Below are 142,112 nucleotides of genomic sequence, written 5' to 3'. Positions count from 1 at the left end.
CTTTGCAGCCAGAACCTATGTATTTCTGCTCAGAAGACAATCTCAAAGGCAGTTTGTTCCTATGTAAGCATGAATAAAAGATGCAGGCATATAGCTATTGGGAAGGGGGACAAAATGAGAGTATTGCCCTCAAAGATTCTGCCCCCCTCTTAAATTTTTCTTTGGCCCCCAAATGTCTTGCATTGCATTAACTTAAAATTTCTGTAGAAAATTTAGAAGTAGTGTGTAGGCATCCAAGGAAAAGGGACAACAAAAGATACCAAGGGAATGCAAACACAGCAAATAGAAGGGCTCTAGGTATGAAGAATATTTAATATCTCACTCCCTGCAATGCTAGAAATTTGTGGACTGAAGGAAAATACCATGGGGAACAGAATTCTTATTTCAGGAGGCAGTGTCCACATTTGCCCTTCTTGGAGCTGTACCCCTGGTGCAACTCAAAAGCTATAAAATAAATAAAATCAAGGCTTCATCCCTCATATTGTAATAACCACTATATACCCACCTGTCTCTCTAGTTTTGCTGCAAGCATGTTAGACCATTGCAGTTTTAATGGAGGTACAGAAGAAAGAATTTTGACAGATGAATCAGAAAGGCTGCCTCTTCTCAAACTTGGGGTGCATCTGCACTGTAGTACTAATGCAGTTTGACACCACTTTAACAGCTATGGCTCCATCTTACAGAATCCTGGGACTGTGGTTTTGTGAGGCAACAGCACTCTTTGGTAGTTAAGGCTAAAGACCCTGTAAAATTACAAATCCCAGGATTCTAAAGGATGGTGCTACAGCACATAAAGTGGTGTCAAACTGCATTATTTCTACAGTGTAGATGCACCCTTGCTTGCTCTGAGTCTCTTCTTCCATCCCAGTTGAACTTCTTATCCTAGGTTTGTGCCCACTGGCTATTGATAACATTTGTGTAAATGAAGACAATTATACCAGCACAACAGTTTTGTTTACTGTTTCTTATACAAATAACAACAGCAAGCAGCATTCCACAACAGCAGTTGCCCCAAATGTCAGAGTGACTGTCCCTCTTTACCCTGGCAAGTGATTGTTCCCTTTGCTCTGACTAAAGCGGATCAGGCAGTTGAAAAGAGATACACACTGAATGTTGGGCAAGTAATTTATGAAAGAATGTTAGGTGTGAGGGAATCTCTTTATTTTACATTTGCTAATTAGAGCCACCAGGGATTCCAGGCTGAAAACCAAAGGAAAAGAGGAGTACACATAGACTAAATGTAACTTATCTGCAGATCACAGGTAAGACTTGAGCAAATTCTTCTGATTCAGACATTTCAATAACAATCACCTATGAGATACAAATAAATAAATACAAATAAACAAAGATAGAGCTGTATATTTCTTCTCCATCCCCCTTTTTGAATAAGTTTCTAGTGCTGGCGAGCAGTTTATTTTTGGAGAATATGGACTGGTCGCTACATTTGGAATTTTGAGTAACATGGGTCCAAAACACACTGCGGAAATAATCCAGTTTGAGACTGCTTTAACTGCCGTGGCTCAATGCTAGGGAATTCTAGGAACTATATTTTTGTGAGACCTTTAGCCTTCTCTGTCAGAGAGCTCTGGTGCCACAATAAACTACAATTCCCAGGATTCCCTAACACTAAGCCAGGGCAGAAAAAGCGGCCTCAAACTGGATTATTTCTGCAGTGTGTTTTGGACCATGATTACACTTACAAAATGGCTGTCATGATCAACAAAATACTCATTTCTCAGAAAGCAAAATGATATGGCTAAACATGCCTAAGAACATGAATGCAAGACAACGATGGGATCTGAGCTGAAAAACATTATTCTTTTCCGGCATCCATTTCCCAGAAAACCTAAAGACAAGTTTCACAATGTGGTTCAGAGACAAGTTGTTCAGCTACGCAGGAATGAGAGCTGATCTCCAATGCCAATGCATCTATTTGCCCAACGAAACACAACAAAATACCATTTTCACTGCAGATTGATGGATAAGGGTTAGAGAAATTACACGGATGCAAAGCACACACACAAAACACCAAAATAAACAAAAATAAGGAAAAATAAACACAACACTGGCAACCCTCCCTTGACATCCTCTCCAGACCTCCAGCTTACCCACCCTAAGTCTTCAGGATGCTCCTGCCCCAAGTTACCTCCTTGTTCCTGGGCATCTGAGTTTTTCCCCAATAAAGCTTTGGTCTACAACGATTCAGCATTTTTATTTTAACAAATTGTCTCTGGGACTCTTATGAGAGCCAGAGGTCTTCTTGAAAATAAAGACAGAAATGGAGCAGAGCTAGGAAGGGCTACCACATGATTCAGCAGCTAAAAAAAGCCAATATGATCCTAGGCTGCATCAATTGGAGTGTAGTGCCAAGAGGGAGGGAGGTAATAGTGCCATTTTATTCTGTTTTGGTCAGACCGCACCTGGAATACTGTGTCCAGTTCTGGGCACCACAATTCAAGAGGGATATTGACAAGCTGGAGTACGTCCAGAGGACCACAATGATGAAAGTCTTGGAAACCATGTCCTATGAGGAGCAGCTTAGGGAACTGTGCATGTTTAGCCTGGAAAAGAGACTGTTAAGAGGTGATATGCTAGCCTTGTTTAAATATTTCAAGGAATGTCATATTGAAGATAGAGCAAACATGGTGTTTTTTGTTTGTTTGTTTGTTTTTTGCTGCTCCAGATACTAGGGGCATTATCACACAGGAGGAATTTCTCTTAATTGCGAATGAAAAGAAAGTGGGACCAGAATGCATTTACGTGAATTTGCTAGTTCAGCGAGTTTACGTGAATTCGAATTGCGTTCGACCTGGCTTCCCATTGTCCCCAAATAGCTTGCCATTGCCCAAAACTGCGTGTGATCATCTCTCACACAATAACGTGAAACCCCATGATTGCGTTTGGACTGACTTCCCATTGTCCGAAATTGCGTGTGGTAGTCTATCACGCAATAACCTTAAACCCCATGATTGCATTCGGATTGCCATTGGATTATACTTCCAATTTCCCTTGTCTGATAAAGTCCTAGGACATGGAGCAATGGATTCAAACTACAGAAAAAAAGAGATTCCACCTAAACCTTAGGAAGAACTTCCTGACGATAAAAGCTGTTTGACCGGGGAAATGCTGCCTTGGAGTGTGATGGAGTTTACTTCTTTGGGAGTTTTTAAGCAGAGGCTGGATGGCCATTTGTCAGGAATGTTTGTTTGTGTATTCCTGTATGGCGGGGGATTGTACTGGATGGCCCTTGTGGTCTCTGCCAACTATGATTCTAGGTTAGGGACTCCAGTTTTACAAAAGAAAAAAAGAAGGAATTTTGAAGCTTTTTTTCTGTTGAAATTATTTAGATTTAGTGGCATTATAGTTTTCAAGAAGTCCTTTGTTAAGCGGACTTTCAGAATGTGTTTTGCAGCCCAATCCTGTGCATTCTTACTCAGAGGGAACTCCTACTGAGTTCAAGGGATCTTACGCCTACATAGGTACATGTCAGATTGCTGTCAAAAGAATATGAAGAATATAGTGCAGAGTCAATGTCTGTAGTCAGGAACCGCTGAAAGTATATAAATAGCTGGAATGCAGCAGATTTCTCCTGTCCTTTTTGAAGAAAAGCTTCTACTCAACTTTTAGATGGAACTTTCAGTTCATTCTGAAAGCCCCAAATGGAAGAACGTAATCACAGTTCTAAAAATTCTGAATCTTCAATAAAAATAGAAGATAAAACACATTTTGCCAGATCTCAGGGCCTGACTCTGAATCTCAGGAACTGGTCCCTCTGCTCCAATCCTTAGGACAAGGGGGATGAATCCCAGAACAAGAGCGCTGACATGTAAATAGTGCGTACAGACAAGGGACCTTACCACACAGGGCACAGAAGTAGGGTCAGTTCGCATTGGTCGATGCGTATTCACATTATATCGCATCGTTCATTCACACCCGTGCTCTCTGAATACGCTTTGCCGATTCGTATTCGCATCATATCGCATTGTTGTTTCACACCTGGGCGGCCTTCTGAATCGAGGTTTTGCGAATCAGCCAATGCGTATTCAGGCAAAGTGAGGCAAGTGCAGATTGGATTACCACACCAGCCCAATACAATGTGTATTGGCCGATTCGCATCGGCAGCCTTGCGCATGCTCTGTGGGGCTCTGAACGGGGCACAACATTTTTAACTTCTGGGGTGAAGAATGAGGTCACTGTTTAGCGCGTAATATTGTGAGAATTGCTGCCTTAAGCCACTTACAAAAGGGGTATGCACCATCTGTATATGTGTATGTGTGTGTGTGTGTGTGTATGCACACACATAAATACATACATACATACTTATATATATACACACAGCCAAAAGTGAGATGCCTTTTTTATGTGTACACACACATTTGTCTGTATGAGTGTACACACATATACATATATATATACACACACACAAACACACACACATATATACAAAAATACACTGTGCCACAGCCAAAAGTGTGATGCTGTATTTATATGTGTACACACACATCGGTCTGCTTGAGTGTTTGTATATATATGTGTGTGTGTGTGTGTGTATATATATATATATATATATATATATATATATACACACACACACACACATAGATATACACACATATACACATAGTGGTACTGCCAAAAGTGTGAAGCCATATTTATATGTGTACACACACAGCTGTGTGTGTGTGTATATAGATATATACATACATATACATATATATATATACACACAAACTGTGGAGCAGCCGAAAGTGTAGTGCTGCATGTATATGCTTACACACACATCTTTGTGTGTGTGTGTGTGTGTGTGTGTATACATACATATACATATATACACACATATACATATACATTCCCCCCCCTCCCCCGACACAAAAGGTTTCTGCTTTATCTCTTTCAGTGGAAAAATAGCTCCCCAGCCCCGGCGATTATCCTGAAAGGGGAAAGGGCCAACGGAAGGAGAAGGGGGAAATTCCAGCACAGCATCATGGGAAATTTGTAACCTGGTGGTCTTCAGGAGAACCAGCGGATTGGATGTAAACACCAGCCAAAGCAGCAGAGATTTCGCACTGGCCATCAATACGGATCCCGTGAATCCACTAATTTTGCGGACTCGCAAAACGGAGGAACCGGCTGCCTTCAGTTCGGAACCCCGCCGTGAATACGCATTGGCCAAAGTGCATTCACATTATATCACATTGGTCAATAGGTATTCTGAGCTCACAGGTGTGAAACACCAATGCGATATAACGTGAATACGCATCGACCAATGCGAACTGACTCTACTTCTGTGCCCTGTGTGGTAAGGTCCATAGAATCATAAAGTTGGAAAGAACTGCAAGAGCTGTCTCATCCAAGCCTCTACCATTCAGGAATACATAACTAAGGCACTCTGAAAAAATGCCATTCCAATCTCTTTTTAAAGAGTTTCAAAGAAGGAATCCTGAGGCAGTCTATTCCACTGTAGAACAACACATACAATAAAGAAGCTTCTCCTAATGATTAGGTAGAATCTCTTTTCTTATAATTTGAAACCACTGCCTACTACAGTATTATAGTTTCTGGATTAGAGAAAAGCAAGCTCATTTTATCTGCATAGCATCCCTTCTGGTATTTAAATATGCCTCTTTTTCTTAACCAATCTAAACATAGTTAGCTGCCAAAGTGGTTCCTCATAAGGCTTAGTTGCCAGGTCTTTTATTATCTATGGATGCTGCCACACTACAGAATTAATACAGTTTGACCCCAGAATTCCTTAGCATTGAGCCATAGCAATTCAAGAAGTGTGAAACTGCACTAATTTTGTAGAGTAGATGCAGTCTTCACCCTTCTCTGAGTACATTACAGCTAGTTTACTCTAGCCCATGCCATGTTGGCCAATAGTCTGGGATTCTGGGAGCTGAAGTCCAAAATCCCTTAAAGAGCACTGTTTGGTGACCACTGCTCTAGCCCTTAGAAACTCAAGGAATAAACAGAATACCCCTAAGGGGTGGCCTGCAGCTGCCCCTTTCAGCACCAGATTGGAGCCGTGGCAACTACATGCTGCAGCCCTGATCTGGCATTTCTGTAGCCCAAAAAGGAGCCACAAAAAGCAGCTCCTTTTTGAGCTGTGGAAAGGGCACCTTTGTTGCTGCCACCGCACCTTCTCACACTCCTTTTGGCGCGGCATCATCTGGATGCTGCGGTCGGACACACAGCATGACGGCAACATCAGGGCAGCGTTGGAGTGTGCATCTTGGGAACACCACGCTTCCACTCTACCCTGAGGCCGGCATATCATGCCGGTCTGTAGAGACTGTCAGTGCCCCCTCCAAAAGGTGTCAGGTTTTAAGGTGTTGCAAGACTACTTTAAAAAAAATCTTTAAACTTGTCATCCTTCACTATTGCAATAATATTTCTTGAATATGAAATTAAAACAGGCAACTTGCTGGGGAGAAAACCCCTACTTGCCTAAACTATTTAGGGTTTTATGTCATAAAACATAAGTCTGTAATACTGAAGATTTTAATTAAATTAGACCAGTGCTTCTCAATTATTTTCTGTCATGCCCCCCCAGGAAGAAGAAAACATTTTGCGCCCCCCGCGCGACTGTAAATAGTATCATTTGTCTATAAAATTGTTATAAGTACACCTCTGCATAACAGAGCCTCGCGCGCCCCTTTACGGAGCCTCGCGCCCCCCCTGGGGGGCCCGCCCCACTATTTGAGAAAGGCTGAATTAGACGTTTGCATTAGGGTGGGGAAGGGAGATTAGCTTTACAAGTTGGAAAGGAAGAAAAATCAAACAATGTGCAATTTATTATTATTATTTTTTAAAGTCACTTCATATATTCCTTACCCTAGAATATTCTTGAGTTATAATCACTGTAAATGGAAACCAACTTAATGGAACATAACAATAGCAACAATAATGCTGTTATAGTGTTGTGATGGCAGTAAGCTTCACAAGGGCCGGGGAGAATATAAGAAAAGAATGCTTGGCTACCAAGACCATCCAGAATTTGAAGATTTCTGAAAATAAGCAGTATCCTTTTTAGGGCATACAGGCCTTTCTATTTAAGATCCCTCTGTAACACAATATTGAACCTCAGTTCTTATTGCATTACAAAACATTTGCTTTGTCACATGAACTGTGGACCATGGATCTGATAAGTATTTATATCTGTTCCTGCCCTCATCTGCATCGCTTTTCTGTTATAAGTAGCAATCTTACTAGGAGCCCTTCAGATGTGCTAGGCTATAAACCCCACTATATTCATCCCCTGTAGCCATATTGGTTGAGGTTGATTGTATTTGGACTCTAACACTCTGGAGGGAGACAGATTGGGAAATCTGGTTTATAAAATGTCATAAATGTAATGCTGAATGGCATTTTCTGAAGCATAACAGTATAGGTCCCTCCCCTGAGGAGTTTACAATATAAACTTCCAAGCAAGGGAAGGTCACCAAAAATGAGGAAGAAAAATGAAGCTAAAGAAGTGAACACTGAAAATCTGTAGGGTTTTTGTTTTTTGTTTTTTGCCTTTGACTTCACACTGAAAATCTGCTTCATTTGAATGGATGGGCAGCCCTAATTTGATGAATTACCAACAGTAACTCCTACCACTGAAACAAACACTCATTGTACCCTCTGCCAATTGCTGTTAATAGTGACAGAACAACACCATGTTATTTATGGCCTCTCCAGAAACCCACTAGAACCAGCATGGCGTAGTGGTCTGAGTGTTATACTCTGGACTCTGAGAGACCAGGTGTTGAATCACCGCATGGAGAGGGAAAACTACTCAAAATAATTAAATGGCAAACCACTCCTGAACACCCCTCCCATTGTAAATCAGAATGAAATGACTTGAAAGCATACAATAACTTCAGAAAGCTCACTGACTTAAGCCTTCCAAATGCAACTCAGCTACAACATCCATCATTCCCAGGTAGGGTTGCCAGAGTAAAACTAGAAAGAGCTCCTGTACTTTTAATGGTTGTAAAGAAAATGGGATTTCAACATGTATTGCTCATTGGTATTGTGTCCCTTCATGTCATTTCCAATTTATGGAGATCCCAAGGGGGACCTATCATGAGGTTTTCTTGGAAAGATTTGTTCTCTGAAGATGCCAGCCACAGATGCTAGCAAAACGTCAGGAGTAAACTCTTCTAGAACATGGTCACATAGCCCGAAAACCCCACAAAAAACTATGGATGCTGGCCATGAAAGCCTTCGACTTCACATTGTTCAGAGAAAGTTTGCCATTGTCTTCCACTGAGGTTCAGAGCATATGACTTTTCCAAGGTCACCTGGTGGGTTTCATGGAAGAGCTAGGGATCAAATCCTAGTCTCCAGAGTCCTGGTCCAATACTCAAACCACGATACCACACCATAGCCTTCCCCATAATGTCAAGATACATTTCTAGTTATCAGTGATGTATTCAAGTATTTTAGTCCAAGTCTCAAGTCAAATCTCAAGACTCTACAAGTCTCAAGTTGAGTCAGTGTGTCATTTTTGCCCAGTCAAGTCCAAGTCAAGTCACTGAAGTCCAAGTCAATTGAGTTGAGTTTACATCACCGCAAGTTATACTGTGGTCATTACTTGTAGCATTCCAGCTACACATATAATTTAACACATGACTTTCCCAAGGTCACCTGGGGGGTTTCATGGCTGGGCTAGGAATTGAACCCTAGTCTCCAGAGCTGTAGTCCAACACTCAAACCACTAGGCCTTATTTTACCTGTTACCTGATTGCATAACAAGCAATACATATTGGCCTTCTTACTTTTTGCACAATCATTAAAGGTAATAAAGCCCTCTCCAGTTTTCAGGCTGATTTCCAGTTTCCAGTAGTCCAAAAATATAATTTTTAATGTTCTGGGGGGCACTGCCACTTCATGTGCCCCTGTGAGAGCTGCCTGGTATGAAAGGTGTTAGCGTCCTTGCTCCATCCTGTAGGGCTGGACCTTTACATGACCCACCCTAGGGCTCAGTGTAATTCAGCCTGAGCTGAACAGTTTGCTGGTCTGGTAAACACAGACACTTGAATCAACATTCACGTAAATTAACTTCCCTCTGCAGTAATATTTGCATTTGCAAGCAAACATTTTCATCACTGAAATTTATTAAGTGTACACTAAAGATCTCAGTTTAACTGTTTTATTTCTATTAAAAACATTCAAAGAATGCATCAGTTGTCACTGAAGACAAGATTTTTTTCATACCTTCTTTCTCATCTCCTTGCTCCTCATCCTTGGCTGGCTCCCAAGTTTGTCTTATTATGCTAGACTCTTCTTCCTCCCATTACTGGGCCTAATAATGCATTACCAGTGAAATAAATGTGTGTTTATTGCACACAGTGGCTCCTTTGAAGGAAACCAAGTATTACACTTTCATTGTGTATATTATATAGCACAATGTATAGCACAATATTTATACAGTATAGCACAATACACACACAGAGAGAGCACAATATATGTACAATATGGCACAATATAAACAATATAGCACGATAACTTATTGATGTATTCTTCAAGTTGTTCTGACTTATAGCGATCCTAAGGCGAACCTGTCATGTTTTTTTTTTTTTTGGGGGGGGGGGCAATATTTGTTTAGAAGAGGTTTGCCATTGCCTTCCCCTGAGGCTGAGGGAGTGTGACTTGCCCAGGGTCACCCAGTGGTTTTCCATGGCTGAGCAGGGATTCAAACCCTGGTTGGAGACCAGAGTCATAGTCCAGTGCTCAGGGTCATAGTCCACCACTTCAGACCACTACAACACATGGGCTTCTTAATAGCTGGGAATTCTTCCACACTTTCTGAAATGGAATCGTCATCAGAATATACTGAAGGTGGCATCTCTCTGTCCACTCAACTATCAAGCAAAACAGCAATTTGAAGTCAGTTTACATTTTTAATTCTGGGAAAATCAAGTGGACACAAGTTGCATTTTTTTGTGAGGGATGGGCGGGTGGTGAACTGGTTAAATTAGTACCTTAAGGTGCAGTAAGAAGGGATATTTTATGAGAAAAAAAGGGTGTAAGAAATTTTAGCTCATCTTGAGAAGATCCTAATGGGTGCATCTAACAGTGTTTCTATGGGAAGGATGTGAGTGAGACCTAGGTTGCATCTACACTGCAGAAATAATCCAGTTTGACTCCACTTTGACTGCCATGACTCGGTGGCATGAAATTCTGGGAATTGTAGTTTGTTGTGGCACCAGAGCCCTCTGACAGAGAAGGCTAAATGTCTCACAAAACTAGAATTCCCAGAATTCCATAGCACAGAGCCATGGCAGTTAAAGTAGTATCAAATAGGATTATTTCTGCAGTGTGGATGCAGCCTCAGAGAGCATGATTCATGCCAGGTCACCCACAGGGTTTCCATGGCTGAACGGAGATTATGAACCTTTGTCTTGTAGAGTCCTAGTCCAACACTAAACCACTACACCACACTGGCTCTCTGCAAAAAGGCAGGATTTGTCAATATGTCCACTTTATTAAATTTTAATTGATAAATTAATCAAACACTCAGTTAAATGACAGGTTATTAAAAGTCTGTTAATTGGTTGATAGCCTCATTGACACTGCTCTACATTGGCACATCTGCATTCTAAACCCATGTTGCCTATTTTAATTGAGTTTTGGACTAAGCTCCCAGAATCCCCCAGCCAACATGGCCACTGGCTGATGCCATGATGTTTGGGGGATTCTAAGAACTGTATCCCAAAAAGTTAATTTTCCAAGCAAAGACTTTTAAATTGGAAGTAGCTGATTTGCAGTTTTGTGGAAACTCTGAAAATCTTCTGCTGAATTATAGGTCTCAGGATTCCTTAGCATTAGCAGTGGAAAATTCAGTGGTTATACTTCAGTTCTTGAATGCAGGAAGCCAGTCCTATTTAGTGTTCAGTTAGTTTAGAGACAAGGACACTCTGCATCTCATGTGGTGGCAACACCCTACTGCACATTTCAGTGGTGGTACACCCGTCACAGTCCAGGAATGTTATGTATAGCATTGTGCTGGTCACAAGATGAAGACAAAAACAAACAAACAAAAAAACCATCATAGTTCTACACAAAACCAGGTATTTCCTAAAAGGTTTAGTCTGAGAGATCCTCAACACCTGCTGTTAGTGGGTTATTGAGGACACCAGCTGTGCAAAGTAGTTGTGCACACTGTCCCAGGGTGCAGAGAGTAGCATTATTCCTGGCAATCTACAACCTGGAGTCATTTCACCACTCTGCCTAATAGTAGATTCAGGCCTGTCAGGAGCCATCTGCATTTAGGATATAGACCTGTGGCAAGGGTGATCTGTTCTTCCTCTGACAGATCAAGGGACAGGGAGAGGTAGATAGAGTGAAGGTGTGGCAGAAGAGAGAAAGAGGATGGTAGAAAGAAAGAGAAGGGGTGGTCCCAGCAGATTTTCCCTGTGGAAATGTATTTTCAACATACAAAATGTCCCATTTCATCACCCATTGCCTCACCTTCCCTAAATCATTATATACACCCACTGGATCAGAGGCATCCCATATTTTCTTATTCTTGCCCCTTTTCAATCACTGGATCTGGTCTTTGTGTTGGTAAATCATAATCGGACAACTATGGTGGTTTCAGAGACCAATTTTCTGGCTTTGAGATCCTCCAGGGAGGTAATACAATTGCTCAAAATGCCAGAAATGATCAAAAACTAGAGGGAGGTGAAAGTCTACTTTTGAAACCGGAGGCTGGAATTCTACATCGCCTCCTCAGTTACATATGCATAACCATGTAGCATCTCCTGACCCAGCTCCACCAAGACTGCTTTGTCAAGTGCTATGAATCATGTGAAGGAAGTCAGCTCAGCTAGTGATCAGAGTGCAAGAAGGATGATGTTTTCACCATCACCACTCCTTGTTAGCCAATAAGTCTCCAATGAGCACTTGTGATGGGAGTCCTGGTTCTGATAGTGACTGCATCCCTGGCTGATGGGAAGGTATGGAAATGTAATCCTCCTTGAGTCCTGATTGCCAGCTGAATGGATCTCCTTCATCTGATCCAGCAGCTGCTTGGTAGAGTAGGTTTTGGAGGCCATTCACCAACGTAGCAATACCACCACAACAGTGACTAAGGCTGTGTCTGCACTACAGAATTAATGCACTTTGATACCACTTTAATTGCTATGGCACTGTACTATGGAATTCTTGGATTTGTAGTTTTGTGAGATACAGCATTTAGTCTTCTCCATCTGAGAGCTCTGGTGCCACAACAAACAACAAATCACAGGAATCCATAAGATGGAACCATGGTAGTTAAAGCAGTGTCAAATTGCATTAATTCTGCAGTGTGGCAGCAACCTATGTACTGTTCATGAATATAGATCAGTTATGAATCCATAACTTGAAGTTACACATCTGTAATTTCAATACCATAATACTAGCAGAAAGCCTCACAGATTTGGAACAACAAAAGATCAAGGAAGAAAGTGCAAAATCAGGCTTACTGTTGAAGATAAAGAAAATAAAGATAAGAACCATGGGGAATCTACATAAATTCAACCCATACAATGAAAAAATAGAGATAGTAAAAGAGTTTTGATTCTTGGGATTCAACATTGATTGGAATGGGAACCTCAGCCAAGAAATCAGAAGATTAAGAATGGGTGGGTCAGCTATGAAAGAACTAGAGAAGATCCTAAAATGCAAAGATATACAGTCATCCCTTCCCTTACATGGGGGATCCATTCTGGACCGACCCCCCCCCCCAGCATAAGGGAAAAAACACGGATGCTGAAGCCCCATTCAAGTGAACACCATTGCCTTTTCCAGCATGCGGCACTGCTCCTTCCGGTGCAGCTTCCAGCATATGCTGAAAGTTGCATAAGGTACAACTAAGCACAAAAGTTGGAATCATGCAAACCATTATATTCCCTATTACCAGGTATGGATGTGAGAGCTGGACAGTTAAGAAAGTGGATAGGAAGAAAATCAATTCATTTGAGATGTGGTACTGGAAAAGAGTGCTGAGGATCCTGTGGACAGCCAAAAGGACATACAAATGGGTCCTAGAACAGATCAAGCTGGAAATCTCTCTGGAAACAAGGGGCCATTCACACTACCATATAACCTGGTTTTCACCCTGGATTAAAAGTGGGGTGTTCTTACCGGCGCTGGGTTTTGCACACCCGGATCAAGGTTTTTGCACTACCATTCAGGGGCAAATCCACCTCGGTGCGGGTTTTCCAAAACCGGGATATTTCCCATTTCTTTTTGGAATACCCCGGAATACCCTGATGCAAGCGAATGTGAACAATCGCCCTGGTCATGATCAGGGCTAATTTATGGGAGGTAACAGGTCAGGGAGGTGGGGAATGTGGCAGAACTTGTGAGGAATTGTACGGAACTGCTCCCCTCTCCCCTTGCCAACAAACGCCATTGGGGCTTCGGGCTCAGGTCCCCACACTCCAGTGGACATCACAGCACAGGAATTTTTTAAAAATTAATTTTATTGAAAGAATATGTGCATGATATTGCTACTAGTATCCTTTCTTTTCTTTTTTTGAACTTTGTGCGTGATAGATTATGTGAATGATACTTTCACCTTCTAAAAATTGGATATTTCTAAACGTTCTCACAACTAAGGGGTTGTGCCCGCCCTTCGCAATTCCACAACCTGCTAGTCATGGGTTACCATGTATTTCATAAGATAATGTGATAATGTAAAATGGAGGAAAAGCACCCATGCCATTGGCAAATGGTTGCATGACATATCACCACTGACACCAGCGGAAGTGAATATGCAAATCATTTGGTTGACAACAAGGAGGCTCTATCTTAAATCGCTACTCAGTGAAGTGTGAACATCAGCGGGATAAATTGCACCAGAGCGGTCCGATCAGGGTTAAGGTAGTGGGAACATCATTCTAGACAGATTCGGTATTGGGATTACCAGATCTTCCCAGATCTATCCAGGGCAAATGCGCCAGTGTGAGAGGGGGCTAAGATGACAAAACTGAGGCTGTTGTATTTTGGTAGTGTAACGAGAAGGCATGACTTACTGGAAAAAAACAATAATGCTAGGGAAGCTGGAAGAAAGTAGAAGGCCACATGCTAGATGGATGGACTCTATTAAGGGGGTCATGGGTATGAATTTGCTGGGACTAAACAAAGCAGTGGAGGATAGGGGTCTTAGAATCAACTTTAAAATAGAATTAAAGTATCAATAATTAAAAACCACTTAAAGCATACATTGAAGGAGGATATAGATCAGTTAAAATACAGATAGCCCTGGAACATATTTAAAAAGTAGATTAGGAAATTCACGGGGGGGGGGGGAGGGTGCTCTGGTTTGTCTGGAAGGCCTTGGGGGCCATTTGTGTACTTTGCATCCCCTGCAATAGATGTGAATTGTGTGGTTGTTTTGATTTATGTTTAGCTCCTACTCAAAGGTTAGTAGTACAAAAATGAGTAGCAACACACGGCTCACTCCAAATTGTTTTTCACTTTTCTTGTTCAACTGTTTCATGCAGTTGGGACTGGGTTTCTGTTCACTTTCAGGTTGTGGGCTGGGCTGGCATTTCCAGGTGATGGGGAAATTGGCAGCATGTTGTAGGGCAGGGAAACTGGCATGTGATTCCTGCAAACCTTCTCACCCCTAAGAATTAACATATTGAATTGTGGGAACAGAGTGGATGAATCTTGCCCCTAGGACACATCCATGTAAATACAGCCAAACAAATGTTAAAGCCCCATGATGGCCATTTCTGATTGCAGCTGCTGAGAAATTGTTTAACATGTTGAGTATCTGTCCTAGACAATTACGTTTTTTTCTTCCTTTCAGTGTATCTGCAGCTGAAAGAACAAACACCCACCAGGCTTTTAAATCAGCAGAAGCCAGGTGACTGTATACTGAGTGAATATACAAGGAAAAGTAGCTTTCAGCAATGTGCAGCTGTACAAATGGGTGGGTAGGTGGGGAAGAGTCCGTGGTTTGAGAATTGGAGGGTTAGGAAGCATGCAGTTCCAGACTTTCCTAAGACTTCATTTGGTACTGAAAACTGGCACACATGTCTGTTGTAAGATAAGCTTTATAGTGGCAAATGATGCTGGATGTAGTCTATAGCCAATAAAGCATTCCAGTCCTTTAGTTGATGGGGGTTCCAGTTTAATTGAACTCCTTACAGCAACTGGTGGAATGCCCGCTATGCAACTAAATCTACCTTGACTATCCCATGGGTGACTAAAGGAGGTCCCTGAGTTGGGGTACACCCCCAGTTTGGACGAGACCCATGGAAGAGGGATTCTTAAGTATTATATAATGCAAAAGTGAACAAAGGAAATTGAGGTGCATAGGACTTGATGCATCTCGCATCTTAACAGCTATGAAAACTCTCGAAGCAGGTTGAAAAGTTTGTTCCATTCTTAGCTGAATATCTTTTCCTAGTCTTAAACTGATAAACTAAAGTGCAACTATTAAATACAAATTGACACTTTTTGTGCCACTGGACAACTGTCAGTGTTTAGTCATGATGCTAACAAGGAGTGCATCTCCACTGTAGAAATAATGCAGTTTGACACCACTTTGACTTCCATGGCTCCATCCTACAGAATCCTGGGCAACGTGGTGTAATGGTTGAGTGTTCGACTGCAACTCTGGAGACCAAGGTTCAATTCCCACCATAGCCATGAAACCCACTGGTTGACCTTGGGTAAATCACATGCTCTCAGCCTCAGGGGAAGGCAATGGCAAACCTCCTCTGAAGAACTCTTGCTGAGAAAATCCCATAAGCAGAAATTACTTAAAGGCACACAACAAGAGCTGCCAGCACTCAGGCAGGGAAGGCTAAAGGCCTTGTAAAATTACAAATCCAAGGATTCTATAGGATGGACCTACAGCACTTAAAACCACAGTATTTCTAGTGGTCTCAAACTGCATTATTTCTACAGTGCAATACACCCACAGACTCTAAAACTCATCTGCCTAGTGACAGAGGCCATCCAGCAGAATTGGAGGAGAGAGCTTCCATTGGTAAACCATATTGAAATTCTTGCTCCTTCTCTGTCTCCCCTAAACATTGGAAGTGGATTGGCATTTCCAAAGTTACAGCATGTCCACTCACTAGCTCTAAAATTGCTATGCAAATGCTGTTGAACTTTCACATGGGAAATCATAATGCAACAGAGGCAGAAAATGAGGCCATTAATCAATTTTTTTGTGGTAATAAAAAGGAACTCATTTTATTTTTATTTTATTTAGAGTATTTATATCCTGCTCTTCAGCCACAAAGGCTCTAAGAGCATCTTTTGTTGTTGTTGTTATCTACCTTCGATTCGATTTCGACTCATGGAGACCTTTTGGATGAGACACCTCCAAGCACCCCTGTCTTCTACTTTTCTACTTAGTTCCTGCAAGCCCATGCCTGTGTCGCCCCCTCCCCCCGCATTGAGTCCATCCATCTGGCATGCAGTCTTCATCTCCTTCTTCTACCCTCTACTTTTCCTAGCATTATTATCTTTTCCAGTGATCTGTGCCTTCTCATTATATGGCCAAAGTACATTGGTCTCAATTTTATCATCTTGGCTTCTAAGGAAATCTCTGGCTTGATCTCTTCCAAGACCCATCTTTTTCTCCTTTCGGCTGTCCATGGCATCCTAAGCGTTTTTCTCCAGCATCACATCGCAAATGAGTTGATTTTCCTTCTGTCTGCTTCCTTTACTGTCCAGCTCTCACATCCGGACATGGTGATGGGGAATATGAAAGCTTGGACGATTCTAACTTTTGTGCTTAATTGTATATCTTTACTCTTCAGGAGCTTTTCTAGTTCTTTCACAGCTGCCCTTCCCATTCCTAATCTTCATCTTATTTCTTAACTGCATTCACCATTCCAGTCAATATTTGACCCTAAGTATGGGAATTCTTTAACTATTTTGATTTCCTCTACCCCGCCAATGCAGACCACGATGCCACTGCCACTGGGGTGGGATCAGGGAGTGGGTGGCGAGGCGGGATGATGGAGGGTGACGATCTCCCCCCTCCAACCCTGATTGTTAATTTGACAGTTCAGTTCCCTGCCCTAAAGTTTACAATCTAAAAAGATAAGACCTAAAAGGATAAAGGAATGGCAGTGGGGAAGGGGATCAGGTCAAGCTGATACTGCCAGTTCTTCTCTCCACCCAAGGCAAGGGTGGTAGCAGTGAACATGGAGGGAGGGCTTTTAATCTGCCTCTGGAGCTAGGAATGATGGAGCTAGGCCCGTTTCTCCTTCTCTACCTCCAAAGCTAAGATGGTAGTAGCCAAGATGGAGGAAGGGCTTTAGAGAGAATGGGGGAAGAACAGAACAGCAATGATGTAATGGGAGAACCTCCTTCCAGCAATGCTATTATCCTATTGTAATTTTGCTTTACTTGCACATGTGATAAGGCTCTTAGTCTCTCTTCAGAATACTGTGGTCTCTCCCTCTCTCACTGTCCCAGTAGCCTTTTCCCAGATACACTCGTATTGTAATAGAAACAGTCCCAGGGAAATCTCTTGTGACGCTACTGTGGCTGCTGTTACTCTTGGCTCTTTTCCAGGGAACCAGGCAAGGAGCTGCCTGCCTACAGGAGCCTGCCAACAAGGGGACAGGATTTATGGAGTGCTCTCCCCTCTGCATGGCCAGGGTGAATGGAGGGTGCTAAATTACTGCAGATGCTCGGTGTTCCCTGTTCCCCTTAATGACTGGCTGCACACAGGCGTGCCGGCAATTATACCACAGAACACAGGGCCCTCCATCACAGGACTGCATCTGGCTTCCTTTCCAAATCTTCAGAGTCCTGGCCTATTCCTAGGTGCATGATTAGCCTGACCTGTTAGTTTGAGGATAAGAATGAGAATCAGGCATTCAGGTTTACTGAAGAGAAGCTTTCGCCCTTTCTCTTAGTGCTCTGTTCAGAACAAAGGCTCTCCTCAGCTGCGTCTGCACTGCAGAAATAATCTGGTTTGACACCAATTTAACTGCCATGGCTCCATGCTATGGAATTCTGGGAATGGTTGTTTGCTGTGGCACCACAACAAACAGCCATCTACAGAATTCCATAGCATGGAGATATGGCAGTTAAAGTGGTGTCAAACCAGATTATTTCTGCAGTGCAAATGCAGCCGTTGTTCCACTCGCAGCACTGAGGTGGGAAGCAATTTCATTCGCAAGAAAACCAGTTAACAATCTTATCATTCTGTTGTAATGTATTGCACTGTATTGTTTGTTTGTTTGTTTGTTTGTCTGATAATTTTAAGAATTATAACAGTAAAAATAAGGGAGGGAAATTGTCATTCTAATTCTGAAGTGAAGGGGGGCTCAGATGAGAGACCCAGATGTGTGAGTCTAACCTCTTTGAAAGAAGGTCAGGATAAGAGTTCAGGGTTGTCTCAAGATGTTTTGCAGCCTGAAGCAAAGGTCAAGATGGCACCCATTACCAGTCCATGTTCAACAGCCTACAGAAAGTGCAGTTAAATCATACAGTATTTCAATACTGGAAATGGGATAGTTTGACTCATCACCCCTTAGAGGCTGCAGGATAGGACTTGCGGCACATGCAGCTCTGTATTCCAAGTGAGGGTAGTGATGCTAACTTACCAAACAGCAATAAGTAGGCTGACCATATGTACTGTGTTAAATGTGACAGTACTGTTCCCCTCCCCCCATATTTCCAGACCATCCCGTTGTTTTAATACAAATTTCAATTTTGTCCCTCTTTCAAGAAAAATGCCCTATTATGTTGCAAAAATGGCTTGAAGATCCCTGTTTGAAATTGTGGTTGTCAAAAAAAAAAATTGCATCATGCAGTGTGAGAAGTTTTATGACAAGGTGTTGAAAGCCCAACATTTGCTGTATAAGATTACTTCATTGGAGAAATATTGATGGTACAATTGGGGTGAAATACAGTTCATCTCTATGTCTGTCTAAGTTTTTGTATGAGTTCTGTCACTGAAGAATAATGGTTGGCTCAATATGTTCATGTAATAAAACTTGTTATCCTCTTACTTTTTATGACTATGGAATATTACAGAACCCCGTCCCGTGTTTGCCATCCCAATGTCCCGTTTTTGTCTCAAGGAAATATGGCCAGCCTAATAATAAAGGACACTTGATATTCATGACATTCAGTGCTGACCGCCAGGAAGCAGCTATTAACTAGTATGGGATCTACCTAAATACTAAATTAAAATATTGGCTTTTATTAACTTGGCCATGTGTTTTTGTAAAATCAACATATTGTCAATGTTCATAAATTACATGATGCATATATTTCTGTCATTATGAAGAGCCAACACATATGGGATTATTTTATTTTTATGGTGTCTTGTTCAGTCTCTATCTATCTATCTATCTATCTATCTATCTATCTATCTATCTATATGGAAAAGCTTTCCAACCCTTCAAGAGGTGACATCCTTTATAATAAGGGACACTTGGCAACCCTAAGTGAGGTGTGTGGCCAAGGACAGCCACTACAAACTGCTGCCCAAGCAAAGTTGACTTGTTTTGCTTAATGGTCAAACTAGTCCTGTAGGGGTGAAACAAAGTTGGTCAGGTTGTTTTGTTTGGTTAGTACAATGGACAGTGGGGTAGAGTCTTGTTCCAAGTTTCAGCTCTCAGAAATGTTTTGTACTACCAGCCTCAGCTGTATCCTTGCTTGCTGGTATGACCAAAAGTCACTGAAATAAGAATATGAGCCAGGTTTCTCACTACTTTGCTTTAGTAGGTTTTGTGGAACAGTACTTCTCTGGCTATCTGATATCAGACAGCAACATTATTTCTCAAATGTGCCACCGACCAGTGGCCCATTGGTTACAATTGTTTCTGGAAGCTGTCTGCAGACTAGCAGATGACACCCAATCAACATCCGGAAGACTTCATATTAAATAAATAAATAAATAAATAAATAAATAAATAAATAAATGTTCCTGATCCCTGGGGAAACTTGAGCCCTCCAAAGGTTTGAAACCTTTAACACCAGTCATGTTGGGTAGGGCTGATGGTTACAGGCCAAAATATCTGGAGGGGAGAAAAATGGTTCTTTACCCTAACCCAGTTGGCTAAATACATTAGGCATAAATCAATTTTATACTTGTGTATGTATCCTCCCTGTTTGTTTGTTTTTTTTAGTCAATGTGGAGGTTGAATTCCCTTCTTGCAGATCAAATGCAGCCTTCTCTGGGCTATTTTGTGCCTGATGCAGAACAGGGAGGGAGGGTCAGAAAAACATCTGGCAATGTCCTCATAATCAGACATGGAATGATTAAATCATTGAGACTTTTGGAAGTCCTCAGTTGACCACTATAGTTAATTCTCTGATGTAATCATTTCATGTCTGGTCATAGGGACATAGTCAGATGCTTTTCCAATCTCCCATGCTCTCCATCAGGGATGGAGTGGCCATTGGGGTTTTCAACAACTTTGCTCTACGCCTGGGATCAATTAATAGGCAAATATATTATAGTTCCTCACAATGAACTGCTATGCTATGCTGAGCCATACAGGATGCTGGCCACTCTCTGAGCTGTTATAAAGCAATGTCTGACAGTGTCTGACATCCATCCTATCTCCCCTTCTCACCCCACCCCCGTGTCTTGTGGCACAAGGGTCAAATGTGCCACTGAGCACAAAATTCAGCAGCTACTTGTCTGGCTAAAAGAAATGATCAGGTGCAGTAGACATGTTCCTTTTGCTGGGCTACATTATCTTATTTTTCAAAGAAACACAGCAATCTCAGATAGTGAAGAAGGACTGTCTTGTTCATGCAAAAGAGGAGTATCTGAAATCCCAGATAAGGCTGGGATGGCAAATTCAGAGACGACAGCCCCAGGAATCTGCAAGTCCTCCATCTCTGCTAGCACGATGACAGAAAATGCTGAGACACTGTACTGGCAGATGCTGGGGACAGCCTATTTCATCAAAGGCAGAGCTGCTTTTTCTATGTATGTCCAGGCAAAGAAGTCCAAGGTACAATGTTTGCCTTGTGGCCAACACAAAGCACTTGGCTCGCAAGCAGAAAACCCTTTTTGGAGCAGCTTCAGCCGCCGCCACAGATGGTCCACCCTCAAGCACTGTCTTAGCTTCTTGTACTTAAAAAGTATGAGTCTTGAAACATCACATTCAATTACACCACAGTTGCTTGAGCACAGTCAGCTGAACTTTACTTTCCCTTTGGTCCACTGACCTGCCAGGAGGGCAGAGGAGTCTTGGGGCATCACAGGTGCATTAGGTGAGATCTTGGAACAGTAGCAGGTGCTTCAAACCTTTCTCTTTCTGCAGAAAAGGAAGGAAAGAATGATGAAGCAGGGCAGGCAGGCTCTTTATATTTGCGAGGGCATGGCTGGAAAACTTTCTTCTTGGACTGCAATTCCCAGAATCCTTCATCTAGCATGACTAATAGCAAAAATAACTTTTCCAAACTCTAGATTGTCTTCTGGAGAACTGCAACCTCATTGCTGCTTAAGAGCTTAGTATTTTGAGCTGTGTGCTTTTGCAGCTCCCAGAATTTCCAAACCAATATGTGTCTGGTGGCCATGTTGGTTAGGGGATTTTGGAAGCTGTAGTCCAAAAATTTCCAGGTTCTTGTTCAAGGTCCCTTGTTTCAATCATGCCACCCTCAACACCTAATTAATGCTGTTGGTAGAATGCACATCTTTGTGTACATTAAACCTGCTAAATTGGTACTGCTAATTTGCATGATTTCTTGCAAGAGAAGCTATAAAAGGAAAAGCCAAGAGCAGCCAATGCAGAGGATTTTTATATATATTAGAACGCCCATAAATTGTTGTACTGATTCTGGAGGGGCAGGTTCATACAAATGCACATCCAGAAATCAAAGACTGTACATGGGGTGGGGCAGTGGCAGCCAGTCCACATAAATCCCACTTGATACATAGTGGATAACATTGGCTTGAGATGTGGTCACCAAGGGAATTGTGACCCCACAAGTCCCCAGTTAGTTCTCACCTAAACCATCATTCAAGCAGGTAGTATCAAGCAAGCATTAGGCAACCTTCTCTGCCTCTGAGCATAATCTCTTCTCTGCTAAACAGGAATGAGAATAATATAGACCAGTCTTCCTGGACAATTAAAGGAATTACTAAAGTAATGTATAAGAGCATTTCTAAATGTGTTAAAGCACTACATAAATCATGGTGTGGTCAGTCTATCTCCAGATGTTGCTGATGTACAATTCCTGTGATGTCTCACCCTTAAGCAGGCTGATCGGGGAGAATGGGAATTGGTGTCACAAAATTCCAGTCTGTGAACTGGATTGCAGCTCTAATGATGAATCATTGTGGTAACTGACCAACACACATTGAAGCAAAGTACAGTATCACCCAAAATCCACAAAACAGTGATATCTTTATTGGATCAACCAAAATGAACATTATACATGTTGCAAGCTTTTGAAGCTCCACTGGCTTCTTCATCAGGCAAAAGTGTTAAAAATCGTATAGGAGAAAGAAAGAAAAAGAAAGAAAGAAAGAAAGAAAGAAAGAAAGAAAGAAAGAAAGATTGACAATGTTAGTCATAGCCCTCTATTTGGTCAAGATGTTGTGGTTGTTGTCCTCAGTTCGGATGGTATGGACAACAACCACAACATTTTGACCAAATGTTATTTCTAACATGATCTTCTTTCTTTCTTTCTTTCTTTCTTTCTTTCTTTCTTTCTTTCCTTCTCCTATATGATTTTTAACACCTTGGCCTGAGGAAGAAGCCAGTGAAGTTTTGAAAGCTTGCAACATGCATAATATGCATGTTGGTTGGCCCAATACTGTAAAGATATAATTTGAGGGTGGAGTGGATTTTGGATGATACTATACTATGCTATATGGCCTACACAGCTACCCCTGGATACATGTTAAAGCAACTGCTATGTTGGCCAAATAGCAAAGTATAGTATCATCCAAAATCCACCCCCCCAAATGGTACCCTTATTGGACCAACCAAAATGCACATTACATATGTTGCAAGCTTTCGAAGCTCCACTGGCTTCCTCTCCACTGCTTTAACATGTTTAGAAAAGTACTCTCTGTACAATAAGATTCTGGGAGTTGTAGACCAAGGATGCAACATTTCCATACTCTGCCTTTCATCTCCACCTACATATGTTTCTCTTATTTGTTATACTTATATCCCAACTTTCCTCTAATGAGCTTAAAGCAGCATACATCATCATGCTTTCCCTCTCCACTGTAGCCTCACACCACTGCTATGCCCATGCTGATTGGAGAATACTGGGATTTGTAGTCCAAAAAGGAAAAATTTCCAATTCTGGTGAAAAGATACAATATGGTCCCATGTCGGGAGAAAGCTGCATTCTAAATTGAATGAATAAATTAAAAAATAAATACGATGGTCCTTTAACTATTGCAACACAAACCTTGGTTTGCTCAGGAGTGCTGAAGTAGACCTCCGGGAGCCTTACAGAAACATATAAGAAGCAACCCAATGTCTCCTGTAGGCTGTACATAGGCTTATCGAAGATGAAGAGAACAATAGCCCACAGTTCCCTTGAGCAAAACTTTGATTAAACAGGAATGAGGATTCAACTACATTCACTTCTTCTATAGTGTATGTAGGTGCAAGCTTCCAGGATAGATTCTAGGCACAGGGAAGTAGCTCCCTGAAAATCATAAGACACTGGCTGCATCTGCACTGCAGAAATTATTCTGTTTGGCCCCACTTTAATTGCCATGGCTCAATGGTATGAAATTCTGGGAATGCCAGAATTCCATAGCATTGAGCCATGACAGTTAAAGTGGAGTCAAACCGGATTATTTCTGCAGTGCAGATGCAGTCACTGTGTGTTATCTGTGTATCCACATATTACTCAAACAGTGAGGGTGTGTATATACACATGCACACACACACACACATCTGCATTATTTCCCACCCACCCTTTACAGAAAATCTAGGATAGTAAAAGTTCTCTCTGGAAACCTCCAACATGCCTACTGTCGGACCATATCTTGTTTCCCAAGTAACATGCCAACAGTTTGAATAAGATGCTACAACACAAACCTAACTATAGTTCAAAGCTCCTTTATCGCAGCCCCAAGGCTTATTCGCATGACCCAAAAACATGCGTCAGCTGCACAGTGAGTTCCTAACACACTGCTGCTTAGCTGGCTGTGCAGTGAAGCGGTTGGTTGACTTCTCTGTTGCACAGTCAGATTGATTTTTCAGCCTACATTATTTTGTTGTGTTCAGAATATCAGTCAGCTCCAGTCTACAGATCAGGAATTTCACCACATTCAAAAGCAGTTTTATTATTATTTTTTAAAAAGCAAAACAAATGTTATTACTAATATTGATATTGAGGAAGTAGACTTTTGTCTACAAAAGCTCATGCTGCCAATTTCTTTCTTTCAGTTAGTCTCAAAGGTGTTACAAGATCTCTCTTCAGCTATTCTAGAGACTAACGTGGCTATATCTTCGAATTCTATTAATATTGATATTGTAAGCAGAAAGACAAACTTTAACCAAGATTTCCAATCTATTATGTTTGTTGTTTTTGACTCACAGAGACCTTATCAGAGGGTTTTCCTGGCAAGCTTCTTCAGAGGGGGTTTGCCATTGCCAACTTCTGAGGGTGTGACTTCCATAGCTGAGCTGGGATTTGAACCCTGCTCTCCCAATGTCCTAGTCTAATGCTCAAACCACCATGCCGGTTCCCTCCAATATATTATACTCAGTTGTTTTTATTTATTTATTTATTTGATTTATAGCTTACCTTTCTCCCAAAATGGGACTCAAAACGGCATCTAATGTTGTGTAAGTAAAGGCTACCTCGATGAAACAGTTGTATTGTTACCTATCTTCTTGGATTAACAGTATGCAAAAGGATCGTTTAGCACTTTTGAGCATCTGAGGAAGTAGACCAAGGCTGCATCTATACTGCAGGTTTAATAGAGTTTGGCACCACTTCAACTGCCACAGTTCAGTGTTAAGGAATTCTGGGATGTTTGCTTTGTGAGATATCTAGCCTTCTCAGTCAGAGATCTCTGGTGCCACAACAAACTACACATCCCAGGGTTTCACAGAATGGAGCCATGGCCATTAAAGTGGTGCCAAACTGCATTAATTCCGCAGTGTAGCAGTAGCCTAAGTTTATAAAAAGCTTATGCTACCATGTCTCTTGCTCAGTTAGTCTCAAAGATGCTACAATACCATTTTGCATATTGACATTCCATACTAATACAGCTATGGGTACACCTACATAGTAGAAATAATTTAGTTGGATACCACTTTAAGTACTGTAACACCATCTTATCAAATCCTGGGATTTGTAGTTTTGCAGGTTCTTTAGCCTTCTCTGCCAGAGTTCTGCTGCCTCCGAAAATTACAAATCCCAGAATTATATAGGATGGGGTCATGGCAGTTACAGTGGTGTTAAACCTCATTATTTCTACAGTGCAGATACACCCCAAGTCTCTGAATTCTACTTTCTTGGATTAAATTTGTCAATTTTTCCTTATAACCCATATATTCCACATCCTGTATATCCTTTCCCCCTTTTGTCAGAAAGATCCTGCTCCAGGTTACTAGACATGCACATTTGTGCAGTTGTTAATAAGTGTGCAATTCATACTATATCTTCCAATTCCATTATCGCTTTTATGCAGCAGAATGATATTATTAGACTGGCAGCCTCCCTGCTTATCTCTCCTCAAACAGATTAAGACTTTTTTTTTAATTTTGGCAGCCTTTGAATGCTGACTGCTCAAGAGGACTAGGTCTTGCAGAACTGTTCTTATTTTGTTTAAATATCATTTTCAAGTTAAGTTTTTTTTAAAAAAAATGGTTTCAACTGGGTTAGTTACAGTTTGTAGTTGTGAAATTTGAATTATATTTTCAATTTAATTATAGACCCATCATATTTTTAAAATTTGTATTTGGTATTTTTAATGTTTGTATGTTAACGGTTATAAGCTGCCTTGAATCCCATACCAGGAAAAAGGCAGGATAAAATAAATATTATTATAATATAAATTGAGTCTCTCTTATCCAAAATGCTTGGAGCCAAAAATGTTTTGGGTTTCAGATTTTTTTGGATTTTGGAATGTTTGCACATACATAATGAAATATTATTGGGATTGACCCTAAGTCTAAACATGAAATTCATATATATATATTGTATGCACCTTGTACGCACAGCTAGAAGGTAATTTTATGCGTAACATTTTGAATAAATGTGTGCATGAAACAAAGTTTGTGTACACTGAACCATCAGAAAGCAAAAGTGTCACTCTCTCAGCCACCCATGAGGATAATTTTGGATTTTAGAAATCTGGGTAAGGGAGACTCAACCTGTAAATGATGATGATGATGATGATGATGATGATGATGATGATGATGATGATGATGATGACCAATAGCAGTGACATAGAGAGTCATAGTTTCAACTTCTTCCAACACAGAAAGCCAAAATTTTATTTTTTTAATAAGATTACAAAAATGTATGATAGATATTTACATCTTTCCCCCCACTTCTCCAGCAAATATCTGTAATTTTTGGGTAAACTTTATTCAAAGCCTGATTTCTCTTATGTGACTGACCATAAACTTTTCCTTATAACTGAGACACATATCCCCTTTTATAAGGCAAAGCTCCATCCACAAACCTTAGAATCATAGAGTTGGAAGAGACCAGAAGGGCCATCCAGTCCATCTCCTGCCATGCAGGAACTCTCAACCTTAATGTGAGCATTCTTTAAAGTTTTCCCTGTTCTATTCTGCAGGTCCAACATGGATGCTTGGATGCTCCCTGAGGATGCGCCTTGTAAAACTATTTTATCAGAATGGCTTATTCATGTAGAACCTGCACAGATAATCCCATAAATAGTAACTGGGTTCTTCACAATGGCTGGTGAATTAAAATAGTGTAAGCTCAATTTATGCTATTGCTTCCCACTTTTTTGGTCATTTCAGAGGTTGGAATTCTTTACCAGCTGCACAATGACTAAAATTCCATGCAACCTTTAAAATAGCCAGCCCTCCACAACATGGCCATTTCCATGCATGTCACTGGAGAATGGAGGAATCAGTAAAGATGAGTCCAACCATTTTCCTGTAGCTGGACACACTCCAAGGAGTGTGTCCAGGACAACATCTCCAGGGACTTCCTGAGGACCTCTGGAGGTATGGTTGCAAGACTGAAAATGGGAGCATCAGAATCATAGAGCTGGAAGAAGCCACAAGAGCCATCCAACCTGCTGCCATGCTGGGAGACACAATTAAAGCACTCCTGACAGATGGCCATCCAGCCTCTGTTAAAAAAAAAACCAAAGAAGGAGACTCCACTACTCCCCAAAGCAGCGTATTCCACTGTCGAACAGCTCTTACTGTCAGGAACAGCTCTTACTGTCAGGAAGAACTTCTTAATGAGGTGGAATTTCTTTTCCTTTAGTTTGAATCCACTGGTCTATGTTCTAGTCTCTGGAGCAACAAAAATCAAGCTTGCTTCACATCACCTCTTAATCTTCTCTTCCCCAGGCTAAAGATACCCTTAAGCCATTTCTCATAGGCTTTTGGTTGTCTTCCTTTGGACACGCTCCAGCTTGTCAATATCCTTCTTGAATTGTGGTGCCCAGAAATGGATACAGTATTCTAGGTGAGGTCTGACCAAAGCAGAATAGAATTACTCTTTTACTTCCCTTGATTGAGACACTACACTTCTATTGATGCAGCCTGTAGAAGAGAGAATTTCAGTAAGTGTCTGAAAACCAGATAGCAAGGCACGCCTGTTTGAGTTCTCTCTTCGGCACAATCATTAAAATCACAGGATCTGTCTCCAATTTTCACTCTGTAAAGAAAGCAGATAAGAGGAAAATCAACTCTTTTGAGATGTGGTGCTGAAGAAGAGTGCTGAGGATAGCATGGACAACCAAAAACACAAGCAACTGGTATCTTGAGCAGATAAAGTGAAAAATTTCCTTAAAAGCCAAGATGATCAGATTAAGGCTGCCATACTTTGGCCACATCATGAGAAGGCATGACTCCTTAGAAAAGTCAACAATGATAGGAAAGGTGGAGGGCACCAGGAAGAAAGGAAGACCACATGCCAGATGGATAGGATCAGTTAGGCAGATCATGAATTTCAAGCAGAGCAATGGAGGATAGTGGAGCTTGGAGATGTCTCATCCACAGGGTTGCCATGAGTCAGAACTGACTTGAGAACAGTTAACAACAAACAACAACAACAACTGTACCTGAAGATTCCTGCAGATGTCTGTTGCAGCACTCCCAGCTACAGAGAAATAGCTTGATAGAGGTTCACTGATTCCCCCTCTCTCCTTCTGTGGCTGCTCAAGCAGGTGTTTAAAATCTCAGTCCAGGATTTGCTTGTCATTCTTCTGTTCCAGTGGCCCAGTTTGTATATCATGTGGGTCACAGCTAAGGTGAATGGGTGCGCAAGCATTTGTGTTCAAATGCGCTTACTTACATGCCGTTGATGTACACACACACACACACAGAGAGAGAGAGAGAGAGAGAGAGAGAGAGAGAGAGAGAGAGAGAGAGAGAGAGAGAGAGAGAGAGAGCTAACACAGCAGGGCTTTCTCAACCTGCAAGGTGATGGAACCAGGATCTTGCCAGCCTATCTAATGCTTCTGACAGAGGTGAAGGTGGCAGCAGTATAATAGAAAGAAAGAAAAGCCCTTGGGCACCGCAGCAGTGAGGAAAGAGTCACTGTTGACAGCAAGAGGGGGGTGTTGGCAACTTTGAGCTTATTTCCAGTGCTTGGTTTCTGAGGGTGAAGAGGAAATCTTTGGAGCCAAGGCACTCTGGGAAGCATGGCTGGAGCAATTGAGCATGTCATGGAATAAGTAACTGCTAAAGCCAGCCCTCATTGTGTGCTTTATACAGAGGACATCACACAGAGAGACAGACAAGCATTCAGAAATAGGTAAGTCAGAATTACCAGTAGCCCCCGCCTCTTCCCTTTACCAGGAGAAAGTGCAACCTATAGCATTTGTCTTGTGACCACTGTAATGCACCATTCCATCTAATGGTGGAGGTCAATGGAGACAGTGCATGTCGGAAGCGCATTTACACTTGATAAAGACCATACAGACCATTCAAGGAGATAAGCCCTTTATTTGTGGTCTGTGTAACATAGAAATATGAGAGCTAGAGTGGTGTAGTGGTTTGAATGCTACAACTTTGGAGACCAGGGTTTGATTCCCAGCTCGGCTATGAAACCCTTGAGTGAGTCACGCTCTCTCAGCCTCAGGGGAAGGCAAAAGCAAACCCCTTCTGAATAAATCTTGCCAAGAACACCCCATGATAGTGTTGCCTTAGGGTCTCCATAAGTCAGAAACAAGTTGAGGGCATTCAACAGCAACAACATAGAAACCATGATAGGGACAACCCTATCATGGGGTTTTCTTGTCAAGATTTGTTCAGAGGAAGTTTGCCATTGCCTTCCCCTGAGGCTGAGAGCATATGACTCACAAGGTCATCTGTGGGTTTCATGGATGAGCTGGGAGTATAACTATGAAAGTTCAAAACTCGATTGACTTCCCAAGCCCTCCTCCTGGGACTCAAAGATAAAATTATTCTGTATACTCTTTGTTAATTCACATCTGGAGCTTCTAATAAGAGACAGAAGCCAGACTCTGCTTGTTAGATTCAGCCAGAGCCAAAATGCATCAGAAGGTACAAATGGCTGCACAGCACCAGGAAGAGAGCAATCATCCATGGTTCTTCTGTATCATTTACTTCAGTACTTTGGCTCATTCAAAATATTTTGTTGATGTTGATTCAGAAGCTGCCAGGCAAAGTCATCCCTTCTTCTCTAATCTTGTTATGGAGGCAATCATCTGCTGTTTGGGGTGGATCATGACTCCCTGCTGCCATCCATTGCCAATAAATTTCTCATCTGGAATGGCAGCTGTTGCTCTCCCCTTGTCAACAGATTGCCAGGAATATTATATTTTGACTCCCGCCCCAACTGCAATTTCTACAAAGACAGATCCATACTGACTCCCTGTGAGGAAAGAAATGTGGGTGGGTGGGTCACATCTTAGCCCTTCCTTTGGTTCCAGCTAAATTGAAGGGGGTCATAAAGAGGTCTGGGGTGTGTAATCCAACATATATAGATAGTATCAGGAAAAGATGGATAGACTCGATCAGTCCACCTGGCTCTGAGATTGCAAGAACCAAGCAAGACAGTTGCTAAGAGAGTGACTTGGCAGTCTCTCATTCATAGGGTCGCTATAAGTCAAAGTTGACTTGATGGCAGTTTACAACTACTGGTTCATGCCACCCATTCTCTACTGTTCTTGCTTTGCTCCCTAACTGGAGATAATGCTTTCCACTGTAGCCTTCCCCTTCCTCTCAAGGGACATTATCACATGGGAAGAATGTCTCTCATTTTTGAAAGAAAAGAAAGTAGGGCCAATTTGGAAATGAACCCAAGTACGTGGATGGCTATCACACCACAGAAGAACACAGCTCCCATCCCAAAGCCAAAGTAGTGTGAATGCAAAAGAGCATGTGACTTTCCCAAAGTCACCTGGTGGGTTTCATGGCCGAGCTGGGAATCGTACCCTGGTCTCTAGAGTTCTAGTCCAATACTCAAACCACTATACCACACCATAGTCTTCCACATAATGTCAAGATACATTTCTAGTTATCAGTGATGTATTCAAGGTCTTTTAGTCCAAGTCTCAAGTCAAGTCTCAAGTTTCTATCTTCAAGTTCAGATGGTGTGTCATTTTGCGCAGTTAACTCAGTCTGTCCATTGAAGCAACTTGAATCTGACTTACGTCCAAGTCAATTGACTTGAGTCTACATCACTGCTAGTTATACTGTAGTCATTACTTGTAGCATTCCACATGTAGAGAGGTCTTGTGGCACCTTTGAAACTAACTGAAAGAAAGAAGTTGACAGCATGAGCTTTTGTAGACTTAATTCTGTTCGTCCAAATGCATCTGAGGAAGTAGACTTAAATCTGCGAAAGCTCATGATACCAACTTCTTTCTTTCATTTAGTCTCAAAGGTGCTACAAGATCTCTCTACATATAGATTCTACTGACTAATACAGCTATATATTTGAATTGTAGCATTCCAGCTACACATATAAATTAACTCATTCAAATGTTATGCAAATCAGCACCCTCTTTTGTGGTGATTCACTTCATCATTGTTTTTGGAGGGGGAGGAACAATGGCTCATATACCATTTCTTTACATTTTTCCAAGTCATGCCCACTTCATATCTTTTCTATTTTAATCATGAAAGACCTGGACTCCACTGATGTGAATTGTGCAACCTTCCAGGCGCTTTTGAACTGCAGATCCCTAGAAAAGCAGGAGGCTCCACGTGACTGATGAAGGCCAACACAAGCTGTACTGTGCACACAGCCAGCTTCCTGTGCTCACTGCTTGACATTTAATTAGCTTTAAATGAGAAGAAGCTGCCACGGGGCTAACTGGCTTTTTCGTTAACTCAAGCTCATTTATTGGGAAATGTGCAGTTTTAAAAAATTTCATCTCTCTACTTTTTTTACTGGCCTGGCTGGGTCCACAGATGGCAAATTCTGGAGGACCCTCCTGCTGCTCTGAAGAGACCATAAATCAACATATGCTGCTAAGCAGTAGATGTCCTCCGTGTACCCTGTGTACTTGGCCTACTGCAACCAGCTCCTCAGAAAGTGCCCTGTAATCTCTTTTCAGCAACTGTCCCCCAACTAGCTGGCCTTAAGCCAGGCTTTTTGGATTTAGCCCCTTCTGTAGAGATGAAAATATACTCCCCACTACCCAAGACAGCCATAAGTCATCGCACTGGCACCTTTGCTACCATGCCCATTAATTCAGTTTTCAACAAGATTACTTTTTTAAAAAACAAACCCAGAAAGGGAACTGGGCCAAAAGCTGAAAATGGAAATCTAAAATGCATTTCCCTGTATGGCTTTTGAAAGTCAGAGGCTAATTTTTCCAGGTGATGAATGACAGAAAGCTTGGCAAAACTACTGTTTGGATTACAACTCCCAGAATCCTCTCCAGCCAGCAGGGGCAAACAAGACGAGGGAGAGGAGGAGGCCACTTATATTTGTGCAATAAATCATGCCTATCCACTTTTGAGATCATTTACTCACTCACTGAGATTTGAAGCCAAGCTATGATGAAGATTGCACATTTGATCATTTCAATGTATGCAAATTTAAAATTGCCTTCTGGAATACAGAATGCTTCCATATATTGAGTCAGGCTTTTGATCTGGTTAGTTCACTACAGACTACATCAGCCTTCCCCTGATTGACATCCTCCAGATATTTTGGACTATACATATCACAGCCCAGACAGCATGGACATGCTTACCATGTTTTTGCAAAAGCAAGGCCAGATCAGTGGTTCAATTGGTTCAACTTTGCCACATCCCTCACAAGGTCTGGTGCTAAAGGAAAACAGAAGAAGAAAATAACTTCTCACCCAGTTGACACCTGAATCTCCCAATGTTTCTGTTATTAATATTTTGTTATGTTACTTGAGTAATTGAATAAAAATACAGAGGATGAGGCTGTTACTGTTAACAAAGGGGCTCGACAGATGGTCCCAAAGGGGTGGTCATCAGCCGCCCCTTTCCTAGCCGGATCAGGGCCATGGCAACCTCACATTGCAGCCCTGATCTCACCTCTCAAAGGTGTAAAAAGGGGCTGCAGCAGCGTGCCTATATGGCACTCCTTTGGCACTGCATCATCTAGATGTAGTGCCAGAGGTGTGCCATGCTGCTGCTCGCCACCTGGAGCAGCGCACAGTGTCAGGTCACCCTGGGGGGGGGGAGTTGGGTGTGTGTTGTGAGGGCCAAAGTTACAAGGTGAAAAATTGATTCACATACAGTTATGTTGGTATCTGTTGAACTTTTAAAATTTCTGTACCACCACTCCACTCCTAGACGATCACAAACATGCGCACAAATGGAGGTATATTTTAGGAACAGCTCTCGGGTACCAACTAACTTAACCCAGCCTTTTCTAGGCATCATTACCAGCCCTACCTGTAGAAGCCAAGGGGTGAACCTAGTACTGTCTGCAACCAAAGTTTCAGCATTCAACCCCTGAGCTATGGTTCTTCCTCAACTGCCTACTATTTGAGGACAAACAAGGACAAAATCCCCCTTCTGTAAAAATGGGGTGGCTGAACATGTCCCATCTCAGATCAGCAAGATTACTGGCCCAAGTTGAAACAGATAAATTGAAAGGAGCCCTGGTGGCGCAGTGGTTAAATGCCTGTACTGCAGCTATTCACTCGAAACCACAAGGTTGCGAGTTCAAGACCAGCAAAAAGGGCCCAAGCTCGACTCAGGCTTGCATCCTTCCGAGGTCGCTAAAATGAGTACCCAGACTGTTGGGGGCTAATTAGCTTACTTGCTAATTAGCTTACTTGCTGTTCACCGCTATGATCTTTGGAATAGCGGTATATAAATAAAACATATTATTATTATTATTATTATTATTATTATTCACGTTCTTCATCTTGGAAGATAGGAAGCTATCTTCTATTGAGTCAGATCCTTGGTCCATTTAGCCCAGTATGTTAGAATCATAGAATCATAGAATCATAGAGTTGGAAGAGACCGCAAAGGCCATCCAGTCCAACCCCATTCTGCCATGCAGGAAATCCAGATCAAAGCATCCCGGACAGATGGCCATCCAGCCTCCGTTTGAAGACCTCCAAGGAGTGAGACTCCACTACACTCCGAGGAAGTATGTTCTACTGTTGAACAGCCCTTACTGTCAGGAAGTTCCTCCTAATGTTGAGGTAGAATCTCTTTTCCTGCAGCTTGCATCCATTGCTCCAGGTCCTAGTCTCTGGAGAAGCAGAAAACAAGCTTGCTCCCTCCTCAATATGACATCCCTTCAAATATTTAAACAGGGCTATCATATCACCTCTTAATCTTCTCTTCTCCAGGCTAAACATCCCCAGCTCCCTAAGCCGTTCCTTGTAGGGCATGGTTTCCAGACCTTTCACCATTTTAGTCGCCCTCCTTTGGACACGCTCCAGTTTCTCAATGTCCTTTCTGAATTGTGGTGCCCAGAACTGGACACAATATTCCAGGTGGGGCCTGACCAGAGCAGAATATAGTGGCACTATGTTGATATTCTTTGCTCTCATAGTAGCTCTCTAGAGTTTCAGGCAGTGATATGTTGCATGTACCCTACCACTGAACTATCATTCCTTCTTGACCAGAAGATGGAGAGCTGTTCTGTAAAACTGCTGGTCCTTTTGGCAAATGCCCTGGAACTGTTTTCACAATCAAATGCCAGTAAAGACAATAATACTAGGGAAGTTAGAAGGCAGTAGAAAGAGAGGAAAACCACACAACAAACTGATAGACTCAACCAGGGGCATGAATCTATAAGACCTAAGCAGAGCAGTGGAGGATAGAGTGTCGTGGAGATGTCTCTTCCACAGGGTTGCCATGGGTTGGGGCCAACTCAAGTGCAGTTATCAACCACAACAAATGCAACACCGTGGGGAAAACGTAGGGATCATGAAAATCTTCCAATCTGGATTTACTGGGCAGCTGCTACAACTGACAGGGGACTGCTCTTGATTGGGATATAACTCACTGACATTTTTATCTCCCTCCAGAGAGCAATTTCTGATGCGAGAGGGAATTATGATAGGGTCGTGCTTCTGTCACACCAGTGACTGCACATGGAAGGGGGTGGAAATATCAGTCTGCTGCATCCAGACCCACAAGAGACCAGATCTCCATTGCTCACAGCAGCTGCAGCATAGTAAATCCAGATCGGGGTGTTGCTCTGGGAGACGCTACATGGCTATGTATCTTAGGCCTTGTGCAGACCAGCCATTAAGGCCAACCTGGGGGCGGAGTCGGGGTGTAGCATCTGCACGATGCATGCCCTGGCACTGCCCCCAGGGCAGAGTGATGCTACAAGCTGCACCGCATTGGGCACCACATCACAGTGCTCTTGTGGGGCTGTGTTCACATGATGCATCACCAAAGGAGTGCCTTCAAGCCGCAGCAGTGCAGCTGTCATGCCCTTTCTAGGACGCAAAAAGAGCCGATTTTTGCCAGATCGGCATGTGGTTGCTGCAGCCCCGATCCAGCACACCTGAAGCCGGCTGCAGGCCGCCCCTTAGTTACATAACTAAGTAGCTGATGTACAGTCATACCCATTTGTTACAAATATTCCACCATTCTCCCAAGATGTGAGCCATAGTGTTACACAGCATAGATCCATACAAACTTAAGTATAGTACAGTCAGTATATAGAGAGATCTTATAGCACCTTTGATAGCTTTCGTAGATGTCAGTCTACTTCCTCAGATACTTTTACTGAAGTCTACGAAGGTTCATACTGCCCACTTCTTTAAGTTAGTCTCAAAGGTGCTACAAGAGTTCTCTTCATACTGACTCTAGAGACTGACACGGCTATATCTTTGAATTCTACCAGTATTCCGTTTCCCTTATTAGGGCTAGCTCATACACGCATCGTCTTTTCTGCAGTATCTGGACTCAACTGCTGTGGATGAAAGAACTACTCCAAACACCACAGATGGAATTTGCCTGTTGTTTCCAACATTTCAATAGAAAGCGTCTGCACATTAATCTCTGTGCCATCGTGAGCTGCACAGTTGAATGATACCCATGCATTTTCTATTGATCACCTTCAACCTCTGAGGTGGATTCTAACATTTTCATTGAGACAGATTTTTAGCTGTGCATTAATAATGTCTGTTACCTCTTGGCCAATGGATGATTAAGAAACACAAGAGAAATTAACTGAAAAATTGGGAAATGATGCATTGATTTACTTTTCTGCTGATATCCCAAGACTTTCTGGCATCCCATAATCCCTGGACCATAATTGCTCTAATTTATTGGTTTCCACACAGATGTGGAATCTGCCTGTTGGAGAGCCCATTCCCCCCAGTCAACTATTTGGAGATCATAGAATCATAGAGTTGGAAGAGACCCCAAGGGCCATCCAATCCAACCCCCTGCCATGCAGGAAATCGCAGTCAAAGCATCCCTGACAGATGGCCATCCAACCTCTGTTTAAAGGCTTTCAAAAGAGACTCCACCACACCCCGAGGGAGTGGGTTCCACTGTTGAATAGCTCTTACTGTCAGGAAGTTCCCATTAACATTTAGGTGTAATCTCTTTTCCTGTAGCTTGAATCCATTGCTCCGTGTCGTATTCTCTGAAGAAGCAGAAAACAAACTTGCTCAATCCTCAATGTGACACCCCTTCAATATTTAAACAGCACTATCATATCACTTCTTAACTGTCTCTTCTTCAGACTAAAAATACCCAGCTCCCTAAGTCTTTCCTCATGAGGCATGATTTCCAGACCCTTTACCATTTTGGTCATGCTCCTCTGAACATGCTCCAACTTTTCAACATTTTTGAATTGTGGTGCCCAGAACTGGACACAGTATTCCTGACCAAAGCAGAATAGAGTACCACTATTACTTCCCTTGATCTAGACACTATACTTCTATCAATGCAGCCTAGAATTGCTTTGGCTTTTAGCATGTTCAACTTGAGGTCTACTAGGACTCCTAGATCCCTTTCACACGTAGTTTCGTTAAGCCAGATGTCCCCCATCCTATATCTATGCATTTCATTTTTCTGCCCTAAGTGCCGTACCATACATTTCTCCGTGTTGAAATTCATTTTGTTAGCTTTGGCCGAGCATTCTAATCTATTCAGGTCATTTTAAATTTTGATCCTTTCCTCTGGGGTGTTAGCTACTCCTCCTAATTTGGTGTCATCTGCAAATTTGATAAGCATGCCACACTACAGGAATAAAGCCATTTAATACCCTTTCAACTGCCACAGATCAGTGGTATGAGGTTTGAGGGTTTGTAGTTTGGAGGGGCACCAGAGCTTTCCAACAGGGAAGGCTAAATATCTCACAAAATGACAAATCCCAGAAGTCCACAGCATTGAGTCATGGCAGTTAAAATGGTGTCAAACTGTTTTATTTCTGCAGTGTGGCATCAGCCAGGGATGTCAACCTTCTCCTTACTGGATCTAACCTGCATCAAAAAGAGTGCTGAGACAGTCTAAGGGGTTGTTCAGGTGCTGAAAATAATCCAGGATGAATCTGGATTGAATCTCTGGTGTTCACATGTGTCCCAAATGCACCTGATTAAGTTTTGCTGGGGGGGAGGGGCTGCCAAAAAAACACATTTAAAACAAAAACCCACCCCAAAAATGGTTCACATCATTGGCAGTGTGAATAACTGATGCAAATAGACCTGGGATTAAATTCTGCATGGCTTGAATGCATTTCAAATATATTCACATCATTGACTCCGTGTTTATTTTAGTGCTTGCATGTGTGAGTAACCAAACTTTCAGAGATGTGGTTTCATAACCTGGAATAACAAACCCAGAATATATGAGTGAGATTATTTGCATCATTCTGCTAAAAAAAAAAAAGATGTCTGAATGACCCCTAAATGACATGGGATTCTTGGGAAATTCTCTCCATGAATTGCCAATGCAGGGTAGACACTTACCATCACTGGTGTCTGGTGAAAGAAGAACAAGAAGGAACAGTGGGGACAAAGGGGCCCAGAGCCACAGGACTCATTTATCTTACCAGTTGGCACTCCCTACACACACACTGAACAAATCTGCCAAGAAAATCCCATGATAGGGTCACCATCATTTGGAGGCACACAACACCATCATCCACATAAGGTATATTATTCTGAAGGCACCAGATCCTGTCTGTTCTTGGAAGTTAAACAGGGTCAGGCCTGGTTGGTACTTGGATGGGGGACCATCAAGATGCACCAGAGTGGTGTGACAGGAGTGTGTGCGCAAAACATGTGCATCTCACCTGGTGATGCCCTAAGAGGGGTGACACAACTGTTCCTCAAATATCTGCCTTTGGACAGCAAAAGGCTGTGACATTCACCTGTGTCCTATTAAAATGCTGAAGAGATGGGGCAAGTGGGGTTAAGGTCAGTGGGAGGAGAAAGGAAAGACCCCAGGTTTTTTATGTTAAATTAAAATTTCAAATTAAAAAAAATAATATATTTTTTTAAAATAATTATTTAAAAACATCTCATTTTACTTTTTTCACTTTAATCCCATGAAACTATGCATTTGTAATTCTGGAATTATGATTTGTGAATAACATGAGTACAGAAAACATGATTAAGGATTCTGCATGGCGTCGTAATGGGAGGAAGTCAATGGGTGTGTGTGTGTGTGTGTGTGACACCATGAGTTACAGCACAGAGTGATGCCACCCCTAGTGATGCCACTGGCTGTAGGCTATGTTTTAGAGAAGGCAATGGCAAACTACCCCTGAGTATTCCTTGCCTAAGCAAACCTGATGAAATTAATGGGATCATCATGGTCAACAGCTGACTTGAAGGCAAGCACACACACCCGACACTACTCCCAGCTCCTGAGCAGAATGTAAAAGCGCCATGCCCGCCTTCCCAGGGCAGCTACTCATTAAACACTGACAAAGCAATGGGAAAGCTGATTAGTTAATGAGGGATCCCATCCCTGCTAATCACAGCCCTGTCAATCAGGGGCCAGCCAGGCTCAGACTTGGCAATGCCACCTGCCAAGATTGCTTTGGGGGGACGAAGGGGGCTAGGTGGCCTTAAGGGAGTGGGAGACGAGAGAGAAAGCATCAGCAAACCGTGCCCTGCATTTTGCCACAGGGAAGGCTGCCCTCCCTCCCAGCCATGTGGGCTGTGTGTGTACACAATGACTGTGTTTGGCTAATTAGTTAATGAAATGACTGTTTATTAATCACTCCAGCTGGTGGGTTTGCAACTGAAGGAGGAGGGCAAGCCTTCTGGGGGCAGAGGGGAAGTGCCTTCCAGCAGACACACAATTGCACACAGTCACACTCACTTCTGGGGTGTGGGGAAGGAAGCATGTAACCTCGCACAGGAGTGGGCAACTGTTTTCTGAGTGCAGCTTCCCCAGTTCCTCACCTTTTAATGATGCCAGTTAAGGCCAGAGCTTAGAAAAGTGACCTAGTCTAACTACTGTTCCCAGAACCCCCAAAGCAAGCTGGCCAACTGGCAGGAATGTGGGCAATGACGTCACTATGGGGGCATGGGGGTGCACACCTCACCAGGTGACACCCTAAGGGTGACACCACTGCTCCTCAAACACCTACTTTTTGGCAGAAATGGGCTGTGGCATTCATCTGCTTCCCTTTAAAATGCTTTAAAAGATGGTGGGAGTGGGGTGAAACTCAGAGGGAGGGGAAAGGAGAGACCCCAGAATATTTTTAAATTAAAATTTCAAATTTTTAATTAAAAAAACATTGAATTTTTTAATATATATATTATTTTTATTTCTTTAAAGACATCACATTTTAACCAAATCTTCACTATACATAAGTAAATAACATTTAGGTTGTGGTTATGCTATTGTAATTTGAAGGTATAATTTTAATTTTGCTACTTGTTTATGTCACAACTATTAGCAGTACACTCAGTGGTATATGGGAATAACGATTGATGAATATCATTAGTGCAAAAAAGCATTGCTACAGATTCTGTATAGCGTGAAACAGAAAAAGGTCAATGGGGGGTGACACCTACCCTAGAGATGCCACTGAATGTGGGCACTATAGAAACATTATCATGCTCCAGCTAAGGCTGTTGGGAACTATCCAAACTATCTGCATCTGCTTGTTGTGTGTTGTTTGCCTTCAAGCCATTTCCAACTTATGGCAATTCTGTCACAGGTTTTTCACTTAGGTCCTCTGGGAAGAATCTGTTGCAGCCTATAACGACCAGACTGGCTGCGGTGACCCAGAGGACCTTGTCATCTGCCGCACCTAGGCTATGGAACAACCTGCCGGATGAGATCCGTCATATTACCACTTTAGAAGCCTTTAAAAGGGCCGTTAAGACGGATCTCTTCTGGCAGGCCTTTCCAGATTAGCCCTTCCAGATTAGTCTCCCCCTCACTGTCACCAACATCATTGGCCCTGTTTCCCCCCCTAGAAGAAGATACTTATCTTGCCTGAAAATCAACCCGTAATTTTAGAAATTTTTAATTTATCTTGTTGTTTAATTTCTATTTTATTGCTCTTCGGTTAATGTTTTCATGATTGGGGGGAGGGTTGGGATATGGGCTTGTTTATACTTGTTAATTTTTATTCTTATAATATTTTATTGTTATATTTGTGTTGTAATCCACCTTGATTCCCTCGGGAAAAGGCGGAATATAAATATATTATTATTATTATTATTATTATTATTATTATTATTATTATTTTCTTGGTAAGATTTATTCAGAGGAGGCTGAGAGTGTGTACCTTGACCAAGGTCACCCAGTGGGTTTACATGGCCGAACAGGGATTTGAACCCTGATCTCAAGAATCGTAGTCCAGTGCTCAAACCACTACACCACACTGGCTCCAGCAGGTGCCTAGCCTAGCCTAGATAATAGGCTTGATCCATATTGTGGTCATGTGTCTTCCACATGAACAAGATAAACCAAAAAGAGGGCATGGGATGTTCATTCAAAGTCATGGGAAAGGATAAAACCATCACTGTTTAGAACTTGGTTAAAAAAGGGGGGGGGCACAAATAGAGGAGCCTGGAGTTCAGCGGAGACCCAATGTAGTGCACTGGTTAGTGTGTCAGATTGGGAGATCTAGGTCCAAAACACACTGCAGAAATAATTCAGTTTGAGACCGCGTTAACTGCCCTGGCTCAATGCTAAGAAATTCTGGGAACTGAATTATGTGAGCCATTTAGCCTTCTCCATCAGAGAGCTTTGCTGGCACAATTAACTACAATTCCCGGAATTCCCTAGCATTCAGCCAGTGCAGTTAAATCAGTCTCAAATTGGATTATTTCTGCAGTGTATTTTGAACCCTAGATTCTAATCTTCACTAAGTCATAAACTTCCCTGAGTGTCTTTGGACCAGCTTCTCTCTGTCCATCTGGAGCAGCCCTTAGGGTTGTAGAGATAAAGATGGAGAGGGCACAGTTACCTACTCACCTTGATCTCAGGGAAAGATAACCAGGATATAAATGTAACAACCAAACACAGCCTATGCAGCTCTCTGTTAACAGTTCTGGTGCTTCCCTGCCGTGACTATACACCTCCATTCTCTGGTCATAAGGCTTAGTGCTGACCTGATTCTAGGCTACAAATAATTACACATTCAGTGCTTACAATGCACTAGATCTCCCTTTTTTCAAACCAGGCAGATGTTGCCACTGGGCAGGGGCTTTTTTTGCACCATAAATAAATCAAAACTTGCAGTGAGCCCTTGGAACAGGTTGACACGGCCAGGCACTGATGAAAGTTGATGAGAGCTTGGCGGGATTTCAAACAGAGTTGGTAATGAAGCCAAAGCAGGCCTCCACAGCCCCACATAGGAAATCGCAGGCTCAGCATGGCTACATTAAATGTCAAAGAACTGGCTGGGAGCATGATTATTTCTAGGCAGTAAGATGTACCACCTCAGTTCTTCAGGCACATACTTGGTCCTTTCTATCACTCTGGTGCAGGAATAGGTGGGCAGCGTCTCAGTCCCTTCCGGGAGTTAAAGCCTCACCGACTCTACCAGCTGGGATCTTAACAAACTGGCAGAGCAAAACAGAAGCAAAGTGTTGCAGCCGCTCTTGTGGCATTATCACAAATCTTACAGCAAGAGCAGCTGTTCAAAAAGCATTGTTTCCAAAGCCAGGGTTATATAAGTGTTTCATTTTTTAAAATGAAAAGCATCTAAGGCCTTCGTCTGAGCAAGAGACCCTTTCAAACTTAATGCATGAGTGCGAGGCAAGGCTCAGATTACAAGTTTATTATTAGGTTTTTTTAAAGTTGAAACTGGAATTGGGCTAATAGAGAAGAGAATAAACTAAATAAACCTGGCCGCTGTGAAACTAATCCAAGTAATAGGTAAGCATTCTTTTTGCACTAGGCAAAAGGTAAGGGTGGTGGTGGAATAATGCATTTTGAGTGAAAATACAAGAGCAAAAAGGGCCACTACATATTTTCTGGAATTATGGAGGGAGTCACCAGGAAACAGGCCACCAGTCACCCTGAACACCCCAAATCTTGCCTCATTTTGGCAGCTGAACACAGATCTGGTTAGTACTTGGATGAGAATCAGGGAATACCAGTGAGGACACTGAGAGTTGCCATGATAGTCATCTTTAAATATCTGAAGAGATGCCATGTGGAAAATGGAGCAAACTTGTTCTCTCCTGCTCCAGAGACTAAATAGCTCCCATAACAACCAAAGGAGCTGCTGATATCTGGAGGAGCTGAGGGGGTGGGGGTGGGAGGTGACCAAATGAAAATGGAGGAATGCCTGTCCCACAATAATGGAGCCACTGAGCATGACTGCCACCCACCCAAGGTATGTAGCATCTAGTCAACTAGCTGGACCAATGATTTGACTCAGTATAAGTCAATTTCCTATGTCCCTCCTTCAGTGTTTGAGAATCAGAGGAGGGGAGAGAAATACATAGCCTTCCAGATATTCTTGGATTGCAACTTTCAGCAACCCTAGTCAGTTTAGTTGAAGCCTAGGAATTCCAATCCAACAACATCTGGAGGGCTGTGCGATGCAGTAAACAATTTCTGCTAATTCTTGTTGTTAACTGCCTTCAAGTAGACCTCAACTCACGGCAACCCTGTGAACGAAACATCTCCAAGCCCCCCTATCCTCAACAGCTCTGCTGAGGTCCTGCAGGCTCAGGGTTGTGACTTCCTTGACTGAGTCTATCCATCTGGCATGCAGTCTTCCTATCTTCTTACTGCCTTCCAAGCATTATTGTCATTTCTAGTGATTCATGCCTTCGCATGATGTGGCCTCAGTTTGGTCATCTTGGCTTTCAGAGAAAGTTCAGGCTTCATTTGTTCTTGGGACCCATTTGTTTGTCTTTTTAGTCCACGGTATCCAGAGAACTCTTGTGTAGCACCACCTCTCAAAAGAGTTGATTTCCTTCATCAGCTATCTTTGCCAGCCAACTCTCATACCCATACACAGTGATGGGAAATATGATGACACAATCTTCACTTTAGTGTTAATTGTGTATATTTGCACCTCAGGGTCTTGTCTAGTTCTTTCATAGCTGCCCTTCCCAGACCTATTCTTCTGATTTCTTGACTGCAATCTCCATTCTGATTAATGATTGATCTAAGGTATGGGAAATCTTTAACTATTTCAATTTCCTCCTCTTCTACATTGAATTATTTAAATCATCAATGGATATTATTTTTGTTTTCTTAATGTTAATCAGTAAACCTACCTTAGCACTTTCTTCTTTGACTTTCTTTAGTAATTGTTCCAAGTCTTGCCAATTTTCTGCTACTAGTATTGTGTCACCTGCAGGCTGATATTCCTTCCTCCAGTTTTCACTCCTAAGATATTTTCTGCATACAAGTTGAAAAAAGAGGGTGAAAGAATCCTGCCTTGCCTGACACCCTGTCTGATTGGGAACCATTCTATTTCTACACATTCAATTCTAACAGTAGCCTCTTGTCCCAAATACAGGCTACACTTTAGAACAGAGGTTGGCAACCTATGGCCCGCGGGCCGCATGTGGCCCGCCGAGCTGTCGGGACCAGCCCCTGCTCGGTCCTGCCGCCGATTGCTGCCACCAAAGGCCCCTTTGGCCTCTCGTGGAAGTGCGCGGGGCCTTTGGTGGCAGGCAAGGGGGGGCAAAGGCCCCATGCGCAGGTGCGCAGGACCTTGGGCCTCTTGCGCAGGTGCGCGGGGGCTTGGGCCTCTCACGCAGGCGCGCGGGGAGGAGGAGGGAGGAAGGAAGTAAGAGGAGGAGGAGGGAGGAAGGCAGAGGAGGAGGAGGAAGAAGGAGGAGGAAGAAGAAGAAGAGGAGGAGCAGGAGGAGGAGGAGGATGGCGATGGTGATGTTGATATGAGCCAGCTTCAGAGGCACAGCCAATGTAAGTTGCTGTGATTTTTACAAACTCATGTGCAGTGAAGAAAAATCACAATTCCTTGACCAAGTACACACTTCTGAGAAGTACAGTTGAACCCGAGGGCAAATCACTTCTTGTGAGACCACCTTGACATGTTCAATATGCATAGCCATGTGAACCCATGTTCAGTGTGAAACCCAAAGAGTTTGGTTATGCAATAAGCCTCTGAAATATGCAAGAGGCCATCTTAAGTAAAGCCATGTTCAATGCCCAAATGTGCCGTTTGGAATGGGGGGAGGGAGGGTGGCCAGAAAGGGAAGTCCATTTCTGCCATCTGTCTAGGAATAATGCCCAAATGTCCTCCATTTTGATCATGCTTAAGAAACATGCATTTATATTAACATTTTTTAAAAATCATCAAATTTTTTCACATCTCCTCCATTTTAAAAAAATGTGCCCTACATTTGAAAATGTTGTCCTATATTATTTAATTATTTATTTTTTTAACTTCACCCCCCCCCCCTGTTGTCTGGGGGACACCAACCCGGCCCCCAGCTCAAAAAGGTTGCCTACCCCTGCATTAGAACAATAAAATGTAGAGACACTACCATTGCTTTAAGAGCAATCCATAGCTTTTTGTGATTGATGCAGTCAAAGACTTTGGCTGGTTTTCTTCTGGAATTCTTTGGTGTGCTATGTTCTCCAGTGTATGTTTGTGATGTGAACCCTAGTGCCTTTTACTTTCCTGAACCCAGCTTACATCTCTAGAATTCCTTGCTCCATTAATTTTGAGCATGACTTTGCTTGCATGGGAAATTAATGTGATGGTCCTGTAGTTATTGCAATCTTTTGTGTCTCTTTTTGGGGGGGGATAGGAATGTGTATTGATAGTCTCCAACCTGTGAGCCATTGTTTTGTTTTCCATAGTTGTTGGGAGATTTTAGTTAGAACACGAATTCAGTTTTGTCTCTAGACTGCTATCAAGAGTGCAAACAATATCATGATCTGTTAGTAATCAGCCCATTGTTGGTTTCATTTCTCCTGATCACAGGAAGAGCAAAAAAGCAGTGAAATTCTTCAGTATGGACAAAATATAGGATGAGAAGAGCTGTCCTGACATGTTGCAGATGAAAGTCTCTCCTTCCTGTGCTACTTGCTCTGGATTTCTGGTCAGAGAGTGTCCATATATTGCAGAGCAAGACCTTCCTTCTCTTGTAAAGTTTGAGTGTCCAAAGTAGGCTGAGATCTCAATGCACACAGAACCACTTCCTTCTGAATAAAGATTGCTAGGATCTGGTTACAGTGCTTCAGTCCTCAAACTGATATTCAGTGGATTGACACAGACCTCTGAAAATTCACTGTACTGGAGTAGCAAAGGTTTGAAAGTATACAAGAAATGGAGAAAGGGAGGCAAAACTATCACTGCTGCCTTCCATTTTCTCTTTGAGGAAACCAGCATTTGGAGATGATGAAACATGATCAGAGAAAAGGAATGGAGAGGTTTGAGGATGTGGGACAATTCTCTAGTTTTTTAGACTAGCTAGGAAGCTGAGTAGGAAAAAAAAGAAAGAAAACAAGGGGAAGGGGCTTGAAGCTGACTACAAAACTCTAGCTAAATTGGAAAACCAACCAGAAAAAAAGGTCAGGATTTAGTCCTGTGATAATGATGTTTACTCACAAGTCACCATGTGGTGCAGGCACATTTAAGAGTTTTAAAAACACATCTGGGTGTTAAGGTAGTGCTGGGAAGCAACCACTTCAAAGTTCTGAGCCAAGATGTATGTGGTGACCATGACATATCCTGAAAGGAGAGGTCACAGCTTTCAGAAAATGGATGATTGTCCTTTCAGCTATGGATAGAATTTAGTGATAAGGACAAATGAAAAACAAGGCAAAACACTAGAGCTCTTGAACTTTGAACTGTCAATGGGAATTCTGCTTTTAGCCCACAGTGGAATAATGATTGGCAGCACTAGGTGTGTCTGTTTGGAAGCACCTCAAGAATATCCAAAATCCCTATCAGGGCAATAACTTTATTAGGTCAACAACAAAAAAGACTTGATCTTATGTCCCCATCATATCTTGTGGTGGAGGGAAAGAATCTGTAGATTTCATATGTGGCTCTACCTGTGACTAATTGATGCTTGAATGCAACCAGGATAGCCACTATATATGCTTTCAACAGAGAAGCAAGGTGAATTTTGGACCTGCATTGCTGTGAGCATTAAATCCACCTCTTAATTCAGCTATGGTCCAGTCTTGTTTGAAGCTCATTGATAGGTGAAAACTGGAAATAAATATTTAGTTTTAGATATTCCAACAGGTTAAAAAAATTAATAAAAGATGCCCTGGCTAGTTTTACCTAAGAGTTATAGCCTCAGTCTTCAGCCAAATGAACTTTCACTCCTCTGCTGAATAGCTAAATGCTCCCAAGAAATATGTCACTTCTTCATTCTATTCATTCTCCCAAGAATCTAAAGGGAGAGAATGAAGCAATCATGGTTGGGATGCTGAAAGAAGTGACTGTCTTCCTGACCTTGCTGATGCTGCCATCTGAGAGAAATTGGAGATTTATCTCATTGGAGCAATGACAGACCAAATCTTGCTCCACCTGTAAAGCTGTTCAAATCCCAGGAAAATTAAAAATCAGGTCATTGTTGGATTACCACAGGAGAACCAGAAGCAGCAAAGGAGGAAACCAGTGTTTGACTAGAAGTAGATTCCTGTTAGCCCTTTTTCTGGGAAAGATGAAGACCAGTTCAATTAAGACTCTGTCTCTTTTAGCAGAGTTCACAAGTGGAAGTGTTGAAGCTCTTGGGTGTCTCACAGAGCTAGTTTTAGCTAAGTAAGGCAAGCAGGAAGTATGCAAGCTTCTTAACGAAACACTTTATTACATTTAAAGATATATTCAAACATATATAGGCCTGTTACAGACTGCCAAAATAAAGCTGCTTCGGGTCTCTTTGGAGGTATGCTATTTAAATGATGCATGGGTCCTAAGAGTCCGGAGGTCGTGCCAAAGCCACACTCCATTCCTAAGCACTGGAGTGCAGCTTTGGTGCAGCTTCCAGATTCTTAGGATGCATGCATCATTTAAATAGCATACCTCCAAAGAGACCCGAAGCAGCTTTATTTTGGCAGTCTGTAACAGGCCATACATACAGCTTCTAAGCCCCAGCTAGCTACAGGAAAGTTTCAAAAAGAGGAGCAACCCAGTAGAGACTGCACTCTCCATCTTGAGGGAGAAGGGGGGAGTTTTATATGTGCTTTCAAATATACCTGGAGGGTCCTCTGGTCATGTGATGTTGCTGCTTGGACACATACCCACAAATGCTTACATACATCCCTACTAAGCAAATGAGGAAAGTTTTAGGGACAGAATGTATAGGGTAGAGGCATGTAGGAAACCCTTACTTCCTAAAGCCCCATTGTTCTATTAGAAAATGGGTGAAGGGGGTTAAAGAGAAAGCTTGGTTGGGAAGCTTTTTCCAACAGCCAGAAGTGATGAGAAGTGGTTTGAAAGAACTGAAGGAACTGAAGAATTGAATGTCATTTGCAAAGAGATGTGCTTGTAGAATTACTTTTGCAAAGAACTGGGGGGGGGGGGGACTCATTTTTTCTTTGGGACTGCTAACAGTCCGAGATCCAATTTAAGCTGGGAGTTCAGCCCTGAGATATTGAATTGGCACAAGTTCAAGAGACACTGCCAACTTCAAAAATAAGGCAGACTAGGAAGGGTGCCATCAGAGCCTGATCAGAATGGAGTCAAGCATGAATCTCTGCATTTAATTCCCCCTTACTGCCCTTGTCCGTGTAAGGTAGCTATATAGCGCATCCTTCTCTTCTCACTCACTTTCCACCCCCAGGCGCAGGGATGGTTACTTCTCATTGCTTTTTACGATTCCCAATCGCTGTTTTAATCTTTTATGATTTCCACTAATTTGAGAAAGTAGCTTTCTTCCCTGTATTTGGGTCATTCATTTCCATGAGTATGTTCCAAGGCAGCCAGTGTTACTTCAGTACACTCAGCCCACTAAATAAAATTCCTCATTAACTCTGTAAATATATTCAGGAGGGAAATTTTATGGTGGGGAAAAACAGACACATACTGACCTTGTATCTCTGCTTTCCTTGTAAGGGCATGTTCAGACCATTATCTTTGGAAACCAAGAATACTGTTTTAGTACTCTCATCTCTATTGGCCAAAAATAAGTAGTGCTTTAGCTTGTGGTCATCCACAAGTAATTGTCAAGGAGCATGCTAGCCTAGGTCAGTCTTTTTCAACTTGGTGCCCTTCAAATCTGGAAAGAGGGCAGAGTTTTGATGCCAAGTATAATTTATTTCTCACACACCCAGATTAGCAGAATAAATTATGTAAAATAAATTTGCCTGATTTCTTATAAGGCAGCTTCATGTGGATAGAAATTTGTAAGTAGCAGACCTCTATGCAAAAGGCCAAAACCAGAACTCTTCTCTTTATGTCCTAGCTTGGTATCTTCAAATTTTCCAATCTATTGAGAAACAGAAGCAATATTTTTCCACATGACAAAGATATATAGCAATAAAAATGAGTTTGATCAGAGAAGGGGGAAAAAAGCAAGTAACAAAGGAGCTAGATGATTTGGAATACAAGATAAATACCTGAAAGTCATCTGCTTATCTGGAATTAAGCCATGCTGACAATTACTAACTAAGGAAATGAACCCATGCTGAAAGAGAGAGGGGAACAAACACTGTGAGGAAACAGTGGGAAATGTCTGTGAATTAATTAGAATAGCAGTCTTGTGAATGTGATCATGAGGTTTCATTTGCTCTTGTTTTGTATCAACAGATGAAAGAAGAAATTTGCTTTTCTTAACATTTAAAATTTGCTTTTCTTTATTCTAGCAAAATGATGTTACAAAACATATTATCAATTAATGATCCAAGGAGCTCTTTCAAAAGGAAAAGCACCAATTAATGAGACTCTGCAATTAGAATTCTTGTACACAGTTTCTAGAAAACTGTCGGCAGTCCTGTTCAGCATGATGGCAGAAAAACCTAGACCACTCAATGCAGTCTTGCTAGGAGCTTGTTAAGTCAAAGTTGGTTGTGAGCAGAAGTGTTGCCTGCACAATCGGCATAGCCAAATATTACAAATTCTTCTTAAAAGGGAGTTTCCTTTTGTCCTTAGCAGCGTTCCTTTTTCTTTTCTTGCTCAAAAAGCTCTCCAGTTTTCCACTCCTCTTCAGCTCTTTGTATTTCTCAGCCAGTTCCCACTTCTGCTTATCAGCTGCAGAACACAAGAGAAGAAGGTGGTCTTAACTCAAGCCAGCATTGCTCATAATGTCATAAGCTATTCCCATCCCTAATTCAAATCCCCTTTCCCAACCCCAGCTCTCTACAGTCAGTGCAACCTTTTAATGCAGTCCAATAATAAACAGTTTGCAAAGATACTGGGAAGCTGGACTGCACCTCCCACAACCCTAACATATTGTAAAAGGATGTCACCATCCAATCCTTTTGCCTTCTACTGTTATACTAGACTGGCTGTGACTACCAAGGAGTTATTTCTTGTGTTCAGATTCTGTTATCTGACGGCTCTGAATCAGGAACGTGTAATAAGTAAGATTATCTGTAACATGTTATTTTTGGTGGTAGAAAAATAACAATGTAGTAGAAAAAGAACAACTTTTTAAACAAAACAGTGATGGTTTGTAATGTCATCCATATCTTTTTTTCTTTTTTGTAGTTTAACAAGGAATATTTGTTTGCTGGTGAGTTTTTTGGGGGGATTAATATTCCAGGCTTTGCTCTCAACCAATATATGGACATAAAGAATAAGTCCTCTATTCAATATCATGAATGAATACTGCACGAGTAATGTACCCAAGCAGGATATGGCCACAACTTACATTTCTTTAGATAGAAGGGCTTCTTCCCTTGCTTGGCCAACTCCCGCTGCTCCTTCTTGAAGGCAAGGTCCCTTTGCCTTTCCTCTTGGATTTTCCTATGTGCAACTTCCTGTTGTGTCTAAGAAGCAAAGATGGGTAAGTGACAAACATCTCAGGATAAACCAGTGTCGAGATAAACCCTCTCCACATCTTCATTTGCTTCACTGGGGCTTTTTCCTCCATGACCATTCCAGCATTTGGCCAGCCTCACTGCCATCTCTTACAAGGAGAAACAATCTGGTACTATTCACTGCAACATAAACTCACCATTCGCTTAAGAAGCTGTTGCAACTTGGTTTGCTGGTCCACATTTTTACTTTTCTTGAGTTGCTTCTGAACTATCTGTAGGGAGAAGATATGTAAAAATACTAACTATGCTTTCAAAACTCTAACACAATGGTTTTCTGAGGAGCTAAGGTCAAGGAAACACTTAGAGGAATGATTGCAGTGATGGTGGGGAAAGGATGAATCTGATGAAGCATGGGTTAGGGCCCATTTTAGCATGTACTCCACAGCAATTTGTTGCTGCCTCTATTGCATAAATGTGATCTCATTCAGCATAGGCATATCAGATAGTTAAAGGGTAATTAATCCTAGATCTCAGACTACTGAGGAGGAGCCCTCAGAAAACCTTGGGAGCTCTTATATAAACACCTTAAACAGACAGACAAACAGCCAGAGAATACTCAGAAATAGGTATTTGTAGCATTGCCTCCTTCTCTTTTTTCCTGATGTCATTCAAGAATCCATAGGTCTTTTCAAACACTTCTGGTTTATATTCCCCAGAGAGATCATCAAAACGTGGGTCTCGAGGTACCTGTGGAGGATGAAAGGGTAGAAAATACTAACACCTCAGCAATTCCAAAAGGGAACCTCTCTTCTTCTTGGATACTCAACTTTTATAATCAGACTAACTGAATCCATACCATTTTATAACACTGCCAGAAATTCCTCTCACCTCACACACCAAAGTACTATGCAGTGCCTACCAGTCAAAAAACTTCTCAAAAGTTACACAAAATCAGTCACACAAAAGAGTTTCACTATGCCTTATTCCTTTAATATTCTCCTCCTTGCGTCTACCCATGTATTTCTATTCACAGGGAGAACAGTACTCACCTTCTTTTTAACAGGCACCACTTTTCTCAGAAAGGAGACTGGCTTCTTGGCTGAAATTTCTAAAGGTCTGTGGAAGAGGAAAAAGCACACTTTTGGGAAAGCAAAGATTGGAAGAAATTTGCTGTTGCTAGTTGGCTTGACCAACACTCAAAATGCAAGAACCACAGGTATTTTGTAGTATCTCGACTTACAGAGTTTAAACAGCAAGAAAGTGTGGTCCCAAGTCTTGCCTATGGAAAGTGTGGACCCCTCATCAAATTAAAGGAACTTATTTTCAAGCATCAAAACAACAGGCTTTTGTCAGTTCTTCTTGCCAACAGAGTTTGCTTTGGACTGCTCATGTGCATATGTTTCTTGCAAAGAAAGCTGAGGGTAGGGAGGTTAGGTGCCAAGTCAACTACAGAGGCTCATTTATTATTATTATTATTATTATTATTATTATTATTATTATTATTATTAGGGACCATGCAAGTACTGTTTGCACAGTGTCCAGTCAGCTTGGCACGTTCCCTCCCTCTCTCAGTGACTGTGCACCATCATTGATTGTTAGGTCTTTGACTGTTCACTCAGATTGTGGGCAGTGCTCCTTCAGTTTGGGTTCAGTTATTTGTGGTACTTATGAGATTGTGGGTAGTGCTCTTTCAATCTGTGTTTAGTCATTCATGGCGCACCTTAGATTGTGGACAATATGTCTCTTACAATATTACTGTACAGTACTTATGCTTGCAATATAGTATTATACACACACACGCACAAAGACACACATAATGCTGTGCTGTATACCATATTGCCAGCACAAACACTGTACAGTAATATTTTAAGAGCAACACACACATATATATATACATATATACAGTGGGCCCTTGTTAGCCGCTGGAGTTTGTTCCAGGACCCATCATGGATAAAATCCGTGGATGCTCAAGTCCCATTAAATACAATAGCATAGTAAAATGGTTTCGCTTATATAAAATGGCAAAGTAAGTTTGCTTGTTGGAATTTATATTTTTTGGAATATTTTCAATCTGTGGATAAAAAATCTGTGGATATGGATGGCTGAATGTGTGTGTGTGTGTGAGTGCGTGTGCGCGCGCGCGCGCACGCGCGCACACACACACACACACACACACACCATAGTAAAAAATATAATATTTTTGTCCGATTTGTCATTTTTGACTTATGGAGACCCTAAGGTGACCCCATCATGGGGTTTTCTTAGTAAGATATGTTGGGGGTGCCTTTGCTTTCCTCTGAGGCTGAGAGAGTATGACTTGCCCATGGTCACCCAGTGAGTTTCCACAGCTGAGTGGGGATTCAAACCCTGTTCTCCAGAATCACTCAAACCAGCACACCACACTCGTTCAATATATAATTATATATTATTGTATTTATAATATTATTAATATTATAAATACAATAATACTATATTTTGTGTGTGTGTGCATGTGCATGTAGTGTGTTACTTAGCTTTTGCATGCATTCAAAAGTGATATATAATACATTATAATTAATAATAATAATAATAGGATTTATTTATATGCCGCCCAATCACTGGGAATCCGAGTGGTTTACAACAGAGGGGATAATAGACGGTTCCCTGCCCTCAGGCTTACAATCTAAAAGACACGACACAAAAGGAGAAGGGAATGGTGAGGAGGGGAGGGGATCAGGTCCAGCATTCTTCTCTCCCTCTGAGGCCTGGACCAAGGCAAAAATTATTTACATTCTTCATGGCTAAAACGTATTTGCAAGCTATAAAAACCCTGGGGTCTGCTTTTGAACTGATTCCACTTTCTGTCAGCGTTAAGGCCCCTAACCCCGTCCAAATAAGTGGGGGAAGCCTGTAGGATAGAAAGAGACACCAGATTTCAAAGTTAAAGAGGGGGGAAATGGTATGATAAGTTGTTCTGAGGTCAGTTCCCCCTTTCCTTGCAGTGCCTTCAAAAACACTGTGTGTGTGTGTGTGGGGGGGTGTTGAAGGCTTTCACGGCCAGCATCCATAGTTTTTTGTGGGTTTTTAGGCCTATGAGGCCATGTTCTAGAAAATCTTATCTGAAGATGCCTGCCACAGCTGCTGACAAAACATCAGGAATGAACTCTTCTAGAATACGGCCTCATAGCCCCCAAAAACCCACCAAAAACTGGGGTGGGGCGCATAGATTCCCACCAAGTCAGATTTCATTCCCTTCGAAGTCTGCAGCTGGAGGAAGACAAGCAGAAGCCATTTGCTCATATAAATGTAATGTCCTGGCTGTCTGGCAAATGTTCACATCCACAGCTTTCTGCTGCCAACATTCCTGTGGTGTGCACATGGAGCCCTTTCCAACTTCTGTTTGGAAAGAGATTTGATTTCAGGGGATTACTTCAAACCCCATTATTTTTCTGCAAGGGCAGTGGATCTCTACTTTCAATGACACTCAGATCTAGGGAGGGAACAGATTATCACTAGAGTCAAAATTCTTCACTAAAGTATTCATTCACTTTTTCCAACACCATGCAGACATCTTTAAAATGCAAAGAGCTAAAAATGCATACAATTGAAAAATAAGCACAAACATAAATTGATCAACAGAGAAAATGTTTTCAAAGTGAATGCATTAGAAAAAATGTGTAGAAAGTTCAATTGATTGACTGACTGACTCTCTCTTCTCCGTCTTCATAGAATCATAGAATTGTAGAGCGGGAAGAGACCCCAAGGGCCATCCAATCCAACCCCCTGCCATGCAAGAACTCACAATCCTGTTATGGGACCCAAGGCAGCTTACAGTACCGTATATATTCATGTATAAGTCAACCTCATATATAAGTTGAAGGCAGTTTTTGAGGCCAAAATCATGGATTTTGATATGACCCGTGGATAAGTCAAGGGCATGTTACAAAAGATCTAAAGGGGGAAACAAAGCACCACTTCCCGCTCTACATCTCTCTCTCTCTGAACCTCTCTCAAGGGTCACAGTATCAGCATGGGGAAACAAGTCTGGGTGCATACACACACACACCTCTTTGCATCAGCATTTACAGACTCAAGGCTTGCAGGAAAAAAAAGAAGACACCAGCCTTGCCTTTAACCTCAGCATTTCCAGACCCATGGCTTCCATGGGGAAAAAAAGGAGGACCCCAGCTTTGCCTTTAACCCCAGCATTTCCTGACCCATGGCTTGGAGGGAAAAAGGAGGACCCCAGGCTTGCCTTTAACTCCAGCATTTCCAGACCCATGGCTTGCAGGGGGAAAAAGGAGGACCCCAGCCTTGCCTTTAACCCCATCATTTCCAGACCCATGGCTTCCATGGAAAAAAAAAGGAGGAACACAGCTTTGCCTTTAACCCCAGCATTTCCAGACCCATGGCTTGGAGGGAAAAAGGAGGACCCCAGGCTTGCCTTTAACCCCAGCATTTCCAGACCCATGGCTTGGAGGGAAAAAGGAGGACCACAGGCTTGCCTTTAACCCCAGCATTTCCAGACCCAAGGCTTGCAGGGGAAAAAAGGAGGACCTCAGGCTTGCCTTTAACCCCAGCATTTCCAGACCCATGGTTTGCAAAACGGGGTCCAAGCCTGGGCATGCTCCCTCTCTCTGCATCCTTCTCCCTTCCCTCAGTAGCTGCTTGTTAGCTCCAGCTGCGAGGGAGGGCTAAAGCATCTCACACACACACTCTCTCTCGTGGAGAGAGGAGAGGCTGCCGGCACCGGGACTCAAATGGGGACTGTTTACTTGGCTACAGAGGAAGGTGGGCACTTTTATCAGCTGTAGTAACCCATTGACCCTTATATAAGTCGATTCTTGATTTTGGAGTCCATTTTGGGGCATAAATTTCTCGACTTATAGTTGAGTATATACGGTAATTTAAAACAAAAATCAGCTAAAGTGTTGTATTGCAAAAGTTTAAAAAGAGTTAAACTGCACATGTTTTCATGCAAGAAGGAAAAACAAATCTTTACAATCTGGTATTGAGATGAGAATGCAAGTGAAATTCAGAGAAATGCAATCACATTAAGTTTTTCACTTTTCAATTGCCTACTATCCTGAAGACACTAAATCCCATCTGATCTTGGAAGCCCGGCAGACTCAGTGGTGGTTAGTCCTTGGAAGGGAGAACAGATCACCAGAGAATAAAAGATGCTATATTAAAAGGACAGCAATAGCAAACCATCTTTTTTTAGTATTCCTTGTTCAAAACTTCATGTGGTTTTTATAAGTCAACAGACAACTTGAAGGCACCTACTTTGCTTTGCTTTCACCTTGGCCTTAGCCCTTCACACACACTCATTACCCATTACACTAATATATGGAGTAACAGAATATAAATATGGAAACTCATGGAAAAAAATTAATTCTGTTGGTGTATGTGGATCCTGACAGACTGATTGTACTGAGATGATTGCAATCTGTATGGCAAACTAATTTATATAATCAGTGTGCATAACAGAAAAAAAAGTTATTAAAAACCTTCCAGGCTGTGTACATCTAATTAAGTGTTCTTATCATTCTGTCCCCTTTTCACCTGCATTCATTACCTTTTAAAAGGGCTTTAGTTCTCTCAGAACTGGCGAGCACAGACTGCTGCTCATTACAGGTACAATACTCTGAAGAAAGATAAGGGACCAAAATTTCAAATGAAAATCTCTTCTCTGATTAAATTTCAGCAAAAATATTTTTCTGTGTGAGGCTAGTCCCAAATCTTTATTTGAATATCACAGTTTATTGCTCTTTAGGAGTTATTCTTCTTTGTGTACACTACTCTGAACCCCAAAAGGTTATGAGACTGAGGTATCTAAATGCTCCCATGGAATAAATTGTAATTTTTCCTCCCAGGATCTAACGACAGGTAAATCTCGCTTCAACATGTTTAGGTGGACTCTGCTGCTGGGAGATTCTAGCAGTCTAGAAAAGTAATTTTTTTCAAGTTTTGTCTGAAGTGTTCAGGTTTATTTGAATCTATGGAGGAAACTGTAAAAACTCTCTTCTATGATATCAAGCTTAATCTGCAATTTTATGTCAGAAAGGTTATAGAGTTGTTTATGTTTTTAAAAATTGTGTTCATGGGCTCTGGTGATCCCTTTCCTTTTATAAGGAAAGTAATATGCAAATAAATAATGGGGAAGCAGGAAAGTAACCACATACCACTCTTTCCTTGTATTTGTTCCAAATACTCCATGCAGTTCTAATTGGGTTAGATCCCTTTAGTAGATTAGTAGAAAAGAGGGAAATACAATAAGGATGAGCAACTGCAGGGATTCAAGGGCTAATGTTTTGCCCTTGGAGTCTTTCAAGGACAGCATGGACAGTAAAAACAAAACAAAACAACTAAACAAACAAACAAACAAACAAACCCAGAAGTAACCAGAAGTGACCAGAAGTTCCTTTCTGGTATTGAAAAACTGGTACTTTTAAATGTTAAATAATCAAGGGACAATTTATAACCTATTTAAGTTAATCTTCTAGGAATAGTGATTGAGGGAGTCTGGAGGAGAGGAAGAATCAAAAACAGGCTTGAGGAGTCACAAACAGCCAGGTAGCTGCAATTTGATCATCCCTGATACAAACCAACTCACTAAACATTATAGTAAACAGATGGAAAGCAAATATTTGGACAAGGACTACCATCTGCTTTAGCAAATATAGCTTCTGTATTATTATGTGCTGCTTTTTGCAAATATGGTATCTGACCCTACAGAACAATCATTTGCCATTTTTAGGCCTTCTATACAGGAAGGAGAACATTTCAAAGGGAGAGCATCCATTATCTGGGAGTCTCTCCATGAAATGTAAACTTGGGGTTTGTGGATAAAGGAAGTTTTGCCCTCAGAAAGTCATCTTCCACAGGCAGGGGGCAAAACAAACACTCAAGGGGGCTAGCACAATTCTTGCATCTTTATTTCACTCACGTATCTCATTAGATATTTAACAACTCATTTCAGAGTTTTTATCATATATCAGCCAATTACTTGTCTTCACAAGCTGAAACACTTACCCCAGGATCTATCAGCTTGGTCTTTGGGATCTCTGGAGAGGTTTGTGCTTGTAACCTGATCCACTGGCAATGTCTAGGGAGAAGCAACCTGAACACATTTATGTAGAATGTATTACAGAACTGTCCACCTCTGCAGGTGTGTTCAACAGATCTGTTTCATGAGTTATATAAGTTGTACCTCTTCACCCATGTCTTGGGTCCCTTTAATGCTGTTATAGCTTATGACATTTATGATCTGGTTGCACTTGATGCATTTTTGTGCTTGCATTTGCTATTTTTATTCTCATTTGTAAACTACTTGTGACTTGTTTATGAAGAACAGTATATAAACTTCATCATTTTCTTCTTTATTTCGAAAGATAGAGCAGGCAGAACTCTTGGGAGGTTTTATAATGCTTCACTTTTCCTCCAATGGGTTGGCCCAGTGAAGTATCGCTCGTTTTCATTCTCTTGGTAGCACCACCATGATTTTCATTTTAAATCATTTAGCAGCCTGAAAATATGACACCTCTACCATTTGGCAGTGACAGCAACAAAACTCATTCTTCTTTTATGTGAGCCATGGCTTTATACTGTTGCCTCCAGACACAGAAGAAAAGGCAAAGCATACAACTGGTCCTACGAGAGATGGCTCCCTAAAAAACAGCCTTTCTGGGAGAGCCCTGTACAGAGATATGGACACAGACAAAATTATAAGGAATGGAGAAAGTAAGCAACAGCCAGTGAAATGCTAGATGAGACTTCCATCTTGAACAGGGGTGGCACCTGCTGTCAGTCTGAGGTCCAATTTTCTATCCCTGGAAACTTCTACAGGCCACATGGACTATCATAAAAAGGGGAAACCCTACAAGTAGCCACAGTTGTTGCTGAACAGTACAATAGGACTCTGAAACCTATTTAAAGCATGAATTAATGCTCCTTGTGGCTTTCAGGAGAGACAATTCACCTCTTTTGCCCAGAAAAGAACAGTCCAATGAAGTTTAGTGGGCTAAAGGACCACAAAACTCGAGGGCTACATGTGGTCATGGGGCTGCAATTTGCCCATCCTTGATCTAGCACCTCACATGCTATCTATCACCTAAAAAGATAGCACCCTTCACTAATCATCTAATAAGACAGCACCCCTCACTGAGGTCATGACAGTAATATGGAGTCTCACAATATGGAGCTCCTAGTCCCGAACAAGACCAGATATCTTCGACCAGATATCTTCGGGGCAGTAAAATATTGTTTTAGAACAATATGTCCTGTGCTACTGTTGCAATAGCCCATTTACTTACCCTCTCAGCCTATAATGTTTTTGGACCAAAATGGGATGCTGCTTTCTAAGGGATGTGATGGAGCAACACAGACAATGAACCTCAGGTGGTTGGTCAAGAATTGTTATTCCACATCCATTGTGGGAAATTTCAAATCAGTCACTGGGCACTACAGTGGACCCTTGTTATACGCTGGGGTTTGGTTCCAAGATCCCCCGTGAATAACAAAATACGTGTATGCTCAAGTCCCATTAAATATAATGACATAGCAAAATGGTGTCCCTTATAAAAAATGGAAAATCAAGGTTTGATATTTGAAATTTATACTTTTTTGAACATTTTCAAACTGTGGATGCTTAAATCAGTGTATAAAAATCAGTGTATAAGAAGGGACGACTGTACTTCATTTTGATTTTGATAACATAGTGGACTTCGATCAGATTGCAGAATGATTTTAAAATTCCATTCAGTTAATTTGAACGCTCCTTCTGAATTCAGTTCCATTCTAAAATGCATTACTGCACAGAGCAAAGCTTGGGGAAGCTTTTCTTTCTAGTCAAGAAGGTTTCTTTAAAACATACATATATCTACCTGGTTTGATTCCAGCCGCACAGAACTGTTGCACAAAAGCATCCCTCCAAAGGATTCAGAGAGTTAAAAATAGAAATAAGTAACCAATAATAGAAGATACATTTTCAGAGGCTTGTGGTATTGTCTGGAAAACCCAGCAAGAGCCTCAGGTAGAAGGTGAAATAACCAGGAGGGTGGGGTGGGAAAAAGGATGTTTCCAGTTAAAAGTTAGAAACAGATGAGGGAGAACTGATGTCTGCTCATATTACCTTAAATGTGGCACTTAATCTGTACCGAAATCTGGCTTCAGGACTATGAACAAAGGCAAATGACACATACTAAATGTGCAGAACTGCATGGAAGTGTCCAAGGGCAGACCATAGTGATCTGCTTATATTCTTGTCTGATTTAATGTATAAATAACTTATCACATCCATGGCATTTACAGAATACACCAAAATGTGAGGAGCTGTGAAGGCAAATAGGGGTTGAGTAGCCACATAAAAAGATTCCAGAAGACCTCAAGAAAAAAAGAGGGAAGGGGGAAATCAGTCAGATCATTTTGAAAAAAGCAGCTCCACTAATGTATGCTATAAGGAAGACATTTAGGCAGTCAGATTATTAAAAAACAAACAAACCATCCTCCTCACAAAGTCACCCAAAGTCACTTCTAGTTAAAAATTGTTCCTCTTTTCCAGGCAGGATCAGAAAGGGATCTCCCAGTACAATCCTAAGCATGTTTACTGAGAAGTAAGTCTTACCAAGTTCAACTGTAATAATTTATTCTCAAGTAAGTATGTACAAAATGAAAATTTCACTGGAACACAGGGGAGTGTAAATATACTCTTCACTTGGAGATATAACCCGGAGAAGCATTTTTACCTGTCTTTGCTTGGCCACTGTCTCTTCTCTGGCTTCTTTGAACTTGGTGCTCTTTTCTCAGAAGTCATTCGCTGATAAGCCTTCATCCCAACTTGATTTCTCAATTGCAGTATCTCCTCAAAAGACATTGAAGACAACTCTGGTAGGGAAATACAAGAAGACACCCATCCCAAAGCATAAATGTCAGTTTCTGATTTATCAAAAGCCTCCTCTGTCTCTCCATCTGCCAGGCCACACTGAACACTGTAGTTTCTCCTGCACTCAAACTGCAAGGCTACCTGAATAGCTTCCTTCTTCTGAAGACACACAAACGCTGTGATCCGCTCAAGTGGTCAAGACAGCCATCATAAAATCCTGCTTTTTAAGTTCTTCAACAGCTTTTCCTGCCCACTTGCCTAATCTATCCAGACTGTACACATGTTATACCATTGAGCCCACAGCCTCTTCAAACATGTGCTTGGTTGACTATGTGTACACCAATGCAACTGTGTACACAACACTTACTATGTGGATTTCCCTCCCCCAGTAGCATCCTACTAGGAGATGTGTTACATCTTTCCAACAAAACTGAAGCATTGCTAATATAGTTAATACTTGCTCTCAGAAAATGTATAAAGGAGTATCTAATGTACTGGAGCTGTGTCGTCTGAATGCAGGTTTCTCTGTGGCAGGTAGCATCCTGCTCCCCAACTGCAAATGCATTTGCCTGGAGCCAATATAACTAGCTTTTAAAGCCTAACTAAAAGTGCATAACTAAGAGGAATAAGAGCATTTCCAGACCAATGAAGCGTAAATCAGTTCTGGCCTGTATCATCTGTCAATGATATAAACATTAAAACAACACTGTTCATAGTATGAGTTTGAAAACAGTTCTACCATCACTTCATGCAATCACATATGGTACAAATAATGGGAGAGGGGCTCAGAGGCACTGTTTAGGAAACATACAGTATTGCCAATACCTAACATTCTCCTTGGCTTTAGAGCAGAGTTTGAAATGAGACACTCTAATAACACAATTTTTCCTCAGGCTTCTCCACCCAAGGGATCTCTCAATTCTTGTTTCTCACATGACTCCAGAGCCTTTTGCATTACAGACTCTGCCCTAAGGATTAAAGAAAAGCCCCCGGGCTCCAGTCTATTTCATGACCTGCAGCTAGAAATAAAACAATTTCCATACAACACCTTTGTTAGCAATTTCTGCAGGCACTCATAGTTTGTTGTTGTTTGTGCCTTCAAGTCATTTCCAACTTATGACGGCCCTAAGGCGAACCTATCACGAAGCAAGATTTGCTCAGAGGAGGTTTGTCATTGCCTTCCCCTGAGGCTGAAAGCATGTGACTTGCTCAAGATCACCAGTGGGTTTCATGGCTGAGTTGGGAATTGAACCCTGGGCTCTAGGGTTATAGTCCAACACTCAAACCACTTTGCCGTGCTGGCTCTCAGAATTTACAAAACTCCTAAAAGTCACATCATCATCCCTTTACATATTAAACATAAACAAGTAAAACAATCCCTGAAGCCAGGTGCTTATGATCTCAGTTCTGACAGGGGAGGACAAGGAAGGAATAAAGGAAGAAGCATAGCAGGGAATTGTCACAAAAACACAGGCAACTGCCCTGCACCATTTTGTCCTCAGTAAAATCTGTTCAGACAGGAAGCAGCTCTCTTGAGTTGAGTTTTCTTATACAGCCTGTTATTTAATTATGTTAGTAGAATTAAATATTAATTAAATTAAAGACGATACTAGGGGCTGAACCTGAGATCTCTTGGCTTAACTTGGACTGCATGTGGTGTGCCGCTCAGTTACAATTCATCCCGAAAGGATGTCAGGACTGAAAAGAGAAAAATGCAGTGCCTCAAGCCACTTGGGCATCCAGTGAAGAGGCAAGGTTTACAGAAGTGAGATTCAAACCCATGCCTTCAGATAGACTGTGACCTTCATGCAGAGCCATGGACCGATCAGCTATTTTAGTAATGACATTATATTCAAGTGTACTTATGTATACGTTGCTTCATTTCCTTTCCAGTAAAGGACTGAGCCAAAGGCTTTGAAGAGGCAAATTTGGATGAATTTTTTAATCGGAAGAGGTTTGCCTGATAGTTGCATTTTAAGTTAAAATTGGTCCTTTTATCTCTTTTTTTTTTCTTGGCTTGATCTATTTAACTATTTGCCTCACTGATATCCAACCTTTCTCCCCAAACCTGAGATTCAAGACAAAAACATTACAAATAGGCATAGAAATAAACACAAAAATGTATTGTTAAAACACAAATTACTATATTAATGTATTACTGAATTAAAATGCTCTTTTAAAATATATTGATAAAAAGTTGCAATACTCCTTTGCTCAAAAAGAGGGGGGGGGGACCCAAACCTTTTTGTAGCAGCTAGCCAACTGCCAAAAGCCCACCTGAATAAAAATCTCTTTCCCAGAGGAACAACTGGACTAGCCTACCTCCTAGAGCTTGGGAGCAGCCACCAAGAAGGCCTTCTACAGACAGGATTGTGAAGCATTGGAACAGAGTTGCCTCCCTCAAAGGATCTCAGATCTGCATTTGAATAGTCAGACAATATCCTTAGTCCTTTTTACTTTAAACATTAACAATGCTCTGCTGACATCTGTCCTCTCTCTTTCAATATGCCAAATATATCATCACACATCTAAATCTTTCCTGATGGTAAAAGTCTACATATATCATCATATTCTCTAGACGCGCTCTGGATAGGTCAGCAAAAGGTTGGAGGACAACCTCCCGATGCAAAGCTTCTGTAAATATAGGCAAAACATACCATTCCTACTTAGATATAAATACAGGATTTGTCATATATGATCAAACCACTGGGCCATCAAGTGAGCTATCCTGCCGTTGGCAAGGACCAGTACCTTCTGCTCCAAATTATTAGGGCTAGGGAGGGGTGAAGAGACAAAAAGAAAATCATTTGACAGCATGGAGCAACTATATACATTGGGCACTTTTAACTTGCTTGCAATCTACAAAAAAAAAACCTCCCGCAAGACTTAACAAATACAATCTATGTGCCATTTCTGAGCCAAAGCAATTAAATCCATTCTTTTACATGGCTAGCTACAGTGAATTCTACAGGTCAACTACATGCTTGATTAAACAGCATTCCCCTGTTTTTATATTAAATAATCAACCAGCCTCACTGGGATACTCCCTTGGTTTTTACTCCCCTCTTCCATTCAAATCATTCATTTGGCGTGCCTGCAAATGTCCAATTACAGAGAATACAGCAGAAACCAATAATAAAATAAAAGAGCATGCTGTTTAAAGGCAATTGCTTTATCAAGGTTGTTGCATAAAGGCCTACAAATTGGTTTGAATCCTTTCAGATCTAGACAGCCCAAGGCAAAAATTGGGTTCTGTAACTACAAAAAGGAACAAGAATTACAAACTGTACTAACTTCATGGTTCTGAGGCAGAAAAGCGATAATTAAAGAAAAAGGAAAAGAGGTATTCAGGATGCTCCACATGTTATTTTAGTGCAAAACTCTGCTTCTATGAGGAGAGAATCACTATCCGTGGCATGCAAGAAAATAATAGGGAATTCAATGTAAACAAGCTATAGGATATTTTTTAATGGCCCTTCTTGGAGTCTTTGTGGAGCTTGAATATAGAACCTTTATCATCTGCATGTACTTATGTTTATTTATAGCATGTATATAGAGTACTGACTACAACAAATTTCTCATAGCAACAGACTACAATAGAGTTTTCAGGGCAACTCACAATGAGAAATAAGATGAGTCCATTATGTATGGTATATGACTGATAACCCATCTGTTCTCCAAGGAGATCATGGCATAATAAAGGATCTCACCTACATCTTTTTATTTTCACAACAAACCTGTGAGGTTGATTAAGCTGACAGACAATCCTGACATCAATTAGCTTTGGGATTCAGTGAAGACTTGAACTCAGGTCTCAGTCTAACACTAGCCTAGTGGCTAAATTACAGGTTGGCTGAAGCAGCAAAGCATCATTTCAAAGCCACTCTTAGTCCTGATGCAACCTTGGACTCTGGGCCTGTCAGCACCTTCAACCTGAGCTAATTTTTAAGAAGATAAAGGGGGCTAATCTCTGACACTGTTCCCAGTTCTTTGCAAAGAGGATGGGAGAGAAATGAATATAGAAGGAAGAGTTTGCTTTTGAGGAGGGCTACCTGTATTTTGCTGAACTATGCTCTAGTAAAGGAGGTGTAGGGAGGTTGTTTTGGGTTTTCTGTTGTTGTTGTTTGGCTATACTACTACAGAAATCTGGTCACTGTGTAGAGGTTTCAACACTGTAGAAAAAGGAACATTATCATTCCAGGTTATAATAATGTCCTCAAATGTTTGGATAAACTGAGCAGTCTTAATCAAATGTTGAAGAAGGTGCCCTGTTGTGCCCATTTTCTCCAGCATTTTTCATCTTCTGATTTAAAAATGTTTCAAATGGTGAACAGGGTGTACAGCCTACGTGCATAGTTTCGAAGTCACTTGCTTTAATGTTTGGTGGAGGCCTTGATGTAGTAGCCACTCCTGAGCTCTTCTTTAAAAAACAGGGGAAGGGACTGACTTGAATCATCATGACACATTCCTGAAAGAACTGCATGTGTTATTGTTGTTTTTTGCAGTGTTACCTTACAGGGCAGCTCACTGGAAATATCTAAGGTGTGACTGACACCAGAGGGTTAACTGCACTCATATGAACCACAGCCTTAAAATTACAGTAAATGTAATCTTGAATTAGCAATGCAACATCTTGCTAGCCTTTTTCAACCTTAGTTTCCCATCCTCCCCACAAGCTGGCTGGGGAAGATAAAGGGTTGTCACCAAAGGAAACCAAAGAGCAAAGACTGGAACTGATTGCTCTAGACTGAGACAGATTCTTCAAGTGTAGTGCTCCATCAAGATACTGGTCAACATGACTGTCCAAGTTCACTTGAAGGGGGCAGCTTTGTGGCTAAGCGTGGACTTATACCTGGGTATTACTGACAAGTCTAAACTTTAAGCTTTATTGACAAGGTAAATCAACATTCCCATCAACTCCAACCTCCTACTTCACAGACAGATCTCTGGAAAGAAACTACAGCTGGACAAGATGGACTCAATGGTTCTTTCTGAGAACCAATTTCTTGATTCTGCTGAAGAATAACTGTTTATCAGATATACACCCTTGGCCCATGTTATCAATTGTTGTTATTTTTCTGTATTCCTTTTTGTCATTATTATACAGACTCTGTACGTTTTGTTGCAAAAACTCAATAATTTTTTTTACATTTTCTAAACTTTTAGCACCTTCACTCTTCTTCTACACTACCAAAAAAATTTACAAATGGGCCATTCCCAGGCAACTGATTGTTTGAGTACTGGCACTATCATGATGGGGATGTTTGGATATCTGGACTGTATCATCATTCTATCTGTACTCATACTATTAACTTTCTAAGGAAAACTGTTTGTCAATACTATCCTGATAACCATTAGTGTAGAAAGATTGTATACCATCATCTCCTACAAAGACAAAACTACATACTGGTAGGAATGTTACAGCTGGTGACACCATATCACCTCCTATCACCATGTTTTATCACATTATCCTCATCCGAAATTATTTCAGATAGTTGTGGAGGCAGTTTGTATTCTCAGATCAATTATACTGACATGGATGTGCCAATATATTCCTTAATATATATTTAAGATTGCCAGTACACTCATGACTGTCTTACAGTGGCACTTCCTTAATCCAAAAGTCACTAGCAATATCTTCATTATCTTGATTCCACTGGAGAAGGTGCCTGAGAAATTCCACAAGTTCCTCAGCAACAGCCATCATGAATCTGAGCCTGGTCCAATCCGTTTAGCATGTTCAGTATCTAGGCACCACAGTGTAACTGTACAATAATATTATAAAGACCATTCACATTAGAAACTAGCCAACATGCCTCCAGTTACTACCCAGAATGCACCATGCAAATACACCATGCAAACTACTGTTCATATCTAAACAGATGCAATTCCTGTGTTTTAGTACCTTGGACAGAGATTTAGAGCAGAAAAAATTATATAACCATTTTTAGTATTACAATAATCTGCACAGTGAAGTGTAAAAAACAGTCTAAAAACATCAAACTGGTACCTTAAAGCTGAGTACTCCTGGACTGGCTCAAAAGCCAGAGAACATTACCTGAGTTCATGTACTATTCAAGTAATCCACAATGACTCCTGGACTGCCTTGCTGAAAGATGGGAGACTTAGCTCTGGAAAAATGGTGGCCGAGAAAAATCCCTATACAATCAACTCTTGTAATGGGGAAAAAAATCACACTCATTTTATGAGGAATCACAGAATTGGAAGAGACCACAAGGGCCATCCAGTCCAACCCCCTGCCATGCAGGAAATCACAATCAAAGCACCCCTGACAGATGGCCATCCAGCCTCTGTAAAGACCTCCAAGTAAGGAGACTCCACCACTCTCCGAGGGAGTGTGTTCCACTGTCAAACAGCTCTTAGGAATGGTCAACTCTTATCAACTATGTAACCACTGCTTCACATCTGCCCAGACTACCTTCAGGATCTGCTGATTTATGGAGAGACACTTTCTGCTTTACCCCTAACTCCATCATGAAAGACTTCCTCAGCTATCTTTTGCATTCATTCTAACTGGAAACATAAAACACCACCTAGTTATCTAATATAATGGAACTGCCTGTTAAGCATCTCTTATATGTGTATTTTCTGCTCATTCATATGCTAAGCCTGTTTGAACATTTTGTTGTTGGTGGTGGTGTATTGCCATTTGTGAAATCAAAATAAATAATGTTTTTCTTAATAAATCAATAATTCCTGGACAATAATATTTCTCTCTCACAGGTTGTGTCCACTGTCTTACTTCCAGACAGTCTCAATTTAAACCAACAACATAACAACAGACCATCTAACAGACATACAAATCCAGAGGCTTTCCCAGTAACTATTCCAGATGCCATACTCTCCAAATAGTAATACTCTTACAAGATTTCATGACATCAGGCATACTTCCAGGATTTTATTCACCTATTCATTCCCCAATAGGATATGTACCATCACCTGTCATGTACATGGGCCCAGACAGTCATTTGCTATGTATGACAATAAATAGATACAAATTTGATATTAAAAATAACCCATTTAGAAACAACTGGGAAAACATTTTAATCCATTTTACATTTTATATTTACAAAACATTTTAAGGCAGATTGATGCTAGCCCTCAAAGCCTCTAAGTATCATGCACTGGCAAACCTTAGTTCAGAAACATGTTTCAGCATGTTCAGAAAACTTTATTCAAAAACTGAAGATTTTCACAACATATGCAATATTGTCAGGACTCAAGCAGTTTTGATTAGCGAATATATTAAAAGTACATAGCAATACAGACATTTTCATGCACTCGCCCCCCCCCCCACCTGTCTTCCAACCAAAAAATTCCTGTTCTCAGGACTATCCTTACATCCTGTTCTGTACCAAGCATTCGCATTGAATTGACCTGGATAGTTCAAAGCACATTCTTTGTTCCCTCACATCTGCTCATTAGACAGCTTCATAAAAGATAAACTGTCCCAGCATCACCACTTATGGAGCACAGAATCCCAACAACCCTCCAACAACCATCAGAGAGAAGATGTGTGTAGCAGATGCTGTCTTGCCTTACTTGCCTGGACATTACCTGACTTGTTCCTGCAGACTGGAAGCAGGAATGCCTTGTTGGAAATCAGGTATCTCCAACAAGGCATTGTTCTTCAAAGATCCAAGACCAATGTAGACACCATCAGGTGTTCACCGAGGGAATCTGCTGCACTGTGTTGAGGATAAAAAGATCTACTTATGACAGCTCATTCCTGCTACCTTCTGGGAATGTGAAACACTGTACTGAAACATATTTGTAAACCATCTTTTAACTCTGCATATCATCTTGAGAATTATTCTCATTGAAAGGAAATATATAAATAGTTCAAAAGAGAGAGAAATTTACTCAGAGGATAAGTTTTAAATATTGCCATAACTCCTGCTTCTTTGATATCCCAGGACCTTCCTGGTTTGTGATGGTATTGTGTTAAAGGTAGTCCCTTGTCATGAATGTCTAGTCATAACCAACTGTAAGGGCCGGTGCTCATCTCTGTTACTAAGCTGAAGATCCAGCACTGTCCAAAGATGACTCCAGTGGTCATGACTGCATCAAACCCTGTTACCTTCCCACTGAGGTGGTTTTTATCTACCTATTTATCTACTTCAGGGGTAGGCAACCTGCGGCCCACAGGCCGAATGCGGCCTGGCAAGGCCTTGGGACCGGCCCCAGCCCAGTCCTGCCGCCGATTGCCACTGGAGCCTTTGGCCTCTCGCGTGAGGGTGTGGGGCCTTTGGCCTATCAGGAGGAGGCGGGCAAGGGGGGGCAAGTGGCGGGCAAGGGGGGCAATTGTCTATAGAAGCCTCAGAAACATGCATTTATATTAACATTTTTTTAAAAATCAGCAAATTTTTTCACATGTCCTCCATTTTTTTTTTAAAAAAGTGTCCTCCATTTGAAAATTTTGTCCTATATTTGTCCTGGTTTATTTATTTATTTAATTTTTAAAAAAATTATTTAATTTTTTATTTTTTGGCTTCGGCCCCCCAGTTGTCTGAGGGACAGCAACCCGGCCCCCGGCTCAAAAAGGTTGCCTACCCCTGATCTACTTATATGTGCATGCTTTCGAACTGCTAGGTTGGCAGAAGCTAGGACTAGTGACAGGAGCTCATCCAGTCATGCAGCACTCGGGCCTCAAACTGCCAACCTTCTAATCTTCCAATCTTCTGAACTGGCATCTTTTTAGCCAACAGCAAATTTCTTTCCTCTCCAACCTTGTTTCCTTTGAGTCTCCTACTGCTTCTTCAGTGCCCTACTTTCATGGCAGTTCCTATGGCTGAACAGTATTCTTCAACTGATATTAACTTTTCCCAACCTTGTGCCCTCCAGATGTGTTAGACTGGAACACCCATCACTTCTAGTCAGCTTTGGGAAATGGGAACTGTAATCCAATACAGTCAGCCCGTCATATCCGCAGGGGTTCCGTTCCAGATCTCCCACCTATGCCAAAAACTGTGGGACCTCAAGTCCCATTGGTTTTAACAGTGGTGTGCCGTGTGCGCAACTGTGGCGGGGCAGGCACATGCACACACCGACACTTGGGTGAATGGGATAGGGCCATGCTCAAATCCACGGATGACAAGCCCGCAGTTGGGGTGGATGGACTATATAGCTGAAGACCGCCATGTTGGTCAGGATCGCTCTATGCTTTTCAAACCACTGCCCGCTCCTTCTTTCCGGTCCCTCCTGCTGATGCAGTTTTTATTCAGTGACTTCCCTTAACATTTAGACCAAGCTGAAAGAATATGAGTACTAGCCACAACAACTGAAACATCTGGGGCTCAGTGTCATACACCTTTCAACCCCAGAGGGGGAGGGGGAGGCAAAAAGAAGAGGAGGCCCATAGTTTCTTGGTATCTGGATATTTGCACCCTCAGCTATGAAACTTTCAGATAGAACTCTGTAACATAAATAAATTTTGTAATTAACTCTTCAGATACCATGGGAAACAGATATAATTTTGCCATATCTTTTAAAGTACATTTTCCAGACAAGAGGTTGGGAAATTTACTTTGTTGGACTAGACTTTCCACAATCCTGTCATCATGGTCACCTAGGGGTTCTGGGAGCTGTAGTCTGACAAAACAAATTTTCCCTTCTCTCTTGCAGATCAAGGAATCTGTGAAGAATGCTCACAGGACTGAAACTTATGAGGGGAGAAGACAACAATACAATAAATGAGAAATAATGTTGACAGATTCCAAACTGGATACAATGGGAAGAAGCAGTTAAAGTACTCTGAAGTTAATAGATACTAAATTATCTAGGCCATTTCTGGGAAAAGATTAGAGATCTACTGCAGTCCAGTCAATAAAAATTGACTCTGCTATGTTCAACAGCAATCACAAAAAGACAAAGAAGCATATGGATATATGAGAAAGAGGATGAAAAATAAAATTGAAAACCTATGCCATTAAATAAATAAATGGTACATTTCCTGTTAAAACTAATTAAACAGAAAGAAGACAAACAGTGACAGATGAGTAGGAAGAGATTAGAGTTGTTCAGCTTAGAGGAAACAAAGGTTTCACAAAGTAAACGGGAAGAAAAGGAGGGCAAGTCAAGCACTGTGACTTACCATCACAATATTAAGAAATGTTCACGAAAACAGCAAGCAAAAACATTGAAATACTGCAGTACAAAATTTTAGGTTATACACATGGGCATGAAATGATCTCCAAAACAGCCATACCCAGATTCACTGGTAAAAGGCACATAGCACCCATAGGAAAAATTGGCATTGTTCCACTGTGCCCATAATATTTATGGGCTGGATTCAGAGGAATACTGGTGGAAGCTACATGGTAGGAGAAAGGTGGGAGAAAGGAAGGAGATAAATACAATAAACAAATAAAATAAACTGGCATTTTCCTGTCCCCTACTTCCTAAGCCCCCACCTCAAAGGCACTCTCATGGTCGACCTGTTGAATGGATACCAGTGAAAGGAAAGTGAGAGGAACCCTGGGATATCAAACAGAACCACCACCTAATTTATATATTTCTTAATATATCTCAGGAATCTTATCATTAACCATGGATGCAACATGCTCTGATTTTAATTTGAAGGCACTCATTTCACTGATAAGGTCAGAAAAGATCTTGGAAAAGCAACACAGCTATGTGATGTTTTCCCCAGAATGTTTCTAACTGAATTACAATCTGAAAGGCACCATTTTCAGTGCAAGTATTTTATTTTTACCAGACATCTGTGAATCAGGAAGGCTGTTTGCATACCTTTCATTGCAAAGAACTCAGGTATAGAAAGGCCCCAAGGCTTGAAAAGAAAGGGCATTGGTCTAAAAGAAGTTTTAATCGAACTTGGTCCAGTAATTTCAGATGCAGAGTTTTATGCATGCTGTTAGGATTCATTGAGCTGTAACATATTTGCCATTTCACATATTTTGTATCAAACACATGTAACTACCACATCCTCTTCATCCTTTTGTTCTCCTTTCCTTCATTTTTACCCAGCAGAGGCTTTCCCACAAACTATTTGATGTACATCTTTCTTTCTGGCATCCCCTCTGCTTAATCCCTTCTTTTTCTTTTCTCCTCCTACAGTTGGCTCTTTACCCGGCTCTTCAGCTTCATTCATTTCATCTACTTATTCACCCTAAATCATCTATACAAGTTCTCATAGCTATTACACCTCTGCTAATCAGTCTTTCAAGATTGCTCTTATAGAAATTATTCTCATACATCTGCTACCTTATAGGTAGGTTTCTTTATGTTTATACTTTTATGCAGTTGGCCCTCCATAGCCATGGATTCTGCATCCACAGTTTAAAATGATTTCTCCCGTACCACCATTTCAAGAAAATAAACCTTGATTTTGGACTTTATATAAGAGACACCATTTTACTATGCCATTGCATACAATGGAATTTGAGCAACCACTGATTTTGTATCGATGTGAAACTAAACGCCAGCAGATACCAAGGGCCCACTCTACAATTAAACATAGTGACTAACTTCTGAGACACCATCCAACATATTAAGGTGAGATTCTAAACACATTTTATTAAGGGAAAAGACCTTATTGAATTCAACAAGATTTATGAGAGAACATGTTCACAATGTAAGACAGCAATTCGTAAGAACCCACGGAAAGTACTTCATTGATTTAATTGCATGAACTTACAGTGTACATTATTAAATAACGGGAAGATGGACTAATTTTTGTAATTCATAAACATTTTCCAATGGGAGCCTACTTTTCTCCAGAGAATAAGTGTAATACAAATGGAAAAGCTGATTACAGATTGATTATTGAAATTAGGACTTTCAGCTTGTTAGCTAAACGGGTTTTAATTTAAAGCCTATTCACTTTAATTGTTGCTCCCAAAATTTGGCAAGGGTCTGAGCAGCGGACACCAGATGCTGTCTGCAGAGTTCAGAAGCAAGCCCTGTGTCAATTCTGTTTCATTCACGTTTGCAGAGTTTTCTCCATGGAAGCTGGGGTGGGGGCAGGAACTGCACTCTATTCAGATTCAGTTCAAACTATATGGTTGAGTAGCTTTCCAGAGCTTGTCTCCATTGGCAGCTTGTTTGTTTCTACTCAACTGAAGTCTCTTTGCAAATTACTGAGCTGAATTCATTCACTATAACTCATTTTTATTTGGATTATTAAACCTCATTTCACGCCTTCTCTTCTCCTCTTCTCATCATCAGTATTTGCCTAATATAGACTGAAATCTCTCTGTAGCACCAGGCATGTATTAAAACACTACATAACCATAATAAAATAAAATTGCTTTTAAAACCACCAAACTCTCTTTATTGCCCACATGATAACCAAGGCCTTTCCTCAGGCTTTTTGTTCTTAGATCTTTTATTAAAGCTGCAAGCCACTGAAGTTCAAAACACCACTGCATGTGTCTTATATTCAACATATTTATTACTCTTCATATGACTACCCAAACCAAGAAACTCAAACTATAACAAAGGAGATTTCAACTAAAAGTTAGGAAGAATTTCTTGATGGTAAGAACTATTCAACACTGGAAGGGAGTGCTTTAGAGAGTGGTAAGCTCTCCTTCATTGTTGTTTTTTTTTTTAAACAGAGGTTGAATAGCCATCTGTTAGAGAAATGGATTTCTGCACTGAGGGTGGAACAGATGACCACAAGTGCCCCCTTTAACTCCACGATTCTGATTCTGATCCAATTAACAATCAATTGTAATGCAACCTGCCATCAGGCCATTAGGATGATGCAGAAGCAAGCTTGTTTTTGGCTGCTCCAGAGACTAGAACACAAACCAATAGATTCAAATCACAAGAAAGGAGACTCCACCTAAACATTAGAAAGAGCTTCTTGACTGAAAGATCTGTTTGACAGTGGAATAAACTGCTTTGGAGGGTAGTGGTCTTGCCTTCTCTGGAGGTCTTTAAAGAAAGGCTGGATGAGCATCTCTCATGAGTACTTTAGTTGTGTATTCCTACATGGCAGGTAGTTGGATGAGACAGCCTTTGCAGTCTGTTCCATTCAATATATATGAACAGTGAACAATACTGCAAACCTAGGCAGCCGATCCAAGCTTTAAGGACCACCAGACTCATCACAATGTACAGGAAGGTGCTCATACAAACAGCACAACAGCAAAGGGTGTGTGTGATAGGGCCTCCTCAGTGGCTGGCCCTCCTTGTGATTTTTCCATTAACAGGCAAACCCTTCTATGCTGACAGGTTTTGAGAACTGAAAGTTTTTAAAGGGCTTTAAAGAGAATGCTTTACTATTTAAATTGCAGTGTTTGTTTGACTACTTTATAACATTTTAAACTATATGTTTTAAAGTGACCTTAGTTTCAATGTTGCTTTTTTGTAAGTTTTAACTATACTGTCCTTGTTTTAGTTGGTAAGCTGTCTTGAGTGACAGTTTTGGTGGAGGGGGAGAAAGGATATAAACAGTGATGATGATTGATGATGATGATGACCACTCTTATCTCTACCTCAATGACTTTTTGGAACTTTATGACATTTCACTATTTTGCTCTTCCATTGACCTCAGCTGTCCAAAGGTCTCCTGGAACTGTCTTTTATTACTTTTCCTTCCTTCAAATTTCTCCACAAAAACCACCTTGACTATGAATTCTTCACCATAAACTCTTAATTCTTCACTGGAGCTAAGGAGAAAATCAAATGGAGAAAACTCCAGATGTTACCTTGGTTTTGTTTTCTAGTTTCTACTAAAACTACTCTTAAGGACATGAAATGGATACTCTTCCTTTTTGACCATTCTTTTATCTTCCCACTGTTCCCCAGCGCATTCATCACCTGACATGGAAAATTTTTAAATGTAAACTTCTTAGGACAAGAGCCCATCTTCTTTTTGTTACCACGCACGCTGGTGGTAATAAATTATTTCTCACTTCACACTAACTACTGCATTAGAATGACTACACAGGAATTTTGGTAATACACTCCCCATGAAGGCTGCATGCATCTAGCAGGCTAAAAGGCCACGAAAGAGACAATAATATCAGCAGTTTTGCATTGGTTCCTTCACACAAACTTCCCCCTGTACATCTTTCTTCCTGACCTACATTTAAAATTAATTTGTTCTTAATGATTTATTTCCTGCAAAAGAATAATTGTATGTGACTATGTTTTGCGCCACCATATAGCTGTCTATTATTATTTGTATGCCAACTGATTATGTCTTCACCACCATCTATTCACATATTTGAATGTCATTAGTGCTCTTTGCTCCCTCTTCCAGATTCATTTATTATGCTAAATGAGACCTAATCCACCTCCCTACTGAACTCATTAGACACCTTCCCAATTAGCCACATTGCTATTTATAATTGTGCTTTGTTTGTGGTACATCAGCCATTTTTAATTCGTGTAAAAGCATTACTCTCAGCTCTGCCAACTCTCAACATTTTTTAAATTAAGATTTCTCAGATAACTGGATTTTTATCTCAGATATGTAGCTCTTCGATGCACATCAGCATAAAACGAATCTTTGAAATTATTTGAATAAATGTCTGGCCTTCACAAAGCTGATAAAATCATTGCTGTGTGACCCCACAAAAGTGAAAAGGAATGATAATAACAACAACAACCACAACTAAATATAATCTGAATATATCCAAGTCGCTTGGCTCTTCAGCTTGTCCCATGCATTTGGAAGGAAAGCAGGCAAGATTCTGACAGCTTGGATTTCATAATCCCTGTGTAGTTTTGAGAGATTTCATCACAGTCTAATTCTTATGAGCAAATCTTGTTTTTGTGCATTGAAACAAGACTTCCAATGGCAACTTAAAAGGCTGCCTTAGGAAGTCTCACTCAAATACATTTACAAATATCATATCACATTGCTTACTGCATTTAGGAAGCATATTTTCGAGATAGAAAAACATGTTTTGAGTGGCATCATTTGTTCTTTATTAATGCTCTAGGCGGCTTCTTGCTGACAACTCCACAATATCCTAATAAGCTCATTCTGTAGGAGAGACCAAACTGTAGTTTTGGCTGAAGGCTGAAGCATATATTTAGGACGCTAGTCAATTTTCAACAAATCTGAGAAAGAGAGGGAATCTGCACAATTACCAAGAGGCAAACTTGGCTTTTAAGTAGTAACTAAGCTGATTTATTATAAGGTTCATTTGCTTATTGCAACAGTCAGGTTGACTGTCTTTCTCTCATACACACAGACACACACACACTTTTCACAACCAACATTTGTATGCTACTATTCATTTCCCCTGGTCCTTCAACATGTTGCATTAACTTCTGAGGAGGCATAGCCATATACACTACAGATTTTATGCTTGAAAAAGTGACAAATTATTTCAGATGGTTATTTTAGTACCATTGCAGAAAATAAAACATCTCAGCATTGGCATAATACTTTGGACTTAAAAATCAAGCTAAATTAGCTTCTTTAATCCACTGTTGGACCAAAATAAAGATTGTCCTATCTTTTTCTAAAAATTTACTTCCTTTCAGTACTGTGGTCTTTCAACAACACAAACAATTGCAATTTCTAGTAACTTCGAACAATCCAACAGATGAGGGCAACTGTTTTAAACTACCGGTACTTCCCTACAATTAGAAAATGTACAACAGGATTCCTCCAAAAGATTAGTCCATGTTACAGATTGTTACCAAGGATTCACTGAGGCCACCACAACACTAACTTGGCCTGAAATATGAATTGGTGTAGGACAGGCAAATCTGTCAATTGGATAATTTCCAGCTCAAACCTCTCCTCAGCAATTAGCTTATTCTGTGGCTTAAGGAAAGCTACTATTTTCACAGACTCCATTGCCTTGCTCACAATCTGCAATGGGGGAGACTTATCTGCCCCATCCTTTTTTGTAAGGATGGCCAAGATCACATTAATAAGGTGGATCAAGTGTTTAATTTATATTACCTTTAAATATCCAAACTTTAAACCGCTTACTCTATTTTACCACAGAAAGAGCCATAAATATTTGCATTCTAACAAGATGTCTCATTTATATTGGATGCAATATGTTGTCCAGCTGACTGACCCAAGGTCTTTAGTATCTGTGCATAGAACATACAGAAACAAAGCATATTAGAAAGAAAGACACCCTCCATGCTGGCAGAGGCAGTCTGAAACATCATGTAACTGATGATATAAGGCAGTTATGTCAGACAGTTAAGCAATAAAACAGAGCTGTGTCAGAAGCACAACTGAATAGTGGTCATAATGAATCTTAACGGCTACTGGCACAATCACAGCCAAGATTAATTAGAAGCAGAAGCCACCAGAGGGAAAAAAAGCTCAGAACTGCTGATAGGTGTCACAAAGATGCACGATTTATTGAATGTTTCCAGGCATCAGTGGTTACCTTTCGTTAAATCAGTCTTTGAAGAGGTCTGGTCTCTTTTTTCTTTGGAGTCTTCGTCGCCTTCAGAGGCATCACTACAAATGTCATCATCGTCATCATCCTCAGAGCTTGTCTCATCACTGACATCATTGTCACTCTCTCCTTGCTCATAATCACTGTCATCCGACTCCTCATTTCCAGATTCATGGCCAGAGGAATTCATTTTAGGCAACAGCTTTTGCCTTTTGGCACCATCAGTGTTTTCCATACTGCTGTCTCCCATACTGCTTGAAACTTGGAGAGGTCGCTTCTGAGTCAACAGTTTTGGATTTAAGATATTGGTCTCCTCACTATCATCTGAAGCTTGTGCTATTGGGGTGCTTCCGTCCCGACCAGAGGATGAACCTTTCTTCTGGGGATGGTCCCCAGGTTTATTGCCACGCTGCTTCATATGTTTTAGTATTTTTGGTGCTTCAAGGCACTAGTCTTAAGCTGAAAAAGAAATTTATTATGAGCCCTCCATCTCATTGTAGTTCAAGAACTCATAGAAAATGTGACTGGCTGTACACTTCTATTTCTTGGTTTGAATACCTAGCTGCACACAGTTCAGGACCTGAATCAGCTGCCCCCAAAGTAACTTTGCAAAACTTAGTACTTATACTCTGTGAGGGAACTATGACATCAACCATTAAATACTGTATGTGATAGGTCTAAGGCAATGTGTACTTTCTCTTAAGGCAATAAAACAATACTAGGGCTGTCCTATGAATCACAGTACTAGAAGACTCATTCCATTACAGAAGAGTGGCACGAAATGGTGCATCCCTTTTATTCTATGATGTTCAAAGTTGGAAATGAGGAGGTGTCTAACTACTAATTAGGCAGCTGCAGATTACATGTTAAACATAGCTGCTGTCTGCTGCTTGGTACTTTACAGAGTTGGGTGGGTGTATATATGGGATCCATTGTGCTCTAAGCAATGACTCATTAAAGGGGTACCTTCCTTTGAATAGGACCCAATGAAACAGAAATTATTTATAAGGGAACTGAGCTCTTGCTTAATTCTTCCAGAGTCCCCAATGAGTCCCTTAAAATTAGGCAAAAAGCATGTAAAATATTAGTATGCATAGAAATGACTCCTAACCCCTCACACAATGTACAGGTGAAGCCTATGCATGTTTAGTTGTAAGTAAAGCCTACTATACTCAAAAGGTAAGCTTGTTCAGGATTACACTGTCAAATTACAAGATATAGTGGGAGCTTTGGATCCATGGGGTTCAGGTCTGGACTCCCCATAAATGCCAAAAAGCATAAATGATTGCATCCTATATTATTCAACAGAAGCAATGTGAACATGCAATGCTTCAGCATGTTCTCACAGAAGACTTGTGATTGCTATAGAGACCCTGGGAAGCTGAAAAGACATCTGTTCTATGAACAAAAACTTAGCTCTATGGGATGGAGGGATATCATCCATAAAATTCAACAGCCTTTTTCTACCACTTATATGGCTTTGGAAGTGTGTATAACACTGGGCAGTTTCACAATAATTCTAGTCTAGGAAACAGATTTGTGGATAATACTGTAATTGTATGGCTATTCTTATAACTATAAGTGTAACTTATGAAAGAAGACAATGGAAGATAGGTTGAAGCTTCTTTGATGGATCTGTCCAGTCACACAGAAGTTTGACTAACCCAGAAAGACAATTCCTACTTCTCTGCTGTTCACTTATTGTTTCTGGAAGAGGTTACTTCTGTTCTAGAGATCTCCGTGGTTCAGTGTTAGGTTGATTCTGACTCATAAAACAAAGGTATGGGGTATTTTATAGAGAAGGGACATGGAGGACAGCAGCAAGGCATCCTCTTTTATCTGAGTGTGAGGTGCAACAGAGATATGGGGAGGGACACCTTACATCCCAGTTCAGAGCAAAGTAGTGTTACTCAAAGCTGTGGCCCATAGACCAGCATTGCTCTGTGAGCCATCACAGCACAGTCTATACTAGACTGTAGACATAAAAATACATGGTTAGAAAATACACTTGCCCCTCCACATTTGTGACTTTGACATTTGTGGATTTGATTATTCACGGGTTTTATCAATATGTTCTCTCTAGGGAAATCTAGGTCCTCCAGGGCAACTCTATGGTCAACTTTAACTAAAAGTCGCACTGAAGTACCTAGAGATTCCTAGAGAGAATACTCCACTAGGCATTTGTAGCTCCTCCAGTGCAATTCTATGGTCAATGTCTGGAAGTTGTTGACCAAAGAGTTGCACAGGAGGACCTAGAGATTTCTAGAGAGATGTTCTCCCAGGTAAAAAAGATAGGGGTTTTGTTATTTGCGATTTTTCCACATCCACAGGGGTCCTGTGCCCCCTAAGCCCAGCGAATGTGGAGGGACGAGTGTATCCTTTTTTTGCTGCAGTATGATAATTTGCTATAAAAGTATTTGTTGTTCTAATATAAGGATACCTAATTGCTAGCTGTATTGCAGTAATTAAGTTCAGGGTGTTCCTATATTTGTTTATGGCCAACTTTTATCTTTAAAAGGGGCTGTGGCCTCATAAAGGATGGAGACATCTGGGATTTCAGAAGTAGTAATCTTTCTATACATTTTAAATTTATAATTTTAAATTTTATTTAAAAATTCTACTGTATGATTAACACCTTTGCCTGATGAAGAAGCCAGTGGAGCTTTGAAAGCTTGCATCATATATTGTGTGTATTTTGGTTGGCCAATGAAAGGTATCACTGTTTTGTGGATTTTGGATGTTACTGTACTTTGCTGTATGGCCAACAGAGCATCAGTGTGGTGTTGTGATTTGAGTGTTGGACTATGACTCTGGAGACCTAGGGTTGATTGCCTGCATGGACACAAAAACCCACTGGGTGATCTTCGGCAAGTCACACTCTCTCAGCCTCAGAGGGTGGCAATGGCAATGAAGAAACTTGCCAAGAAAACCGTATGATAGGGTTGCCTTAGGGTCTCCACAAGTGCCTTGGAGGAACGCAGGAATAAATATGGCTGGCACAGCCCCTGAACATGTTCTCTCTTTCAGTTAGTCTCAAAGATGCTGCAAGATCCCCTTGCAGACTGATTTTCCAGTCTAACACAGCCGTGTTTTGGGCTGCTTCCGCACTGCAGAAATAACCCGGTTTGACACCTTTTTGACTGCCCTGGCTCAATGTTATGGAATTCTGGGAACTGTAGTTTGTTGTGGCAGCAGAGCTCTCTGCCCAGGATGACCAGATGTCCTAAAGACAGGGGAGGACAAGGCACCCAAAGTGTAGGGCATTCAAGAAAAATGTGGGACTTGCCCAAATAAAAGCTAACAACACTCCCATAAGCGTAAATTCATGCTCCGTAGCCATCCTCAGAACAGAGGACCCTTTGGATTTCCTCCTGGGCAGAAGGTTGAAATGTAGGACGCGTCCTGGAAAAGGAGGGCGTCTGGTCACCCTGCTCTCGGGCAGAGAAGCCTCTCTGGTCCAAAATACACTGGAGAAATATTGGCACCACTTTAGCTGCCCTGGCTCAGTGCTAGGGATTCTGGGAATGTAGCACTGTAATACATTTAGCCTTCTCTGTCAGAAAGCTGTGGAGTCACAATAAAACTACAGTTCCCAGGATTCCCTAGCACCGAGCCAGGGCAGTTAAAGCGGTCTCAAAGTGGGTTATTTTCTCCAGTGTGTTCTGGACCAATGTCTCCACATAACTACAATTCCCAGAGTTCCACAGCAGCCAGCCAGGGCAGCTAAAGAGGTCTCCAAGTAGACTATTTCTGCTGGTGCTTTGGACCCATGTCTCTGGATCTTTACAGAGCAGTGGTCCCCAAACGGTGTGCCCTTTGAGGGACTTTGGACTTCAGCTCCCAGAAACCCATGCTTTGGGCAACATGGCTGAGGCTTCTGGGAGCTGAAGTCCAAAACCTCTTAAAGGGGGCACGGTTGGTCTCCAACCGGAAGAGGCGGAGCTTAGGGAAGGCAGTGAGAGGCATGGAAGGGAGGCCTCTCTCTCTATATATATAGACACGGGTTCTACCTGTCTCTGGTGCCGGGCGGTCGACGTTCATCGCTCGCAGCCAGCGCCCCGTCCTTCCCTTTAGGAGGCCTCTGCGATCTGACTGGCCTCCCGGGCCGCGCTGCTGCCACTTCTTCCCGTTTCCTGGCAACGGGGCTGAGCGCGAGGCAGTCACAAAGGGGCGGAGGGAGATGTAACTGACTCACCCGCGCATGCGCAAACAGAGAGCAGGCTTTTTAAAAAACATGGGCGGGGCTACATGGAGCTAAGGTGGCGTTTGGACGGCACCAACGGCTCTGCTCTCCCCGCCTCTCTGCTTACGTCACAAGTGTGTCATAGATAGAAGCATGGAACAAACCAAGGGCTATTTAGTCCATGTCTCTCCATGCAGGAACTCACAGTCAAAGCACTGCTATACATAGCCATCCAGCCTCTGTTTAAATACCTCCAGAGAAGAAGGAGGCTCCTCCACTCTCTGAGGGAATGTGTTCCACTGTCAAACCCCTCTTTCTGTCAGGAGGTTCCTCCTAATGCTTAAGTGGAATATCTTTTCCTATAATCTTGAACCTATTTCTCTGTTTCCTGTTCTCTGGAGCAGCAGAAAACAAGCTTGCTCCCTCCTCAGTATGACATCCCCTCAGATATTTAAACAGGGCTATTATATCGCCTCTTTATTATTATTAACCTTTATTTATAAAGCGCTGTAAATTTACACAGCACTGTTAAAAAATAGAATAAAGTAAACCTGCCTGTGGCATACATTCTACAACAATAATTAGGCATAATACAGGTTAATACATGTTAATCTTTACATAATAAAATGTAGCACACAAAAGTAAACAGGATAACAATAGTGTTAAACTGTCTCTTCTTCAGGCTAAACACACCCAGCTCCCTAAGTCTCTCCTCATAAAGGCATGGTTTCTAGGCCCTTCGCCATTTTGATTGCCCTCCTCTGGACACGCTCCAGTTTCTCAACCTCCTTTTTGAATTGGAACTGGACACAGTATCCCAGATGAGGCCTGGCCAAGGCAATAGAGTGGTGCTATTACTTCCCTTGATCTAGGCACTATACTTCGATTGATGCAACCTACGATCACATTGGCCTTTTTAGCTGCGCATCACACTGTTGACTCATGTTCAATTTGTGATGACTCCTAGATCCCTTTCACATGTAGCCTTGTCAAGCCAGGTATCCCCCATCCTATATCTATGCATTTCAGTTTCTAAGTGCAATACAGTGGTCCCCCGGGTTACGAAATTAATTCGTTCCGCTGCCCTTTTCGTAACCCGGAAGACTTTCGCAAGCCGAATTGCCATAGGCGCTAATAGCGAAAGCCACTTTTTGGTGCGAAATAGCGCCGAAAAGCACCAAAAGTTTTTTCGTAACCCGAAAAAACTTTCGTAACGCGGAACAGTTTTTTTAAATAATTTTTTTTCGTAACCCGGGAATTTCGTAAGGCGACGCATTCGTATCCCGGGGTACCACTGTACTACTATACATTTCTCCGTGTTGAATTTCATTTTGTTAGCTTTGGCCCAGCTTTCTAATCTATTCAGATCATTTTGAATTGTGATCCTGTCCTCTGGGGTATTAGCTACTCCTCCTAATTTGGTGTCATCATATCATATCAATTTGTATCCAACTCTTTTCCCAGAACTGGGACAAGTAGAAATCAAAGTACCACAGAGGCTGCATCCACACTGCAGAAACAATCTGGTTTGGAATCACTTTAACTGCCATGGCTCAGTGCTATGGAATCCTGGGAACTGTAATTTGTTGTGTCATTAGAGCGCTCTGACAGAGAAGGCTAAATGTCTCACAAAACTACAGTTCAAGAATTGAGCCATGGTAATTAAAGTGGTGTTAAGCAGAGCTCTGTTGCCACAACAAACCACAATTCCCAGAATTCCATAGCATTGAGCCACGGCAGTTAAAGTGGTGTCAAACTAGGGTCAGGGAGCTTTCCAGCAGACAATAGGTCACTAATTAAATAGAAACAAATCCTCCTTGCTTATACAGTCAGCCCTCCGAAACTCATACATATTTAAGCCCCATAGGCTTGAATAGGGGCATATGCCCCATTTTAATCCCCCCCGTTTACTTCTTGTGAGGGTTGCAGATGTGAAGTCCTCCATGCAAACGGAGGAACAACTGTATACCCCACACACCTCTATGCCACCATTCTCTGAAGATGCCAGCCACAGATGCTGGCGAAACATCAGGAATACATTATTCCAGAACACAGCCACATAGCCTGAAAAACCCACAAAAAACTAAAGTCAGAGATACTTTTTTTTAAAATGACTTTATTTACAAAGGTTGTGGTGGGAGCCACATAAACTAGTCTGGCCACCACTTGCCCCCCACTGGCTTCAGGAATAGCTCCCTCAGCAGCACTTAGACTTTCTTTGAGGTGGGGTAATTGGAATCACTGCTCACCCATGGAAACCCACTGGGTGACCTTAGGCAAGTCACATTCTCTCAGCCTCAGAGGATGGCAATGGCAAAGGCAAACCCTCATTGAGCAAACATGCCAACAGTGCCTTAGGATCACCATAAGTCATAAACGGCACACAACATCAAGAAAACATAACCAAGGGTGGCTGTGTTGGCCACATAACAAAGTACAAACCTTTTTTTTTTTTTTGTCTTGATAATGGATTTTAAAGCTTATTTCCCAGGCTTCAAGAATCTTGCAGTATCCACATAGCCAGAAAAAGGAGAGCATGCCTTCATTAATACCCCTTCATAGCATTTGTACTGAGAACAACAACCACAGCAGCCTGACAAAATGCAGGCCTATGACTAACATGGTCACTTTTTATTCTTTCTCCTGTATGATTTTTAACACCTTTTGCTTGATGAGGAAGCCAGTGAAGGGATGTCATGTTAAGGAGCAAGATTGTTTTCTGCTGCTCCAGAGAACAGGACACAGAACAATGGATGCAAGCTACAGGAAGAGATTCCACCTCAACATTAGGAGGAACTTCCTGACAGTGATTGCCATTTGACAGTGGAACACACTCCTTCCTCAGAGAGTGGTGGAGTCTCCTTCTTTGGAGGTCTTTAAACAGAAGCTGGATGGCCATCTGTCAGGGATGCTTTGATTGAAAGTTCCTGCATGGCAGCGGGTTGGTCTGGATAGCCCCTGTGGTCTCTTCCAACTCTACGATTCTATGATTCTATGGCAGCCGAAGATGGAGGGGAAACATCAGGAATAAATTCCTCTAGAACACAGTCATACAGCCCAAAAACCCCCACAGAAAACTAATGATATCCCTGTTTGGTGGATTTTGGATGTTATTGTACAACTACAAGTACAGGGAGGTGGGTGCCTCAGGTGACAGGTGTTGAAATGGTTCACAACAACAAGATGTTGTTGTGTAGTGTAGTGTGCATGAAGGGGCCTGCCCTGTGCCCCTAATTTAGTCCACAAGAGCTTGGTGAAGTTACTTTTTTGTGGATTACAACTCTCAAGAAGCCCAGAACTAGCACAGAGAATGCCAAAACTAGCTGAAGGAGTCAGGGAGTTGTAGTCCAAAAAGGTAATTTATCTAAACTGTGCCTTGGATAAAGCAGAAAATATCCTTTCAGTACTGTGGAAGTAAGGTTTAATCAGCAGTCCTTTAGGATCACCATAAGTCTGAAAGGACCTAAAGGCACAAAACAACAACATCATCTCTGTCACATGGAATTTGCTTTCCCATAGGAAACAAATTATCTTTGGCTAAGGACTTTATCACACAAGGATGTGTGTGGCAAAATCAGGGTTTAAACAGCCAATTATCCTGTGCAAAACATGATATTGCATTTAAGATTTTCACACAATGTCACTATTAAAGAGGCACGGGTAAATCCCCAAAATGATTTGTTGCTGTTTATAGCCTCTTTATAAGTGATGTGTCTGAAAATCTTAAATGCAATATTATGTTTTTCACAGGATAATTGACTGTTTAAACCCCCAATTTTCCCCATGTGATAAAGTCTTGAGTATATCACCAGTCCCCCCCCCCCCACACACACACACACACCATACTGTCACTATTGGACTTTTGCCCTTTTTATTGGTCAACATCTGCATTTCTGCTCTTGCAACTGAGATGTGCACACAGTACAAGGTGACCAGACATCTTACTTTCCCAGGACATGTCCTACATTTCAGCCTTCCGTCCAGGAGGAATTCCAGAGCATCCTTCATTTTGAGCATGACTGAAGAAGCATGGGTTTTTAGCTTTTGCTTTGTAATGTCCATCACTGGTCTTGAACATCCTACATTTTGCAGTGCCTTGTCCTTTGTGGTTATGACATCTGGTCACCTTGACATAGTAGTCCAGAATTGCTGTGAGGAAGGATCAGCAGAACATGGCTTCCTCTGAACAGATGCCTGTAGGATAGAAAAATACAGGTGTTAAGAAGAAGCACATCAGGGAAGATTTAAATTAGGGGGCATCCAGAGCAGGTATGCCCCCATTTTGTAATGAGGCCATTAAGTATGGTTTTTAGAAAGTTACAAGAAGAAGACATGATTTGGAAAACATTTAAGAGAATTTAAAACCTCAAAAGTTTAAAAATCTCCAAAGGAGAAGACTCCATCATGCTCTGAGGGAGGATGTTGCACAGTCAAACAGCTCTTACTATCAGAATGTTCCTCCTAATGTTGAAGTGGTACCTCTTTTCCTGTAGTTTGAATCCATTGCTATGTGTCCTATTCTTTGGAGCAGCAGGAAACAAGTTTGTTCCATCCTCCGTGTGACACCTTTACAAATATTCAAATATCTTAACTATCTCTTCTTCTGGCTGAACATACCCAGCTCCCTAAGTGACTCTTCATAAGACATGGTTTCTAGACACTTCACCCTTTTGGTGACCCTCCTCTGGACACACTCCAGCTTGTCAACATCCTTTTTGAATTATGGTGCCCAGAACTGGACACAATATTCAAGATGAGGCCTGACCAAAGCAGAATAGAATGGGACTATTACTTCCCTTGATCTAGACACTATACTTCTTTTGATGCAGTCCAGAACCTCATTGGCCTTTTTAGCTGCTGCATCCCATTGCTGACTCATGTTCAACTTGTGGTCTACTTGGACTCCTAAATCCCTTTCACACGTTGTCTTGTTAAGCCAGGTGTCCCCCATCTTATATCTATGCATTTCATTTTTTTGCCCTAAGTGCAGTACCTTACATTTCTCCCTGTTGAAGTTCATTTTGTTAGTTTTGGCCCAGCTTTCTAATCTATTCACATCATTTTGAATTTTGATCCTCTCCTCTGGGGTATTAGCTACTCCTCCTAATTTGGTCTCATCTACAAATTTGATCACCGTGCCCTCTATTCTTTTGTCCAGGTTGTTGATAAAAACATTGAATAGCACTGGGCCCAGGACAGAACCCTGTGGCACCTCACTAGTCACTTCTTTCCAGGATGAATGTGAGTTCTGGCATAGGAACAAACTCTCCCTGCCTTGTAACCAAGTCTTTATATGGAATTCAGCAATCATTTTTTAAAGCATGGCTTGAATCACTAGTTAGCAGCATGTTGCCCTGAGTGCATTTATTTGTTCAGCAAAAGCATCCTCTCCCTCTCATCTGTCATCTGACAAATCATCATTTGAGACTGGTATGGGATAAAAGCTGCTATTTATAAGATATCTATCTGCTTTGCAATGTAAATAACAATTAACATCCCTTCACAGGAAAAAGGGATCCTATTTTTCCCCTGGTGTATAAGACCCATCTTTGATCATATCAATTCCCTCTATTGAAATAATATCTATCAATCTATGTTCCTTCTATTCGCCCCCCCCCCCCTTTTTTTTTTTTGGTATAGTGCCAAACCTTCAGACTGAATTAAGTGAAGCTTATGGGTTTGAGGGTGTATGATTGTCCACAAAAATGGGAGCATATTAGCAGGCTCTGTCTTTTAGCAGTAGAGGATGTGTTTCCCATTTTAACTCAACCATTTTAACTCCCATAAATCCTGATTTTCGTTTGGCTTTCTAAAGGTATTGAACATACAGCAGCTGCTATAAAGCTTTTCTTTGGCATGGCTGCCCACATTAAGATCTGTCATAAATTCCCATCAAACATTATTTCCAAGCAGGCAGGAGCATTTTAATTCTTTGCTTATGATTAGATATGATCAGTTGAGCAGTTGGTTGCGGGCGGGCTGAAAGCAACCCACACTAGAGCCTTGAGAGCCAGTCTAGTGTAGTGGTTTAAGTTTTGGATTACAATGATGGAGACCAGGATTCAAACCCCTGCTCACACAGAAAAACCTTCTGGGTGACCTTGGACAGCCTCAAAGGGTGGCAATGGCAAACCCCTTCTGAAGAAACTTGCCAAGAAAACTCTGTGATAGGTTTGCCTTGGGGGCACCATATGTAAAAAAATTACTTGGAGGCATACAACCACAACCACCATGGGTTTATGGACATCTGATTCTACCCTAAATCAAACCTCAGTTAAATTCAGAGCAGGATCATGTTCCCATTAACTGAGTTAATATATTATAGTGTAGTTGTTTAAGTGTTGCACTAAGACTCTGGAGACTAGGGTTTGAATCCGTGCTAGACCACAGAAACCCACTGCATGAGCTTGAGCAAATCACATAGTCTCAGCCCCAGAGGAAGGTTAAAAAACCCTTTGAACAAATCTTGCCAAAAAAAAAAAAAAACATTATAAGGTCACCATAAGTCAGAAAGGGCTTGAAGGCACACAACAACAACTAAGTAAAGCTGCCCAGAGTGGCTTCTATTGCCTTCTTTTTACTTTAATGGAGCTCCTAAATTATATTCATACTTGCTAATATTGAGATTATTTCCTGCTGTTTTCCACCAAAAAAGGAGCTGGTATGCCAGATTAAATGTGGACACAGTTCTGTGTTTACAGCTGGCTTTTTAAATGTGAGGACCAAACTTTTCTGCCTTTCTTGTTCCTGACATTTCTCTATGAAACTAAAACCATTGTATCACCTGGAACTTTCTCTTTTAATGTTTACAGATGTCTCCTTCTCAGCATAGGATATTATGCAGACAAACAAGATATCAGCATCAACTTAGTGCCCCTTTCCCATTTCCTCTTCCCTCCCTCTAACCTGCTTTTAGTAACAACTTGCCTGATAAATAGATATAGAGATCTCAAAAACTTGCACACCTTTTGGGTTCTTTTAGTTTATCTAACACAAGTATTACACTGAAATGCATTTTGCAGTTACTGGTATTTAAGAAATTGATACTATGTTTTTTTACACCAGAAAATATGTTGCTTAATGTGGCCTATAAGTTATGAAGGCATAATAATAACAAGCGCTAAAAGGAGCAGCAAACACACAAAGAGAAAGATGAAAACTAATGGTCAATAAATCAAATTCCAGTTATAAGGGCTCTGGTGATTGAAAAAGAATTGTCTTCACCTATTAGCAGATAAATAGGAGTTGATGTGGGACTAAAACTGAGACATCTCAAAGATACAGCCATGTTAGTCTGTAGAATCAGTATGTAGAGAAATCTTGTAGCACCTTTAAGACTAACAGAAAGAAAGAAGTTGGCAGCATGAGCTTTTGTAGACTTAAGGGCTCATACAGACAGGCCAAAATAAAGCTGCTTCAGGTCACTTTGGAGGTATGTCGTTTAAATGACACATGCATGTTAAGAGGCCAAAAGCTGTGCCAAAGCTGCGCTCCAGTCCTTAAGACTGGAGCATGACTTTGGCATGGCTTCTGGCCTCTTAGGATGCATGCATCATTTAAACAGCATGCCTCTAAAGCGACCTGAAGCAGGTTTATTTTGGCTTGTCTATATGGCCTCTTAAGTCTACTTCCTCAGATGCATCTGAGGAAGCAGACTTAAGTTGACAAAATCTCATGCTGCCAACTTCTTTCAGTTAGTCTCTAAGGTGCTACAAGATACATACTAAAACTGAGACAGCAATCTTTGACATTATTACCAACTATGCCTCTGCAAGAGACAGAAGTCACTTTTTGACCTATAATTCCTAGAACCACCTCAGCTGGCATGACCACTTTTCAAAGCTCCTGAACAGTATCTATGCTGGCTGGGATATTCTAGGACCTATAGTCAGATCAGGTAGCTCTTCCAGGCTCTTAAGGAGGATAACAGCAGCTGCTCTTAAGGAATGGAGGTTTCATCTGGGTGGAAGTAATATTATATACTGTAGCACTACAACGAAGAGGAAACAGCACCTTGTTCAAGCATAGCATTAATTGTTCCATCCCACTGGGAATCAGGCACATGAGAACCAGATGATGCAGAGGAAGAAGAAGGCTGCATGAAGGAGTACTCGCCAAGGCAAGAAGTTGCTTCTATTAGAGGAGCTGGGAGTAAAGGAAGCTCTGACTCAGTATTTGATATGTGAAAATTGCCTGTTGGGCTTGACTCAGAGGTGGATTGGTTCAAACTGTCATGGTGTAGGAGGTTGTTTAAGATGCTAGTGATGACTTCTTCATCCAGAGAGAATTCTTCAAGGAAATCAAGAGCTCCATCCGTCACCCAGTTCTGTCTAGATGATACCATGTGAGTGTCCTCAGAAGGCCGTCCAGGCCACAGAGGAATATCAGGTGGTTGCTGAGGTATTTCCTTTGTGTATTGAGAGAAGATTTCATCAAGATAATGGATTTGTTTAGCCAATATACTGATGGCCCATTTGTCTTGGTCAGGGCTTGTACCCATCACTGAAAATGTTCCTGAGGATGATCTTCCTTCAGCTAGTGGAGAAAAGTCTAAAGAAGAACTGCTGTCAGAAGAAAATGAACTGTCCAAGGAACAGAGAGCAGTATGGCTCAAGGAATCCCGTCTGTTTCTTTGGTCTGTACAAGAAAGACCAGCAGGGAAGAAGGGAAATCTAGTTTCTTGAGAGGAGTGTAGGTTAGCTACATCAGCCATGCTAGCCAAGCTGGTTGAAAATGAAGGCTGAAAAGAAACAGTGGCCACCTTCTCTTCAGGAGCTTCAGGAAGCTGGAAGGGATTAAACCTGAGTATCTCATCCCTGGCTCTTGCTGTTTCTTGGGGCAAAAAGTTGACGTCATTTACTTTTGTCTGTTGCTGTGTTTCTCCATAACAATATTTTTTATTTGAGGTGACTTGAACAGCAATTCCATACGGAAGATCTTGGCTTTGGATATAGGTGGCTTCTTCTTCCCTGTGGGGAAGTAGAAAAGATTGTTTGTGGTCTGGAATAACTACTGTAAGTCATGCCAATAAGAAGGCTGTTAACACTGTTAGACAAACTAAACCTATTCGTCCTATACTGATGTGGCACCATCAGCTTTTGAGAGCATCTCAAGTCCATAGGACAAGCTTAAGGGTATTTTATTAGCGGGTGCATTCTAAGAATCGGAGATGGCCCAAAGACATTTTCCCACCTGAGGCAAAGAAAAGGATTACACTCTTCTACTGATGATGAGACAATATTGTCCACTATACCTGAAGACGGCACCCTAGTTTAGGAGGCAAAGGACACACAGATCTCTCCTTTAAGGTCATGGTTACTGCCTATCAGCATTGGCCTCCTGGGGCAAATATCTCCCTTTAACCAATGCTGATGTTGGCTCTATTAAGAATAGCTTTTCGACTTGCGTGAATATAACTGAAGTGATGTAGCAAGCAGAAGAAGCTATTTGTAGGTCCAATTCAATTTGTATACACAAGCAGCCAGTGCAGGGGGGAAATGACTGAAAACTGTAATAAAAACTAAGCACTACTTGTATAGAAGGCTTCAAACTGATTTAGCTGTCACAGTTTCCTGCAGGATAATGTGAGGAGTATAGTTTTCAAAATGTTCCTTTTAGGGAGGAACTAACCTTTAAAAAATCTTTTTCTGTGCTAGATCCTGGTAACACCCCATTCCTTCCCTCAGGTTAGCTCACTTGGCTTACTGAGTCATAGCATGAAGATTCATCACAGTCCTGACATCTTTCACTACAGCTATGGTTCCTCTATCCATTCCTTCCCATCACTACAGCCACCTTCCCATGACCTTCTGTCCCACTAGGTGCCACACCTAGAACATTATTAACTCCAAAAGATCATGGAAGGAACAGGTGGGAGAAGATAAAGCTATCACTTTACTAGCTCTACTAGGAGATGTAGAGTCTGGGATCCCTAAGTACTCCAAGTTGATCAGTGACTAAATATTTGTTCAACTGCTTTATGTATCTCTTTCTTCCTGCTGTAAGAGAACCATGACACAAAGAAAAGTCTGGTTCTGTCCTTTTTTAACCTAGGAACTAAGGGCCTGAACAGACAGGCCAAAATAAAGCTGCTTTGGGTTACTTTGGAGGTATGCTGTTCAAATGACACACATGTCTTAAAGAGGTCAGAAGCTGCGCCAAAGCTGCACTTCAGTCCTTAGGACTGGAGTGTGATTTGGCGTGGCTTCTGGCCTCTTAGGACGTATGCGTTATTTAAACAGCACACTTCCAAAGTGGCCTGAAGCAGCTTTATTTTGGCCTGTCTGTTTGGGCCCTAAGTGTCCTGAGTGCTTCCGGACAAAATTTTCATTTTGTCTTCATTCTGCCTAGTTTACAGAAATTTAGTGGCCGAGGATGGAGAATCCAGATTTTATTGGCTTCATCACGTAACCTTAATGTGTTGTGTGACAACATGATGCATCAGTATAACACATTTTAATAAAATTGATAGGATAGATTTTCCTAAAACTTAATTATGCTAATACTTTTGAAGTGCATACCTAAACATGTTTAGCAATAATTACAAGAGTAATTAAAAAATTATAATAGGAACAGACTTGCACCCACTGGCAAGACAATTATGAAGAGCTGCAGTAAGTTTGCCTGCTGATCTTGCACACTGTTGATGCATCACTATGTCTAGGAAAAGACAGAAGAGTTAAAATAAGAACCATGAACACCTACTGGGCCTGCTTTGATGTGGTTTTTAAAGGTTTTCTGAATTTTCACAATAGTTTGAAGAACTCTAGGAATGCAATGACTGAATCATGAGGTCATGAAGAAGAAGCCCTTAAAAAGGTTTGAAAGAAGCATGGCGGTTTCACATTAAAGCCCACTGAGTGTGGAAACACCTCCAAATATCACCTGTGCAGCAAATGCATTCACCTGAGGATGTAGCTGGTACAAGTAATGAGCTCTTCAGCCTTTCCATTCTCTCTTGATGCAGCCACTTGCACCCAAGCCCAGTTCAGATCCTTGCAGAGTAGGCGGACTATCACTGGCTGAATGTGTTTCCCAGCACCCTGTGCTGAAATTACAGAAATGAAAAATAGCAATCTAGCACAGGGATACCATCTAAACACAACTAAATGGATGTCTAATAGTGGGAGCAAGTGGATTCAGGCTAACCTGAAATCAGTACCTCTATCTATCTATCTATTTATTTATTTATTTATTTAGGTATTTATATCCTGCCTTTCAGCCCTAATGGCTCTCAGGGCGGCTTACAATTGTTATTTTTAATCAGACAGTTCCCTGCCCTCAGGCTTACAATCTAAAAGACAAGAAACAAAAGGAGAAGGGAATGGTGGAGGGAAAGGGGATGAGGTCCAGTGGTTCTTCTCTCCTTCTGAGGCCTGGACCAAGGCAGATGGATTGGAGGGAGGGCTCTTCCTTCTTCCAGGCTAGTCCTGATGGAGCTGGACTATGTTAGCAAAAGTCTCAAAAGGTCTATATTTACTTAAACCCTGTGCTAAGCTCAAACAGGTATGCCTGTTTCCAAAATGTGGTCAACTTTGTAAATTGTGGTGATAATACTTGGTACTGGGTGCCATTTTTCCTAAGTGCTTAAAGTATTTCACATACATTATCTCAGTAATTCTAATGACAATTTATTAGGACAGGCCAAGTGATATAATCCTGGCTATTGCAGATGCCATGAGGCCTCCTTAAGTACACCTAGAACTTGCAACAAATCTGAAGTTTTAATCAGGAATATCTATCTCTTGAGGTCTTGGTTTTAAACATTATGCTATACAAGATCCCCATGAACGCAACTTCTAGTGTAACTTAACATGTGTTTTTTGCCAATTATAATCTAAGTGCTATGTAGAACTACTGCAGAAACCTTGCAATCTGCACTAAATGGACAAAGCTGGCACAGAGCACAAACAATTATAGGATGTTTTAAAAATGACAGTGACAAAATACATGATGCGTTATTAAAACCCTCCTTAAGATACTAGTTCCATGAATTTTTAACATGAATAATGTACCGTGTCTTTTTTAAAGTTTAAAGCACTTCACATACAGTATCTCAAATGATCTTGTCAACGACACTGCAAAGTAAGTCAGCCATATCATCATATTGCAGATAGGGACTGAGGCTGAACAAACAGTGCCTTGCTTAAGTCTGTCTAGTGAATTCTTAGTTGAACAGATTTCAACAGAACTTTTTTTACATTGCAGTCTTATAGATGTTTACTTAGAAGTAAATCCCACTACATTCAAGAAGATGTACTGGATGGGTGTTGCAGAAGATTTCAATCCTATCCTGCAAGTGACAGAATGGCAGATTTAAGATGTATGTCTGTAACAAAAGTAGGGAGAACATGGCTTTCTAGATACTGTTGAACTACAACTCCCACCATCCTTCACCAATGGTTATGCTGACTACGGCTAATAGGAGTTGCAGTCCAACAACACTTGGAGGGCTCCACATTTTGTATCCCTGCTCAACAAGTAAGAGGTGATGCTGTTGAAGTATCAACCATTGTTTCTGGGAGAAAGTATTTGAACTGAGAAATGGGCATGAACTCTTTCTGATCTTGGATCTCCAAATGTCAAAGTACAACCCTGTCAACCCCAGCCAGCATGGCCAGTGGTGAAGGATAATGGAAGTTGTGATTCAGCAACATTTGGGACACAAGGTTGGGAACCATGGTTCTAGATCTATCAATGAGGCCATTTCTACTGCAGCATAATTGCACAAGCATCCCTTGACTATTGGATTTTGATGAAGTATATCCTCAGTGACTGATCTGTCCCAAGCACAACACTCACTCAGGGCCCTGTGCATCTCTGCAGCTCTTCCAATATCTTCAGGATGTACAAGACTGTACCAAGACTGGCCAATCAACTCTTCTTTCTGATAGCCAAGATGATAAACAACACTGAGGAGAAAGGGGGAAAATATTGAAGAATTTAATCAATAATACCCTTAAGGTGTCTGCATCATGTAATGAAGAAAGACAAAAGTTGAGCATCAGCTGCCATTTTCAGTGAGACGTTACTTACAACTGCCAAATTATTATTTTTATTCTGTTCTCTGCTCTTATGCCTTTGGTAGGAATCTAATCTAAGTTCATACATAAGTAGGTTGTAATACTGGTCTCTATGTCATGAAAAAGATTCACCTACTAAACACTTAAAAGACAAGAGCAGGCCAGATCTTCATTTTTGGCAAGAATGGACCTGTGCAAATAGATGCTTTGTTCTTACTTTTTAGTAAGCTCTGCAATCTTCATATCCAGTGTGTGCTTGCTCTGGAATGAGTTCTGGGAAGTATCGTCCTCATCTTCTAACGCATGTGCAACAGGAGTGCAGAAGGCAACAAAAGTCAAAGCAGGAGAGGAGATAATTAACTGTGTGTCAGATATGAAGAATCTGCCTCGCATGACCATGGAGCGGTTCTTTCCATACTTTATCCGGAAAGCTCTTGAAGTGCACATTTCAGTGATGAATTCAATTGCTGCAATAATTTTTAAAAAGAATGGTTGAAGCTTAGCATCAGAATGAAGTATGTGGTAGAGGCTGAACTTACACATTAATTTTGCAACTCCTCATGACTTTCCCTCTTACAAGACTTGTTAGGAATTGACATCCAATAATATTGTGAGGGCCTTTGCAGACCATCATTCAGTCTCTAAATTCATATTCGTTGGGCATCTTTTAAAAGGTCATTTAGAAAAGCATTATCCCCCCCTCCCCACATGCAGATATACATCCGTTATCTTGTGCATATTTTGCAGTGTTTGAATTTTGGCATAATTCTTCCACCACACCAATCTGCAAATTTCCACACATGTATCAACCGTACATTTTCCCCACTTAGCATGTCCCTGTTTTGAACTCCCCCTCTAGCCTTTTTAAAATAGAGGTTTTATCAGCAGTAAGCAAGCGTCAGCTCATTCTTACTGAACTCCATGCTGTGAAAAGCTTCACTGGCTGATTTTGGCACATCAAGTTGTTTTAAAGGTCCAAGACTAAGCCATTGATTTGTTAGTTGGTTGGCAATTCTGCTCTCCTTTCTATGAATTTTATTCCCATTCCCTTTTGTTACTCTAGTTGCCATCAAAAGCCCTCAACTTCCATTTTAAAATTTTGCAGGAAACATGTTATGTTCAAAATGTTGACCTAGATTTAGACAGATTGAATAGTATGGTATGCCTGTTTAAATCTTTCGTGACTTTAGCCTTCGCCATTCAGTTAGTATTACTTTTTTATTTTAGAAAGAAGGGGTAGAATGCTTGAAGCAGAGAGGATTAACACTTTCTGAGCCAGAATTTTGGCTGCACTTATAAGAGAGAAAATGCTGCACATTATTTACAATATCATTTCAAAAGGATATGGTGATATCCAATGGTTTGTGGATCTGCTCCCCTCATTCAGCAAAGAGCAGCTAGGGGTGTTAAATTTTTAGTAGAGATAAAGGAGATGGATGTCCATGGTCTTCTGTTCAAGACTGACATTTCCATGGCTGTTTGTGTATGGAAAAAAAATATGGGCAACATGCATAATCTTGAGTTTGAATCTTGCAGAAATTTATTTTGACTCCGGTGGGTGCTCAGGGGGCTCCAACGGAGTAGAAAGGCCCTCCACATCCCCTAGAGTGGGGCATTCTGGCACAAAGGAAAAGAGGAGGGTATTGTTTTTACAAACAGAAAGTGACTCCTAGGGGATTCTGGGAGTCACAAAAATAGACCTGGGGTGCATACAGCCCTGGGAACTTTATGCAAACTGCAGGCAACACTTTGCCAACCCTGCATGAAAGGGACAGAAGCCCTGTCCCTTATTTATCTTCTTACTCTCAACCTAAGGATACACCTGTAGTCTGAGAAGGGGGGAAGCTCCTCACCCTTCCACTTTCTCCCTTTTGGATCATGGGCCACCAGACATGGACCCCAAAACAAAGAGGCAGAGGAGGGTCAAGCAAACTCTGAGCAACTGATTGAATTTGGCTAGGCCAACAGTTCGTTTATTGCAAACACTTTCCTCAAGCAACCCAAAAAGCAACTGTATACATAGACATCATCTGATGGACAATGTAGAAATCAAATAGGCTACATAACTGGAAACAGAAGGTGGAGAAACTCCATTCTCTCTGCAAACACAAGACCAGGTGCAGATTGTGGTAAAGACCAGGAACTGGTAATACCAAAAATTAAAGTAAAGCTAAAGAAGAACACTAAACTTACCATTATGCCAAAATACAACCTGAAGCGCATACCCATAGAATTTAAAGATAATGCAAAAATAGATTTGCACTATTAAGCCTAATTTACCAGGAGCCAGAAGAACTCTGGGCTGAAGCCAAGGACATTGTCACTGAGGAATGTAAGAAGACACTATCTGCAGCCAAAAGGAAAAAGAAGCCTCATTGAATGACAGATGAATGTCTTCAAGCAGTTAATAACATACAGGAAGGAAAAGTAAAATGTGACAGTAACAGAGTTAGAAACATGAATGCAACTCTTCAGTGGTTTGTGCACAAGGACAAGGAGAACTACTATAATAATAAATTCAGAGAACAAAAAACAAAGAACATGAAACTTCTTCCACAAGATCTGAGAAATTGAAGGGAAATTTAAACCAAGAGTGGGACCAGCAAGGGAAAACATTACATGACTAAGTAGAAATAAAAAGATGATGGAAACAATTCACTGAAGAACTATATATAAGAGATGAAAGGATGACAGACTCTTTGAAGGGTTCATCTTCAAACAACTATTTGAAGATGAACCTACAATTTTAGATAGTAAGGTGGAAGCTGTACTCAGAGCACTTAGGAAACTAAATCACCAGGAACAGATGGCACACCAACAGAGCTGCTTCAAACTACAGAGACAGAATCTACTCTAATTTTAACTAAAATTGTCAACACATATGGAAAACAAAACAATGGCCCATAGACTGAAAATGCTCAACATACATTCCAATCCCCAAGAAAGTGGAAACTGGGGATTGCCGTAAGCATAAGACCATTGCATTAAATCTCCTATGCAAGCATAGTGATGCTCAAAATGGAGTGAGAAATGACAGATGTTTAAAATGGGTTCTGGAAAGGAAGAAGCACTAGGGATCATATTGTAAACATACATTGGGTAATGGAGCACACCAAAGAATTTTGATTTCAAAAGAAAATCACCCTGTGTTTTATAGCTTATAAGCCTTTGATTGCTTATATCATGAAAAAATTTGGTTTGCTCTAGATACAATATTTGATTGTTCTGACCTGTACGCAGGGCAAGAAGCTACCATCAGTACTGAATATGGAGAAAACAGAACTGTTTCCAGTTGGTAAGTGGGGTCAGGCAAGGCTACATTTTATCACCCTATCTGTTTCACTTGTATACTGAACATATCATGTAAGTAAGGCAGTGTGAAAACTGAAGGAAGGGACATTAACAATTTAAGACATGCAGATGACACAATACTGTTAGCGGAAAACAGCAAAAGGTTGGAATGATTACTGAAGAAATCAAGGAAGGCAGTGCAAAGGGAGATTTACAGTTGAAGATAAAGAGAAAAAAATGACCACAGACAATTTACAGTGGTGCCTCGGGATACGAAATGACCGCGTTACGAAATTTCCGGGATACGAAAAAGTTGGATTGGAAAAAACTGTTCCGGGTTACGAAATATTTTTCGGGTTACGAAATTAATTTCGGCGCGAAATTCAAATGCTATAGGCTTCCAGCGCTAACGGAAAGCCTTTTCGGGTTGCGAAATGTATCGGGTTACGAACGGCGCTGCAGAACGAATTAATTTCGTAACCCGAGGCACCACTGTACATAACTTTAAAGCAGACAATGAAAACATTAAATAGCTCAAGATTTTCCATACCTTGGCTCCGTCATTAATCAATATGGAAGCTGCAGTCAAGAAATCAGAAGAAGACTAGGGCTTGGAAGGGCAGCTATGAAGGAACTTGACAAGATCCCAAAGTGCCAAGATATATTAGTGAATACTAAAGTTAGGGTTGTCTACGCCATTATATTTCCAATTTCTATGTATGACTGTGAAAGCTGGACAGTGAAGAAAGCTGACAGGAAGAAAATAAATTGAAATGTAGTGTAGTGTTTCCTACCCCTTCCAAGCTCCCCAGGACATACTAGGGTTAGGAAAGGGCGTCCATTCCGGACGCCCCTAACCTTAGTACGTCCTGGGGACGTACAAAATGGCGGCGCCCGTTCTACACAGGCGTCGCCATCTTGACGTCACGGATGCATAGCATCTGCACGGCGCTAATGACATCGCAAGTGCACCATTGGCGCCTTGCGGCGTCATTAGCATGCCGAAAGAAGAAGTACCATTTTGGGGCTTCTTTTTGCTGTGCCGAGGAGCCGTGCAGTTTGGCCGCTGGGGCTCCTCAGCACAGCAAATGACGGCGCCGGCAGACCGCCCATTTTGGGCGGTCTGTAACGCGCCAAAATTTGGTAAGGTAGGAGGCAGCAGGAAAAAAGACTCCATTCCAGATGGATAGACTCAATCAAGGAAGCCATGGCCCCGAGTCTGCAAGGCATGAACAGGGCTGTTGATGATAGGATGATTTGGAGGTCTCTCGTTCATAGGGCAACCATAAGTTGAAAGTAACTTGACAACAGTTAATTGTGTTTTCTTTGTTTTGAAAAAAAAACATGCCTGTAAGTAGTCAAAATTAAGAATGCCTGCTTGCCATTATTGACTCTCCACAAACCTTAGAACAGTTTCAGCGTTCTTGCCACCAGCAGTAATGAGGGAATCTACCAATGTAACGTGATGCCCCCATTATGTGAAGTGAGCCAAATAGTGACCTGAGGGTGAGCATTTTTAAACATGCCCCCTCCATGTAGAACTTCTTTTTCCCACCCCTTCCAAGCTCAACTACTGGTACTGTCCTTAAGATGCCAAGTTAAAGCCTTTGTGTTGTTGTTGTTTTGTTCAATCAAGCATTTTACATATGTTGGGTAATTTTAATTGTTGTTTTAATGGATGCTGTTGTTTTTTATTGTACTCATATGAGACTATAAACTGCCTAGAAATCAATTGATATTAGGAAATAAATAATTTTCAGAATGAAAGAGAGAATAAATGATGGAGGCTTTATTTATTGCTGATATAATTTATTCCTTTGGTACACATGTCTTCTAGCTGAAACCTTATAGTTTTACAGACTTTTCCCTGATTGCAAAGACCTTTATCCAGCCCCTGCCTCTCCTTACCAGTGCCTGGATGCTCCTGAGCAAAGCAGAGCTTCTCTTGCATGACCTTGCTTGCTGAGCTGCTCAGGAGGTCAAAGATGGAGTCTCCATGAGCTAGGAGTTCTACCTAGAATAAAAAAATTGAAGAAACGGCTTACTTATTGTCTATTATTTATAACAGGTGGTTTATTTAGCAATGAGGATATCTTAGAAATATGTGCCTATTCCATCTTGGAAATGTAACTATGAAAGCTGAAACGTATAAAAGTAAACCACAGTATCCTTTACAAAAAGTTTTAGGGCAAGGTGAGACTCATTTGTAGTCCTCCAGATGATTTTGGATTGCAGCTCCCATTATTTCTCACCACTGGTATGTTGGCTGGGACTAATGGGAGATCTGGAGGGGCCACAGTTGGCTACTTATGCTTTAGGGGCTATAAGCTGATTGCCCGCTTTGATTTGCAAATAGGGCACAACAGCCATTAATGTTAACAATCTTTGGAGGTTTTCTATTGCAAATATTTTAGTGGTAGAAGGCAATGTTGACTAGTAAAACATGTGTATGGTATGCAAAAGAGCCTACTCTCAATTGCTTGCATCTCCAATTAAGAGGATTTTGAGTAACAGGGTTGAGAAGGACCCCAATTTTTTAATTTTTTTAATTTATTAAAATATTTACATCCTAGCCTATATTTAAAGATGTCAGGGCAGAGTTCAATAAAACAAATTTAACCAAATTAAAACAATTTAAAACAGTAAACATAATCTAAATATATTGAATGCATATTAAACAGTTTGACAAGTTAAACCATGACAGGTTAAAACCATTTCAAATAGTTTAAGGCTGCTGCCACACTGCAAAATTAATACAGTTTGACACTGCTTTAATTGTCATGACTCCATCCTAAGGAATCTTGGGATTTGTAGTTTACTCTGGCACCAGAGCTCTCTGACAGAGAAGGTTAAATATCTCACAAAATGTAGTTTTGTAATCCCATAATTTCATAGCATTGAGCTAATGCAGTTAAAGCGGTGTCAAATTGCATTAATTTGGCAGTGTAGATGCAGCCTAAGACAAAACCATGCACACGTGTAGATTTGGATGGGTCCAATTAGGCCACAAAGAATGCTATGGGATTCTAGTTTACTGACTACCTCCCTTTAGATACCTAACACAGTGCTGACACCATGTTTTTACTTGGCACTGGAATTATAGTAGTACAGTATTATGTCAGTAAGATATCTAAGGAGAGGGTATTCAACCAACTAGAATACCATAGCAGAGAGGGCCTTATTCCATGTATATTGTCCACACTTGTGAGATACAGAAGAGAGCCTTTCCAGCAGACTCCAATTTCTGAGTAAAGCAATATGTAGGGAAAAACACTCTCTGGAGCATTGAGAGAGATGTTGCTAGTCAGTAGACACTACAACTATAGATGGATCATTGGTCTTACAGTAGAATTGAGTTTCCCAATGTTTCTGTCAGATTGAATCTCTAAGAGCATGCAGATAACTAGGCAAAGTCATCCGCCACACGTTTAGCATATCCTTGGCTTACAAAAGAGAAACATCCTTACCACAGAAAAACCGAGAAAGTGGGACACATTCTCAGAGACGTAGGACAGCTTGCCTTTTCCAGTGAGAGCTAAGATGAACCCTGGGAGGGAAAGCAGCAGTTCTGGATGTAGCAGTGTGACAGCATTGGCAAGAGCAGGGACTGGTCCTGTAGTATCAAGTGAGTCTGAAAAAACAAGAGAGCAGTACATTGGTGCCGTTTATAGCTTTGTGTGCATGCATAAAAGCAAAATGACTTGCTGGCATATATCAGTTGTCAGTTCTATACCACTGTAGACCACTGCAGACAGACAGACCAAAACAAGCATAAAGCAGGGCCAACTTTTCGACCTGGTAATATTGAACAGTCGCTGATGGCTCAGATCAGCTATTTCCACCCATCCTAAATTCTCCCTTATATATTACACTGACTTCTTTGTGTAAATTAAATTGTTATCCTCAGGAAAAGGAAGTCACTTTTATATAGCGCACTTGTTCCACCCTGAGCGCTAGAAACAAAATAGACTACTAGTCTTTAATAGTCATTTCCCCTTAGCCAATTTTGCAAATCAAGCCAATAACACTAGATTCCTTTTCCTGTGGGATCAGATGTAGTGAGTTTTCTGCCAAGGGAGCTCCTTCTATTGCATCAGAGAGCGGAAGAGAACAAAATTTTTCAGGCAATACATTGTGCAGAACAGAACATGCCCGCGTTGGAACATAATTATGGAAGAACAATATCAAGGTCATTACTTCTTCTACTTTACCATGTGATCTAATGGCAATGCGAGGCCGGGGGGGGGGGGGGGGAAGAAAAAATTAAAATGCAGCCAAAAGCACACGCTGATCCTCGTAAGGAAAATTTAAAAAGTAAAAGGGGAGATGGGAAAATGTTGTCAGGTAAAAGACACCTTTGGGAAGGTGAGACCATGATGGATAATGCATGGCAATAGATAAAAGCCAGCTGTTGCATGCAGTGTGGTTGCTCGGTACTGTGTTTTCTAAGCCTCCTGTCAACTGAAGTAAGGGTGCAATTATACACAGTAAGGAAGATCCATTATCAGAATTTCCTGCAATTAAAAAAAATCCAGACAAGGGTGGGGGTGGTCAGATTCGGGGCATAGTGTTTGGAGGAGGTTTTATTTTCCTGATTAAAACTCAGCCACCCATCCAAAAGTGCTAGGTGCCCTTGCAGCGGGGCTATAAATACAAGTGAAAATAAGCAATCTGAGGATGTGGAGGTATATGTGAAACACTCCAGTGACTAGATTCAAACAAACAGATAGGATGATGAAAAGCCCACAAGGAGGTCTCTTTGAAATAGTGGTTATTGGTTTGAAAAAAGCACATGAAGTGCTTTGAACACTCCAAAGCATTATATAAAGGTACAGTCTCAATGGTCTGAATGCCAAGACCAATCATCCTATGAAACAAGATGAGACCCTGGCTTCCAGACAGTCAGGAATGGAGGGTTGCATATCCCTCCATCTCCTGCCCAAACAGCCACACATTGCTCCCACAACTAGCTCCTGACCGGCTGAGGCAGTTGTTGCCATCTGCCATTACAGTGCCTGCCAGATGACTGTCTCCTTCTGAGGCATCTGCTGGATGCTTTCCTACGCTGAGTAGCTGCAGCAAGAAAGCACCTAGTTGAGCTCTGCAGATGGAATGGCAAACTGCAGAGGGGTCCTTCCGCAGAGTGAGGCATTGAGGTTGAGGTGACCATGGAAATCCCTTCTGCAACTATCACATGGCAGCACTGACAGTCTGCTCGTGTATGTCATCCACAATGCTTCATTCTGAGGACCTCTTAGAGCAAGAAGTTAACAGGGTCATGATGGGGGGTCACTGCTGCAGTAGCAAAATAAGAGGGAGGAATAAGAACAAGGAGGGAGAAATAAGAACGACTTAGGGAGCTGGGGGTGTTTAGCCTGGAAAAGATAAGGTTAATAGGTGATATGATAGCTCTGTTTAAATACTTGAAGGGGTGTTGCATTGAGGAAGGAACTAGCTTGTTTTCTGCTGCTCCAAAGACTAGGACCCAGAGCAATGGATGCAAGCTACAGGAAAAGAGATTCCACCTCAACATTAGGAGGAACTTCCTGACAGTAAGGGCTGTTCGACAGTGGAACAAACTCTCTCGGAGAGTGATGGAGTCTCCCTCCTTGGAGGTCTTTAAACAGAGGCTGGATGGCCATCTGTCGGGAATGCTTTGATTTAGATTTCCTGCATGGCAGGGGGGTTGGACTGGATGGCCCTTGGGGTCTCTTCTAACTTTTTGATTCTATGATTCTGTGAACAAGTGGCAGTGGAGTGACCCTCCTGCCTTGAGTGGTGCAACCTCTTACACCACCTCACCTGAAGACACAAGATGGTGGATACTTGCTGAAGCTCAACAAGTGTGTGTCTTGATAGCATCTGGATAAGGAACTAGCAAAGAAGCCTATATATGCTTCTTTAAATTCAAAGGAAGAATTATAGGATATAAATGTAATCAGTTCTTTGTTGTTGCTGTTAACTGCCATCAAGTTGACATCAACTTATGACAACTCTATGAATGAGAGACTTTCAAATCACCCTGTCACCAACAGCCCTGCTCAGATCTTGCAAACTTAGGGCCCTAGTTTCCTCAATTGAGTCCTTCCATCTGTAATGCTGTCTTCTTTTCCTATTGCCTTCCATCTTGCCAGGCATTACAGTCAGCCTTCCATTTCCACAGATTCTGCATCCAAGGATTTGACCATCTATGGCTTTAAAATACACACACACACACCAAAAATATTCCAAAAAGCAAACCTTGATTTTGCCATTTTATTTAAGGAGTTCCCTTTTACTACACCATTGTATATCATGGGACTTGAGCATCCATGGATTTGGTATCCACAGGGGGTCCTAGAACCAAAGCCCAGCATACCTGACCCCACCAAGATCTTGCTCTGAGAGGTCCCAATGTATTATATTTTCTAATGAGTTATGTCTTCTCGTTGTATGACAATCTCAGTTTAGTCATTTTGGTTTCAAGGGAGAGCTCAGGTCTGATTTGCTCTAAGACCGATTTATTTGTCCTTTTGGCAGTCCATGGTTTCTGCAGAACTTTCACCCAGCACCATATCTCGAATGAGTTGATTTTCAAACTTTTTTTGGCCTGTTACAGACAGGCCAAAATAAAGCTGCTTCGAGTCACTTTGGAGGTATGGTATTTCAATGATGCATGCGTCCTAAGAGTCCAAAAGCCGCATCAAAGCTGCATTCCACTCCTTAGAACTGGAGTGTGGCTTTGGTCCGGCTTTTGGGCTCTTAGGACACATGCATCATTGAAATACCATACCTCCAAAGTGACTCGAAGCAGCTTTATTTTGGCCTGTCTGTAACAGGCCATTGTTGTTATATTGTTATTTTTTGGCAAGCCACAAAGCCAACTAATACATTATGCTCACCACATGAGAACAGTCTGGCTCTGGCTGTTGAAATTCTGGAAGCTTCCTACCTAGGACAGCACAGAAAGTTGGAAGGAATCATGGCCAAGCATGCAGAGAAAAAGAAATCAAATGCTTATCACATTTGCAGATGACACAAAGCTAGGGATGTGGGAGATAGCTGACACAATAAAAGACAGAATCAAGATTGAAAATGACAGGCTAGTGCACTGGGCTGAAAACAACAAAATGAAATCCATCAGAAATAAATGTAAAGCACTGTACTGCATTTAGATACAAGAAAAAAAAGTGCAAGCATAAGATAGAAGAGACGAGGCTTGGCCGAAGTATATGTGAAAAGGATCTAGATGATCACAAGCTGAACACAAGCCAACAGTGTGATTCACCTGCTTGAAAAGTGAATGCATTCTTAGCCTGCAAGGACAGAAGCATAGCATGCAGGTGGCCAGAGATACATTCACTCTGTTCTGTGATGGACCAGCCATATTTGAAGTCGCATGTTCAGTTGTGAGCAAAAACATTGAAGGACAGCATTGCCAAAACAGAGCATGTCCAGAGGAGGATAGAAAAATGTTGCCGTGTTCCATGGGGGACAGCTGAAAGAGCTGGGTATGTCTGGCTTGTAGAAGAAAAGATGCAAAGGATGCATGATTGTTTTCTTCAAATATTTGAAACATTGACATGTAGAAAATGGAACAGAATTGTTCTCTTTTGCTCCAGAAAGCAGGACTAGAATGAATAGATGAAAATTTTGTGGAAACAGATTCTGGATAAATATAGCAAGACTTGTCTAAATGGTAAGTGTGATTTGACAGTAGAACAGATTGTTCTGGGAGATTAGTATGTAGGCCAGACCTGGCTATGGTAACACATGCCTCGACTACATCCCATTTGGACTACCGTAACACACTCTTTGTGGGGTTGCATTTGGAAACTGTTCAGAAACTTCAGTGGGTCAAAATGCTGCATCCAGAATGCTGACTGGGACCAGTTCCAGGGAGCATAGGACTCCCTTGTTAGAACAGTTTCACTGGCTACCAATTCATTTCAGTTCAGTGCTACTTATGACCTATAAAGCCCTATACAGCTTAGAACGAGATACATAATGCCTTAGATAATGGATTGGGCCATTACATATCTCATTCAGATATTGTTTTGCAGCAGCCTGAATTATACAGGTCAGATGAAATTCACTTAAGTGAAGCAGTAAACAATTTTTTCTTGAAGATTTATAAAAGGTATTGCAGGCTTGTTTAGCCAGCCTGGTGGGGGTTAAGGGCTAAGCCAATGCTTGTCCCATATCCATGGCTGTTGATGGGGGGAGAATTAGTTGTCAGGTGAACACCTATGGCACCTGCTTGGGGTGAAGGTTAGGCCTCTTAAACTTTCTCTTTAGGTCTTGTGACCAAGGAGAGAGGGAAAGAGACCTTCCTTAGGGCTGACCTGGGATATAGCCCTCAATCAAGTCCTGTGAGTTGAGTGAGGAAATCTCAGGTTGGCGTTCCAGATGCGAGCTGGTCGGGGAGCAACCCAGTTATGGGTTTTTCCATGGAACTCAGGTGTTTCGTCCAGGGGAAGCTGAGGAGGTGGTCTGAGAAATAGACCACCTGCCACAGCTGCTCCCGTACCAGGTTGCTCCCTTAAAATTTTACAGGTTTTCAAGAAGACAGTTAAATAGGTTAATTCAATAAAGTGGCCCATTTTACAACCCATATATGTGTCTGGTCTCTTATTTCAAGTTGGACAGCAAATAGGTCATAACTATACAAACCTACCAGAATCTTAAGATCCACAAGGGAGAGCTTTCTCTCAATACTGCCATCACCACAGGTTGATTTGGTTATCGTTTTGGTTTTTAATTGTTGAATTTTACTCTTATACTGTTTAATCCTTTTTTAAGGTGGGGGAGATATTATGTATAAATTGAGGTATTTTAATCTTTGTATGCCACTTTGATTGTCTCAACAAAAAGCGGGATAGAAATAAAAGTCTATTATTATTATTATTATTATTATTTGTTGAAGACACTTCTCAGTGGCTGTTCCATGAGAAACTAGGCTGATCATCTCCCTGCTCTCCTTTCTCCATCAGTCAAAGACCCTTTTTAAAAAAGTAGGCTTTTGGATGTGTAATTGCTTACAGGGAGGCTAAAGTGCTTTATTTTTAACTTTCATATGTCTTTTGATGATTTTATACTGTTTTAATAGGAAGATTTTTAATTGTTTTTATTTCTAGGTGTTAGTTGAATCATTTTATAAGATACCTTGGGTCCCACTTCGGGAGAAAGGTGGCATAGAGATGACATGAAATTAAAATTAATATAAATATTCCTTGCTGGCATTTAAGAAATGTTTGAGGGATCACACTTCAACAAAGCTGTAAATACAAGATTCCTCCACTGAACAGAAAGTCAGACTAGGTGATCTCTAAGGTCCTGTCCAACTGTAAAATTCTCTTTTTCTATTAATCACTGGCTAGAGCAGTTTCTAAACCTCTCTGTACTTCTCTGCTTAGTTGATAATTTTGTTGAGGAGGTTGGTGCGAAAAGAGCAGAGAAAATTAGCCACCACGCACACGGAGATACAGAAATAGATGACAGACTGCCAGCGGCTTCTCCATCCCAATTTGTTTGACAGCAGCTCCCCCCATCACACCCACCCTGCTGTTACTTTGCCTATTAGTGGAAATTCTTAATACAGTTCTGACTGAGTAGGTGCAGGGCTTAGAAAAAATTACCATTTAAAGACTACAGCCTCCCCATAACCCTTCAGCCAGCATGGCCACTGGGATTTAGGGAGCTGAAATAAAAAACAAAACAACCCCCACCTCACCCAAAAAACACTCCACTCTTTGTTTTTCAGGCTCTGGATTTTAGTGTCATGTTCACAAAACAAGCATGAGATCCCTGAGGACTTGAGGCAGACTAGGTGTCATAACTCCTAGAGCTCTGGATTGGCAGCCTCCTCCAACACTAGAGTTTGAGACTAAAGTTAAGGCTTTTATGTTTCAGTCCAAGATTTCCTTCTGACGCCATCCCTTCCCTTAAACTTGGAAGCCTTAAAGGACAAGCCTTTGGCCTGGAGCATAGCACTCTTCCATCTCTCCAAGAGCTCATGCTGAGCACACTGCTGGAATGTCTTACATTTTAACTTTGCAGTGTTTTAATTAGGTTATTTTGATTGTCTTTTAAAAATTTGTTTTAATGTGCTTTTTTTGTTGTTGCCACCATTGGCTCCTACAACATACTGTACTTCCATTGCACATGGAAGAATTCAGTCTTTTTCATCAGGCACAGCAGGCCTATTCCCCCAACATCTTTCCTGTTTTTACACTGGGAAAACATGGGGTGCATTTCCCAACTTCCACTATCTGGAATACTTTGTTAGAGGTAGCAACTTCTGTTAAGGAAAAAGCAACATGGGATATACAGTGAAAGAAATAAAACATGTATGTGATAGTCACTATGACTAAGCAAAAGCAATTAAGAAGCCACACAGGTGTAAAAGGTAATGTAATTAGCAGTCCTAAATGCCAAGGACAGAAATGCAGAGTGAATAATTGAAAGCACCTGAGAATTGTTAAGTGGACAGGTGAAATGATGAAATCATTAATTATGGGTTGAACCATGAGAGCCAATCAAAATGGATGTACATGCCCACTGGGTGGAAACTGGCTAAGTGGGTTGTGTTTTACTATGACTATAATAATTGCTTTGATTCCCAATGTATTTTGTGGGTAGTTGTGGAGTTTTGTGAGTAGTTTGGAGATTGTAGAGATTGTGATTTGTAGGGCATTAGTATTTGTATATAGTAGAATAAAGTAGATCTTTTATATAAGACTATTGAGTTGTCTGGTGTCTTGAGTGAAGATACAAGAGCCAGCAGGATCCTGAAGAAGTGTGAAGACTTCTGTGGAAGCAAGAGTGAGAAGGCTTGGAGAGTTTGTCAGGGTCTTCAGTCTATTCTCTGAAACTCTGCTGCTTTTGAGCAAAGCTTTAACCACTGGCCAAAACTGGTCAGTGCCGGTGCATAACAAGGTGGTGAGTTAGAGCCAGAGGTGAAGAGCTACAACTCCCATCATCCCTGACAACTTCAGCATGCCTGTACTCAATAAATGCTATTTTGCATAGTTAGAAATTTAGGCATATGAGACTAACACATGTATTTGTGTCATCTTCTCAGCCACACCCTTTCTCTCCCTGCATCAGTTTTCAGTTAGTCTGAATCTGTTCATAATCCATTTTGCAGTGTACAGTTCTTTCTCTTGCCTCTGTGTTTGAAGAGCACATAATACACAGTATCTCACCATGAGCAATTATGAAACCTAGTATTTATAAGTCCAGTCAGCCCTTTGTGTCCAAGTGGGTTCCATTCTGGATGCACACACCCCACGGATAACAAAAAATGTGGAACCTCACGTCTCATTGTTTCCAGTGGTGCAGCTGCATGCATGTGCCACCACTGAAATGAATGGGGAAGGGCCTTCTGTGGATGCTCAGATCCAGAAATGGCAAGCTCGCAGATGGCAAGAGCTGACTGTAAATCTATTTCATATGTATTTTAAAAAGAAGACTAGGCCTCTTTTATTTCTCTGCTAAACCCTGTGGGTGGTGTGGGACTGATTGTTGTACACTTTCTTCTTGTGAACTGCTTGTGAGGTATACTACTCTCTTGTACCTTTCCTAATAGTTCAAGTTAATGTTTATTGTACTAGCCAAAGGCCATGACAAAATGAGCTTATCAAAAAGCATAAAACATTTAACATTTAAAACAAAAGGCACAGAATACAAAGGACAAAAAATGTTCCAACATTTAATGTGCAGTTAAAAATAGTTAATTGTTAAAAAGGGCAAATGGAAAAAGAGACATCTTTCCTGGATATTAGTAAACAAATATGATATAATCATAAAATCTAATTAATTCTCCCTCCCCAGTTATCAAGAACAGAAAGATCTTAATTCTGATGTATGCAGATGATTTAGTGCTCATTTCCCTATCTCGTTTAGGTCTCAAAAATCTATTGAATGCTTTCAATTTCTATTTCCATCAAGAACACTTGTCAATAAACTACTCCAAAACCAAGGTAATGGTATTTGGCAGAAATTCTCCAAAGCACAAATGGATCCTAGACCAACATAACATAGAACAAACCCAACTATTCAGATATCTGGGCATAGTTTTCAGTGAGTTCCTTTCTTGGAAAAACCATAGGGAGGCAGTAACACTGAAAGCTGACAAAACAATCAGAGCTTTATTGAAATTCTGTTGATTGAACCTGCCTTAAAAATTTTCAACAGCAAAGTTATTGCTCAGATGCTTTATGGTGCAGAAATATGGGGATCAGATATCAACACTGTCAAAACCTTGGAAATATTACAAAACAAATTTCTCCAAAAGCTCTGCACTTTACCAAATGGAACTCCTGCACCTTTTTTGTGCACTGAATTTGGCTGCCCCTCAGTTAAAACAAGAATAGATTTTACACAGATAAGATATTTTAAACATATTGCTATCTTACCGACTAATCGTCTCCCAGCTTTGTGTTACTTGGAAATGTGCGACAATCAGTTCTGGAAATCAAGTTTTCAAATTCTTTTACAAAAATATAGCTTTTCTGAGTTGAACGCTGTAATTGGCATGGATAAGAGGCAATTAAGGGAATTCCTCTTTTGGACTAATTCAAGAAAAGATCTGCAGTCAATTAGGACCTCACAATTTTCCTTTTGGTTCTCCTTTTTGAAGACTGAACATTTTAGAGCCAGATATTTGACTAAACTCAAGTTGCCTACTTTGAAAATTGCCTTCACTGAGCTACGATTTCAAGTAAAGCCTACTGCGGTTCTAGATGGACGCTACAACAAAGTGCCTTTTGAGAACAGACTATGCATCTGCAGTCAGCCTCAGGTGGAGGATATTGTTCATTTCCTAATACAGTTTTGAATGAGGGGTGGAATCAGGGAGCTATGCGAGCATTTCCTACAACTTGCTATGAGCACACAAATTATCACCAGTCCCCTGCCCCATGCCCTATTCACATCAGTGTATGGTGGTTTCACTCTCTATCTTTCTGAGCACAATCCAGAGAGACAAGACAGAGAGAAAAGTCAGCACCATGGACAGTGCAACAAGTGTACAGGACATAATGGGGCTGGCCCCCAATTTTTTGTTGTCTGAGTGATGTTTAGTGCTCTCTCCATTTTGGTGTACAAAAGTCAACAAGACTGGGAACTGAACCTAATTTCTATATTAGGAGTGAGACATTGTTCTTCATGAGTCAGTACAATGTAGTGATAAGCATGTTGGACTAGGACTGTAAGAAACCAAGGTTTGAAGACCCACTCAGCCATGGAAACCTAGGTCCAAAACCCACTGCAGAAATAATCCAGTTTGAGACTGCTTTAACTGCCCTGACTCAGTGCTAAGGAATCCTGGGAATTGTAGTTTATTGTGGCACCAGAGCTCTCTGACAGAGAAGGCTAAATGTCTCACAAAACTAAAGTTCCCAGAATTTCCTAGCATTGAGCCAGGGCAGTTAAAGTGGTCTCAAACTGGATTATTTCTGCAGTTTGGATGACCTTGGGCAAGTCACACTCTTTCAGCCTCAGAGGAGGGCAATGGCAAGTCCTCTCTGAAGAAACCCTGACTTTTTAATAGGTTCACCTTAAAGTCATCATAAGTACGAAATTGGTTGAAGGCACACAACAACATTGTTCTTCACTGCAGCCAAAGACAGAAGGCTAATTTGGGTGTACAGAGCAGGCCACTGGGTCTGCACAGCTCTGCTTTGCTCCATCACCTCATTGCTATTCCCTGCATCCCACCATGTCTGATGGCACAGCAAACCTTGAGGGCATGTGTTCAACGGGAGCATTTTTACTTCTTGTAGCAGTGGATAAAACATTCTTTGTGAGGGTCACGACATGTTTGAAAAGCTTGGCCTTTAGCAAAGTTAGTATGCATTGAACCAGTTATAGCAAGAAGCTTGGTTTTTACCGGGAGGAAAAAGTTGAGTCTCTCGTATGTGGAAGCAGACCAGAGCCATGGTGTGAAGATATGAGAGCCGCTTCTTCTCTTGCTCTGAGATGGGCAGAAGAGAGCGCAAAGTCTGCAGCTCAGCATTAATCTGATCCCGACGAGCTTTCGAAGCACCTTTAGTTGACCTGCATGGATCAAGAGTTCAAATAATGAGTCAACTGAATAACTTTCTCATAGGAATTCTATCCCCTTAAAACACTTCTCTTGATGCCACAAAGAGCTTGCCAAGGTCACGTTTTGGACAACAACTCTCAGAATACTCCAGCCAGCATGATCATGGCATTTGGTGGCTTGAGGATTCTGTGGACTATAGTCCAAAAAGAAAGCTTTACAAGCTCTGATGCTGCCAGCAGGATCTGATACAGTTACCACCCACAGTTTTCAAATAGCGTAGTGTTCATGTGGAACCAAAACTCCAAGAAAATATTGCAATGATTTCTTCAAATCACCCGTTCCATAATACTGCTCTCTCTCTTTTTTAAGCCATGGTATGTAGCTAACATGGCACTTTGTGTGGTGAAGTGGATTTCAAACATTGTTAGGTAAGAATTCAATGTGACAACAACTTTTCCCCCTCAAAAAAAAAGACTGTTATTTTTCTGTTCTTTAGCAAGGCTGAATGAATCTTCAGAAACAGTCTGGAAAGACAATGCAAGAAACTTGTGGGTAGGAACATGTGGGAGTGTTCTGTGTCTATGTGCAAAGAACAACCCTGCACCTTTATTTTGATTAGTAAATAAACAGTGGCTTCAGATTCCTAGAATAATAGAGTTGGAAGGAGCCTTATGGCCTATAGAGTCCAACCGCCTGCTCTGTGCGAGATCTCCAGCTAGAGCATCCGCAGCAGGTAGCTTGTCCAGCCTCTTTTTGAAGACATCCAGAGAAGGAAACACCACCACCTCTATAGGGAATTGTTTCCATTGCCAAACTGCTGATACTGTTTAGAAGTTCCTTCTGATGTTCAATTAAAATTGAAGCCTGCACCCTCTTCTCTGTGATAGCCCATGAGGTATTTAAACAATGTGATCATGTCACCCCTCAGTCTTCTCTTCACTAAGCTGAACATGTCCAGCTCTTTCAACTTTTCCTCATATGTTCTGCTCTCCATGCCTCTTATCATCCTTGTTGCCCTTCTCTAAATCTGCTCCAGCTTGTCTATGTCCTGTTTAAAATTAGACACCTAGTGCTGAATACACCATTTCAGATGAGGCCTGGCTAACACAGAATATAGTGGGACTATTGCTTCTCTCCACTTGGACGCTATGCTTCTACTAATGCAGGCTAAAACAACATTCACCTTCTTTTCTGCAGCACCGCACTGCTGATTTGTGTTACACTTACGATCACCAAAAATCTCAAGGTCCGTTTTGCATGTAATATTGCTGAGCCATGCAGTCCCCATCCTATACATGGGCATTTGGTTTTTGTGGCCTAAATGTAGAAAAACACTCTGTCTCTGTTGAATGTCATTTTATTAATTTCTGCCAGGTTTTCTAGTTTATTCTAGGTCCTTTTGAATTCTGTTCCTATCTTCCAATGTCTTAGCAACCCATCCCAGTTTTGTGTCATCTTAAAACTTTATAAGGATTCCCTCCACCCTTTTGTCTCAGTAATTGATAAAAATGTTGAAGAGTAATGACCCTAGGAGAGAATCCTGAGGGCACTCCACTCAAGACCCAGTTTGAAGCACAGCTGCTAGTGATGACCCTCTGAGTATGGCTTTCTGACCAATTATGACTTCATCTGACAGTGTTCCTACTTATTCCACGTTTAATTAGTTTGCTAATCAAAATATTATTGGGACCTTATCCAGTGCCTGAAATCCAGATAAACAGCATCCACAGCATTTCCACAATCTACTAAATTAGTGGCCTGTTTGACAATAGATTGGCCAATGGACAATATCTCTTACCAGGGACAGCCCAAGTAGCTTTGCTGCCTGAAGCAAAAGGCAAGATGATTTCCAACCCAAACTGGACAGACAATTGAATTTTAGCTGAACAGGGATACTTGGAAGCTGCAGGCCAGGCTTGGAGTGTGTATGCAAAACAGATTATATTGTATGCAAAGTTATGTCCTTCAGCACTTTCCTAGTTCTTCCAGCCACCCAGCATCTGTTGCCCAGGATGCATTCCATCTGACAGTTGGGCCAGCCCTGTCTTTTATGGATACAGCTCCGTGTTGTACAAGCAGGATATATCCATTTTAGGAGCAAGGCTTAAAAACTGAACAAGGCCCTTTATGTGTTAAATAATTCACCATATGTTGCAGTGAATTGTGTTCCCCCACATGGGAAACAAATTAGCTAAAATATTCCTGTGATAACTCAACCTTTTCAGTGAATATGAGAATCAAGCTTCACACAGGACCATTTCAGAGGTGTGAACAACATCCATTGCTGAGGTGTTTTATAACTTAAGGCTGGATGAATGGCACAGCAGGAGAAACGACTGAAAATAAAAGCCTCTTCCCTACATAAGTGATTTTTCTCTGAAGAGACAATTTCACCAGCTTTCAAGCACACAGAGAGCCCCAAATGCCTGTTTGAAACTACTCAAGAGAGACCACGTTAGGCCAGTGTGACTTACATTTCATTCCACTGAGGCAGTAAATTTCATTGTGGGATTTATTACATCAACTTGCCATTACCAGTTAAAATAATGGAACATTAGGAGATGAGTTTTAGTCCAGCTTTCTTTATGATGTGTTCCTTTTCTGGGATTGTGGGAGGGAAACTGTGGATGAGACAACTCCAAGGCTTCTTCTCCTCATCCTCTCTGCTCAGGTCCTACAGGCCCAGGCCTGTGCCCTCCCTGATCGAGTCTAACCATCTGACATGTGGTCCTCCTCTCTTTCTACTGTCTTCCACCTTTCTTGGCATCATTGCCTTTTCTAATTGTTCATTTTTCCTTATGATGTGGCCAAGGTACGACAGCCTCAGGGTAGTCATTTTGGCTTCCAGAGATAGTTCAGGCTTGATCACTTCTGGGATCCATTTGTTGTCTTCTTGGCTTTCTACAGTATCCTCAGCACTCTTCTCCAGCACCACATCTCAACCAACTTGATTTTCTTTCTATCCATTTTTTTCACTGTCCAGCTCTTGCATCCATACATGGTGATGGGTAATACAAAGTCTTGAACTATCTTCACTTTAGTGTCCAGAGTTATGTCTTTACACTTTATGACTAAAGTTTTTATGACTTCTTCATAATCTTTCATGACTGCCCTTTCCAGTCCTGGTTGTCTTCTTATTTCTTGATTGCAGTCACCATTCCGATCAATATTTAATCCAATGTATAGCAAGTACCTAGCAATAGCAAGTATATTTCTATACCACTTATCAGTGAACTAAACACTCCCTAAGCAGTTTACAATGTGTAAGCTAATTGCCCCCAACAAGTTGGGTAATCATTTTAGCAACCTACAGAAGGATGCAAAGCTGAGTCAACCTTGGAGCTCCTGGGATCGAACTCACAACCTTGTGGCTGCAGTACAGGCATTTAACCACTGTGCCACCAGAGTAAGAGGTATAGGAACTCTTTAATTTTTTGAATGTTCTCATTATCTAGGGTGAATTCCTGTAGCTCTTCCATGGTCATTATTTTTGTTTTCTTAATGTTCAACTATAAGCCTACCTTGGCACTTTCCTCCTTGACCTTCTTCAGTAATTTCTCCAGGTCTTTGTTGGTTTCTGCTAGTAGCATTGTGTCATCTGCATATCTTAGGTTGTTAATGTTCCTTCCTCCAATCCCAATTTTCAATCCTCCTGCCTTTAAGTCTATGTCTACTCTGTCTATGACATTTTCTGCATATGGGTTGAATAAATAGGGTGCTACCCTGCAGCTTTGCCAATTCGGAACCTATCCATGTGGGAGACCACGTTTTTACTGTTACTCTCTTTCCACACAAGATATTTTAAGCAGTTTCTGTAGGGATAGGTCTCACTTTTGAACCTTTGCTTAGGCTGGGAATCCTGAATTCTGCTCAGCCATGACAAGCTCTTTGGATGAGCTCTTGAGCAAGCCATTCTTTATGAGCTGCAATGCCTTTGGGTATAAAACAAGAATATTAATGGCCCTTCTTATGTGCTGTAAGATATCCAAGAAAAGTTTTCTCTGAATTCTTTACATATCTAAAAGTTGCAGAAAAAGTTACTATTAACTACGCCCCTGACTAACAGCTAAGAGTTACTCCTAGGCATATTTACTTAGAAGTAAGCCCAACTTCATTCAGGTTTCAATACAGAGCTTGAAAGCCGTCTGCTTCCCCATCACAGGACTTTAATACAGTAATAGAAGTACAGCTGTTCACTTGAAATTGACCTTTCTTGCCTGTGCCAAGCCTGTGTTTTGATTAGATTCTGTAAAACACAAAAGCTTATTGGTCCAATCAGAATATATTGCTTTGCCTGTTTTCGATTTTGCTGTCTTTGTAACCAACAAAGTGGTAGTGAACTCTAACCCTGAGTGGGAGTATTATTGTAGAATATGAGGCAGAGCAATTGCACAATAAAAGCCTTGTGTGAAAACAACCTCTGTTAAAAGTTAGTTACCATTCCATGCTGTACTCCACTGCTGTTTCATTGGTTGCAAAGGCAACAAAATATAAATGGGGAAAGCAATATATTTTGATTGGACCAAAAAGCTTTGGCAATGCAGAAAATTAAATAAGGGAGCCCAGATGTTCCACTTGTAGCCCTCCCGTGTTTTCTCACCACTTCTCTTGTCTTTTTTCTTTCCACAACAAAAACCCATTAAGGAGGAAAAGATGGAGTAGCTACACAATGCCTTTTGGTTGGTAGAACAAAAAGCCTCCTGTCTGGAAGCACTAAGGGACAACCATGAGTATGGCTAAAGGGTCAGTAATATTGATTCTGCCTGGTGATTCATTCTCATACAAGTATATATGCTTGCAATGAAGCTGAATGCTGGGAGACTCAAGATGGATAAAAAATAAATACTTCTTTACATTATGCATTGTTAACCTGTGGAATCTGCTACCGCAAGAAATAATGATTGTTGTTGTAGTTGCTGTTGTGTGCCTTCAAGTCATGTCCAACTTATGACGACCCTATCACGGGGTTTTCTTGGCAAGTTTCTTCATTGGAGGTTTTGTCATTGCCATCGCTGAGGACCAAAGTTTGGGAACCACTGGTCTAGAAACTTGAAAGAGGGATGAATTTAAAGAAAGACCCAGGAATGTTATTTCCCTTTGCTCTCCCCCCCCCCCCCCACTTTATTTGTTCTATTGCTTTTGCCGTCTCCTTGTGAGCGCATGGCATGGTTGAAGCTTGGTAAGCGTTTAGTATCCCTTCCCCAGAAATAATGGCAGAACTGGAACCAAAAGCACCATCCAGTGTGTAAGAACAGGATCTGTATTAACTCAGTCACAGTAGGGACATTTATGTCTGTTTTCTCAGATATACGTGATACTGTTGCTTAACTGTATAATTTAAGATCCATGAAGAAGGAGCTCCATGCTGGATGGCTTTAAAGGGAGATCAGGCAAATTCAAGGAGGCTAAGACTACAATAGTGAGGTTTAGTATGTAGAAAGGTCTAGTAGCACCTTTGAGACTAACTGAAAGAAAGAAGTTGGCAGCATGAGCTTTCCTAGATGCATTTGAGTCTTAAGTCTACAAAAGCTCATGCTGCCAACTTTTTTCTTTCAGTTAGTCTCAAAGGTGCTACAAGATCTCTCTACATACTGATTCTACAGACTAACATAGCTATATTTTTGAATTCTACCTTAGTAGGTTTTAATTACTGTATATACTCGACTATAGGTCAACCTCATGGATAGGTCGCAGGCAGCTTTTGGGGGCAAAATTATAGATTTTGATGTGACACTTGGATAAGTCGAAGTTAAAATTTAGGGGCATGTAACAAAGGATCTAAATGATGAAGCAAAGGAAAACAATGCCAAAGAACCTACAAAATTATAGCAGGCATAACTGTTTTAGTTCACACTAAAGGCTGGATGAAAGAGAGAGTACAGGTCAGTACTTTTATTATTATTATTAACCTTTATTTATGAAGCGCTGTAAATTTACACAGCGCTGTACATGCAATTTTTTTAGTTAGACGGTTCCCTGCCCTCAGGCTTACAATCTAAAAAGACATGACACAGAAGGAGAAGGGAGTGGTGACGGGAAAGGGTAAGAGGTCCAGCAGTTCCTCTCAACCTCCGAGGCCTGGACCAAGGCAGATGGACAGGAGGGAGGGCTTGGCTTCAAAATGGAAGGTTAATCATTATCCAGGGAAAATACATACTCACAAGTAGGATAATACATATACAGTACATAGCAATACAGGAAATGGATCGATAAACAGTCAACAACAGAACATCAGATAGTAAGCGACAATTATGCGATGTCTGGGAAGGCTTCTCTGAACAGGATGGTTTTCAACTCTGTTTTGAAGCTGGTTAAAGAAGTAATGACTCTTGCTTGTGGAGGAAGAAGGTTCCAGGAGTGAGGGGCAGCAAGTGAAAAGGGGCGAATCCGGGATGGGGCAGAGGAAATCCTGGGCTGAGACAGGAACCCTTGACTACCAGAACGGAGGGCCCGAGTGGGAAGGTGAGGAGAAAGAAGGTCTGATAAGTAAGGAGGGGCCAGTCCATGGAGGGCTTTGAATGTCGACAGCAGGAGCTTATACTGAATGCGGAAAGGGAGAGGGAGCCAGTGAAGGGATGCCAACACAGGAGAGATGTGGTCAGAGTGGTGGGTGGAAGTGATAATGCGTGCAGCTGAACGCTGAACAGAGATTAAAGGACGGAGGTGAGAAAGAGGAAGTCCAGCCAGGAAGACATTACAGTAATCAAGTCGTGAGATCACTAGGGCATGGACCAGGATCTTGGCAGAAGAGGCGGAGAGATAAGGTCGGATTTTGGCAATATTGTACAAAAAGAATCTATAAGCCTTGGCTGTGGTCTGGATCTGAGGGATACACGACAGAGAAGAGTCAAAGATAAAACCAAGACTGCGGGCTTGCTGGACTGGTTGAATGGAAATGTTGTCCACAGAGACAGAAAAGGACAGATGGCACTTCTGCCTTTCACCAAGGGATAGTACCCTTTTTAATAAGAGTTAAAATATAATATTTACATTTGACCCATTGATAAGTCAACCTAGGTTTTGGGGGTCAATTTTTTGACTAAAATTTCTAGACTTATACATGAGTATATACCGTATGGTGCCTACATATTACATCCAGGATCTGAGGCAGTGTGCCCTAAATGGCTTGGAACCAGGTTTTCTGAATAATTGCCTCCTGCTCCCTTATATACTTGTTTAGACCACAAGGTCATCTTCTGGGTGTCCTAACTAAATGAAATGTGGCGCATAGCTCCTAAGGAGATATTCTTTTTATGGTGGCATCTCAGTTGTGGAGCGCCTTCTGCAGAAAGGGCTGCAGTCACCATTCCGATCAATATTTAGGGAACTGCACTGGTCCTTGGACCACCATTCTGAGTAGCTCTAGTCTAGTTAGCACTTACTCATGTTGTGTTTTTGACAACAGGTTAAAAAGACCTTTTTATTCTCCCAGATGGTTTAGCCTGTCAGGTTTTTAAACTGATGTTTAGCACTGCTTTGATTTAAGCTCTGTTGTCGTGTTTTTTTACTTTGGTTTTATTCTTTTGCTGGGTGTCTGTAGATGGGATTTTTACTGTACAATTGCCTTACCATCTTCACAGAATTTTATGGAGGGCCCAGATGATGCTGTTTTCAGTTTGTAACCCTCCTGTATTTTCCCATTGCTTCTTCTGCCATTTCCCCCTTATGAGTGAAATAGAAGGGGAGAAAGCCTTTAGGAAAGAAAGAAAAATCACTGCAGAATGTCTTTTAATTGGTAGTGCTAAGAAACCACTGTCTGGAAGCATCCCGTGTTTTCAACAAAATATTGGTTTTTATGTTAAATTTGATTATGCTGTTATATGTGTGCAATTTAAGCTGTCATGTGAACCATTTTGATAAGCTCTGGTGGCTGTGTTGTACTAAAAAATCAATTTAAAAAATAAAAATAAACTGCAACTGTCTCGATTTGGCAGGGAGAGTGCTGATTAATCCTTTGTTGTCCCACTTTCTCAGCTGCTTTTAAAATGTCCCGATTTCTCTCTCTTCCTCTTACTTTCTGGCTTTGTCCTCAGCTTAATTCAATTGTGCAAACTGAGTTCAAAGTGCAAAAGTAGTTTGCACTGTATTAACTCAGTTGGAGAGGGGTGGGAGAAGAGAGAAGGGAACAGAATCTCAACCTTCTCAGTCAACTGAGGCAAAAGCAAACTGCTGCAGCCTCTCTTAGCGTGTCTTGTTTTTCATCATTTATAAATTTTGTCATCTTAAAATCATAGAGTTGGAAGAGACCTCAAGAGACATCAAGTCCAACTCCCTGCCATGAAGTCAAAGTCAAAGCACCCCTGACAGATGGCCATCCAGCCTCTCTTTATAAACTTCCAAAGGAGGAGATTCCACTAGACTCCAAGGCAGCATATCTTGACCACACTCTGATGTTGTTTGACCACCTGTGTCCTGGTTTGCATCTGTGAAATGTTGGAGAGTATGTTTTAACTGGAATCCTGGGATTTTTTAGTTTTGTGAAGCAGTGACAATAATGCAACGAAAGGGAGATCTTTAGCAGAACTTGGAAAAGTGACTTTCTTGGACTACAACTCCCAGAGTTCTCCCTGCTGGCAACCCAGTATCCACTGGTTTGAAGGGAAATGCCTGGTCGTGATGCTAGGTAGAATGAACCACTGTGTCTTCCTAGCATATATGAATGAACAAGAAATGGTTGCTGACTGATACTACTGAGTTTTCAGAAAATTAGGAATGAAAGCCTGTGTTGTGTATTTTTGCAGACAATGTTGTAGCTTTTGCTGAGCACAGAGTTTTAAGTCAGTAATATCAGGGGCTGGCTGGACAGGTCCAGGTTTTGAGCCCTATGACTTTTCAGGTATTACGTAGACTGTTCCAAATGCTAAGAAATTACATGTGTGTGTATGTGTGTGTGCAAATGTTTACTTCTGATTCTGAATACACACACACACATTAAACAATGTGATGCTATGACCTATTTAATCACAGGAGAAGCAACTCACTATCCTCTCTGCTTTTTGCCACACACATACACACACAACACACAAATGCCAAGGGATGCAGAGATCAGTACCCGCAAAGACAGCAGGGGAATTCATAAGGCCTCAGGGTCACAGTTTTTGTATGTCTGCATTACAGTAATTGTTTGTTTATTCCACAGAATCAGGAATGGTATGCAAGAGCTTCAGATACTAGTTAACCTGGGACTGCAAAGAAACAACTGAATGCAAAACAAAGCCAAATAAATGAAGCGATCACTGCAAAGATGGGAACTAGGGCCCCATGCCTTTCAGGCTGTGCAGCAGACACAGGGGATAATGTTAAGAAAAAGTTTCTGAAGGGCTGAGCAAAATTGCAAAACCGGTCCTGGTTTTCACATCTGAACCGTCAACAGAAAGCGCAGGAGGGCTGTCCTCCACTGTGTCTGGCCATCTTTAGTTTAAGTGGAGAAAGCAGCCCTTGTCTAGGGCCCAGTTGGCATTTTGCATTGAGAAAGCAAACACTTCTATTTCATGTGAATCTGCTTAACTCTTTTTGTGTGTGCATGATTTCTTTTTGCAAAGGAACTCCAGGAGGACTTTAGGGGGGAAAGGCAGTCAATAAAAAAAACAACAGCAACAAAGGGACTGAAGAGGCTAAAGCGTGGAGAGATTAAAGAGGATTCAGTGCGGCCAAAAATGGACCATTCAGCATGGAATTTCGGTATGCACTTTAGTATTGTACATGATGGTTCCCATGACAACCACTGCGCAGCCACATGAGACATTAATCTGTGCAAGGGGATGTAAGATGGGGGGGACACGAATCAGCGCTCCCGTTTCGTGGAGCTGCAAACTTACAGGGTTGGAAAAAGTAGTGATGCATGGTAAGTTCAGCTCTCCAAGAGCCAGATTAAAAAGACTAGAACCATGGGATCATAGAATCATAGAGTGGAAGAGTCCATAAGGGCCATTCATTCCAACTCCCTGTTGTGCAGGGATACACAATCAAAGCACTCCCAACAGATAGCCATCTAGCCTCTCTTTAAAAACCTTCAAAGAAGGAGACTCCACTACATGCCGAAGCAGCATATTCCACTGTCAAACAGCTGTTACTGCCAGAAAGTTCTTCCTAATGTTTAGGGGGAATCTCTTTTCCTGTAGTTTGAATCCATTGTCCTATGTCCTAGTCTCTGGAGCAGCAAAAAACAAGCTTGCTCCATCCGCAATATGACACCCCTTCAAATATTTCAACATGGCTATGTCACCTCTTAACCTTCTCTTCTCCAGGCTAAATATACCCAGCTCCATAAGCCTCTCCTCATAGGGTATGGTTTCCAGACCTTTCACCATTTTGGTCGCCCTCCTCTGGACACTCTCCAGCTTGTCAACATCCTGCTTGAACTGTGGTGCCCAGAACTGGACACAATATTCTAGGTGAGGTCTGACCAAAGCAGAATACAATGGTAACTATTATTTTCTTCGATCTAGGCACTATACTTCTATTGATGCAGCCTAGAATCACACTGGCTTTTTTAACTGCTGCATCACACTGTTGACTCATGTTCAACCTTTGGTCTACTAGGACTCCTAGATCCCTTTCACATGTACTGTTGTCAAGCCAAGTGTCACCATCATATATCTGTGCATTCCATTTTTTCTACCTAAGTGTAGTATCTTGAATTTCTCCTTATTAAAATTCATTTTGTTAGTTCTGGCCCAACTCTCTAATCTGTAAATTTCATTTTGAATTTTGATTCTGCCCTCTGGGCTACTAATTACCCCTCCTACTTTGGCGTCATCTGCAAATTTGATAAAAATGCCCCCAATTCCACCTAAATGTGAGTTGGGCCATTTTAACTTACTCATAAATGCTAGAAAATTAGGAGTGAGCAACAAGGCAGCCAGGTTTTCTGGAAACTCCAAATGATTTGGGGACATAAGGACAAAAAGGGATAGTCAAAAGCTCTGAAACAATCTCTCCAAACTGGAAGAAGGGTAATTAAAGCAGGAGTCAAGCAAGATGTGTGGTCAACACCACACCACTAGCAGAAAACATGTCAGATTTGGAACAATTATTGAGGTAAACAAAAGAAGAAAGTGCAAAGGCAGGCTTAATGGTGAACATAAAGAAAACATAAATAATGACCCCGGAGTAACTACTTACAGTGGACCCTTGTTATACGCTGGGGTTTGGTTCCAAGATCTCCCGTGTATAACAAAATCCGTGTATGCTCAAGTCCCATTAAATATAATGACATAGTAAAATGGTGTCCCTTATAAAAATGGAAAATCAAGGAAAATTTATACTTTTTTGAAATATCTTCAAACCGTGTATGCTTAAATCCGTGTATAAAAAATCCGTGTATAAGAAGGGCCGACTGTATATTCAACTGGGACAATGCGGAAATCAAAATAGTTAAAGAGTTCCTGTACCTTGGGTCTAACATTGATCAGAATGGAGACTGCAGCCAAGAAATTAGAAGAAGGCTAGCTAGGAATGGGAAGGGCAGCGATGAACAAACTAGAAGATCCTAAAGAGTAAAAATATACAACTGAACATCAAAGTTAGAAATGTCTTATCCACTATATTCCCCACCACCATGTACAAATGTGAGAGCTGGACTGTAAAGAAAGGGGTAAGAAGAAAATCAACTACACTTGTCCCTCCATATTCACTAGGGTTAGGAGCACAAGACTCCTGCGAATATGGAAAAAATGAAAATAACAAAAACACAATGTTTTTACCTGAGAGAACACCTCTTTAGGAATCTCTAGGAATTCCAGATAAAGCCTGAAATTTCCCTGGAAGCCAAGATGAACAAATTGAGGTTGTTGTACTTTGGTCACATCATGAGAAGGCATGGCTCATTAGAAAAGATAATAATGCTAGGAAAGGTAGTGGAAAAAGAGGAAGACCACAGCCAAATGGATAGACTCAATCAGAGAGGTCAGAAGCCTGAATTTCAGGACCAAAACAGAGCAGTGGAGGATAGGGGTCTTGCAGATGTTTCATCTACAGGGTTGCCATGAGGCAAAGTTGAAGTGAGGACAATGTGAAGTCGAAGGCTTTCACAGCTGGAATCCATATTTTTTGTGGGGTGTTGGGGCTATGTGGCTGTGTTCTGGAAGAGTTTATTTCTGACATTTCAAGGACAGTTAACAACAAGCAACAACAAGCAAGTGAAAAGCAATGTACATGGGCTCCAAAACCCCCAACTTCACATATACCCAGATAACATTAAAGCTGCTGGAGAGTGACTAATGAAGAGATGTGGTGGTTTCAATGGGCTTGCTGAGTGAACCATGTGGCTGCATTGCAAATTCCGTGTAGAAAAGAAACTGCAGATAAAGCTGCCAATATCATACTGTCCTATGCAAGTCTAGGGTGCAACCACACTTGAAATGCTGTGTACAGTTTGATAACTTGAAAAGGATATTGTAGGGCTGAGAAAGGAGCAAAAAGAGACAAACAAACATCAAGGGAATGAAACAGTTCCCCCACAAGAAAAAGCTGCAGCATTTGGACGTGTTTAGCTTTGGAGAAAACTTTTTGAAAAGGGATGTTGTTTTTGTTGTGTGCCTTTAAGTCACTTCAGACTCATGTCAATCCTTAGGCAAACCTATCACGAAAAGATTTGTTCAGAGGGGGTTGCCATTATCTCCCTCTGAGGCTGACTGAGTGTGACTTGCCCAAGTCCACCCAGAGGGTTCCCACGGCCAAGCTAGGATTCAAACCCTGGTCTTCCAGAGTCCTAGTCCAGGACTCAAATCACAAGATCATACTGACTCATAAAGAATAATGCCTCATTCCTAATATAGAAATTAGATTCAGCTCCCACACTGGTTCTCTGGGTAAAGGGAGACATAATTTAAAATGTGTGAAGTAATGCAAGGCACAGAGAAAGATTTAGGACAGATAAAATGAGGTTCTTTTTAACAAAGTGCACAATCCAGTTGTAGAATTTGCCTCCACAATATGTAATTATGGGCAACAACTTGGACAGCATTAAAAAGGAATTAGATAAAGTCATAAAGGATAAGGCTATATTCATATCAGGGTGGTTGGTCCGTGTGTAAACAGAATGCTGGGCTAGAAATGCCTTTGGTCCAATTCAGTAAGTCTCTCCTTATGTGGGCAGCACATAGCACTGTGGATATCAAAATCCATGGATTCTCGTTATATACAGTAGCATAGTAAAATGGTATCCCTTATATAAAATCATAATATCAAAGTTTGCTTTTTGGAATTTATATATCTATTTTTTAATATTTTCAAACCATGGATAGTTGAATCCATAGCTAAGGAATCTGTGGATATAGAAAGCCAACTGTATTAACTTTTCATACTCCATTAGGCTATGGATACAATTCATTTCAGTTAAGTTTGTGGGCAGGGACTTGGGCACCATGTTGTATATCGAATGCCTAATATATTTAAAGTATTTTATCAATAATCAGTGGTGATGATGGTGAATAAAAACAATCTTGGTGTACCAATCAACTTTCTCCCCCATAGGGTTTTCTTAGTGATGGTCACTAGGGGGCTGTCCATCCATACCTATCTGACACAACCCTAGTATATTCTTCCAAAACATTTACAACACATCCTAAATGTAGCACCTTTGAGACTAAGTGAAAGTACAGAGACTACCAGAAAGCTGATGGCATGAGCTTCCATATACTTGAACCTACTTCTAAGATGCATGAGTTAGTTACATGCATTTCAGTTAGTCTCAAAGGCGCTACAAGATCCCTGTGCATACCGATTTTCCAGACTAACACAGCTACGTCTTTGAATTCTACAACCTAAATGTATTGATTTAGAAACAGATTCCTCAGTACTTAGTAGAAATATGTCTTTCTATTTAGTTCATTTAGAATTATGTAACTTGATTTGAACTGCTAAGGAAGAGACCAAGGTTTATGTCAGTCATGCCATGGATGAAAACATATGTTTTGGGTTGGATCACTGTGATAAGGCTGAAGAATTAATGAAGTTTGACAACACTTTAACTGTCATGGCTCCATCCCATGGAGTCCTGGGATGCATAGCTTGTTGGGCACCAGAACTCTCTGACAGAAAAGGCTAAATAGTGCACAAAACTACAGATCCCAGGATTACATAGCACTAAGCCATGTCACTTAAAACAGTGGCAAACTGCATTGATTCTGCAATGTAGATGCAGCCTAAGATATGAGACTGGGGATAGGAAAGATTACTTTGTGGTCTACAACTCCAGAAATCCCTTAGCTAACTAATCACTTAGTAGACATAACAGTCTTCTCAGATTGTTGCAGTGATGTTGCACACATCGCAGACCCTTTGGCACCACACAGTTATAGCACTAGAGCTGTCTGGCTAAGAACTCTAAATACTCATCCCTAAACTGCAAATCCTAGAAGCCATGGAAGTTAAAGTGGAATATAGCACTATAATTGTGTACTGAGGAAGAGCCTTCAGTCTAGGCACCACCATGTGTGAGTTAATAGTAAACCTGGAAATAGATCATCATGTGTATTTATTTTACATTTTGATTTTCCTGACAAAGGTGTAAGTTCAACTGGTGTAAATTACTGACTTTTGGGCAAACATGTTTGGAACTGTGCTAGTAGAAATCTCAGAGGATCACTGTATGCACACAGCAGTCCACAAGCATCTCATGGTCATGTCCCAGCATTGGCTGCCTGAGGCAGCTGCCTAACTCTTTACAATAATAGCCCTAGCTTTGCTTTTTGAGAAGGCCCACATCACACTTAAGTAGCTACTACCACAGAACATCTTCAGCAGATGTTATTTCAGCCAGTTTCTTAAAAGCTTGCCAGGAAGAAAAAATATCTTGCAATTTCAACATTAAGACTCAACCAGAAATTATCCTTGAATGTGCAACCTGGAGACAGATAGCTTCACAGCCTCTCTGGAGGCTGGCCATGCAAATCTTTGCCACCACAGTGATTCATCCACCTGCAGCACCAGACCAGCCTCTGCCAGCTGATGCATTGCCACAGGTGAAAAGCCTGGCTTAGCTGAGCCACTTCACTTTGCTCTCTGCTCTCTTCTTGGCATCTAAGGTTTAACATGTCTTCTTGTTCTAGCAGAGGAAGCAATTGCTTTGCAGATGTTTTTGCAGCTGTGCTAGCCCTAAGAGACATTTGCGAATTAATAGTATTTACTCACCGGCCACCAAAATCTAGTCATAGCACCCCAGATGTTGGGTTTGGTAGTGAGAGACTCTTACCTCATAATCTTAAGCGTATTTACTGTGAAAGACAATGTACTTTATCCAGTGGGTGTAGTTCCATATTGTATATACTTAAGTATAAGTTAACCTGTTGGATAAGTCAAGGGCAGGTTTGGGGGCCAAAATTATGGATTTTGATATGATCCATGAATAAGTTGAGAGTAAAACTTAGGTTTAGGTAAGAAAGGATATGAAGGGTGAAGCAAAGGAAAAGGATGCTGAAGAACTTACAAAATTCTGGCAGCCACATTTATTTATGCTCACCCTAAAGGCTGGATGAATGAGAGAGTAAAGGGGTGTTAGTGCTTCTCTTAGGTGCTCCCAGGATGGACTAACAGCTTGCCTTTTGCCATTCTACTCAGAGAATGGGATGATTCTTTTTTAAAATAAGAGTCAAAGTACAGTAGTTACAAACATATATACTTATATACATGTACTTATGAACTTATGAACAGTTCTGGGCACCACAATTAAAAAAGGACATTGAGAAACTGTAGTGTGTCCAAAGGAGGGCGACTAAAATGGTGAAAGGTCTGGAAACCACGCATTACGAGGAACGACTCAGGGAGCTGGGGATGTTTAGCCTGGAGAAGAGAAGGTTAAGAGGTGATATGATAGCCCTATTTAAATATTTGAAGGGATGTCATATTGAGGAGGGAGCAAGCTTGTTTTCTGCTGCTCCAGAGACTAGGACATGGAACAATGGATGCAAGCTCCAGGAAAAGAGATTCCACCTCAACATTAGGAGGAACTTCCTGACAGTAAGTGCTGTTGGACAGTGGAACCAACTCCCTCGGAGTGTAGTGGAGTCTCCTTCTTTGGAGGTCTTTAAGCAGAGGCTGGATGGCCATCTGTCGGGGATGCTTTGATTGTGATTTCCTGCATGGCAGGGGGTTGGACTGGATGGCCCTTGTGGTCTCTTCCAACTCTACGATTCTGTGATTCTATGATTCTTTGATTATATACATCAACTCCACTGATAGGTCAATGCAGGTTTTTTGGGTCAATTTTGACTAAAATTTCTAGACATACTTATTGTTGTTGTTAGCTGTCTTCAAGTCAACCTTGACTCATGCCAACCCTGTGAGTGAGATAGCTCCAAGCCCCCCATTTTCTACCTCTCAGGCCCATGATCTTCCTGATGGTGTCTATCCATCTGGCTTGTGGTCTTCCTCTCTTTCTACTGCCCTCAACCTTCCCCAGCATTATTGTATTTTCTAAAGATTCATGCCTTCTCCTGATGTAGCCGAAGTATGACATCCTTAATTTAGTCATTTCGGCTTCCAGGGAGAGTTCAGGCTTGATTTGTTCTAGATCCAACTGTTTGTCTTTTTGGCTGTTCACGGTATCCTCAGCACTCTTCTCCAGCACCACATCTAGACATGAGTATATACACAGTAAGCTACCTGGTTGGATCACAGGCAATAAGCAGTTGGATAACAGGTTGTTTTGAAATGAAGGCAAAACACTGATTAGTTTTGGGATAAGATAGTTGAATATATTTATTTCTGCCTGAGCCTGATCCCACTAAGGCAATGTAAAAGTTGCAACTAATTTGTTCTCTTAATGAGGCATTTTGCTGTAAGAAAGTTAATAGAAATTAGATGAGGGAAGAGGTGTAAGATGGATCTCTTACCTGAAGGGCTTTGGGATCCTGTGCTCCCTTCTGGACACAGATGTAGCAGCAGGACATCTCAAGATGCAGCTCTCTATCCTCTTGACTGGCTTGCTGCAGTTCTCACAGAGGATGGTCATGATTCTGCAAAAGGATGAAAATATTGAGACAAATCAGGGTGACAGAGGTTGACTTAGGATGAAAGCATGATTTTCCTGCTAGTAATTAAAAGGCTTTGTGCTGCTATACTATCCTTTTTCGCAGTAAGAAAAAAAGATGGAAGAACCAGTAGAAAAACAAATGTTAGCAGTGAGTAGAGGATGACATCTTCTTAAGCCATGAAAACTTAATGAATAGGTAGAGCTTGCAAATAACTAATGACATGAACTTGATATAAATTACAGTTTTGAATTTAATGAGGAATCAAAGTGTGGTGCAGTGGTTTGAGTGTTGGACTACGATTCTGGAGACCAGGGTTTGAATCCCCACTTGACCATGGAAACCCACTGGATGACCTTAGGCAAGTCACACTCTCTCAACCTATTACAAGGATGTGACCTTATTCAGTGACGGAGGAGGAATATCACATGGTTCAAATACTGGCTCGTGCTCCTACTTCATACTTTTTTGTGTGAGGGAACAGTTAAGTGGATAGGAGGAGTTCTGTACCCCAAGACAGTAGCTCATAGTATTAAAAAAAAATTAAAGTAGCAAAAAGTTTATATTTTAGTTACATTTCAAAAATTAGGATGTAAATAGTTATTTTTAAGGTGTAACGACAACAGCAATAACCAGCGTAGTGTAGTGGCTTGGGTGTTAGACTACGACTCTGGAGACTTGGATTTGAATCCCAGCTCAGCCATGAATCCCACTGGGTGACCTTGGACAAGTCACACACTCTCAGCCTCAGCGGAAGGCAATGGCAAACCTTCTCTGAACCAGCCTTGCCAAGGAAACCCAGTGATAGTGTTTCCTTAGGGTTGCCACACATCATCAAAAATAAGACAATAACAGCAGCTAATTACTATTGGAAGCTAGGAACTATACCTGCAACTACTGTAATTACTTGGACTAGTCAAGATGGGGTGTGATAAAAGCCTTGTCTGGGGCTGATAGTTGGCATAATCTGGACATTACCCCGCTAATACCATCACCACAAAATTGCAGAAACACGACAAGGTAGTTGTATAATAAATCTGTCATCTGGAAGCATCCTCTGAGCATCTTCTAGAAAGGAGAATATAGACAGAGCAAAGACTAAATTACATTTCAGGACAGAGCATGAGTCTACCCAAGTTCCTTCTTTCCTTTCTTTATACATACGTGTGTGTGTGTATTCAAAGATTAGGACGCAGGGGAGAGAGGACACACATAGACGTGGATGCTGTGGCACCAGCTCAAACCAAACCCTCTTTGCAGCTGCTTTTATTTTTTCAAGGAAGAAGATGTAGGGGAGTTCCAGCCAAGAAATGAACACATAATGTCTATTTTGGCCGTGAGATATGTTCTCCCTCTTCTGAACATTAAAACAAAATTACCAGTTACGGATACAGTTGGATTTAGGCATTTAAAAGCATTCAGTAGTAAAACTATTGAATTCATTTTCTCATTAGTTCCAGTGAGAGTTTGCATCCTGCAGTTAAAAGCTGCAGGTGGGTAATTTTTCTGTGGAGCCCTGGCAGGGGAGGGTGAGTAAACTAATATCCCACCCCCTCCATATATACCAGAATCCTATGAAAATGCTACCCTGTAGTTGTGTGCTTTCAAGTCATTTCCAGCTTGTAACAACTGTCTTAAACCTTTGTCTTAAACCTATCACGAAATTTTCTTGGCAAGATTTGCTCAGAGGGGGTTTGCCTTCCTTTGAGGCTGAGAGAGTGTGACTTCCCCCAGGTTGCCCAGTGGATTTTCATGGCTGAGCAAGGATTTGAACCCTGATCTCCATAGTGCAACATTCAAACCACTGCACCTTACTGGTACCCTGCAGTATCTATTCATATAGGCTAATATAATGGAAACCCACTGGGTGGCCTTGGGCAAGTCACACTCTCTCAGCCTCAGAGGATGGCAATGGCAAAAGCCTTCTGAAGAAACTTGCCAAGAAAACCTTGTGATAGATTTGTCTTAGGGTCACCATAAACTGGAAATGGCTTGAAGGCACAAAACCACAACAAAATATCAAACTCACTTCATTGAATGTGATTCTTTTTCTTTCTTGGACTACAATTCCAGACAACAACATCCAGGGGCCATGCTTCTGGGGGATTCTGGCAATTGTAGTCCCACCTAGTTGCTTTTCCGAGCTGTAATTTCCATTATGAAAACTATCCCAAAGTGGTGCATAGTATTAATAAACACAATAAATTCATACAATCACTCAATCTGTAATAAAACAAGGAAAAAATGAGGAGAACCCATACACGGCTGAAAAGCGCAGCTGCACAAATTAAACCTAAATTCTGAGTGAATAAATAACTCTTTAGTTGATGCTGAAAGCTGATCATTAGTATGTTAATATAATCACGCATATGTTACGAAATATATTGCTTACTCAGAGAAATCTACATATTATATAATTCTTCAGTACATATTGGCTAATTTCTCATTATCATTGCCTTAGTCTCTTTTATGAATATAAAGTAAAATTTTTACTCAAACCTCTTGTCAGTTCTGGGACATGATACTGACATTAAATTTTCAGTAGCCAGCATCAAAATTTCAGTAGCCAGCATCAATCTTTCACAGGCCAACCCTGTAGAGGGTGAAATATTATTGTCAATTTTTAAGGTCCAGCAACTTTAACATTTTTGGTGCATAAACTGTTCTAGCCCTGTTCATGATTGCTCTGGAGAATTTTGAATCATCAGGATAGTTGCCATGTTTCCAGAAAAAGGGACAATTCAGAGAAGGGTAATCAGAAGAAGCATCGCATATAGGATGCTCTGAGAGGTGTGGGAATAAAGATCCCAAAAAGGGAGATATTTGGAAATGCTTACTGGGGGTGAGGTACATTTATTTCTGGGGTACTCCAGCATTCATACCTGAGCATGGACTAATTTGTATTGAGGCTCTGTTTTGCTTTTGGATATATATATATATATATATATATATATATATATGCCATGGATGCTTGGATCCATGGATAAACAATTGTGGGTACAGAGGACTGACTGTCTATTAAAACACCAATAAATTGTAAAAAGTGTAAAATCATTTTAAAAACATAACATTCAAGTCAAAAATACAGCATGCGCACACACACAATAAAAAAAAAAACTCCCTACAAGCACTGTGAAGTCAAAGGCTTTCATGTCTGGCATCCATAGTTTTTTGTGGGTTTTTTGGGCTATGTCGCCATGTTCTGGAAGAATTTATTCCTTATGTTTTGTCACAGATGCAGGAGAAACGTCAGGAATAAATTCTTCCAGAACATGGCAACATAGCTGAAAAAACCCACAAAAACTATCCTTCCAAGCAATTAATTATTAAATTCCATTTGAATAGAAAGGTGTCTGCCTGCCAGTGAAAGGAGAACAGAAAGGGGATTCCATAGAAGGGAATTACAGAGAGTGGGAGCAGCCACTGAGAAGACCCTCTCTCATGTTCTCACCAGATCAGCCTGGGATGGTGGCGGGACTGATGGTGATGGTGGTGGACAGCTTCATACAAAAGAGGACCACGCTGCAAAAGTAATCCAGTTTGAGACTGCTTTAACTGACATGGCTCAGTGCTCGGGAATTGCAGTTTATTGGGGCACCAGAGCTCTCTGACAGAGAAGGCTAAAGGTCTCACAAAACTACATTTCCCAGAATTCCCTAGCATTGAGCCAGAGCTGTTAAAGCAGTCTCAAACTGGATTATTTATGCAGTGTGTTTTGGACTGTAGTGAGTGAGGCTATTTTAACAAGGGAGTTCTGTGCTCTCTTTTAACAGGCGCCAGTCAACATTCTGGCTGCAGCATTTCAGCTTCCAAAGCCAGCCCCACACACAGGGTGCAAAGGGATCCTGCAGCACCTTTGAGACTGACAGTCTCAAAGGTGCTATCCTTTTGCATACTGATTTTACAGTCTAACATGGCTATACCTTTGAATTCTACTGCATAGAATATTACAATAATCCAGATGGGATATTTGTTGTTGTTGCTGCTGTGTGCCTTCAAGTCCTTCCTAACATATGGCGACCCTACCATAGGGTTTTCTTGGCAAGATTTTTCCAGAGAAGGTATACCATTGCCTTCCCCTGAGGCTGAGAGAGTGTGACTTGCCCAAGGTCACCTAGTGGGTTTCATGGCCAAGCTGGGATTCAGATCCTGGTCTCCAGAAGAAAGACGTTGGCAGCATGAGTTTTCACAGACTAAAGCCTACTTCCTCAGATGCATTTGGTAGAGTCTGAGGTGCATCTGCATTTGGTGCATCTGAAGAAGTAGACTTTAGTCTACAAAAGCTCACGCTGCCAACTTCTTTCTTTCAGTTAGTCTCAAAAGCACTACAAGATCTCTATACATACTGATCCTACAGACTAACACAGCTATATCTTTGAATTCCTGGCCTCCAGAGTCATAGTCCAGCACTCAAACCACTAGATGGGATGTACTGAAGGCATATATCATTGCAGCCAGATCTGACCTCTCTAGGAATAGGTGAAAACTGGTGAGGCTTGATCTTCCCGTGTATGCATCTGGGGTTCAAATCCCAGCTGCTTAGCAGGTTTCCAATCTGCTCTTTCTCCCCAGGTGCCAAATGACTGTCCCCTTGCACTTCAGTGTTTCCATAGGCCACTGGGTGGTACTGCTGGGACTCCATTGCTGTGAAGCATCAGCCAGCCACTGAGCAAGGTAAGCATCTAGGCTTATTGCTGCTACCTCTCCAAATCCAGTGCTTGGAAGCATTATTTTTGGACCCCAAATCCCAGAATTCCCTTGCCAGGGTAGTCAGTGGTCATGCAGAATGGGGGGATTCTGGGAGTATGAGGTCCCCCAAATTAATTTTCCCATGCCCTGAAATAGCATCACTACAACAGCATCACTAACTGCAATAGCTGGCCTTTGGAATAAAGGAAGATAAGGGACCTTTGATGTTTCAGTCTGACTCCCTCCCCACCTTAGAATGATCCCTGGCTTACCTCTTTGCTTTCTCTGGCTGGGTCTGAACTTGCCAACCCTGCCTCCTCCAGATCTCCCTCCTTTTGTATTCACCCCTCTTGGGCAGGAGGGGGGAGAAGTGGGGCCCTTCACACCAAAGAGGGGATAAAATTACCTCTTGTGACGCAATTCTAAACATCTCTGAGCTATTTTTAGAAGACAGGTTTCTAAAAATAGCCTCTCCTCCCCCCAGACTGTAATCTGATAGGGGAAGCAATAAAGGGATGCCTGGCTCTTTAAAACCAGCTTGTCATCTCAGCAGGGAATTGGGGTTAAGGGGGGCTTGCTGGTGGGGGAAGAGGGTTATCTTCACTTTTCCTTCCTTAATCCCAGTGATGTGGTTGATGACGCTGACATGATGGCACTGAGGCCCCTTGAGAGCAGGATCAATGGGATGCTCCAAGTAGAGTAAATGGGAAAATGCATTAAATAATATCAGTTCTATAATATCATAATGCTTCCCAATTGGCAAAGAGGTCAGACAAGGCTGCATCTTCTCACCCTACCTGTTCAACTTATACACAGAACATATTGTAAGAAAAGCAAGCTTGGACAAAGAAGGAGGAGGAGTGAACATAGGAAGAAGGAATATCAACAGCCTAAAATATGCAGATGACACCATAGTACTAACAGAAAACCTCCCAGTCCTGGAGCAGCTACTAAGAAAGATCAAGGAAGAAAGTGCAAAGGCAGACCTACAGTTGAAGAGAAAGAAAACAAAAATAATGACAACAGAGAATATTGACAAATTCATCCTAGACAATGAAGAAATAGAAGTGGCAAAAGAGTTTCTTAGAGCATTAGCAACACATGCCACCTATATTAGCACAGTAATTCTTGCAACAACCTTGTAAGGTCAGTGAATATTGTTTTTTGGAATGCAGTACTCAGAAACCTTCAGCCAGCATGACCACTGTTCAGTGCTGGCTGAAGGATTCTGGGAGCTTTAATCCAGCAAAAGTAACTGATCAGTTGTTAGATATCCAGACCAGTCCTCATGGTGTCTTTGGTGTATCCACTGGTTTTGCTCCACCTACCCAGTGCTTAAAGGTCAGAGCATCCATTTAGTGAAGATGAGAATAAGAGAATACTGGCTTGTCCAAGACATCCTAGTGAATATATGGTTTAGGCAAGACGTAAAGTTGTGCAGTCTCTTAGGTCCTATTCTGTTCTAGCTCGTTCAAATATGAGTTGAGGGATCTGAAATTTATCATATCGTGTATCTTGGCTCATTGAGTTATTATTTTTCATGTTCTGCTCTTGATGCAGGATTTCTACCTCCCAGAGTGCATTTTTAAGGAAGAAATTGCACATCTAATACAGTCAGTGACACTTTCCCTTTCCAGCATGGTACTTCCGCAGCATCAAAGATGCAGAATTAAGTGGTTTGAGCAACTTTGGAGACCATGTTTTAAATCTCTCTGCTCAGCCATCGAGACCCACTGGATGGCTGTGGGCCAGTCATATTCTCTCAGGCTCAGAGGAAGGCAAAAGCAAAAACCCCTCTGAATAAATCTTACCAAGAAACCACATTTGTTGTTATGTGCCTTCAAGTCATTTCTGACTTCTGGTGACCCTAAGGTGAACCTTTTATGGTTTTTTTGTGGCAAGATTCATTCAGAGGAGGTTTGCCATTGCCTTCCTCTGTGGCTGAGAGCATGTGATGTGCCCAAAGTCACCCAGTGGATTTCATACAGTCACCGTAAGCTGGAAACGACTTGAAGGCACACAACAACAGCAACATGGTGGTTACAGAAAATTTTATGTAAAATTCAGAATCTGTGCTAGAGTTGTTTTAGAGTAATGGTTCTTAACCTTTGATCCTCAAGCTTACTCTGGACTTCGGTCTCCAGAATCTTCAGTCAGCATGGCCCATGGTGAGGGATTCTGAGAGTTGAAGTCCAAAACATCTGGAGAACCTAAGGCTGGGAACCCTTGCATTAGAGATTACCTTCTGCTTTCTATAACTTGGTTGTCACTTTGTTCATCACTGATACAAAGATGGTGAAACAAGGCACCCTTCCAGGTGCCTCAGCTAACCATGGCCAATGTATATTTTGTCAGAATTCAAAGATATAGCCATGTTAGTTTATTGAATCAGTATGTAGAGAGATCTTGTAACACCTTTGAGATTAACTGAAAGAAAGAAGTTGGCAACATCAGCTTAAGTCTACTTCCTCAAATGCATTTAGTGACCAAATGCATCTGAGGAAGTAAAGTCTATGAAAACTCATGTTGCCAACCTCTTTCCTTCAGTTTGTTTCAAAAGTGCTACAAGATTTCTCTACATACACATTTTGCCAGCCTTCCTCACATTGGCACCCTCCAGATGTGTTGACTATGACAATGCATGTCATTCCCAGCCAGTATTGGTAGGGCATGATGGGACTGTAATCCACTTCAGGCAGAGGATGACAGCTTGCGGGAGAGTAGTCTTGGGCTTGTTAAACATGCATTGGTCCTTTCCTTTCAGTAGTGCACAGAAGATGCTACTTTCATCTTTCTGAAACCTTCAGCTTCCAACACTTTTAAAAGACCCAAAATAGGTAAAATTAATTTTCATCTACATCTGTTCTCCTTCAGGTTGCTTAATCCTCCTTTCAAAACTTTTTGGGACAGATTGTACCAAAGCCCACAGCTATATTGGACAGAATATATTGTTTGCCTTTAATAAAACACAGAATATTGACATCTTGCCCATTGTAAAAACACTGGGAAAGCAGAAATGTTAATATATAGGTGGCTTTAAAAGAGGATCAAATAAATTCAGTGAGATTTCCAGTAGCTACAAGTCATGATTACTATGTGCTTTCTCTCCAGGATCAGATGCAACGTGCCTCTGAATATCATTCTCTGAGTACAAAATGTAGTGGATGTTTCTTGTTTGTCTTGTACCTGTGGATATCTGGTGTGCTTGTGTGTATGTATGAACCTCAAGTCTTCTGTCAATTTATGGCAATGCCATTAATTTCATAGAGTTTTCTTAGCAAGGAATTCTTCAGAGGTGGTTTTGCTAGTCCCTTCCTCCAAAATGTAGCTTACAGCATCTGGTATTTTTTAGCAGTCTCTCATCCAACTACTAACCAGAGCTGACCAGCTTAGCTTCCAAGATCAGACAGGATCTGTTGCTTTTAGAGTAGCTGGCCATTATGAGAAACAGGATACTGTATTGGATTAAGGGGGGCAAAGGGGTTCTTAAATAGTAGAATGCAGTTTGTTCCCTTTGCAATTTGCCACCTCAAGGTAGGCTGTCTCATCTCACCAAGCAGTGGGGCCAGCCCTGCACACATCTGGTAGCTGTGAATGGATGACGCGTGGGTGCTTCACTGGCTCTGGTTCCCTGAATCAACATGGAAACAACAATAAGGAAAGGCTCGAGTTCCTGTCGCTGTGATTGTTTGGGGGACCTCAGATCATTTAATTGCATTGAAGCTTGTCACAACTCACAGTATTACATGTGTTTAGTTGTCTCAGTTTTATAAGGGATTTGCTAGAGTCCTCATTTTCTTCCACTCTTCCCTACAATGTTTTTACTAAAAGAGACAGACTTAGGACCAACATGATCTGTTTAGGTTAGAAAGCGGTGTGTTTGGGGGGAATTTCTGACTCATTTTAAAAAGAATGTTTTTGCTTTATCCAATTTCATCCAAAAATTCCTAGTGAAAGTCACAGCTTGCATAGGTTATTTAACAGTAACCATTCATACAATTGTAGTGTTCTTTTGAGGATCTGGAGGTCTTACAAGAAATTGTTCTCTCTTCTGTGATCAGAGGACTCCGGAACAAACACTGAGCAACAGCATGTTTGGGAAACTGAGGTTGCATCTGCACTGTAGAAATAATGTAGTTTGACACCACTTTAAGTGATGTAGCTCCTTATTATGGAATCCTGGGATTTGTAGTTTTACAAGGTCTTTCTCTGCTGAAGTGCTGGTGCCTCACCAAACTAAAAAATCCTGAGATTCTGTAAGCTAGACCCATGGCAGTTAAAGTGGTGTCAAACTGCATTATTTCTACAGTGTAGATGCATCCCAAGCCACATCTTGCTTTGCTTTTGGCTTTGCACAGGGCCATGATTTACGATAACAATTAACCATCATCCCATTAATCAGAGGGATGGTGAGAATCTGAAACCTGGCTTGTCCTTAAGGAAACATTGCAATTAATCTGTTTGAATCTGATGTACAGTAGTCTACAAAAACAAATGATATAATTAATTGATCTTGTTACCCTATCAGGTGCTACATGTCTCTTTTGTTCTCATTGTTAAATCACTGTGCCTACATACAACATGAAGGGATGAAAGAACTCATAAAGAGGATTTTAAAACTCCCTGCCACTTCTGAGATTTTGCTGTCTAGTGTCCTACTAAAAGTAGCCATCACAGAAAGGTCAACCATTGAAAATGTATTAAGCAAAGAAATATCAAATTCAATCAAACATGAACTCCTTTTGATTTAGAAGCCAAAATTGGGAGAATGAGCCCAAAATGTGGCACTCTGGCATCTCATTTTTTCAAAAGTCAACCCACATTCAAATAGTTGCAGACAAGTGGGAAGAAGGTTTTATTGGTGACCTCTGGCTCTGGATTCCTTCGCGACATCTGCATCAGAATCTCTGTTTCCTGCACTGGCTTATTTTAACAGACCTGCAAATGTTGCCAAGGTCTGGTGTTATCAACTGCTCTCTCTATCACCACCCTCACATTTCATCTGTATTGTAAGCCCACTAAATTAGCAGTGAGCTCTATTGAACTCAATAGGACGGACTTGAGAAAACATTTATAGCATTGTACAGCAACCAAATGAACAATACAGGTTGTTCTGTTTCTGTGACTTTTTTAAAATGGTTTCATATTGTTCTTTATTAGTTCATCCAGCCCAGTGCTGCTTGCTCTCTCTGGCAGATGTTCTTTGGAGTGTCAGGGAGAGTTTGTTCCCAGCCTTGAGGTGCTCTGAGTGGAGATGCCAAGGCTGGGTTTGCAGCTTTCACCGGAAAGCCATATGCTGTCTGCCTAGCTTATGACTTTCTTCCACTACCCACAAACATCCACCATTCATGCAAGAATTAATTGGACCAAAAAAAACCCAAGCCTTAGTCTGGTGTCTCACTCAGATGTCACTTCTCAAAGAAACCTGAGAAATGTAGCTCTGAGAGGAACTGGAAACAAAACATTTCCAGTACTTAGCCAAACATATTTCCCAAGATTTTTATTTTCTTTTAGTCAAGACAGAAAAATGAGTTGGGAACTTGCTATTTAAATTATCACTTTCTGCTGTCGGATCCTCCCTAAGCACTGGGTTTATCATCTGTTACTCTCCACTACCCAGAGCAAGTCTTTTATCAAGCTTGTGGGTTTTGATGGTCCATTCAAGACCAAGGCATTTTGTAATACGACAGGGATGTTGTAATGAAGATGCCAGCCACAGATGCTGGTGAAATGTCAGGAATAAACTCTTCCAGAACATGGCCACATAGCCCAAAAACCCCACAAAAAATTACAACAGGGCTCATTCACAATATATTATTACTAGGAAAGTAAGTACTAGAAAAAAGCTGGTTTTGCTAGGTTTTCAAAACAGCAGAAAAGGATAGTTGGAATTAATGACATGGAGGGCTGACAATCAGAAAATACCTATTAACAAGTTTGTGTTCTACTTAAATACTGAAAATACAGTAATGATTTCACTTACCAATAATCTGTTACTGTATTTATTATTATTTGCAAAATTAACATATTGTCCACATTCATGAATCACATGATAATTACATTTCTGCCTTTATTAAGGACCCACAACCTCAATTATAGGATTTGGGGCATCTTTTTCTGTCCATATAAAAGGTCAAATTTCCCAGTCCTTAAATAGGAGACATCCCATATAATAAGAGATGCCTGCCAGCCCGCTAAAGGACACACTTTCCAACAATCGAAAAAGGGATATCCCATATAGTCATCATTCCTATTAATCAAAAAGTCCCCATACTTTCATCACTTGAGCCCTAGTTCTACTCCAGCACTGGTCTGCACAATCTGATGCTTGTTAGGGAATTGCACAAAAGGCCTTTCCAGCCCTACTTTTGTATGCGTTGAAATGGCAAATTCTACATAGGACTTATTGATGCACTCTGTTTGGAGCTGCTCTTAAATAATGCCAGAAAAGAAAGATCAGTTTAGTACAGTGAATCCTTCCTGAACCCATGGGGGTTTGGTTCCAGCCCCATCCGCTGCGGATGGGAAAATGCAGATGCTCAAGCCCCATATTTTCTGATGGGCAGTCATGTGTGCATGCCTGTGTTAGTGCCCCATGCATGCTACCATTGGATTATGTAAAGATGGTGATCCACAGATGGTCAAAACTGGATTGCTAGCCCACCAATGTGATGGCCCCAGTGTATAAAATGGCAATAAGCCTCCATGGTGGAATGGTTTGCTTATGAAACCAGGAGACCAGGGTTCATAATTGCCGTTTGGCCATGGAAACCTCCTAGGTGACCTTGGCCAAGTCACACTCTCTCTGGCTAAGAAGACGACAATGGCGAGCCTCTGAATAAATCTTTCCAAGAAAATCGCATGAGAGAGTTTCCATAAATCAAAGTTGACTTGAAGGCACTCAGTAAAGAAAATGGCACTTACTACATTTTGCCCCACATAGATTGAAAGGAACAGATGCTAATCTTAAAGCAACCTTATCAACTGCTCATATCTTTTCTACTTACCATGCCATGCTGGATTTCTAAAGCCATAAAACTCTTTGAAAGTAAGCCCCTTTGGTTGGCAACATTGATTTTGCTGCCACTTCAGATTTGTTTCATTGGTGTTATTTCTTGGTAGGAATTGTATTTTGTTTTTAATCTCATCAATAATAGTTTTGAAAATTAAACAGTTCTAAATTAGAAACCTTGGAATAAGGCCTTGGCCAAAGGAAATATAAAAACATGATACATTAAATACTTAGTACAATGTTCTTTTAGGGAGGAGAGAAAAAGAAAAAAGAAAGATCTGTTTCTCAATATCAAAAGTCGCATCTGGGCACAGATAAGTTATACAAAATGGATATGTAATTTATTTGTCCTACTTTTGTTCCCAGCCTTGGACAGGAGGTACTGATGGCTATGGTACGTGTATATTAGATGCTTTCCGCTGATTACTTTTCAGCACAAGCTCCATTTTTCTGCTGTAAACAAACCCTTATAAGGAAAGGCTAAGAAAATGAAAAGTGAGTGGGATAAACTTAATCAACAAGATTGTAAAGGTTAATTTGGAAGAGGGGGAAAAGGTAAATGCATCTATTTAATTAGAGGGAAAAATGTTTTATTTGACAAATGGGCTGTCCCTCTGGGATAGATGGCTAAGAAAAACTGGAACGGTGCTCAGATAGCAAAACTAACAGCCCAGCAGCCCAGAGGAAACAAAAGAGGCAATTGCTCAAAACATAATGGGAGTTACCTAGAACAGCTCCCATTACAGTTGAAGGCCAAATGTCCACCAAGATAAGTGGAAATGTTGGATTTGTCACATTTTTTCTGGAGATGCTAATCGGCAAAAATCTGTCTCACTTCTGCAAAAGGCACTGAGGTGGGCTGGGGGGGGGAATCTTTTTTCTGATCACACGGTAAAAGGAAACAGATTATTATTTTTCTCAAAAAGAGTTCAATAAACATTAAAAGAAACTCAGTACAGAATCCCCTTTGTGATTAAAAATAAGGGCTTGCTTGTATTACCTTGATTTTCATAGCAAGGATAGCTGCCCAGGTTCATACACTATTTTGCATTGCTGAAGCTGTCTACAAATAGCCTGTCCTCCGCTGAGTCAGTTATAAAAGTTACTTTTGGGGATTCCAATTCCTGCAATTCACCAACAAGCTTGGCCACTGCCATATTGGATTTTGCAAGTCGTCGAAAGTTTTATCTTTTCCAACCTCCATACAATCTTTTGTGTGTGCGCGCCTTCATGTTGCTTCCGACTTCAGGTGACACTCTCATGGGGTTTTCTTGGCAAGATTTCTTCAGAGCAGGTTTTGCCTTCTCCTGAGGCTGAGAGAGTGTGACTTGCCCAAGGTCACCCAGTGGGTTTACATGGTAGAGCTGGAATTCAAACCCTTGTCTCCAGAGTCATAGTCCAATACTCAAACCATTTTTAACACTTTATAAAAAAATATTCTCAGCTGATGTGTTAACTGTAGCAACAGGCTCTGTAGATAACATCCCTTAGTTAGTGATAGTACAGTATAGACACACTCATAGTTATGTGGCCTACATACAAGATGCGCACACAAAACCACATCAGTAAAACAAGTTCTCTTTCTTTTCCCCTTGTCAAGATTATGTGTTATATGGTCTCATTCATCTGGGATGCAGAGGGTCATCATTTTGCAACATCCTTATCAGAAAATCCTTATCAGAACCTCTCCTTAACCTTGACTGAGTTATCTACCTGGAAAGATATACTTCTGTGAAATTTGGGGAAACGAAACGACACAGACAAGATTGAGAGAGGAAGTTATGCTGAAGACCTTTTAATTTTTTAGGGAAATTGTATTTTTAAAAAGCATAGTGGTAAAGGAGAATCCATTAAAAATCTGATAGGAAGATGTAGAATCTGATACATAGAATCTGATGGGAAGTCTGCAGTCAATTTACAAGTGGTCACTATATTTGTTTCCAGTTTAATATTTTATTGTTGGAATGGGGCAGTCTGAACATTTTTAATCAGATTCTAAGTCTTCCTATCAGATTCTCAACCCAAGAGGTTGAGAGATTGGTGAGATCTCTGCGTGCTTTATGAACTTGGAAAAGCCTTGGAAGAAGGGGGAAAAGAAGTTTCCTGGATCTTCCTTAACAAGTCTGTGAATGAGACACAGCATATGCTATTCACATCATCGACACCTTCTTTATTGCACATGTGAGCAACCAAACTTGCAGATATGTGTCAATGTGGTTCCAGTGTCAATAACAAACCTGGAACGCCAATAATGTCCAATGATACCTTTATCTTGCTGGAATGCATGAGCAAGATGATTCACATCGCCACACTAAAAATACCGTCTGAATGACCCCTTTGATTGTTAATCAATTGTATTTGATTATACATTGCCTTGGACAAGGATTTGGCTTGGTCAAGCGGATGATCATTTCCTCCCACAAATATTGATGATGTGTTCTTAAAGACTAAAGACAATCTTCAGGGGAAATCCATGCTATGGGAGAGCCATTCCCACCTTCCCTCCCCAGCATCTTGGTATTGGTACAAAGGCTGAAGTTATACTATTCAACAGAACTATAGTTGGAAGTGATCTCAAGGGCCAAATGGACCAACCCCATGTGCCATGCAGGAATAAACAATTAAAGTACTTCCAAAAGGTGGTCATGCAACCTCTGTTTACAGATCTTCAAAAGTGAGTTGACAACCCTCTGAAGCAGGCTTTCCACTGTTGAATAGTGCTTACAGTCCAAGAGGTTCTTCTTATTAGTTAGGTGGAGTCTCTTTTTGAAATTGGAACCCATTGGTTCATGTTCTAGTTTTTAAAGCAGCAGAAAACAAGCTTG

At 41.3% G+C, this 142,112-nt stretch overlaps 2 protein-coding genes across 2 annotated transcripts; both read right to left on the bottom strand.

The window, feature by feature from the left end:
- Positions 1-48,694: 48,694 nt before the first annotated feature.
- Positions 48,695-80,271, bottom strand: RRP36 (ribosomal RNA processing 36). The gene is made up of 8 exons (XM_089529100.1): positions 80,099-80,271; positions 76,077-76,547; positions 59,579-59,717; positions 50,903-50,969; positions 50,496-50,600; positions 50,051-50,125; positions 49,745-49,862; positions 48,695-49,122 (listed from the first exon to the last, which is right to left on the bottom strand). The coding sequence occupies exons 2-8, from the start codon at positions 76,504-76,506 to the stop codon at positions 48,983-48,985; spliced, it is 1,074 nt and encodes a 357-aa protein (XP_089385226.1). The 5' UTR covers positions 76,507-76,547; positions 80,099-80,271; the 3' UTR covers positions 48,695-48,982.
- Positions 80,272-84,148: 3,877 nt separating this feature from the next.
- On the bottom strand, positions 84,149-132,570 carry LOC149310507 (uncharacterized). The gene is made up of 10 exons (XM_089529096.1): positions 132,548-132,570; positions 127,449-127,571; positions 110,458-110,624; positions 100,052-100,215; positions 98,493-98,598; positions 93,511-93,760; positions 93,073-93,182; positions 91,177-91,318; positions 88,285-89,240; positions 84,149-84,465 (listed from the first exon to the last, which is right to left on the bottom strand). Exons 2-10 carry the CDS (start codon positions 127,565-127,567, stop codon positions 84,434-84,436), a joined length of 2,046 nt encoding a protein of 681 aa, XP_089385222.1. The 5' UTR covers positions 127,568-127,571; positions 132,548-132,570; the 3' UTR covers positions 84,149-84,433.
- Positions 132,571-142,112: the final 9,542 nt, after the last annotated feature.

Source organism: Sceloporus occidentalis, unplaced genomic scaffold (genome assembly GCF_023333645.1).
Source record: "Sceloporus occidentalis isolate IW3139 unplaced genomic scaffold, rSceOcc1.0.p SCAF_6, whole genome shotgun sequence".
NCBI lineage: Eukaryota > Metazoa > Chordata > Lepidosauria > Squamata > Phrynosomatidae > Sceloporus > Sceloporus occidentalis.
The sequence above is the reverse complement of the archived record's forward strand: the minus strand, read 5'-3'. Positions and strand labels throughout refer to the sequence as shown.

Coding starts and splice junctions, on each gene's coding strand:
- RRP36 (XM_089529100.1), bottom strand. CDS start 76,506: ATGAAGCAGCGTGGCAATAAACCTGGGGACCATCCCCAGAAGAAAGGT. Junction 50,970..59,578: donor CAGTGGCCAAGCAAAGACAG/GTAAAAATGCTT, acceptor CCTCTTCCACAG/ACCTTTAGAAATTTCAGCCA. Junction 49,123..49,744: donor GCCCTTCTATCTAAAGAAAT/GTAAGTTGTGGC, acceptor TGTGTTCTGCAG/CTGATAAGCAGAAGTGGGAA.
- LOC149310507 (XM_089529096.1), bottom strand. CDS start 127,567: ATGACCATCCTCTGTGAGAACTGCAGCAAGCCAGTCAAGAGGATAGAG. Junction 98,599..100,051: donor ACTTTCTCGGTTTTTCTGTG/GTAAGGATGTTT, acceptor TTTTTATTCTAG/GTAGAACTCCTAGCTCATGG. Junction 93,761..98,492: donor TCAGGAGCATCCAGGCACTG/GTAAGGAGAGGC, acceptor AAATTATTGCAG/CAATTGAATTCATCACTGAA.